Below are 144,179 nucleotides of genomic sequence, written 5' to 3'. Positions count from 1 at the left end.
GCTGAGATCCCACCTCTCCATTTGATATCCCTCACCTTCTCCAATGTAATAATTTTCATATGCCACATGTTTGTTCAGGAATTTTCAAAGGCCATTGAAATATTTTGGCCTTTACACAACTGAAATATTTTTCAGAATGGCTTTAAATGCTTTCTTTTGAGTTATTTTGGCACCAAGCTGTGTTTCCCTACCAGACAGGCAGCACTGAAGGAGACCCACCAGTCTTCACCAGGAACCGCGTTCCCTGGATGGAGGCACACACCTGTCAGGGATGTGTTCTGGTATCATTTTTCCATGTGAAATAAATTAGGATCATTTGGTTTCCTCCAGTAAAATAAACTTCTGGGTTATCACTTTTCTCTACCTGTTTCAATTCAGATTTCTTTTTCTCAGGCATGGGAAACCAGAATTCTCATGTTATTCCAGATAAAGTCTCATGACAGTCTCGTATTTCCTTATCTGCATTAAAAGCACCTTGCCTGATAATCCTAATCTTGGAAGTACATTTGAATGGATAGTCAGGTATGTCTCCTCTGTTTTATACCATGATCTCCCACACTGCAACCAAAATTCCTGTTCTCAAGGCCTGTGTGACTTGCATTTCATTCTGATACATTTTAGGCCACCTCCACCCTATGGTCACCTAACTCTCCTTAAATTATATCCATAGCCTGCTCTGAGATGAAAGTGCTGCTTAATTTTTCTCATAAGCAATTTTCTTAAATTTGCCCCTGCTTTTTCTGCAGAGATTGTTAACACATGCTTTTAAATAGTAGTTTCCAAAGCCAGAGATGTCTTTTACCCCTGTGATAATTTAACCCTCATCACAACTTATTTCTTTTCATTTCATCCCTGCTAAATTCAGAGTTCTTTACTGGTACTCAGTTTATTCCTCTTAAATAATAATTTCTTACATGTCAAGAGAAAAATGCATTGTTGTTTAATTTAGACATTCTCATATCTTATCAAAGAAGACTTCACATTATTCTGGAGAACTTGTTTTTGACAAAGTCCTGTAGCTTATTAATTCATTTCTCTGTACATCTATGTTTTCCTTAAAAATTTCTTCTGAAGTCTTAGATATAACTGGCATCAAACTAATTGGGTTTTAATTATCCAGGCCTTTTTTTTTTTTTTTCACCCACTTCGATAAATCTACTCCAGTCATCTGATTTGACAAGATCCCTGATGAGGAGATGCAGAGAAACTGTGTGAAGGAAAAATACTTATCACAATACCACAGGTCAGCTATTTTTCATTAGTCCACTGAAATCCACAGGTCTGATGAACATGGGCTTGTGAATTCAGAGTCAGATATTACAGTCCTGTCCTTAAAACCACCTTTTTCACAAGACTTGGCACTTCAGGCCACGGTGATTTAAAAGCCTGACATCCCCAAATGTCCCTGCCAGATTACTGATTAGGTATGGTGCTGATTTCACTATTGCCAGTAAATGTAAACCATTATCAATCTCAGTTTACATTAAAGCATCAAGCTGTAAACTGTGCAGGATGACAACTCAGATTCACAATCATCTCTGATTTAGCTGAACAGCTGAAGAGTTTATCTTCCAGGCTGGCAACCTCTTCAGCCACCGCAGGTAAATCCAATGTGAATTAGAGTCTGAACTGCCCTTGTTTTCCCAATTATCCAGCTATCAATGCACAACAATCATGAGAGTCATGTTGTAAATCTCTGCCCTCTACTCAAGAGGTCTAAGCCTTATCAGAAAAGTCATGATACAAAATATTGTGGGTAGATTTCAGATATTCCAACTGTCTCATCAAGAAGTAACCATATATTATTATTAATATTAACAATTTTATCAGATTATTATATTCTAAGGCCTAGGAAAGAAATACACCAGAAAACAGATCCCTACTGTTCATATTCTATGGAAAATTCTGACTGTTCATTGTTCCAGTTAATGTTTCAGTTGTCAGTTACATCAATGACAGGCTGAGAGATGCAAGAGCTGTTGCTCTACGATTAGAATGTGCCTTGTGGAATAAGCCTTGGTAGGAGCAGAGAGCTTTGTGCCTGCTGCTGAGTGATGGGATTAGCTCACGTATGAGCGCAGACATGATCTTGACATGCAGGAGGCTTTTGAAAATGGTTTGGGTTTAGAGTGGATAAGAGTCCATTGCAGTAGCTGAGATTTGGAACGGCAGGTGCCACAGGGTAGCTGACAGGCACAGAGAAAATGACATGGTGGGACATGCTGGCTGCCTGAAATGACAAATAAATGTTCCTGGAACTTGGAGCCAAGCGGTACACATAAGCCTGCATACATGCTAGTAACCCCTGGTAGTCCCCAAAAGCAGGTGGTTGAACACAAGCCACTTTGGGGAATGATCCCTGGACCATGCCAGCTGTTGAATTGTATCCAGGGACTGCTGGGGAATGCACAAGTTGTAACAGGACAAATTCTTGACAGGGAGAAGTCTAGAGATTTACCAGCACATAAAACCACATTCCTGGGCCCAGGAGTACGCTGGAAATTATAGAGGCAGGCTTGGTATGCAAAAGGATGCAGCACTGGCACTTCACTGTGGGGAAAGGTCTGTGGTAGGGCTCATTAGCATCCAACCCTCTTCATATGGTTAAGAAAGTCACCCATAGGGCTGACTACTCTACAAACACAAATTAGAGCACCTGATCCATCATGTAATAGAGAAGTCATGGCACAGAGAAAACTAGAAGCATGGACTGGTGACATGCTTTTGTTCCCTCTTCAGTGCCAGCACATCCAGGCTGGATGGGGCAGACCCACAGCTCCCGGTGCTGGGCAGGGCACTGCCTGATGCTTGCTGACTGCAGAGGACCAGGCAAATTCACTGCCCTTGTAGCCTGGGGTTTGTAAAGTGTGTCTTGCATGGGTCTATACATCAGCATCCACTCACTCTGCTGGGCTGGAGCAAAGACTTTAGGGTGCATCTCCCATATTCATGTATATGGAGAAATATCTACTGCATTTTGACTGAATTTCATTCAAAACGTGTTGTTTATCCACTGAGATTCTTCACATTTGTATTAGTTTGGTCCATTTAATAAATTCCTCTTGAGAAAAACCAAAAGGCAATGTTTCATTGTTTATGTGTCATATATGACTTCCAAAACCAACCTTACAGGCAGAGATTTTTAATTTCACCTGGTTAAAGAAGCCTTTAAATAGGAGTCAGCAAGACCTCTGCCATGAATAGTTTTTGCATACCCAAGAGCAACTTCTATGAAAGGTAACAGAAGGAGAATCACCTGCATGATTCTCCAGTTCAAGTGGATTTTTACAACAGGCCAAGATAAGTGCATTTATAGATGCAAAAAAAAAAAAAAAGTATGCATGCAGATATATGGCAATTTTTTTTTTTGACTGACAGTAAAAATAAACAATTCCATTTTTCAAGTGACAAATGACTTCTTGTTTGGCAGAGTTGATTAAATTTGTTTTGTGGCTAGAAAAAAAATGTGCTGCAGTTCACTGATACAGAAACAATTAAAATAGATTGGTTTTGCTGATGCAATTCCAGACATGAACTAATTATCCCTTTATGAAATCACCTCTGTAAAAGGATAATTGATTTGAATGAGTACCATATTTCATAGAGACATGAGTGAGTACAGTACCTATTTTACCTTCACAGTACATACTTATAGTCCTTAAAAACTTAATCCTTAATAGTGATTGGTTTACTATTTGTTTGTTTTTATTTTATACATATGTATGCATTAATATATACATTTCCCTCATGGATATATACTTATATATAAAAATGTTGGGATTCAATAAAGCAACAAATTAACTTGGAACACTTCAGGGAGCCACAGTTTACTTAAAAGATGCAATGGTTTCTACACTTTCTGTTAAATTTTGTTGCTTCCACAGGCTGTCCCAAAGAGTTTATACAGCATGAAGTGACTTTTTTTTTGGATATTAAGTCAGGTAGTAGAAATTACTCCTGTTTTTTTTGTCTGATGGATGCTCTGCCTAGAAAGTAGGATCCTGTACAGTGGCACATTTCCTGATGGCCCTTGCAAATGGTTTGACATGCAGAAGTAGGATCTACATTAGCATCCAAAAGTCTAAGATAAAGTGGAATAATGCCAGACTAGGGCCACAGGTCCAATAGAAGAATTTTAAGGTGTGACATGGGAAGAACAGTTAAAGGAATTTGCTACATACGGTGTAGAGAAAAAACATCTGACAGATACCGTGATAAACAATATTTAGAGAATGTGTTAAAATAATGTCAGTAAGACTGGAACCTTAAGTATGCTATTTGGAAGTTATCAGTGACATGTAGTTGTCAGGCCAATTAGCTTGTGGAATAATTTATATAGAGCATTAATAGGTTGGAACAACAGAGGAGGAAGGCTAGTTTGTACTTGCCTGTCATGAGCAACTGAGAGTCACCACTGCTGCATCTGTGAGAAAGGTAAAGGTGTTTCTAAGACATATGAGATTTTTCCAGTATATACAATGAAATACAAATGTCAGTGTATCTTACAGCACCTTGGTATCTTTATTTCTGGAGAAACCTCACCATCAGTACTCTGAGCCAGTGAGGTCCCACATTCAAAAGCCCAAACTGGACTCTTGAAGAAAAGGCCAATAATGTGGCTGGGCTGCTCTGCAAAAGGAAACTGGACACACAAAGCTTTCTCAAGCTCTCATGACAAAAGGGGGAAAGATTTTATTAAAAATTGCTTCCTTCTTTTCATTTTTTCAGTTACAGAGGGGGAGAATTATGTTAATGCAGGACAAACAAATTGGGCATGAATATATTTAGATAGAAACCAGGAGAAAGTTTCCGACTCCCCAGGCACTGAAAGCCTGGATCATGGCCAGTAAACATCAGTAACAAGAACACAGTCTTGAGACAAATCATGATCAGTAGTTCAAATGGATAAGAAATGGTGTGTATCTCTAACAGGAGGAAGCAGAGTCTGATGATCCTTCTAGTCAAGTGTTCTATATAAACTAAAATAGCAGAGCCTGATCTTCCAGGGTGCCAAAGAACAGTGACCCATGACTCAGAAAATTATTCTTATTTGTGACTGACCTGAAAAATAATATAGGAATTAAGCATCTATTTAACTATTGGACTGAATTAGAGCTTAAACACACACTGCAGGCTAATGTGTTTAATTAACAAGAACTAATTTTCATGATGTAATGTTGCATTAATAGAAAAAAAAATCATAAAGCAAACTGAAGATACAGTATAAAATAAACTAGATTTAAGACAAAAATAATAGCATAAATGGTGCAATATTGATTTTATTGTTCATAGTAGAAAGTTGGTGGTGGCTTCTCTTAACAGAAAAACAGGTTTTATATCCTCCAAATGTGAAACTTAAAAATGGGCAGAGTATATCATGTTCTGTGCGTTTATTCTGGTTGAAAGTTGCATTGATTTTGTGTTATCCCCTATTTTTAGGTGTACACTATTAAAGATGTATGCCATTTCCATGTTGTTGAAATGTTGTGTTATTAACGCAGAGGAAGGAGGCTTTGACCAGTACCTTAGCACCAGCCTTTTAAAGATGCATGAATATCTACTTGCCAAGGATTTTTGTAGAACTAGAATCTTCAGTGCCTTGTGTTGAAAACCGCTCACCAAAACAGCAACAGAAAGAAAGAAGAAAAGGGAAAAGTTTGGATGTAATTAAATAGGAAGGTCATTCTTTCCATTCTCAAAGTATAGATTCGAGTAACGTAGAGTTATTAATAGAGCCAGTGTGCTGATGATCAAAAAAGAAGATTGAAAGAAGTAAAGATTTTCAATACCATGATGTTTTCACTGCTCCAGGCCTACAGCCAACATAGTTATTTCTTATGAGTAAGTGCAAAGCCAGGTTAAACCAATTAATTTCTTATGGAGAATGTGCTTTCAATTTTGGAGATATAATGAAAACCAGCTTGCACTTGACATTACTTAACAGGTGGGAGCAGAGAACTTGGTTCAGTTTAATTATTGGAACTACTTAGATATTCTTTTGCAATGAAGTCATTTAAGTCAATTCTAAACAGCTACACACCGATAATCTTCAACACTTCATTTCCATGATTTACTTGGATAATTTGATTTATAACTGCCCCACAGCACTGTTTCTATTGAGTGTACTGGATTGAAAATGCAAATTCTCTTAATGCTGCCATTTTTCAGCAGAGAAGCCCTAGAAGAGATTAGATAGAGATGGAAAGAATTGCCAGAAACTTTGTACTTTGACAGCAAATGAAGCAACTGAAAGGAGCAAAATGAAAGAAACAAATGAAAATTCAGTCACCAAGGCTGAGCTGGCACGATCGGCAGCAGAGAGCTTTAGTGCGGTGCACAGGGAGTTTCCTGAACCAGGGAAACCTCAGGGGAGCAGAGAGACCCACAAAAAGCCAGCAGGTCATACCACAGCAGCTGAGGAGGCCTGGGTGGTGGCAGGAGCAATGGCAGCCAAGCCCTGACATGTATAAAAGAAACCTCTGGGGAGAACCATGAACAGTCCAAAAAAACAGGGCATGGTGCAGCAGTTTGCATGGGGGTTTGCATGGAAGAGCGTGCAGGAAGGGTGCTGTAACTCTGATGGCTCGAGCAGGGAGCAATGGTGTCTATGACTGAGTTAGCAGGGATCACTGAAAGAGCTTTAAACTAAATTTGAATGGTGAAAGGGATAAGACCAGGCTCACCAGAGATAAGCCTTGGGGGCAACACGCCAATGTTTGAGGGATGGTGTGCTAGCTGTGCTGTGTTTCTGTGGCACAGTTTTTTTTTTGGTAGTGAGGGAAGGGGCCACAGCAGTTCTCCTGTGAGAAGCTTCTCAAAAGCTCTCCTGGCTCCAAGTCAGACCCAGCTCTGGCCAGGGCCAAGACAATCCACTGCACCTCTGTGATAACGTATTTAAGAAGGGGAACCTGAGAGGTGGTTGGGAACTTGTGAAGGGACTTGTGAAGAGGAGTTGCAAGAGGACAAACACCGAGGTCAGCAGAAGGAAAGAGAAGGACATCAGTGAGGTACGTCGGAGCAGAGACTCCTATATCCCATGGTGAGATGGCAGGGCTGTCCACTCTGCCACACATTGAGGTCCATGGTAAAGTAGAAGCCAACCTGAAGCCTGTGAAGGAGCCCACACCAGTACAGGCATCTGCACTTAAGGTAGACTGGGACCCTGAGAGGAGAAGTGGCCCCCACTGCTGTGGTTTGGCGCTGGGAGGACTGCAGCACACAGGGGTGACCCACGCCTGAGCAGCTTGGGAATGGCTGCGGCCCGTGGGGAGGACTCACGCTGGAGAAGGTTCATGGAGAGAGGAGCCACATGGGGCAGGGGAGGAATGTGTGGCGTTCATGTTCATCCACCTATGGAGAAGGAATGAGGGGCAAGCTGACCATAACCCCCATCCCCTGCCCCCTGCACAGCTGGGGAAGGAGGTAGAGAGATTGAGAGCAGAGATGAGCCTGGAAAGAAGGGAGGGGTGGGGAGAGGTGGTTTTGGATGTGTTTGGCACTTGTCACTGTCCCCACATTGTCTGTTAAGTGTTGTCTTGTTAGTATTTGAATTAAAGTGATGTTTTCTTTTTCTTCCCCTAATGAGACTCTTTTGCCTGTAACCATAATGGATGAGCTACTCCTCCCAGTCCTTAGATGGATTCTTTGAGCCATTCCAGTCCCCATAGTCTCCCCCCTCATCTCTGTGATGGGGGAGGGAGTGAGCAAGAGACTGTGTTGTGCTCAATTGTCCTCCGGGCCTAAACCACAACACTAGCGAGGTTGTTCAGTCTGCACCACACTGTTCTGAGTACACCAGAGCAAGTTTGAAATGTCCCTGTACTAATGCGCTCAGCACCATAGCCATCTCAGTGGAGGTAGGGGATGGAGATCTATGCAGCAGCAAAGATGTAAAGTCTCTTGATGTGTTGGAAGCACCTGAGAATTAGGGCCTCTCCCCAGTGGGGTTGATAGAACAACTCAAGTGTATTTACACCAATGCATGCAGCATGAGCAACAAACAGGAAGATCTGGAAGCCATTGTGCACATGGAAAATTATGATATAGTTGCAATCATGGAAACATGGTGGGATAGCTCACACAACTGGAGTGATGCAAAGGATGGTTATAAACTCTTCAGAAGGGATAGGCAGTAGAGGTGGTAGGGTAGACCTGCATGTTAGAGAGTGATTTGACTGTCTAGAGCTTGATGATGGTGATGAAAGTGTTGAGTGTTTATGGGTAAGAATCGGGGGAAAGGCCAACAAGGCAGATATCATGATGGGAATCTATTATAAACCACCTAACCAGGACAAAGAGGCAGATGAAATATTCTATAAGCAGCTGGGAGAAGTCACACAATCTCTAGCCCTTGTACTCATGGGTGACTTCAACTTACCAGATGTCTACTGGAAATACAATACAGAAGAGAGGAAACAGCTTAGGAGGTTCCTGGACTGTGTGGAAAATAACCTCCTGGCACAGTGTGTGAGTGAGCTAACCAGGGAAGGCTCCCTGTTGGACCTGTTGTTTGCAAACAGAGAAGGACTTGTGAGTGATGTGATGGTTGGAGGTCATATTGAGCATAGCAATCAAAAAAATTATAGAGTTTTCGATTCTTGGAGAAGTAAGGATGGGGATCAGCAGAACTGCTACCTTGGACTTCTGGAGGTTGGATATTGGGCTGTTGAGAAGTCTGGTTGACAGAGTGCCTTGGGAGGCAGTCCTGAAGGGCAGAGGAGTCCAGGAAGACTGGAAGCTCTTCAAGAAGTAAATCTGAAAGGAGCAGGAGCAAGCCTTGCCTACATGCTGAAAGATGAGCCTGAGGGGAAGACTGTCCTGGCTGAATAGAGAGCTTTGGCTGAAATTCAGGAAAAGAAAGAGAGTTCATGACCTTTGGAGGATGGGGCAGGCAACTCAGGAGTACTACAGAAATGTTTTGAGGCTAAACAGGAGGAAAATTAGAAGTGCCAAAGCCCAACTAAAACTCAAATTGGTTACTGACATAGAAGACAATAAAAATGTTTCTATAAATACCTTCACAACAAAAGGAGGGCTAAGGAGAATCTCCATCCTTTATTGGATGTGGGAGGAACAAGAACAACAAAAGATGAGGAGAAGTCTGAGGTACTCAATGCCTTCTTTGCCTCACTGTTTAATGGCAAGATCAATTGTTCTTAGGGTACCCAGTCCCCTGAGCTAGAAGACAGAGGTGGAGAGCAGAATGAAGCCCCCATAATCTGAGGGGGAATGGTTAGAGATCTGATACACCACTTAGACATACACAGGTCTACCGTGCCAGATGGGATCCACCCAAGGGAGTTGGCAGAAGTGCTTACCAAGCCACTTTCAATCACTCATCAGCAGTCATGGCTAACTGGGGAGGTCCCAGTTGACTGAAGGTTAACAAATGTGATGTCCATCTACAACAAGGGCCAGAAGGAGGATCTGGGGAACTACAGGCCTGTCAGTCTGACCTTGGTGCCATGAAAGGTTATGGAGCCAAACATCTTAAGTGTCATCACTCAGCATGTACAGGTGATCAGACCCAGTCAGCATGGATTTGTGAAAGGCGAGTCCTGCTTTACTAACCTAATCTTCGTCTATGACAAGGTCACCCACTTAGTGGATGAGGGAAAGGCTGTGAATGTTGTTGAGCTGGACTTTAGTAAAGACTTTGACACTGTTTCCCACAGCATTCTCCTGGAGAAACTGTCTGCTTATGGATTCAACAGGTGTACTCTTCACTGGGTAAAAAACTGGCTGGATGGCTGGGCCCAAAGATCTGTAGTGAACAGAGCTAAATCCAGTTTGCAGCTGGTCACAAGTGGTATTCCTCAGCACTCAGTATTGGGCCCAGTTCTGTTTAATATGTTTATCAATGATCTAGATGAGTGGATCGAGTACACCCTCAGTAAGTTTGTAGATGACACCAAGTTGGGCAGGAGTAGCTTGAGGGTAGAAAAGCTCTAGAGAGGGATCCGGACAGGCCAAATTGATGGGCTGAGGCCAACTGTATGAGGTTCAACAAGACAAAGTGCCGGGTCCTGTGTTTGAGTCACAACAACCCCACACAACACTGCAGGCTTGGGGAAGAGTGGCTGGAATGCTGCCTGGTAGAAAAGGACCTGGAGTGTTGGTCAATAGCCAGCTGAATATGAGCCAACAGTGTGCCCAGGTGGCCAAAAAGGCCAATGGCACCCAAGCTTGTGTCAGAAATAATGTGGCCAGCAGGACTAGAGAAGTGATTCTACCTCTGTACTTGGCACTGGTGAAGCTGCACTTTGAATACTGTGTTCAGTTTGGGGGTAATTTGGGAGCAAAGTTGAGCCCTGGAAAAAAAGAGAGTGTTGTGCGGAAGGTGTTTTAAGATTTTGATCTGTTTTTCATTACCCTACCCTGATTTGATTGGTAATAAATTAAACTATTTTCCCCAAGTCAAGTCTGTTTTGCCCATAAACAGTAATTGTTGAGTGATCTCCCTGTCCTTATCTTGTCCCACAAGATTTTAATTGTATTTTCTCTACCCTGTCCTGTGGAGGAGGGGGAATGATAAGCGGCTTGGTGGGCACCTGGCATCTAGCCAAGGTTAACCCACCAGACTCACCACACCCATAAACCTGGATTAATTTTTCTGCCACCGAGCCAAGCTTGTGGTCATCCTGTGAAAAGCAAGGCCATGGATCAATGGATGCCAGGCACTGACAGCAGAAGATAACAACAACTACAAGAATACATCTTTCCTCCTCAAGCAGCCCTCATAAGACCTCAGTTGGAGAATAGTTTGGGTAACTTAGGAAAGAAATAGACAAATGGGGGATGGAAAAATAAAACTGGACTTTTAATTTCAGCATGACCAGTTCAGGAGAGAACACTGCCTGTAAGGATTATGAATCCCATATTGTTCAGAGATGGCTAAAAGCAGGTGAGATCATCACCTGCCAGGATGGTTTGGCTAAAGCTGATCTTGTATTTGGTGAGTCAAAATTCACTAAAAAGCTTATAAGATTCCCAGACACTGACAGACTGCAGTGAAGACAGACACCAATTCCCTACAACAGCTTTCACAGAAAATCATGTAAAGAGACAAGACAGACTCATCCTGGTGGGAAACATTCCTAATTACATCTGGTAACAGAACTACATGAGGCAGGCTGCTTCCTTTGCCAACAGCATTTGAGAGCTGTAGTAAATTAAAGTAGAAGTCTCCAAAGTTTAAACCATGCAATCTACAAAACCATATTTCACGCACATCAAGCACTTTCCAAAATCAATGACAACCATCTGAAGCACACAAGAGATCATTCTAAAACTAACAACTGCAATGGATTTACTAGTTCGAAAGCACACTGATGTGGAAAGAAGGTTCAATGTGGTATAATATATTCTATCAATTTAATTTCTGAAGAAATATATTATTTAACCTCCATTTTCTAAATACAGAAGAACAAAATATGTGATAATAGATGTGGGCCAGCAGAAAATATATATACGTAAATTTGTCTATTTGTCTAGGACTGGAAAGACCTGTCAGAAGATGCATTAAATGCTAGGGCAGCAGAGCTTAACTGCAACAAGGAATGGTCCTTTCTTTAAAGAGTATTTTATGCATTTAGAAAATAGAGACCTACTTATGTCTCTTTTTTAAGCTTGTATATCAGAAGGAGTTCAGTACTAGCCCCAAGTGAAGTTGTAGATACAGATCTAGAGACAGAAGTATTGGTGAAATAGCATTAATGGGGTAGGCAACATGTAGACTGGTTTTTACATGCCAAATTCATGATTTCCTTACAAACTGATCAGGCTCTGAGTTGTGGAGAGGACTCTAACTCTGTATGAAAAGCAAAATGTTGTAAGAGGTCAGACAAACCATTAAGTGTTGTCGAGGGGTGACTGTGAAATGGGCTGAAGTATCCTGTCTGATATCAGACACTGATAAGGTCTCTGTAGCAGGGACCAGGACCCAGGAATTTGTCTACTCCACAAAACAAGGCCTCTTGATGTTTGCTCTCCCATGTGGCTTGGTGGCTTTAGTTTTGAATCAAGTGACTTTTACAGAAAATACCACATCCAGGTGATGGGGATGCCAGTTTGAGTCCTCTCATCCTGGGGAAGGAATTGAATGGAAGTCTCCCAAACTCTGGACATGCTATGAAAAAGGTAGTCAACATACAATTTTGACTCATCTTGATAGAGATGATACAACATAGGTATCATCTTGTCCTGCTTTAAACCCAGAAGTCAACTACGCACCACGCAGCTGCTCACTCACCCCTTCCTCCTCAGGAATGGGGAGGAGAAAATAAAACAAAAGACTCAGGGATTAAAATAAGGACAGGAAGGCATGGCTCACCCATTATGGTCACAGGCAAAAGATGGACTCTACCAGGGAAGAGAAAGAACATCAATTTATTTTGAATACCACCACCACTTATTTTACCAATCAAATAGAATAAGACAGTGAGAAATACAACCACATCTTAAAACCACCTTACCCCTTCTCTCCCTTCTTCCCAGGCTCAGCTTTGCTCCTGGTTTCTCTACCTCCTCCTCCTCCTCCTCCAGCAGCACAGAATGGCAGAGGATGGGTGTTGCAGTCAGTTCATCACCCATTGTTTCTTCTGTTCCTTCTTCACCAGGGAGAGGACTCCTTACACTCTTCCCCTGCTCTCCAGCATGGGGTCCCTCTCATGGGAGACAGTCCTCCATGAACTTCTCCAACATGAGTGCTTCCCATGTGCTACAGTTCTTTGTGAACTGCTCCGGCATGGGTCCCTGCCATGGGCTGAAGTCCTCCCAGAGGCATAGCCACCATCAATAATTGGCTCGGCCTTGGCTCAGAGGTGGGTCTGACCTGGAGCCAAGGGAACTTCAAGAAACTTCTCACAGGGGCCACCTCTGTAGACCCCTCCCTCCCTGTCAAAACCCTGCCACTCATTCAAACTCAACACATATCTCTGCAAGAAAAGCAAATGCTCTGACCAAATGCTCTGACACAACAGACCAACAAGCACAACATGCAACACAGTATCAAGCACCTGTATTTCCTTTGTTTGCCTCCAGACTGCTCCCAGTCAGTGTGAAAAAACCTCTCATCTTCTACCAGAACACTGTCTCACCCTCTGGAGAGGGAGGAGCCTGCTCACAAAGATGGCATTTTTTGGAGGCACCAGAGGGATCCCTGCCTGCTGGCCATACAGATCTCAGTGGATCTCAAACAAACTAATCTAAAAGAGATTAATCACTGCAGGTGGGGAAAAAAAAAAAAATAGTAGGAGGTTAGTGAGACTTGGGATAGACCAGAAACCTGGAGTCAAAGGAGAGCTATGACAATCCAGTGCTACAGATGTGTCCTGATTTGCTCTACAGAAATACCTGCTTCTGAACTAGGAATGCTATAGCCATGAGACCATGGGTGGTTTTTACCTAAGTGATTTGCTCAAGACAACATAGGAAGAATGTGGCAGAGCAAGGACCAGCATAGCAGAGCAGAGCCCCTCTAAGAAATCTTTGTTAAACTAGGTCCTTCTTAATTTTGCTCACGAGTTACTTTCATGTTAATATTCTGCTGCAGCCAGCCAAAGCCAGACACAACACACAGGGTACTGAGTTGAAGGAAATAAACCCTTTTAGCAATGCCTGGCAGCAAGTTAGGAAAAGTCAGAGTTCCTCCTCTGTTCTCACCCTCCCAGCAGAAAGGAACAGTGAAAATACCAAACAAGACACATAAGCGCTATAAAGTGAGATTTTTAAAGCATCAGTACACTTTTAGTAATCCCAGGTGTTATTTATAGCATCAGTATGGACATTTATTTTCCCCACACTGAAACTAGAGTTTTAATCCCCTATTGATTGAAGCTGAAGTGCTGGACACACTGCAATTTATGTGATTGATTTGTGCACCTTGAGGGAATCAAGTCATCTGTAAACCAAATTTTTTCTTCACTTACAGGTCCCTGTTAGATTAATGTCTCCGTAAGCAAAATATCTTTTTTAAATTAAGGGCAAGAGGTCAAATGCACTGCTAGAAAAAGGAGGCAAAACCTCAGTGAAGTCCAAGTGGAAAATCTGACCTGATAAATACATTTCCTTAAGTTATAAGAAGCTAACTTGGATTCAACAAAAATAACTTTTTTAAGACTGAGAAGTTACATGATTCCATAGAGAAGGTACACTTGACAGAACCTAGAAAGTGATATTCATCTATTTATATATATTAAGAATGCACTTTTTTTCCAAAATATCAGGTTATTGCAAGAGCCCAATCTAGTGTCCAATTCAAACAGCTGGGATGTGCTCTTATTTTCAGAAGGTGTCTAGCATTCCCTCTACTAAAACTACTAGTCTTCAGCTGGGCATAAAATGAGAAGCTTGAATATCCCAGTCACTTCCCAGACTATAAACTTGTTCAGAAACCACAGATGAATCACCCTGGGAATAAAGCCAGAAGGAGGAGACAGCCCTGGGTGCCTCTGGTATGTGTGCTTGTGACCGATGTCTCCTTGAGCATTCTCTTTAAAAGCTTCATGTCAAAGTTTCTCCAGTCTTTTGACAAACAGAGTTTTTGCTACACTCAGCCCAGCAGGGGAAAGTATGATAACTTAGGAGGATGAAGCTCAAAACTATTTCTGGTTCATTTGAAATAGCAGCAGCCATGACTAGGTAATAGAAAACAAAGTTCTTTTCATTGTTGTGAATCTCAATGATGCCATCTCATGCAGGAATGATAACATTTGATTTTTTCTTCTACATTTGTCATACAGGGACTAAGTGCCTTGGAGGAGGGAAAGAAACAACAACTCACAGCATTCATACATGTAAATATTTATTTATATAATGAATGCTAAGGCTAAGGAGTTGGGAATATAATACAGGTGAGCTTTTCCAATATACAGCACTCAAAGCCAAGACCTAAGTAATTCAGCAATGTAAAGTTCTGATCTGATTTGTGTAAAAATCTAATTTACATTTTCTGATTTAAATGCAAGTGGGCAACCACTGCCTGACCAAAAGTGAATAGCATCCAGTCCCAAGGCTGGCCTGTTTCTGTCCTGATACCAATATACCACCTCAAATTGATGGAGCATGCTGTCATATTATAGAAACACCTCTTTGCCAGCTGCACATGAAAGTTGTTGTGAGTAAAAGATTTGTTATTATAGTCTTTTTTTCCCCTCTTTCCTTTTTCTGTGTATTATTGATGGCAGAGGTAAAGAGATTCAAGACTCCCCTGTGCACAGTATCTTCCCAACAGGGTAAGTTGTAAGGAAATTATTATTGGAAGACATCTCTATAAAACAAGGTAAATGAATCACTTCTTCATTTTCCCCACAGAGAGTGACTTTTACTTATTACACCGCTACAAAGCCCTCAAATTTAGCTACAGAGAAGATGATCTCTCTAGTCACACCGATGTCTCGGCCTTTGGGCCAGTGGGTGGAGGTGGGTGAGGCAGCATTTGGAAAACTACATGTGTTTCCAAAGCCATACTGTGTCATTGAAATGAGCCTGGATATTTAGTTCAATTCCCTTCTTCCTAAATAAATTTTCATTTTCATTCGTTCCTGTGCAGCAGCATCTCAGCTGGATGTAATAGTGCCAATATTTTGAAAGGAAAATTGCTTTTCGTTCCTCTCAGGATTTCATGCATAAAGCATCCCTTACAATCAGAAAATGTAACTGCTCAGCCTGTGCAGATCAGGGCAGTTACTGAGGCCTCAGGAAACCTGTGGGCTGAGGTAATTTCTGCTTTTCCAATCTTAAACAGGCCAGATCTATGTTCCTTACTGTCAAGACCCGGGGACCCAGGACTACACTGGCATGGAGCAGGACTGATAAAAGAAGGATGGTATTTCTGGCCGCCTTCTCCAGACTGAGGACTCATTCGATTTTAAAATTATTTGAAAAAACAAAAACAAAACCAAAACCAAACAAAAAACAAATGGTATCTGAAAATTTAGTGCAATGAAGCTAAACTGAAAAAATAAAAAAGTGTCAGGTTTCTTCCATAGTTAGCTGCAGTATATGTTCATTTCTGCTTGTTTGTCACTCAGAATCGTGCAAAGAATAGTTTATTGTGTCTGTTTAAATGGCTATGAAAGAGCTTTTAGAGGACTGTGAAGCTCTATTTATGCTGTAGGCAGCATTGCAGTAGCAGAAGACATATTTCTATTCACTTCTTGTGGGAGTTGAAGATTTTATTTTTCCTTTTAAAACGTGTTTGTACACAATGCTGTCAGAAGGTGCCAGACAACGCCACAAACACAAATCTTCTGTTCATCTGTCCATGAAACAGCCCAGACAGTGCTCCATGCCCAAAGGACTGCTCCTTCTTGACTTCTAGTCCTGGACCAGTGGTGGGAGGGCTGCAGGGCATCATCTCCTCCTGCACAGAGAGCCCATGCTGCTGCTAGCCGGTGTGTATCTCACTCCCTTCATCTTGCCCTGTGAGATACAGCCACTTCCAGCTGCTCTTTTGTTAACATAGATATTTATATCACATTTAACCTCACTCAGATTTATCACCGCCTTTCCTTAAACCAGTGTAAAATTTATTCTTGCTGCTCCTCACAGAAAGTATTCAGAGCCCAGTAAAGCAACTCCTCAGAATGACTATCAAGTATGAACAAAACATCATATCCAGGGATTCACTGTGATCTCTGATAGTGCTGCCGATGCCCTTTTCTGTTTTCTTACATTTTATTACACAACGGATGGGCTCAGCTGCCTGTCTGCAGCTGTACAGCACAGTAGTTAACAGGAGATGGAATACGCAAGTTATTTTTTAAGCTGAGGATTAGAGAGGACCAGGAACAAATAAATTCTTGACTGAAAACCAGCATGAACTGGAAGACAGGCACATAGAGCATTTCCCTCAACCCAGCAGAACACAAAACCATCCACACCCCAGAAGGGTCCCCACGGTGTCCTACAAACTGCGCTTATGGAAATAATGACTCAACTTCCATTTCCCTGTGCTTTGCTGGCAGTGAGGTTACAAATCATCTCCAGCATTACAAGTGCACCTCAGACACAAAGGAGGTGAAAAAAGGGGCTAATTTTAACCCATCAAGAATGTTTTCAGGCTGTCAGACCCACATTGTGTGTCTTTGTGAGGGTGAAATACAAGGAAAGGACCTAAGAGCACTTGAGAAAAAATTAAAGGCTAGCACAAGCACATCACTAATTCAAAGAAATTCTGCAGCCAGGATTTAGAAGAGCACTGGTACAAAGTAATAGGTTTTAAATCCTTGATTCCCTTTAAAACACTAATGCCAATCATCTCAAGTTTGTTATTTACTGCCTGCCTGCACAGCTGCCTTTCTGTTTGATCACTCAAGGAGAAATTTCTCTGGACAACAGACCAGCAGTGATTAAACTTTGAAATCAAATTCATTACTTTAACCTCACAATCTCCTATTCTTTGTGAAGAGAAAAATTGGTATTCCACTTAAAATTTAACAACAGAGCAGACCTGATCTTGACAGTTTGCACAAGGTGGCAAACTTTTCAGAAAAAAAAAAAAAAAAACAAAACAAAAAAAAACCACCTTACATTATTGGGAGAGGGGGGGAGAGAAACTTTATCATTTACGTTTAGGATTTTATATAAAGGGGTTTGTAAAGGGAGAAAGATCCAAAACATTTACTGGGGAAAAAACATGCAGAATCTGTTCAGAACCCAGGCTGTGTTACTCCAACCCCACTCGCTTATTAAATGGAAATAGAAGAAACCAACCCAGAATGCTCCATCTTCTGATTAAAAGGAGAAGAGGGGAGGGAATTGTTATCGCTGTATTTGCAGCATAGCATACTGACTTCCTTTTTTTTTTTTTCTTTTTTTTTGGGTGACTTACTTTTACAAGTGCTCCATTAATAATTCATGCTGCTTCTAAACGGCAGGGCAGCCGCTGTTTCTTTGTCTCATTTCACAATGGCTGAGTGACAACGGTGGCTCTGACTCCAGGCTACTATCTTTGACTATCTGCCTGGAGAGACACATTGCTGTCCTTCCTTTGTCATTCAATCCCTGACACAGTTGTGACAAATGTTGGCATGCCCTGTCATTCCCTTCACCCTCCGATAACAGAAATCTGCCACTTTTCATTATGCAGTCTGCACTCTTGTCCCCCAAAGAAGAAGCTGTATGTTAATGATGCCTGGTGATGTGCAGGTCTGCTTCTGCTGGTTGCTTTTCCACTGGTTACATATTTGGACTGACTGCGCTTCAAAAACCACAGACTTTAAATGCTGCTTTGGGTTCAGCACCCAGCTACAGCTTGTATGATAATGGTGTCTCCAGGGGGCTGAGGGAGAAAAAAAAGGCTCTCTTTTTAGCAGAAGTGATAGGAAACAATGCCAGATTTTAGGACAGGTAATAAGAGAGCACAGATGGAAAGAACTATATGTTTCCCATTGGTGCTAAGAAGCTTTTGGGCCTGAGCTGGAAGGGCACAATGTAACCCCCAGCACTGCTGGAGGCTTCCCAAAACCATGATAGCGCAGGTTAGTAGTTGCAGAACATGCTGCACACCTTCCTTCCATGATAAAGCATCAAAAACTGATTTGCAGAAGTTTGTAAAGAAATCAGTACTACTTCCTTCCTCAAATGCTTGGCAGTGACAGGTTTGTTTTCGCTGAGCATCTCGAAGTGTTCTGGGGTTCCCTCTGACAGCAATTTGCAGCCCCTCTCCCTCCCTCCCTGCCTGCAACAGGGGGGCACATGCTTGATGCATTCAGACAAAATTGCTCTATTCACCGAATGTGCAATATCCATTACAGAATATCTAAGCACCTGTTTGTGTTGCTGATTCCAGTAAGGGGCTTGGAGCCTTAATGAGTTTCCTAATTTCCAACACTTTGATCTTCCCAGATAAATGGATGCAGGCAAGTACAAAACAAGGATTAAGTCATCATAGTCAGAGATGCCAATACCAGTCCATCGAAGCCACCATGCCCTTGGAGCAGGCTGCAGTGCCTTAGTGGGGCACATCCAGCATTCAGCCAGCACGCCCTTGGCAAACCACTACGCGTTGCTATTATAAACACAAGGGACAAGATGTTACAAGGGCAGTCTTTTTCCCATGGAGACACTGAATGTTGCTTCCTTTACCCTTAGCTGCAGCAGCACTGATACCAATTACAATCACTAAAGGAGAACAGCTGGCACTTGTTTGAACAGAGCGCTCTCTCCAACGCCCACTGAAGCCGATGGAAAAAGGATCTCCTTTCTTTCATTGGATTTTGGATCAGACTCAGAGAGACCTGGTGGTTTAGAAAGCAGGGTTGTTGTTTTCCTATTCCTTTGTTACTTCTCCATCTCATGGTTGTGACTAGAAAACATTCTTTCCAGTCTATACACCTAGTGACAAGAGGTTGGGGTAGCATTACCCCCATCATTTTTATAGAATAAGAGATGTTAATTAAAAAGCTGCACAGTGAGTCTGGAACTATTAGAAACTAGAAAGGGAGAAAGAATGAGGCAGAACAGCAAACAGGGGCAGACTTTTGATGTCCTCTGCACATGTTTTTTCCCATTAAAGTACTTTCACGTCTGTTCCATGCACTTCTCAAAGCTCTATTTGTCTTGCACACAGATCTTACTGAAAGGTAATAAGAAGCTCCTAGACAGAGAGTCAATTAACATGTAATCTTTGACATTTTGAATCAGCCGCAGCTGCCAGATGGGGTTCTCCTTTATACAGAATGAAATCTATTGCTGGAGTGTTTAAAGACTTGATTTTATGTTACATTTTTCCGTATTCATCTAGACTACTCTGTCTTCCAGTACAGTGGTGGGAGAGTGCACTGAGTTTTGCCTATGAAATTATCAAAAAACTCTTCTTGAGGTCAGAGAGTAACAAACAGATCCAACAGTAATTGTGTTAGGAGATGAAAATTTCCTTTCCTTTCATCTTGTCCATTTGGGGCCAAATTTTCATTTTCATACCTGTAAGGCTCTGATGGGTGAAGAAGCAGTATGCCCAGATGACTGCAGCAGCTGCTGACACTACCCACCATTACAGACTCTCTCTCTTGCTGTATGAACAGCTCAGCTGCTCCTGAAGCAAGTACTGAACCTGATGCACAACAGTAATTTGATCTGAGATTACCTTGTATTATCAGAATGCAAATCAGGAGAAGTTCAGCAGCTGCTTCACAAGGCAAAAACCATGGGGAGAGTGTGAAAGGGTGTGCAGCTGAGGATTATCATCTCTACATCCTTCCCAAGTTGCCAAGACACTAAGTCCATTATTTGAAGTGCAATAACAATTTGAGTGGTTTTGACAGAATATGTTACATGTAAAACACTTTACTGGATAATGTGTGTACCTCAGAATTCAACCTTCAGGCTGGTTGGACAGGGACTATAATTTCTCAACTAACTGTGAAGGACCCCAACTGAGGTTTCAATTGTTACAGCTACAAAAAAAAAAAAATAATGGTAAGTAAATTATTATCATTGTTCTTTAATTTCATTATGTATAATAAAATGGTGTCAGTTAATAATATGCACATATCTAAATATAGCAGTTGCAATAAGCTCCATCTTGCTCACCTTTCTGCATTACTGTTGGATCCCTACCAGTCTCAACATGGCTGGGATTCCATGTCAGTTCAAATGGTTGTAATTATTGGCCCTTGAAAGATTAACAAGGAAGCAGGATTATATAAAAGGATTAAACATGTACAAAAAAAATAACATACTTAGCAATTTAAGAAAAATTGTAGGTGGACTAATCTCTGAAACACCTGTGAAGGCTGAAAAGTGAAATTGCCCTGTTTTATAGAGCTGTGTATTTTCTGCATCTTGTTTAGCTATGTAGAATGATTGCAATAAACTGTCACCTGTTTGTAATAACTTCAGTTATTCTGAGCCACTTGCTAGGAGCAGTCACAGCTCTGCAAATCATTCAGTTCATCTTGATGTCATGCAAATATATATATCTGTTTGACATCAAGTGATGTCTTTGTTGTTTTCTCTTAACATTTTTGAAAACCAGTCAAGCTAATAGCAACACTCATGAAGGAGTGATTACCATCATTAACACAATGATGGTCACAAAAAAAAGGCTCAAGCTCAGTGAGCTCTGAATTGGAAATTAATTTTTTAAAAGAGGTAAGGAATAAATGGGAGAATCTGAAACCCAAATCCATGAGGAAGTGATTTACTGCAATTTTCTGTGGATTATATAATCTTAAAGCTGAACGGAATTCAAGCCTTTTAAAAGAGATCTCTGCCACATTAATATGTTTGCTGCATCATCACTACAAAGTGGCTCTGACCACTGTAATACGCTGCCCCCCGGTCAGATGAAATGGCTCACATCTCAGGTTCACTAGATGGTCAATTAAATCAAACTGATAAAGCAGACAAATTCAGCCAAAGGACAAATTAAGCGACACAGAACATATCATTGCCAAGGCAGAAATGTAACACTGAGCAAATGAAGAGAAGCTGCTATACATCTAGAGAGTGCCATGCAGGGCAAAACAAGGAAGCGCTACCAGAAATTAATGGCAATAACTTGCTGAACAGGAAAGCCATGCCATGAAATGCATGACGCAAACATAGAGGCTGTTAAAAGCAAAAATGAGAGAGAGAGATTATTCAAAGAGTAATCCTACAGGTAAGAGTTTACCATCTTTTATGAGGGGTAGATAAATGTAAGAACGTTCCCAATGAGAGAAGAAATTAACTGCAGTCAGCACTGCTAGTGTATGAGCAGAAAGGTCATGAAGGGTCTGCAGCAGGAGCTGAACAGATTGAACTTTCTATTACACAGTGTTAGAGGGAAATGCAGAATAATTACTTTTGCAAGCTTGCAAAGGATTAAACTGATCTAAATGGGATGAATTTAGCTTCAGCCCACTGCATCAGCTGTGTGACAGTAATTAATATTTAGATTGGAAAAAAAAAAAAAAAAAAAAAAAAGAGAGTAGTTTACTTTGCATTAAGGCAACAGTTTCCTTTCAAAATTTCAGTGACATCTCAGACCTCAGGATATACAGATAGTGTGGAAGATGTCTTCCAATGCTCAAAGTTCTTAATGTACAGATGAATTAATTTTCCAGGCTTCTTATTAATGCCGAACAACTTAATTTGGGATTTAGAACTGAAGGTCTAGTTTTACACTACAAATTTAAAAACTGGTTAGGAAAAAAATGTCTAAATTACTTATAAACATACATAATGAAGTTGCGATAGATATACTTGCTTTCGCTTATACTTGTGCTTTGCAGCTAAGTAAAGGACACAGAGAGCATTAGACATGCTTAAACAAATATTCATATTGCAGTAACATTCACAAGCCTGTCACACACTAGGGTCTAAATGCTTTATTCAGTCTGTCAATCAGACCTAAAGCTGCATGGGCAGAGCAGGGCTGTTGTAAGGGGGTCCATCAACATCCCCAGACAAGGCAAGGTGATGAATCGGGCCCAGGGCTCACCGAGGGAACACAGTGAGGAACAGCAGGAGACTGAGCGGGAGGCACGGCTGCAGGCACAGCTCCAGCGAGGGTCTGAGGTCCACTCAGGAGACAGGGACAGAGGCAGGGCTGGAGACAAACCGCCAACAATCAAGTTCCTTTTAGGAATCAAGGCTAGACATGTCTCCAAAATATTCACAACATTCTCGATCCCAGTTTCCACAATGCTCCTGGTGTCTGTTGGCTTTCTGTTACACAGACTAAATAAGCACATTGTTATACCAGTCATGATGTAGGCAAGTACTCCTGATGTCCATGTTAAGAAAAGAGAAATGAAGACTGGAAGCCCGGGTTCTGTTACATACTGTTTGATTTTCAAAAACGTCATGATATGCAAACAGTTCAGGGTGTATGAAAAGTACTCCTCACTTCTGATGACCAGACCTGGACATCTAGCTCTGTGCAATCTTCAAGATCATCATCTTATGGATTTTCTTTTTAAGATTACTAAAAATTAATTTTCAAACAAAATGGAATTGCATCCTTATTTAAGTTGTAGCTACCTGTCAGTGACTAAAGAATGATACTGCTTTAGCCTCTGTTATTTTAACCTTACAAAAGACAAGGAAGGATGGCAAGAATAACTCAGAATGATTGTGACAGTATTTGCAGTCATCGGACAACCTTATAGACAGCTTCACAACTTTTGTGTAACTGAATGTAAGAGACAGTTACATCTAGGAAGATGCTTTATTATTAGTTGTGCATTTCTAATATGATAATGTACATGTTACTGGTTAAAGTTTTAAACTTCCTCTTTCACTGGACTGACTTCTTGCAAGTTCACCCCATGCCTACAACACTACAAAAACAAAAATCTTCACAAAGGCACTTGGCTCAAAACACACCACAGCATGCTGGGATCTTTGTGGGCTGTTACCTGCATGGAGAGCTGTTGCAATGCTCTGTTTTATGCAACTAAGACTTGACCTTCGGATGCCGAGAAAGCGGCAGTGCAACTCTTCAGCAAGTCCTGAGTAACAGTTCTGCACCTGTTCTTACAGTAGCTTCATCTCATTTTCCACATATTTCAAGGGTCCCCCAGCCCCCTGTGTGTCAGCAGCACAACAATTACTACCTAGCCCCCACCTCAGCCCACCGTGCAGTTGGATGCTCACTTAGTCACAATGAGCTTCTAAGCTCATTGGCATTGGAGAATTAGTTCTATTGTTTTGTGTGCTGATGCTTTATAATCTCTGCATATGCATAGCTAATTTTGTTTTTAACCACACTAGCTGTTCCTCTCAATCCCTAAAACCTCCTGAGAAGTGGTATAATCCCATTGGTTCACCTTTTTCATGATGCATGCTCCTAACACATACAATTACTGCATGCATAATTGCCGGCTCATATAGGCTCAATTATTGGTTTCTAAATTAGGTATTTAACTAGTCCTTCTAAATCACTGGGGGGGGGGGGGGTGATTTAAACACAAATTCATATACCCTTGTGGTGTCAGCCTCAGTGAAGTGGTTTGGATTCGCAGTAAATCACCCAGTATCCAAGTTTTAGTGCCTTCCGTTTTATAAGCAGCATCTACCGCTTCAGAACAAGTAAAATCCTTTAATACACAGAATCCTTTTACATTTCTGAGCATGTGGATAAAGCAAACTGTCTTGAACAAAGGTAGAAAAATGGACCAACCTAAGCATTCAGCATAACAAAGCATCAAGAGATCTGAAAGCAGAGCAAAAGTGGCGAGACATATTCTTCTGAATATATAACACAAGGGAATAAGCATGAATGTCCAATTCAGATGGATCTTGGCTCAACTGGGAAATATGCAATTAAACAACAATCTGGCTTTATGCTGAGCTGTGATGTGGGACATTCTGATATCTATCGTAGAAACCTTATTGATGGCTCACAGCACTCAGTGCCCTGAAGTCTGTGTGAACCAACTTAAGCATGAAGTACAGACGCTAACAGCTAGTGAATGAGGCTGTGAAAAGAGAGAAGAAAGTAAAAAGCAGATTTTGTAGCTTAAGACAAAACACTTTCATTGCTTTGAGGGGTGGGCAGGAGGAAAGAAGTCCTAGTGGCTTACATACAGAATAATATGAATACAAAATTTTGCTGCTAAACAGACTAATTTTGTTAAATCAAGACATACTTCTCCCAACACTACAAAATTGGGCTTTTCAAGAATATCCCTTACATGTGATTTTGCAAGCTGTGTTTATGCTTGCCTTGGTGTTACACTCATACCTTGGCATCTATTAATGTCTACCACTAGAGGCTAGACAGTAACTATATGACAAAATACACTGATTTTATGTATCTACAGATGTTCAAAGCTAGTCCCACATAGATTCCCATGCTGAGAATACTAACCAAAAATGTAACTGTTTAAAAACAGCAGAACAACTGAAATCATGTTGCCGTCATTCAGGCAGTATCTGTCCTTTTGTGCTTCCACTCCCTCTGCCACAGAAGTATCAGTTACCAGAATTCAAGACACTCCAGGCTCTTGCTTGTTCACAGAGCTACAGTCAGCTATGCGTGGCACTGTCTCTATGAAAGTTATGACCCAGTCTGGGAGCCCAGTGTTCTGTGGTAAAGGTTCTGTGATCTCCTTGAGTTAAACTAAAGTGAAACGACACCAGACGACCAGTTAAAATGTTTTGCTTGCAGTAGAAACAGCTTAAACTTGGAAAAGGCTAGTAAACAATGTGATCTCTTATTGATAGATCTATAAGAAAGAAAAGAAAGGAAAGAAAAGGAAAGGAGAGAAAGACAGTCAAAGTATCTGGATTACCATCCCAGGTTCCAGCATTGTCTCAGGTGCAGTAATCTGGTGGTGAGCACCCAACGAAGTTTTCTGTCGCCTTTTAAGTTCATCTAATCAGCTGATTAGCATACTAGACCAAGAGATGCAGGTATTCCATGAACTCATTTCCATGAGAGAGGAGGAAAAGGTGGAGCATCGGTTCTGCAAATGCATTGAGGGGGAATGGGGTGCACTAACCCTGTTGTCCAATCAAGTGGGTGGTTGTGCTCCCCTTCCTTAGGTCCATCTGGTGCTGGTTAGTTATCTCTTTTATCAATCATTTAACCTGAACATATGGTTTCACTCAGTCCACATCTCCCTCCTTTGAGGCTTATCTAAGGAGTGTGGCAATACAGCCACAAGGGAGTGAAGCCGTGCATCCTTCAATACACTCTGCACTTCCTTGGGTCACGTTTCTTAGACTAATCACAAAGGCCACAGCTTGTCCTTGAGGCTTTCTGTGTCGATTAATATTTGAGGCATTGATTGCTTCAGTCCCTTACAACGCGGTGTTGCATAAAGATGCTGCACTGTACAAAGACTTAGCAGAGAAGAATGTCAGTTAAGAGCCCTTTCAGCTATGAAAAAAGCTTTCTTCCAGAAGAGGTTTCATAAATGCTTCCCTTCACCTGTCTGTGGGCTTTTCTACAACTTCCTTATGTTTTTTATCAAGAGGAAAGACAGCACAAGGATACCTGGCTTCTCTTGGCTCTGCCACAGATTTACAGCTACCCTCAACTCTAACTCTCCATATACAGATGTGGAAAAAATGTATTTTAAGAACTCATATCAATCCTACCTACTTAGAGAGTAAGATCTTTGGGACAAGGATTTCTGGTGTGATTTTACAGCACCTACCACAAGAGCAACCAGTGACTAAATTCTGCTTTAGTACAAACTAGTAGTATAAAAAATAGGCCTATGTTAACTCCAGGATATCACATAGTAATATATTTCCTTTTTATCAATTCTTGTCAGATCTTGCGTTGCATTTTGCTCCCTGCTGTAACAGTTTTTAAGGTGAAGGGTAAAAAAAAGAAAACAAGAACAAAAACAACAAACCAAAACCAAACAAACAAACCCCCCAAAACCTAGTAAATTTTGCACATAGTGCATTTTGCTTAGGATAAAATACCATGAATAGATTTCATGCCGACTCCCTGTTTTAATTATGACTAAATAAATGTTAGGTTTACTCAGCAGTAACGTCTTGCATCTTTACATAAAGGTCTAATAGTTTTACCTGCTTCTGTTTTCCGCACTTCAGACAAGGCTCTGTAGTTAAATGCATTGTATGCAAAGCTGTAAGTTCTGGTGCAGCTTCAGGTAAAGTAAAAAAAAAATAGTATTAGACTAATCACCAAAAAGCATAACACAGTCATTGTGGCAGTCCCTCTGTTATTTATTTTCTGCTAAAGTACATACAAATTTAGATTTTCTGTCACTTAGCTTGTTTTCTTTTTTTTTTTTCCATTCTGACCCAGAAAAAATAAAGCACTGAGACTGGCTAAAGTACACCATCTACAGCTTTGTCCATGGTTTGGTTTGGTTTGGTTTGGTTTTGTTTTGTTTTGTTTTGTTTTGTTTTTTTAAAATCACACTTTAAGAGAGAGAGAGAGAACTTTTCTAATGCAGATGCCATTATGCTAGCAAAGATCTTTTGCCAGGAATAAAAGCATTTTATTCAGGCAAATGGGAAAAGAATGTATTCTAAACAAGAAGCACATTCAAGTATTAAAAAAATAAAACACCTTATCATGATACTCCCAGCCTTAGCTATACCAGAGTAAGGGGTTTTACCCTGCCACCATTGCACCCTTTCCTACAGTCATATTATTTGTTATCAGTGGAGTTCCCAAACCTCTCATGATCAGCCACCACCTTGAGGTTGCCCAATAGCTCTGTGAGCAGAGGGTTCAGGTGAAACTCTCTAGTATGCTTCAAGGGAAGTGTATGGGGTTAAGTTAATGTACCAGTTTCCTTGGAGTAGGTTAGAGAGCTCCTGCATGACCTTTTCTGCTGGCAAAGCTATTGAGTAAATGCTAGCAAATGGAAGAGAGAAGCATCTGAGAACCACTGTCTTTGGTGAACCCCTCTAGGCTCAAAACTGGACATCTGTCAAGCACTTAAAAAAATAATTTTGGTAGTTTCAAGTGTTACTGTCTCCCAGCTGTTTTCTGACCTCACAAAATAGCACAGTTATACCATAAGAACTTACAAATACTTGTAGTAAAAAGTTCTTGTGCTGAGACAGTGCCCAGGAGTTCAAGCCGACACCCAAGGTACCAGAATCACCCAAACAGAAATGGAAAGTATCTCCATGCTAGTGGGACTGCACTCTAAATAGACAAGGCTTCACATGAAATTAATTACTTAAAGGTTTAAAATACAACCTGAATAGTTAAAACCAAACTTTAAATAGAATATCACTATCTAGGCTAACTTTGTGGCAAGTGAATGATGGCTGTTTCTGCTGGATAAACTGACTGACTTTTGATCAAGGAGTAAGAAGTATGCACAAAACAACTCCAGAGTTAAAGATAGGGGATAAATCATCCAGACTTTTTTACATCAGTTAAAGAATTATAAATTACTGGTATTCCTGTGCATCATTCATGAGCCTTATTTCTGTTGAGCCATGAACAGGCACCTGCTGTAATCAGACAACACAAGCCACAAGGTGAAATCAGCAATTAATTTTTTTTCTTGAAATTCAGGCATGTATGACAAGTCCTGAACTTATTACATGATAAAAACTGATAAAATTATAATAAAAAAAATGTCTTCCATTCTTTTTCTAGTCTGAAGATTTTATAATTGTTCTAGGATTATTTACGTCACACTCTGACTCCAGTCCCACTGGCGAAGAATGCTCTCATCAGCAACATATCCTCTTTAAATTTTTTTGTTTTCTTTTTTAATTCCAATGCTGGCAGCTTGGACTGGTTGTTTCTAACACCAAACATCCCTGTACTGGATACTAGCTTTCAGAAAGAATAATCTAAAAAGCCAACTACCTGACACTTCTGTCATCACCAAAATTGTGTATCTTATTTTCAGAGAAGAAAAGGCATGTCACAGAACTTGCATCACAACAGCCACAGAAACTTTCCCACTGATGTACTAATGTGTTTTTCAACTACTCTGAGCATGACCTAAATTCAGGCTCCACCTGGCTGCTTGAAGTTTTCTTGTTTCAATAAAAACCGACATGCTGCTTCATTCCTAAATACATGGAGATTTTTTGACTTGGACCGTTTTCTATCATATCTTGGTTTTGAACTCTTTAATCCATTCCATTACCCTTTGTCCTGGGTTGAGTGAGTGGTGGAGTTTTTTGGTGGCAGGGGAGGGGGCTAATGGGGCGGCCCCCTGTGAGAAGCTTCTCGAAGCTCCCCCAGCTCCACGTCAGCTCCACTTCTGTTTGGGAAATTGAGCCAATCGGCTGCGCCTCTGCGATAACGTATTTAAGAAGGGACGTGGTGACGGGCAGTGGGACTTGTGAGGAGGAGTTGCTGCAGCTGCATGAACACCAAGGTCAGTGGAGGAACGGAGGAAGAAAGGAGGGGGGAGGTGTGCCGGAGCAGAGACCCCCCTGTATCCTGTGGTGAGACGGCAGGGCGGCCCCCCCGGCCACCCATGAAGATCTACGGTGGAGCAGACATTGATTTATGGCCTGTGGCTTCTGCTTGCCTAATCAAGGTTCTGTGCCCGAAGAAGGCCGGGTTGTCATGGGAAAAGGCAGCCCCGCTGCTGTAATTCAGTGCTGGGAGGATTGAAGCATGTGGGGGAGTCCCACACCGGAGCAGCTCGGGAAGGGCTGCAGCCGTGGGAGAGAATCCAGTCGGAGGAAGTTAGTGACCCATGACGGAGCAGTGTGGAGAACGCTGTGGCCTGTGGGAGGAACTCACGTTGGAGAAAGTTTGTGGAAGACTGTCTGCTGTGAGAGGGGGACCACGATGGAGCAGGAGGAACAAGTTCCAGACACTCCCCTCACCGAAGATGAAGAAACTGGCAGCGCTGACTGCACCCCCCATTCCCTGCCCCTGCGCCACTGGGGGAGGAGGTAGAGATATCGGGAGCAGAGCTGAGCCTGGGAAGAAGGGAGGGGTGGGGGGAAGGTGTTCTCAAGATGTGGCAATGCTTCTCACTGTCCTACTCTGTTATGTGTTGTTCGTGTCTGTAATAAATGGATGTTCTTTTTTTTCTTCCCCTAACGAGTCTGACTTTTGCTCGTGATCATAAAGGGGAATTTTTCCCCATCCCAGTCCTATCTTGAACCCCAAGCCTGGCTCTCTGTCCCTTCTCATTGCCGGAGGGGAAGGGAGAGAGAGCTGCTGCATTGTGGTTGGCTGCCAACCAGGCCTAAACCACGACACCCTTACATGAAAGAAATACTTGATTACTACAATTTGCTTATGGATTTGAACAATCTACCTAGCGTCAAAAAAGTCTGTACTCTACCTTTAATGCCCCAAGTCTATTCAGCTTTCAGCTCCCAGGAAGTATTTTCACTCCTAATGGTAGCAGCAAAATAAATGCTATCAAAGCTAATTAAAAAGGTAAATGTTTTCCAAAACAAATTTTAAAGACATTGACTAGCTCTGTAGTCCACTGTGATATTTTGTCCTTTATTTCATTTCGAGCCCATAAAAAGTATTACAGATGAGGTAGCTCCCATGCTTTCATTCTCATATATCTTATGCGTTCCTGTAAAATACACTTACAGTGTATTTCATTTGGGTGCACAACACAAAATGATCCCTTATTTTCCAGAAGATAACACTCCTTAAACTGAAGAAAAACACACAACAAAACTTGTTTTATAAATTCTCATTAATTGTTTGATTTCATTCTAAAACACAGAAGAATTTTTGATCCCTCCCTTTTAATTTACCAGGGCTGATAAAGTTATTTACTGCTTTTCAGAAAAATTTACAGCATTTAAAAAAATCAGGCAGAGCTCTGTGCAACATATTGACTGTAATTTCCCTCTGCATCCACTTTCAGCAAACAAGACCATAATAAATATTTTTATAGACAATAGAAAGGTAATTTATAGCACTGTTAGAGGCGTTTATTTTGTGGTTTGGTATTTTGCTGGCAACCCCTACTCACTTCGAGTCTTGCACTAAACTTTTCATGAAGAATAAGTGACATAAGAAAACATAAGTGACAATTTTGCTCTTCTTTAACATCCCATCAATGCTCAGTCCATCAGTCTCTTCCGAGTAAGTTCTGACAAACATCCTTCTTAGGTGTGGCTCTGAATATAGAAAAGGTCATATGTCATTTTGTTCTCCTTTGCTGTTATTAAATGCCCAGAAATCTGAGGTGTAAGAGAAACCTGGGAGGTCAGCTGCCCTGTTCTTCCCACCAAACTCATTCCTAACATCTGGCTGTATTTTACTCAGTGCAATAATAGAGCAACTCAAGAAGAGGAGCTTCTACTATTTCAGGCACTACCGTCCAAGTTAATAGTTCTCCCCAACAGAATCTTGTTATTTGGCCTGATATTTCTTTTCCTCACTGACAATCTCATCATTCCATGGTTTTGTATCACATTAATCCCTGCCCATTCTCCTCTGGTGAAATCCTTAAATACTGTTCATCACGGTACACATGGGCACCTGGCATCAGTCACCTGGTCAACTGATGTAAACCTCAGTCAAGAAAGATGGGGGAAAGGACAAAGAATATTTTCAGTAATCCTTAGCTCCAAGTTCTTCCTCTCTTGGTTTCTGAGGAGTTTTAGGCTGATATGGAGTCAGCTGAACTCAGCAGAAAAGCTCTATTGAATAAAAGAAAAAAAAAAAAAAAGCCAATCCAGTTTCACCTGGCTCTGCTAGGTATAGCCTTCTCCTGAAGAAACTGTGGCTCACGGAGAGCCCAGGTGGGAGCAGGTTGTCCCTGAAGGACTGCGGCCCGGGGAAGGGCCCGCGCTGGAGCAGGGAGCCGGGGGGGGAGGGAGGAGCGGCCCAGAGGGGCTGGGATGGGCTGGCCGCGACCCCCGGCCCCTGCGCCCCGCGGGGCAGAGGAGTCGGGAGTGTGGGAGCAATGTGTGCAAGTAGGAGAAAAATTAAGTTTTTAAACTGGGATGACTACTGCCATCACTTTCTTTTGTCCAAAGGACTTACAAATCAATTTAAGATTTATTAGGCACCTTAAAATTCCTTTAGAGAGCAGAGAGAAGAAAATAGGTAGTTGCACTAAAACAAGCAAGCAACTCTTCAACCCTTCAGCTGAAGATCCCTCCTGCACATACTGCTATCAGAGCAGGAATATACTGACTAGCTGGAGTCACTTGCTGACCAGATGCTGCTGCAGCTGCAGTAGTCTCTTCTGGCATTCTTATGTTGAACTTCAACTTCACTGTAACTGAGGGCTGAGTCTGTACCCCTTGATAAATATCTATCCTAGTTAGTGTTTTTTTATCAGTGGCAAGTCATTCCCATAAGCATCAGCATATTTTGTACTCTAAAAGTTTACTGGTTAATCTGAGAAAAGGTGATCAGGTTGGTTGCTGGCAACTCTTTCCAGGAAAGAAAAAGTCATTCTGGGATGGTGAGTTTGCACCGTGTTCTGCTTTGCACATGATCTCTCAGTTGTGTACAAAGCAGAATTAAAATCCAAGGGTTCAAATCCCATTATGTTTACATATTAGCAGAGCATTTTTATCCATGAGTATTTAGCAAGAGTGAACACGTGATGGCCTCAACCATCCTGAAGACTGACAGAGAGAATACAACAGACTTGAACAGAACATTTTGTTAGGAACATACTGTTCCTAACAAAAATAACATACTGTTATTTGCACTGTGATTTGAAATGTGTGGCACTGCTTTTAACCACTTAAAGTCCAACACAAGCAAGTTGAGAACAGGAATACATGAAAGATCACTTAATCAATTACCTGTACCTTGTGGAATTACAGCAGAAATGAATACGATACTGCATATTTATGTTATACTATCAAGTCTGATACCCTCAGGATGTGCCAAAATATATCTTTGTGACTGAGTGAACATGAAAGTCTCCCAAGATAAAAAGTTGTCCTCATTTCAGGGAAGAAAAAAAGACAAATGGAGTAGTGCTTCTATTGATGGAAATTATGGCCACTAATGATGAGAAAGATGGAAATGCAAATTGAGCTGTCAAGCCATGTACAGTACAACTCAGTGTCCTGGGTTTGAGTGAGCAGTGGGGTTTTTTTTGGTAGCAGGGGAGGGGGCTATAGGGGTGGCCCCCTGTAAGAAGCTTCTTGCAGTTCCCCCAGCACCAAGTCAGCTCCACCTCTGCATCAAAACTGAGCCAATCAGCTGCGCCTCTGCGATAACGTATTTAAGAAGAGACGTGGTGAGGAGGAGTCAGACTTGTGAGGAAGAGTTGCAGCATCTGTGTGAACACCAAGGTCAGTGAAGGAATGGAGGAAGAAAGGAGGGGGGAGGTGTGCCGGAGCAGAGACCCCCCTGTATCCTGTGGGGAGACGGCAGGGCGGCCCCCCCTGCCACCCATGGAGATCTACGGTGGAGCACTGATTCATGGCCTGTGGCTTCCGGCTGGATGATCAAGGTGTCTGTGACCAAAGACAGCCGGGGTCTTGAGGAAAAAGGCAGCCCCGCTGTTGTAGTTCAGCACTGGGAGGATTGCAGCATGCGGGGGTGTCCCACGCTGGAGCAGCTCGGGAAGGGCTGCAGCCGTGGGAGGGAATCCAGTCGGACAAAGTTGGTGTCCCACACCGGAGAAGTGTAAGGAAACACTGTGGCCCATGGGAAGGACTCGCATCAGAGGAAGTTTGTGGAGGTCCATCTCCTGTGAGAGGGGGACCACGATGGAGCAGGAGGAACAAGTTCCAGACACTCCCCCCACCGAAGATGAAGGAAGTGGCAGCGCTGACTGCACCCCCCATTCCCTGCCCCTGCGCCACTTGGGGGAGGAGGTAGAGATATCGGGAGCAGAGCTGAGCCCGGGAAGAAGGGAGGGGTGGAGGGAAGGTGTTCTCAAGATGTGGCAACGCTTCTCACTGTCCTACTCTGTTATGTGTTGTTAGGGTCTGTAATAAATGTATGTTCTTTTTTTCTTTCCCTAATGAGTCTGCCTTTTGCCTGTGACCATAATGGGTGATTTGCCCTTCTCAGTTCTATCTCAAATCCAAAGCCTGGCTCATTTGTCCCTTCTCATTGCTGGGAGGGAAGGGAGGAGTGAGCGGCTGTGTGGTGCTTAGTTGCCCTCTGAGCTCAAACTACAATACTCAGTAACCTCAATGTCAACATATTACAAAAGGGAAAAGAACATCTTCATTTCATCACGTTTAATCATGTAAGCAAAGACTGTATTATTAGCATTATCTAAAGAAACCCCGTTTTTGTTAATGATACAGTCTACAAATGAGCTCATGTTCTTCCCTGTTTAAACTTTCAGATATAGCTCAAACATACATACAAAAAGCAGAAATTGTAATCTAGCGTAAAACAAAACCCACAAACCACAGAACAAAGTATAAAAATCCATATACTGCAATTTTGCATACACCATCTGTTTCACTCAGATCTGCTATGTGCGCACTGATAACAATCATAAATATTTTCAAAAAATTAAAAAATAAAAATGAATACTCTTTTCAATACTAGTTGCACAGTCCTGACTTGAACCTCACTGTTCTTACAGAGATACAACTCCACAAGAAAAGATGGGCTTGCAGTCTTTTAAGGTGTAAGACTGGGTGATTCTCCTACCTCCATAAAACATTAGGTGCAACAAAAGGTTCTTTCAAAGTGGTCACTTTTGAGTATTTGGTATGCTTTTAATCCAAGAGTTTGATTTTCAGATGGGCCAGGTACTTAAAACTTCCTCACTGGGTAAATTTTAACATCTTTATTGGCTTTACTGAAGCTTCAACAATCTGGAGTATCAAATGATAAGCCTCCTCCATAGGCAGGCATGAAGAATTCAAGCCAAAAATCAAGTGCTGATCCTGCAGTTAAACACAACTCCTGAAGTTTCCTTCACATGCCAAACTCTCTGCCCACTTGGATCTTAAAACATTTATTTGAGCATTTGAATATCTTGCAGTACTATTTCTGCTACTTTTTTCCTTTTTCTACTGTGCTAACAGTACTTGCATGCTCTTGGGATGCAGGGTTTTTTACAGTTTTTTTTTTTGTTTTTTTTTTTTTTTTAAGTTTGTAAAATACACGTCCATGTTGTGAGCAAATTTATTGGAATGTGAAAACATTTCTGTTTTCCTTTATTAAGATCAAATGGATTAAGTGCCATATTCTATATGGCAGCACTAGGATGCTGTGTGGACTCAGAACTTTATAACTTTAGAGGAAGTTTATTAAAACATTTTGAAAATCTCAGACTTGCAGAAATGTCACTTCTTTAATCTTGTGTGAAAACATTCCATTAAAAGCATTCATTTCAAGTATATATACACAAGGAGTGCAATTCCTTATTATAGTAGGAACAATTGGTCTAACATTATCATTTCTGTAGTACTCGCCTCCAACTGTGATTTCATACAACCCAAAATTTGAGGTAAAACAGCAAAGTATGCAGTTGCTTTCTCTTTTTACTCCATGGATTTTGCAGATAAGTGAAACAGATCCAGTACAAAACCTCTATTAGTGCGGCTTCATATAAGTTAGGAACAATTAACTAGGCTAAAATCACGAGTATCAAGGAATGGACAAGAGGAACCACCACCAGCCACAGAAACTAAGTCACATCAGAAAGGCAGGCAAATCCCATCTTCTTCTCTACTCTGGAAAGAGAAATTACCCTCTGTGGATATAATAAATTGGGGAAAAATTTTGGAACCTCCATTTCCCATACTGTGGGATCATTTTTGGAGGACAATGGCCACACCGGACAAGAGCAAGACTTTGGCTACATCACAAAAGGGACGCGAAAAGAGGAAGAACTGAGAGTACTGTACAGCTAGTGAATGATGAGGACATCTTGACCTTCGTCAGCCAGAAGCCTTGGGAGCAGCAAACAGGAATATAGAAAAACAAGATAAAGATGCTGAGCTTTGCCTGAAGAAAACGTGCCAGGCTACTGTTGATGGGAAACATCTGGTCGTTTCTTAAACAGTGAAAAGGTCGTTTCTACCCTGAGCTAAAAGTGTGTAGAACACTGTGTTTGTGCTTGTAAGATTTAATTAACCAATAGGCTTTAAGATAGCAGTAACTAACTTGTAGCTAATGAATTGCCTGGTGTATTATGGACAGGGGGTAATAACCAATCAAATGTTAGTCTTAGGCGTGTGAACAGTGTGTGAAGAATGCATCTAACCAATCAAACCTTCTGTTTATGTGTGATCAGTTGCTAGGAAGATTTATAAACACACTTGTATCGGCAATAAAGGGATTTCGATTTCCGACTCTTACGGAGTTGCCGGAGGCCGTGATTCTCCTCACCATACCTTCACTTATGCTTTTTGCCCTGTGAAGTCCAAATTTTCCCCTTTGTGTACAGATGCTTATATCATTCTGTAACATAAAGTCCTTCCAGAACTAGTGTTCCTGGTTAATTTCTGTAAGGCCTTTTGAAGAAGTCAGCTTCAAGCATCATATTTTTGCCTTCCATTAAATGACTTTGATGTCACTAAAACTACTTGCAGCTTCCTTTAAGCATTTTTTAAAATCTTTGACTGATTCCAAGACCTATTGCCCCTCTGTGCTCAACACATTCCCAGAAATATTTGATGTGTTCTTAGTTGTGCAGATCAGTTAGCCCATCAGTTACTCTATTTATGCATGCATAAGCTTTTAAAGAGTAGCATTTGCCAAGTGATCGCCTAAAGCCAGGGTACTCCTCAGGTGTCAGAAAAAACAAGAGAAGAAAACAGAAGATCATATAGTGTAGTAAATGGTAATGAAAATTACTAGTGTGTGGGAAGAATGTATAACCTCCAGAAACAGGAGCTACTTGACTAACTTTAAACTGTATCTGCCTGTCTCCCCTGAACTGAAAATGTCACTTAACCTTCAGAAAAGATTAATTGGATGAAAGGAGTTGAATCTACATTGAAAACAATCTGTGCTGTTTAGGTGATAACAGAAGCACAGCTTGTGAAGAAAAAGATTTAATTCATACCTTTCTGGTTGTTCTGAAACCAGACAGAAGACAATTGGAACAGTCCTGGCTTCTCAAACCAAATGCCTGGTATAAACAAAGCTCTGTTTTTGTTATGCTTCTGAAAAAATGCAAATCTTTGGACATTCACTTTGTAAAGTACAATGTCTTAGATTAAAGAGGAAGTTCTTATCTCTTCATAGCATTACAGATGTTGCATATTCTAGAAAGAAGAAAATGTATTAATTATGGAGGCAAGAAATTAACGTTCAGTATTCAGCACAGCCGAAAGTCCTTCCTGACTTATCCCTCATATGTTTCCAACCATTGCATTAACAAGCAGAATAGCAAAAAAACATGGAACTTAAGACCTGAATTGAAAAGTATTTTTTAAATAAAAGGATACAGAAAATTCACAAAAAAAAGTTTATGCTTTAGTGTAGAAAAATGTGACATAACTTGTCAATTATAAATCAAACCTTAAATTACAGTAAGTATGCATGGCTGTGATATACTGGAATTAAATCAAAAACTAAATCCAAAACCCTTCCTCCAAATACAGACACACCTCTCTCAGATGTAAGTACTAAGTCTATCTGAAAATAATTTACTTAAGAATTCTTGAGTTATGCATAGCAAAATACTTTTATGTTTCCCCCCCACAGTCAGATAATAATACAATACATTGTTGAACTGATTCAGGAAAGTTTTACATTAAAAAACATAGCTGTTACCACATACAATCATGATGCTCTTCCAAATGTGATTTAAACAGCAAGTGGGCTGTGAATATTTTAATAAATTGTAAGAAAACTTTTTGAGACTGTTTTCTTCTCTTTTGGATACTAGAAAGCATTATTCTTGCAAATCAACACTGAATTTTAACCAGTAATTACAAAAATAAAGTTTCTTATGCAGATTGATCAAGTTGATACATTTGGTGCATCAGTTTCTATCATGTTGCAAATGTTACTAAACACTTCATGGCTTATTCTAGTCAACTTTACTGAACGTACAAGAAATCAACACTGACATTTGTGACCAGCTCCAGCCAGTTACACTAAACGGCAAAAGGTCTCTGTTCTACAAATGTAACGTTCCCAGGGCTTCTTGTGCACTTTCAGGATTAAACCAGAGGAAACACAGCTATCACCGAAGTTAGATGATTTTCAGTTCTTTTCCATTAACAAGTTCAAATTCCTTGTCACCACAGTTATGGGAGAATCTATCACTAAATGTTTGGAGTCTGACTTTGTACAGCATTACCAGAACCCGTCAGACTTAGAAGAGGCAGACAATCAACTCACTGTATTACATCAACTTAAGTCAAAATCTTTTTTCCACTTTTCTACCCAGAATGACCATAAATAAGTTAAATCACGTAGAAAGGTCCACCTAGACTTCATTATGCTACTTTCTTGATTACAGACTACTAACTGGAGGAATAATTTGTCAGAGTCAGTGCAAATTTTTTTACATAGCTGTGAAAGGGAAGCCACCACTTGAGAAATAAGAGAATTAGAAGAAAACATGACAATTTTGTTTTATTAATTAATAACTTTTATAGCTCAAATTTAAAAATATTAAATCAAAAACAATTCAAGATTCATGGAGAAAAATCTGGACCTATATACATGCATAATTAAGAATATCTAGATTCTTGTCAATATTTACTTAAGTTTTTTGTACAAGTTCTCTCACACAATTGTATTTACAAGCATGTCTGTTTAAAACATATGAACATACATCTTTTATAGCATTTACAAATCATTTGAATATATTTTTTTTCTTAAAAACAAAATAATATTTAATTGATTTGACAGATTTGGTTTCATCATATGGTCCTGGATAAGTATTTATCCAGTAGGATGGAAAGAGTTATCATTTTTCACTTATCTAAATAACAGTCATCCTACTGCTACCCAGAATTATCATATATGGCTTTAAATACCTCCCAAACTCAAAGGATCATCTCACAAGTACAAACTACAACCCACCTGTGGTATGCTTTTAATAAAAGTCTTGAGCCTTTGTTTGGGTTAGATCCACAATTCAGCAAACACATTCTAAGCATGTACTCAGAAATAAGAAGCATTTCTAATTCAAAGAAAAAACAACTCTGCTTCCAATCAAGTCAAGCACATATTAAGTATGTATAAAATGTGATGTATGGACTTTTCTAGACATTCTAGCTACCTTTATAGATGTTTTATTATTGTGGGATAATGTGGTTTTGAACAAACAATATCTGTTGGGATTTACAGGAATCAAGTGAGAGATCTTCTAAGAAGGGGAAGAATACTTTTTCCTCAAAATATGAACAATTTTTAGCAACAAAAAAAAAAAAAAAATCTCTGAGAAGGTTGTGTACATAATATATCTAAGTTTCTGATACAATCCAACCACTCAGATCACTAACTAGTAACAAGGTCTCACTTCACAAATTAACTGAAAATTTGTCAGCTTGTTTGCTTTTGGCTAGGAAAAAAAACCAAAATTGCTGGCTTTAGCAAATCAAGAAGCCATTTCTTTTGAACACTGTTCTCTAAAGCTCCTGCACTGATTGTTCCACAGTTTGTTCTTCTACAGGCTGCATAGCTTCCTGAACATAAACTATGAATTCTGAAGCCTCTCCACCTTGTGTATACACCGTCACTGTCTCAATTCCCTCCACTTCATCTGATGAGACTACTAGGTGATGCTGTTCAGACAGCTCCACTGAAGCCTGCTGCAGTGTCTCTTGAATCATCAAAGTGTGATTGGCTGATTGCTCCTCTTCTTTTACCTAAGGAGAAATTGAAGAGGTTACAGAAATTTCACCTTTCCAGTAAGTGCCTGGTATTGTGCTGAATAATGGAAATACAGCACAGAAATTAGAAATCAGATAGTTTTGAAAGAAAATGTCCATTTAACAGAAAATTTGTTGTGAACACTTCTGATTAATAAGTGTATATCTAGACAGAATACTGAAAACAGTAACACATCATCTCAGTTTTATGCACAGAGAGCTGCAAAGTTCCTGGAACACAGATCTTTCAAGATAGCTTTAATCCTTCAGCAGTCATTCATAGAATCATAGAGTAGTTTGGGTTGGAAGCGACCTCAAAGATCATCCAGTCCCAACCCCCCTGCCATGGGCAGGGACACCTTCCGCTAGACCAGGTTGCTCAAAGCCCCATCCAACCTGGCTTTGAATCCTTCCAGAGAGGGGGAAGACACAACTTATCTGGGCAACATGTTCCAGCGTCTCACCGCCTGCAAAATGAAGAATTTCTTCCATATCTCTAACCTAACTGTACCCTCTTTCAGTTTAAAAACATCACGCTTTGTCCAATCACTACATGCCCCATTTTAAAGAGTCCCTCCCCAGCTTTCCTGTAGGTCCCCTTTAAGTACTGGAAGGTCACTATAAGGTCTCCCAGGAGCCTTCTCTTCTCCAGGCTGAACACCACTAACTCTCTCAGCCTGTCCTCATAGGGTAGATGCTCCAGCCCCCTGATCATCTTCGTGGCCTCCTCTGTACCCACTTGAGCAGGTCTATGCCCTTCTCATGTTGGGGGCCCCAGAGCTGGACACAGCACTGCAGGTGGGGCCTCACGAGAGCAGAGTAGAGAGTGAGAATCCCCTCCCTCGACCTGCTGGCCACATTTCTCTTGATGCAGCCCGGGACATGGTTGGCTTTCTGTGCTGTGAGTGCATGTTGCTGGGTCATAGTCAGTTTTCCATCCACTAAGACCCCTGAGTCCTTCTCCCCAGGGCTGCTCTCACTCCACTCATCGCCCAGCCTGGATTTGTGCTTGGGATTGCCCCAACCCAGGTGCAGGACCTTGCACTTGGTCTTGTTGAACTTCATGAGGTTTTCATGGGCCCACCTCTCAAGCCTGTCCAGGTCCTTCTGGATGACATCCCTTCTCTCCAGTGTGTCACCACAGCACACAGCTCAGTGGTTTTGGGGAACTTGCTGAGGGTGCACTCAATCCCACCGTCCACATCACTGACAAAGATGTGAAACACTGCTGGTCCCAAAACCAACCCCTGAGGAATGCCACTCACCATGATTCATTCTGTATGAATGATGCCACTTATTATTCATTCAAAACTGCCCTTATTTAAATAAATCTGAAGTAAAAAAAATCCTCTAGTACCACTGAGATGAGAATACATTGAAAACCACATGAAAAAAAAATGCTGCACCCATTTCTTTATTCTTATTTTCTCCTTTTTTCCTAGCCAACTGATTGCTCACATAAGTAAATATTTATTGTAAAACTTAATGGACTTTCATTAGAAAACTGTGAAACGTAAATATTACTGCAGTAGACTCCTGAGATATACTGTCTATGAGAGTAATTTTTCTATTGTTGAAAGGATAGTGACAGAAACAATTGAAAATAACAATATTTACTGAACATTTTGCTTCTTGTCAAAAAGAAAAAAAGCAATACAAATTGGTACTGAATTTCAAAGAATTCAAACAGCTGTCTGGTAATTATTAAAATACAGTAGTTACTAGAATTCAAGATGAAATCTTAATTCTTTACCAGATCCATACAAAATTCCTAAGCAAAGTACTCCAGGCCAGTAAAAACACATCAGAAAACTCTAAGTCATGTGGAAAAATGCATTCTCTCAAGTGTTAGTGATAAAATAATGTACTTTTGAGGAGAGAATGGAGTGGCAATTTTTTGGTATGCAAGATATATGCAAAGGCATTTGTTAGATGTTTTCAGTACAATACCACTCCCTGAGTTCATTGAAGAGACCTGTTTTATTTGCTGGACCATAAATGCCAACCCACCTGCAAATACAACATGCAGTTAATCAAATCCTCTCTTTCTTCTCTTTTCAGAAAATGGGTTGTTTTTGTTAAGGCCTATTTCTCTTTCATTTAGGCTTAGCAAATGTTTTATGAAGTAAGCTTCCAGAGATAAATCATGTTTATTTCTCACTGTAAGAAAGTAGCTGATTGAATTTGTAGGAGGTCATATTCTCTACAACAAGTACTTTTTTCATATCGTCAAGTGTATCTATAAATTGTCCACTTACACAAACAACAGGGAACAAAGACAGAATTGCTGGCTCACTTACATCTCACGAGGGAAAGAAAAACTCCAAGGTATGTCCAATAACCATATGAAATGAAATAAGAAGAGAACAAAGAACTGATAGATATCAGTTTACTGGATCTCTGTGTATCCTTGTATGTCAGAGCAGTATATGGTGTGCTCTTCACAGGCGATTTTAAAAAGGTCAAACATGATAGATTATACAAATTAGAAAGGGGCCATTTTCTTAGTGAAAAGATGATTCACAAGTCCTCTAATTCTCATTTATATGACACTATTTTGTAAACAATAGAACAATCAAGATCAAGAAAATATAATTAAGATCAGTATTGTTGCTTAAGAGGAAAGAAGGAACAGAAGGGAAGAACTGCAAGCAAAGATTCCAAGCATGTGTTTGATTCCTTAGAGACTAGCAAGGAGAAAAATAAGTTCTATATGTTTATTTTCCTGATGCTCTTCTCTATTTTTTTTTTGCCCTAAGCAACCATCCCATTGTTGTACACTGACTTTTCTTCTAACTTTTTTATTCCGTGTTTAAAATATGTCAGACAAAAATTTCAGAGACACACAAACCCCTTAGGACTTCGTATCACTTTGAACTTTCACTCAATTCATTAGGCTATTTTCTTGAACAATAACAAGTATGTTCAGGTGTTAAATTATTCAGAGGTCCCAGAGTCAGTATGCCTGTAATATATTGATGAAATATATGTGGATTTTATCTGGTGAAAGATTTAACATCTAAAGAGAATTGTGCCATTGTCATTGACCTTAATGCAACAGCACAAGTGTACCTACTGATGCTGACTCTGGCTTTGTTGCACAAGACTCAGGTGATAGGGATAAAACTACAGGAATGGGCTGAAGTCCTTTCTACATTCTGTTTCTTTTATGAAGCATACCTGAACATTTTAATGGGAAGTTACTTTAAACAGCTCCTGTTGAAGTTCAAGCTCAACATCCTGTAAAAGTGGGTGATGCTGGATGCTTGTCTTGACACAATAAAATTTGCAACCACCCTCAGAAAAAATAATTTATGTTGTCACAAAATATAAGTATCACCAAAGTGCCCTTTACTAATGGAAGCTCGAGTCTCTCTTCAAAAAGCAAGGAGCTAAAATAATGACAAGAAACATAGCACTGTTAACTTTCTTCTCTTGTTCCTTCCCACACACCCCCTTTTTTTACTTGTTTTTTGTTTTAATTATTAAAGAATCCCAAAGTCCTCCTGAAAGCAACAGGAATATTGTGAATTCATACACAGGACTCCCTTCTCATTACTGTCCTCTTCTCTTTCCTGAGGCTACCTGCTCCCAGCATCAGCTCCAGTGTGAAGGAAAGGACATACACAAGATTTACTAATAAAGACCACAGTAGGCAGACAAATGGCTAATCACCATTGAATTCAGATAGGAAACTGCAGTTAAAAATGTTGGATAATTAAAATCTCACAGCTTGTTATGACCCAGCTCCCAATTACAGCTCTTGATGCTAGAAATCCTCAAACAAATATACAAACAGGGTTGTCTAAAATTTGGCCCATTAATTATGTAATACACACTAACTTCTCCTGTGTTAGTGCACTACAAATTATCCTCTGACAACATGCCTCAGGACAGAAAAATTACACTACATTTCCTAAGAGCTGCAAGAATGCACAACATAGTCTGAGAAGGATCTCATACAGTCTCACTTTAGTCACTCTAAATCAAAATCCATAAATAATTTTAAATATAGTTTTGTGAGTGTACATAAATAACGAAGAAAGGAAAATAAATAAAGCACAGCTGACATGAAAATGAAATGAAACCAGAATCTCATTCAATTCAATAGCAGCAATCTAATACTTATTCAGTTTTATATGCTTTTGAAATGAAAATGGCCAATAAAGAAAGTTAAATTAACCTCCTTACCTGACTTTATCGATGTGGTTTTATTACCCTTGTCTTACAGGGTAAAGAAGACTAATGCCCTTATTTCTGGTGTTTCTATCTTCCAGTATCTTTTTTGGACAGCTATCTGTAATCCTTTTAGTTTGACAAATCACCACATTATTCTGGATATTTACATTTCAAATCAGTTCAATGTTTACATGCTTCTGCTTGGTTCCTATTAGATTGTTCCACAGGGAATAATCTCAAAATGTTAATTTACATCCCTCAAATTGATGAAACAGTGGGACAGCTGCCATTAGAATGAATGAAGTCACTATGCTCAATTCCTTTTATTGGTATCTAAAATCTTCTAAAGACTAGCATCCAAGACCTCTTTTCTGATTGAGAGCCAGCTGAAAAGCATCTGGCTCCTTATCTTTTGCTGAAGAGTGACAGCAAGAAGCTGAAGCCACACACAGCTGGCATATTAAATCAATTCAGTACCTGCATAAATATTCTTTACTAGCTAAATGTGTCTCTCACAGAAGTCAATGGGACTTTCACCCCATGTCTTCATAAGAAGCTCAACATTTTTAAGTCATAACTGCTCTTAATCGCAGTATCTGAGAACCACCCAAATATATGTAAATGACATCAAAAATGCGTGTCTCTTAGAGGAATCTCTTCTCAAAACAAACAAGTTTTTTTTTAATTTGAGAGAAATTAATTCAAGCCATTAAAGAAAATACACTTCTTCCCTTTCCTGAAAAAGAGTAAAAAGCTGTATTTGCAGTAAGATGCTAAAGCTGTTTTCTTATTCTAGAGCTCAATCTGAGAAATAGTGAATATCTTCAATTTTCTTTGAAGCCAGCGGGAGTTGCAGGTCCACAGTGTTTAAAACAGTCTTGCTAGGCTTTACCCAAAATCCTCTACAGAATCTCTCCCTTGATTTCAGATTGAATGCTGCCTTTCAGTTTACCATAAAGAAAAGTTAATCACAGAGATCACGCAGGATTTCAAAACCTTACATTAGGTTATAGATGCTCCTGTTTATAAGACACCACAGTAAGAAAATATACAAAATATCTACAGAAAGGTTTAAAAGTGAATATAAAGATTCTAGATGACAGAGAGCACCCAGATATGTGATGTGCCATCTTATGTTGGTGCCTGTAGGACTGTCTCTACCATTTTGTTTAGTGCCATTTGAATAATTTTAACTCTCTCTCTAGTTTACATATAGATATATAGTGTGAAAAACACAGAGACACACACAAAGAACACTGTAATTTGTTCATACAAACAAAGACAACCTGGCACACAATAGTTTCAGAATAGTAAGAGACTTGAATATGAAAGACATGTTTTCCATAAAATAAAAAATACAAGGTGGCAAACAAATCTTCATACTGGTGATATAGATTTTTAAAAAGTTTTATCAATTGGCTGGTTCAATATATCCTGACAGAGAGACTGTAAGTGGCAACTTCACTCATCTGGCAAAATACTGCATCACGAGATACTTGCCATCATTTCAAGATCTCTCATAGGACAGTAATCTTGATATGAGATTTTATCGCTATGTTACACAAATGACAAAGCACTTCAGAGAGGCTGAGAAAACAGGGTCATCTGCCTCAGTTAAAACTTCCCTTTGCTGGTACCATCATCTTAAGCATCAAATTGCTCCATGTCCCAAAGCAACCACAAACTTGATAATCAACCTATATATAACTCCACATATTGGCAAATTTTCTAGATGAACATCAGCACCCAGCATCATGTAGGTACAAATCAGAGCCAGATTGAAATATAAAGTGTGTTGCCAAAGTAAAACATGCAGTAGCCTTTGACATGACAACCATGTTAATATTATTAGATATTTATTTTTGAAGATGTATTACACTATAAAATTCTGTTCTGTAATCAACTTCAAGATGATGTGTAATCTTTGTCGTGCATTGCTACCGCTGTCACTTTGAAGAAAGTGACTGTTACCATGGTAGGATTTTACTGGAGCCTGAAGAGATCAGAGAATAAAAGGATGAAAGGAACTAAAATAAAGGGTGAAATGCATGGAAACCCAGTGTTTTCTTAAGCTTGATAAAGATCTGTTTAGTTAATGAAACAGTTGATATGCTTACTCTTCAGAGAAAATTATGTAGAAGTCTAGGTTGAAAACAGGTTACTATGCTTTTCAGGAATAGAGTTAACTCTACACTTCCAAGCTATAGAGGTAGTAAGAACATCCGTCTTGTCTCTTATTTCTGAATGGGAGAAAAGGAGAAAGAATTAAGCAGCCAATTACTGCTCTTTATTGTCAGTGTAGTGCTTTGGACCAGGACCTGGTCTGTATCAGGTGTGCTACATGCAGAAAGTATTTCATGCCCCAAAGGCCTTATAATTTTAATATAAAACAAGAAACAGTAAGCAGACACAGAAAAAGGGAGGTGGAGGAGTACAACAGAAATGAGACAGGGGTAGTTTTGTGTGACAGGCATTAGTATCCACGTACCAATAGCCTAACCACAGATAATTACTGTCATCATATTTTTGAAGAGTAATTGAGAGAAGACAATGAGGTACAAATTGCTCTTCATTAAAAATCCACATAAGTAAGCACAATATAGAAGAAGGCATTAAGAAACTTGTTTGGAAAAAGTAATGAGCAATTAAATCTTCATGGACTGAGCAAAGGTAGGAGTGAAAATCTTTATAGCTAATGAGAAATGGGACTAAGACAGAAAGGAGTAAAAAGTTTTGGAAATGAAAACAAGATCTTGTTTGATGTGGCAAAAAAAGGAACATCAAGTGAACAGAATAAGAAAGGGTGATGTCAAGAGGGGCAGAGAAAAGTAATCTTTGAATTTTTCTGAAAGAATACAAAAAGGGCAAAACATAATCTGCGAATGTCAGAAAAAAGACTATCAGAGTTAACTGTAGCATAAAATAATGATGGCTTGGACAACCATTTTAGCTAAGTGATTGAAATAAGAGACATTCTAAAAGTCATCATGCAGAACAAGTCAGCACTGTTTAGCTAATCATCTGCATGCAAGGACCAAGAAACCTACCTGAAGAGGACATCAGCTTTCTTGCTTGAATAACAGGAAAGACTTACATCCCATAGAGTTGAAAAAGAAAGAACTACTAAAGAACAGTTGTGCAGAAAGACTGAAATAATCATATTTGTTAGTAATAATAATGTCACAAGTCACAAGTCCTGCCAGCAAACCTGCTCCAGCAATGAATTCTCTCTCCACAGGTCCTGCCAGGAGCCTGCTCCAGCGCGGGGTTCCCACAGGGGCAGAGCCTCCTTTGGGCATCCACCTGCTCCAGCGTGGGGTCCTCCATGGGCTGCAGGTGGAGATCTGCTCCACCATGGACCTCCATGTGCTGCAGGGCACAGCCTGCCTCTCCATGGTGTTCACCACGGGCTGCAGGGGAATCTCTGCTCCAGTGCCTGAAGAACATCCTCCCCCGCCTTCTTCATTGATCTTGTTGTCTCTCTCACTTAATCTCACTTCCCTCTTTGTCTGCAGTTGCATCAGGCTTTTTTCCCCATCTTAAATATGTTATCCCAGGGGTGCTACCACTGTGTCTGACAGCCTCAGCCTTGGCCAGCGGCAGGTCTGTCCTGGAGCCGGCTGGCATTGGCTGTGTTGGACATGGGGGAAGCTTCTAGCAGCTTCTCACAGAAGCCACCCCTGTAGCCTCTCTGCTACCAAAACCTGGCCACACAAATCCAGTACAATATTACAGGCCTAAACATGGCAGACTAGGAGCATATTTGTCTATCAGTATCTAAATTTAAAAAGTCAAAAAAACATACAACATGCAACCAAATTTAGCTGGTTACTATACTATACTGATTTAAAGCTTTGGTTAAGAGTAGGAATCCAAAAATCTACTGCTGTGGTTCAGTAATTTGTGGGAAAAATAAAAGTTCAAATTTGGACAAAGAACTATACATAGTTTCTATTTTTTTGTTTCAAAGAGATTTGGTACAAATAATACACTGCATTTACAAAAAATAAATTAATTAAACCAGAAAGTATCTTGCCACCATTACATCTTCCTGCTAACAAGGACTGGAAATGGAAGAGCAACAATAATAACAAAAACTATAGCAGATGGACACAGACCAAGAAGGGGCAACTCTTCTGATGTTCTGGTCAGTGCCATGAGGGATTCAGGAAAAAAGACTTCAGTGGTGTTCACATTGAGATATCAAAAAAATGCACTTTGAATCTTGTCTCGCTGGAAAATAACTTAAAAACACTACACACTGAAAAGTATCCCCTCTGCAAAAATTAAGATAACAGGAGTGATCATTTCTGATGGAAATGTTTCTTCACAAGAAACTTAGTATTTCAATCAAACAAATGTTTAACTTGGAGCAAACGTCTTCTTCAGGATCAATTAATATCCTTGTTTGAAGTATATGCTAACTTACAGAAATAACTATACATCAAGGTAGTTTGCAGTTGAACACTTTCTGTTCTAGTCACAGATATATTGTGTGAAAAACAAGTCTTTGAACACAGACCTGCAGACCTATAAATCAAGGGTGGCTGTGATACTGCAACGACTGCTCATCCTCCAAGCCTTCCTTTATATTCAGTACATGGGCTAGGAAAATAGTCCACCTATATAAATAATAGAACAAACAGCCTCTGCTAGCAAAATAAACAAAAAAAACAAATGAATCAATCTTCACTCTAAGGCATGAGGGCAAAAGCGTATCTCTAATAGGGACACAGACAGTCAAATGCACAAGAAGTGTCTTGTTTTACATTTCCAGTCCCTTAACCTTGCTATGTGCACTGTTCCCACAAAACTGCTTTCTCCTCAATTTCATGTCTGTGTTTACCATCCACTATGAACTACATTTCCTGCCTTTTCTAAGCATTTATTAGCCTCTTTCCTAGTTATTCTTCAAACCTAGCACTATTCTCTCACCTTTTCCCCACCTGGTGACTCGGTTTAGTCTTCAGGAAGTGCAGAACAACTCAAATACTATTCCATAAAGAAATATCTTCATTAGTTCTATCAGAAAAAGATCCAGACTGGATCACTAGTAACTGAAAAGTACTCAAACTGACAAGGATACACTTCTCCTGCCACGCTGTGATCAAAGCTTCTGCATGGATTTTTGCCAATCTCAGATCATACTGGTAAAACTTCATATTATTAACATTTTTTTCTCAGGCATCTGGTGTGTATTATGTTCCTTGTCAGATGTATGTTTTCATAGATGTCATGCAACAAGAATTTTTCTAAATTAGATACCCGAAAAAGTTTAATGCTGATAACAGGTTAGTATATTGACTCTCAGGCATGAATGAGCTAACGTCATTTTTGGCTCTAGATACAACCTTTGAGAGGCCTCATAGTCGTGTCACTATCAGAGTCAACAATGATTCCTATTTCTCAATTATAATCCAAACTAAATACAGCTAAATTTGCATTTTTGGGGTTTAAAATCATAAACTGAGTACAAATTCGGGCTGAGATTTGTTATTGCTATGCTGTCAAAGTGTTTTCTTTTATAAAATCATTCCTATGAACAAAAAATACAAAGTTTCCAAAGTCAGAAATGAAATTTTTCTCTTCTCAACACCCAGTTCAGGAGCTGGGGTCTTTGAACAGACAATCTGATCTTGATTTCACCTCCATTATAATGTGTAGTCATGATTTAAGATACTTGCAACAAGACTACATGCAACTCAGAACAATAATTTAATAGAACACCTCAAACACAGTATCCTTTCTGGCTTGTGGTGACTTAGGAATCAATTTAAAAAATATACCAGTCAGATCTAGCTAATACACTAGACAGCTTGCAATATTCTGAAAAGGACTTATGGATAAAGGCAGTTTGCTTTCTGCAGGCAAAAGTCTTGCATTAACCTGAAACACTACAAGTACTGCACACCAAAGTTATCTGAGCACACAGGCTAGGGGAAGTGCTGAAGCATGAAGATGGCATCATTACTGATAGATACAACTGGATTCACACGTAATTTTAAGGATCAAGTGTAAATGACACCTTTATGGATGAAAAGCGAGGAAGAGGACAGCTGTGTGAGAAGGTTTCAGGAAGGAAATTGGAGATAAAGCTAGCAACAATACAGTGTAACTTTTACAGCAAAAATTACTTTTAAAATGTTCTAATAATTTAGGATTTGGAAGAAATTTCTTGGTGCAAATATAGAAATATGAAGGCAACTAGCAAGGGCTAGCTAAAAATGAGATATATGAAGGTAAGAACTGATGAAAAAAAAAAGGATAATGTATGACCTTAGAGAAAAAGGAAAAAAAAAATAAAGATCAGAACAACTACAATAAATGTTTGTAAGGAAAAAAAGTGGAACCAAGCTGCTAAGCAAGGACTCAGCGAGGCCATTAAAGAATAAGAGTGGAAATTCAGTGACAGATGATACTGATATATTGCTGACACCCTGAATGAATTTTTTGTTTCACAATTCACAAGAGAAGCTGAAGGTCACAGAAGAAGGTGTGGAATAAATTTTCCTGTAGGAAAGTGAAATATGAACATGTCTTAGGATCACTTCAAGGTTAACAATTAGGAACTCAGCATAATTAAAACCTGACAAAGTTGTAGGTACAAATGAGTGACATCCCACAGAAAGCACTGAAATGCTGAAGAAAAAGGCAAAGCTGACAATTCTGAACAGGAGAGGATTACAGTCGTGTTAGTAACATTTAAAGATTTCTCTCACTCAAATTAAAAATGGGTATGGCTGTAATTCTGAAGTAATCTTCTGGTGGGAAGACAAGAACTGGAAACTAACTAAAGCTGTATAACAGATCAAACAGACTTTGATAAAACACTGATTTTTATAGAAAATTAAAAGAGAAAAAATTAAAAAAGAAAAATGAAAGGAGAAAAATTTAAGAGAGAAATAATCATCACCATCATCATATGCAGCCCTTCCTTGGTCCCTGCTCTACTTTCATAAAGCCCACTAAAGGTAACTAAGCAGTCAGGCGTGCTGCCACCTGATCCCCCCCTGGGAAATCACAGATCTGCACACTTCTGCACACACAGAGTGAAAAGTCACTGAGGCTACCAAAGAAAGAAATGAGTAGGCATTCCAGTACACGCAAGAAACATGTTAATGGAGGAACAGTGCTTCGAACATCAAAGTAAGGTATTAGCAAAATCCAGTGTAAACAGAGGTAGGGCAAGATCATTCAACTTTAGATGTACTTAAATTCTTCACTGATTTTGTTTCTGTGCAACTTCAAGTTAGGGAAAAAAGGTGTTTTATATTAACGAGATTCTAAAGGGGGGGGAGGGAAGCAAACAAAAAAGAAAAGCAGGGAAGAGGTTCTGTGCTCTGAGAATTCAGTATTTGATTTGATATAGGAGTGGAGCTTGTAACAGTTTGACAACAGACCAGTGAGAGTCATTGATGTATACAAGGCAAGGGAAAAAGAAGTGATCAATGCTTACCAGCTTGTAAACTCAAAAGGCTAGAAATATGGATTAAAAAGTGAGGGAGAAAATTGATTTGGAATATGAACACTTACTTAAAAAAAGCTATCAGCAAATTCAGACGGTCTAACAAGGAAGATGATAGATTTTAAGATGAATCACGCATTGATCAGATTTTATATTTAAGGAAGAATCACTGAATATTTCAATTATGTATTTTTAAAGTTTAACATTTAAATATTAAAATGTAGTTTTCTCCTTGGCAGCTGCTACTTCAACAGTCACCTTCCCTTACGCTTTTAGTAGAAGGGCCTCAAAAGATGCATTTTTAAGGGAAGAACAGGTTTCAGTAATTTTGACAGACTCACAGATGAACACCAATAGCTAATACTGCATTCAACCCTTAAATTGTTTTTGTTCAAAACAAGTTGTTTTGAAACTTGTATATAATAGGACTAAAATGTGTCTTCTCTTTAATGACTGAATTTAGTTTCCAAATCTGGATTTGTTATTCTCTAAAAAAAAACCAAAACTCCTATGTGATTTCTAATCAAAATACCAGTTAAGTATTGCAAAGGAATATCTCAAAATGCTTTGTCTTGAAATTCTCACTTGTCTCCCTGACACTTGGGTAGCAAGTGTAGGAATTATCCAAATACTGCCTTCAGAGACTACGAACTTCCCACTTCTATGGAGCTCTCATGAATTCAACACTCACAACACTACAAAAAAATATGGAACTCAATAGTTACTTCTAGCACTCAGAATAATTAGCTTTAGTTCATTTAAATAAAAGGAGTTACTTAAACTCTTCAGAAATGTAAGACTTCTCATGTACTTTCCTCACCTATCAGCCATATTGAGCACACAGATCCCAATGACTCAATGAACAGAATGGGAAAAGGGATAAGCAGAGAGGTATGATAAAACAGAAGGAACAAGTGGAGCTTGGAGAACACTGTGAGGAGAAATGCAAAATGTCAGCAGCAAAGTTATCAGACACCTGTGAGGAAGACATACAGAGCAAAAGTCTTGATGTTTGCACTCAATAGCAACCTCAAATTGAAAATAATTCCCTTCTACTTGCTGATTTTGTGTGTCTTATAATTCTTAATTTTTGAAGTGCTTTAGTAATACTGTACATTGCAAATATTTTTAGCAAAAACTGTGCAGTATCAAACTTCACAAAAAATATACATACATTGAAATTACTTCTACCAATATCTTATAATGTTTGTCTCATTTTGAGAGGAACTATATTGCCTACCACAAATTATGTCACATAATTATCCACTGAAGCCACCATTTTTCTGGACAGTGAATTTGTGCAAAAGCCTGAAATTAACACTCAATCTTATACATGTTTGGTTTGTTTTTTTTTTTTTTTTTATATTGATCTGTATTTTCTGGTCTTGCACAATTTCGCTGGTAACAACAAAATTAACCACAGATCTTTTCAACCAGCTGAAACTCAATTGAATTTTTCTTTATTTATCGCAAATGTGGGTGGCCACTCTGACTTTTGTCTCACATAAGCGACTGCTGTAAAGAGCACCTGTAAAATTCTTCTCAGAGCTGTTACGTGCCTGCAGATCACCTGTGTTGCAACCCTCACTAGAAAGGTAGTATGAACTCAGGCTGAGAAGAAGTCTCATTTGTCCCCAGAGTATATGACTTTAGGACCCCACAAATCTGTCAAACTTCAGCCACAGGACAGCGCTGCAAAGAATAATGATAATGGTTCATCTTTGGGTATGGTCCTACAGCACAACAGTTGCAGAGCACACACAGTTCTGCACAAGCAATGCCCTTTCACGCTCTTCTGTATCTGATGAACACTGTGCCAAGGATCTCCTGATTCTTTTAGATGACAACGGAACTAAGTGCCCAGACACAATGCAGGTATGTTATTTTATAAAGCCTGAAAACACCTGCTAGAAAAAAACTGTATTCACACACACACGCACTTGTTCACTCATATTTTATACACGTGGAAAAATGTATGCTTTTTTATATATATAAACATATATGCGTCTACATGTATGTGTGTGGGCATCTAAACACACAGATACACAACATGTAGTAAAATAGTTTAGGAAAAATTCTGTATGTCTTGCATGGTCATTCAAAATTTAGCCCTTGCAAAATAATACTAATTTCACACTAAATATATGAAAATTAAATATAGCTGTTTTGAAGAAGAAAAGAGCTCTTACCTGTTTTACCACTGTCACAGTGCCAGGTGCCATGGTAACTACAGAAGCAACTGCAGTGGCATCATGGGTTTCTGAACCCAACTCAATGATTTGCTGCAGGATGTTTACAGCTGTTGGATCAAGTCTCTCACCTTATCAGAAAGACAGTAACCATAAGATCATTAGTAAACCAGCTCTCAGAGTATATGTATCTCAGTGCTGCAGGCATTCTTTCCTCTCCTGCCTCAACCCTGGCTCACAGCGCTATTTATAAATTTCAAATAGCTCAATAACATGACACTTTAATAATAGATCTATGGCAGGAAAGTATTCACAAAACAAATTTTCCTGAGGAATGCATGAATCAGCAAGCGAAGCCACACTGATCATTTTTATGACTATTTGAAAGAGAACTAGAAGAATACATTGAATAAAGAAACAATAGGTACAACTCAGAGCAGTAAGTGTAAATTAGAAAGCAGCCAGACTTTACAAATCCAAATGTGTATTTGCCAGACATTCAGCTCAACCAGAACCTGAACTCTATACCTATAACCACAAAAGCTATTTTCTATATTACAAACCTGTGTTTACCATCTGTCCTGCCATCTGTAATACCCCTCAACCTAAAACAGTACTGTTATCAATAATGCACTAGAGGAAAAAGTTAATTCCTTGAGAAAGCTCATGCTTATCATTTTATAAGCACAGGATCAGAACATGTTCACCCTTTTTTTTAAAATCCTCTTGATGTATGTAGCCCTGCTAAAGGAAAAGCAAGTTTACAAAAAAGCCTCCACACATAGATGTATTCTCACTTCTCTCAAAGTAGGAAAAGGAAAGATTTGGATGCTGGAAAATGTTTTTTGTTGTACAGGAATATGAATTCCCCTCTTGTGGCCCATCATTCCCACATGCCCAGTGTCAGCATGAGAAAGATGTCAGAAAGGGAAAGAAACTGTCAGAGTCACGTTAAAGCTGCCTTATATTTGCTGTAATCACTGTTGGAACTAGGAAAGAGACAGTAAATAGAATAAAGCTCATCTCTTAACCACAGACCCTTTCAAACTGAGGTTGATACTGTGATGGGGATCTAGGTCAGTTAATTTAATTTCAAACAGAAAGTAGTTATATTTTGTTATCTATGTAAGAAACAAGTTTATCTGACTACTGAAAAATGTTTGCTTGCTGTCGTTTTTTTTCTATATAACTGCATTTAGACAAGATACTACCATTTTTCATACCTAGAGGGAATACTCTGGAAGAGTATCTAAAGTTGGATGCACTAAAAAGCAAATCATTCTACTCTGAAAACTACAGCCTTATGCTTAAAATCAAAACTGTTAAATACAGCATATTCCATGATCATGTTTATTTAATTCACATATGGAAAAGCTTAAGAAAAGTTCTCAAGAGGTTTTTACTCATTCAGAATTCCCAGTCATTAAAATAAAATAATATACAGAAATTGTCGGTAACACAATTTAATTGCAAGATGCTTGGAAATTCCATGAAAAGTGGGAGTTTTTGAAATGCATACGTATTATGAAATACAAAGACCACAATGGTAAACATTTGGAAAATGCTGTCTTCTGATATCAACACATTTATTTATATATATAAAAACAAAACATATAAAAACCTACCCTAGACTCTGATGTTTTAACGCTCTCAGAAACCTGCACAGTTTTTATTTTCTTCCAGTTTTTGCTATTTCTCACTTAGCAGTCATTATCTAATCCCACTTTTGTTCCTCCTCAGTCTGATACAGAATAGCTTCCTTAGTTTTGTGTGCCATCAGAATTAAGTTTGTTAGTACTCTCTTGGGAACATGGTAAATGAGCTATTCTACCATGTCACTTCTGCAGTCTGGCTAACTTGAGCAAGAATAAAAATCATAGCTAGAGAATTGCCATTAGATGCACACCATCTACTCTGCCAAGATAGCTGATTTTACAATATATTTAATAATACAGGCAGGAAATTCCACATACCTAATAATAAAGTGCAAAACAGAGTGTGATAAGTATTAAAGACTTAAGGATACAGAAATTCATAAAGAATGCTCATTTCTCATTATTAATTCTTAAAGAAAAATATAACCACTCAGAAATAAGTTCTGGATGACTAGTTTCATCATTTTTAATAGTTTCACAGAAGATCATATATTACCCGGTATACTCAAAAAAATTAGATACTTATGAAAAAAAGATCTATTTTGTGTTCCAACTTAAAAAAGATAACTTACCATTCTCTGAAGTATATCTAAGGTTCTGTAATGCAGCTACAGCAGCTTGAGTGCCTTGAACATCTTCTCCAGCCTCTGTGATATGAAGATACTGAGTGGATGCTTCTTCCGAAACTTCAGCAGTTAACTTGAAAATAAAACCCACCCAAGGCATGAATAAACTCACTCTAATTTTAGCAGTTTAGACAACAATGAAAGTTATGAGGTTAAAGGAATGATTTTTGGACAACAAATATTTTAAGAAGAGTTATAGAAATACTGGGTGAAACAGAATTCAAGAAGAATGGGAGTCGGGACTTAATTCCATAGTTTTCATTCAGATTCTACTTCAAAAGTTGTTTTAAACATGCTAAATTATCTTGACTTCATTTATGTTGCATAGTTGCTTTAGAATTAACAACAGATTCTATTGTATCAGGGTCTAATAAAGACCTCTTGGGCAAAATTAGTTTATAATGCACATCCTTGGAGATCTGGTAAGATGACTCTGAACTTTGAAAATTGCACTTTGTTTTAGAATTGTCCTTTCAATAACTATGTTTTTTCAAGACAAGCTGTCAATATGTATTCCTGCTCTGATAGGACTTTTCTATTTATAGCTGTTTCAGTAGCAGACATGCTTGCATCCTGGGTATCCTCTTATTTTTTCAGGTTTGGGCATGTACTGGGACAGTGTACAAAAAATTGTTTGTGAAATGCATGTGGATACAAGACTTGGAAGAACTGTATTTTTAAATGCTTGCCCTGTCTTCTTTGAATAACTGCCCATATACAACCTATTTCAATATTTTTCAAGGACTTAACATTCTATCTGTAGATACTCCAAAACTGTTAAACACGAACTGCAGGACTGCTTTTCCAAATCAGGCATAAGATTTATAACGGGGGCTAGACTGCCTGAAATTTAGCAGAGCAGGTCTTAAACTGTGGAGGTCAGCCTACTATAGTCGACTTCTGGCTTCTTCCTCTCACTGGACACCAACAATAGCCTACTCAGGCAGTGGAAAAGACTCAGCTTGCCAACTGTAATTTTTCTAATAAAAGTGTCTAGATAGTTCTGTGGTTTTCCCATAGCTTCTGCACCTACAGTCAGCTCTGATCCATAAGAGTAACAGTTTTCATTTTAGAACAAAGTGCTACGCATATGACAGCAGAAAAAAGCTTGCAGCGGTAAGCCCTCTCAAGGTAGCTGCCCCACCCCATCCCAAACTGAGAAAATTCAGGTTTTTGGTTTGTTTATTCTAACACAGCTTCTTAGGTCTAACTTAAATTTTTTAAGGTCTGATCTTACTGATACTGTGATTTCCTATACACTTTGGATTGAAGCTGAAAACACAGAACAAATGATAGAAGACTTATTCTGTATAACAGTTCCATTTTTTGAGCTATCAATTTGCAAATTCAGTTTTCTAGATTCTAACATTCTCTGGACCAAGACATAAGCTTTCTTCATTAATTCAGTCTAAGTTTGTAGCTTTGCACATCTTGCAGTTTATACAGTGAACATTTGGCATATAACAAAATACAGTAAGTTTTTCAATTTCACATTTTTTTTTGCTACAACTTTCACCCTTTCTGCTGCAAATAAAGGGCAAGAGGCCTAAAATGCAGAAATAAGGTTGTTAATCCTACCAGATATTACAGCAGTCAAGCTTAACAGTCATAGAAATGTATGCATTCAAAATGGAGATGAGATTACACAACCTCCTGATCTTATATAAAGTCAAGAACACATTTTTGAATACTTCTTATTCCTATCCTTACTTTTCTCCCTAGAATTTTTCAAAATCTTAGGGCCAAAGACATGGCAACTTTGCTTTACCTCCCACTTGGTGTCTCCATCATGTTCCACTAGCTTCATTCCATGCTTGTTTTTAAGATGTCTGTTGAACTCCCATTTTGTACCATACACAAAGCTGCAAACAGGACACTTAATGCCACCTGTAAGGAAACACAAATAAATTCCTTCAATTATTTTCATATAATTTTTTTTCAAGGCAGTAAGGACTCATTTAATTTGACCCCATCTCAGTCAAGACACATAACTGTAATTTAGAAGTGTTTCCTTTAGCCATGTGTCCAACATGAAAAAAGAAAAAAAAATCCAGTAGTTGAACTGTCACAATGCTTAAAGGGCAATTTTGGATAATGGTAATGAAAGGAGTCTGGAACAACTCGGATATCGGGGAAGCTATAGCAATCCTGCTTCCCTGCCTGCATGCCTCCCTTTGGTGGATGTGAAGTTGCAGAAATGGTCTTCCCATCTTTCCCCCTCTCTACACCTCTCTCCCTGTGAAATTGCTATCACAGACCAGTTAGAAAGAAAGAGCAGGAACAGACAACTATTTGCATTAGTTTCAGATATAGCATCATTTCCACAATTAGGTCCATGTAAGAAGTATTGGTTTTATCTCTCAAGAGCTAGATACTAAGGGAGATAGCCAAACTATAACAGAGAGAACATAAATTGCAAAGTAAATAATAATTTATCTGCCGTGTGAGAACTTGTACATGCTTTTGCTAACAAAAGCCTTCTAGAAGTGGCATGTACATTAGAAAGTGAAAAGTTTTTTCAACAAATGACAACATATTAAGTTTGATCAACTCCACCCCATTTTTTTATCTTGGCCGCACAAGAATACTGCAAACACAGGGGATGCTTTAGTCTGTGCAGAATCATTCCCACAGTCATGACTCTCGTTGAAATTCAAGTTTAGCAGCACCAATGGAGACTACTCCTAGTTTCCAAGTTAAATTTCTTTCAAGTCTGAGGATGTTCTTGACTTATGTTCTGCTTTAGGCTCACCTAAAGCAAAGCCTAGCATGTTTTAAATAATTCTGAACTAAAGCTTTTGCCCTGTAAATACTCTTTTATTTCAAATCATAGAGTTCCCTAGAGACTATTTTTCATCCCTACTCCATTACATATCATTGCAGCTTCAAAGCAAATTGTATGTATAGTCCAAAAATCTACAAGACTAGGGTCTGTGACAAGCTTTGGCTTTAAATATTGGTTTTCTGTTGTCTTGCAAAGCCCTGGTGTGCCAGCTTTCATGACAAAGTGCAAAACTATAGTGGACTGCACTCTTTCAGCAAGTGCTGAGATTTTTTTAAAATGGCTATAAACAACACTGATATCTTAATATTTAACATACACAGTAGTGCCATACTTTAATAATTTTTTAAAAATGTATCTTCTCTAAGACAGCTGATCTAGTTTTCTCAAGTTTCAAACAAACATTACTAAGTTTACTGGCACATTATCAAAGCAAACTAGGAAGAATTAATAATGTAATGTCATCTTCACCAAACTATCTGCTTTTGAGAGCTTCTACTGTTTATGTTAACAAACAAAACTGTAAACCAAATTTTTCTATCTACAAAATGATGCATAGCATGAATTTAGCACTATGTTTACTGTCTGAATACGCAGCATTACAGGTAAAAAAGTGAGCATGACGAAATTGTAGGCATCCAATTTTCTACACTAGATTAAACAGCTTTAACTTCTTTTTCTTATGAAAGTCATTTGGTCAAATGTCAGATCTCAGCTGCTTGCAATTATGCAAATAAGTATTTCTCTTTTTTCCCCCTACTGACTAAAGCAGAACAAAAATAATCTGCATGTGATAAATTATTGCATTAGGTGACCAGAACTCACTCTAACAAATCTAATGGCTAGGGAAGTGTGTTATGCCACTTTAGGAACTATGCCACCAGATGGCTGACTCCACATTATCATGGCAAATGATGACTCTTACCCATCATGTTTAAATGCTTCAAATATACTCTCATAAATTGGTTATAATCCAAGTCCTCATTGCACATAGTCTTTTATGAATACGGTGATTAGAAAAAGCATTCCGTTTTACAGTAATGGAAACCTACCATATGGTATTCTATCAAGTAAAAGTAAATAAAATTTTTATTTTGATAAACCAGAATATAACTACATCCAGTCACTAGGGTCTTTCACTGACACTCATTATTCCTATACAATTTCCCCTCTTTGCTCTCAATCTATCATAAGTCTTCACCAAACTTCACCATTATAGCAGATACTCAATACTCTAGATAAAAATGAAATAGTTTCCCTATTAAGGGAAACTCAGAAGTTCACAAAAGCAAAATACCTTTGTTCAGAATAGGAAAAAGTTATTATCAGTTACAGAAAATGAAATTAGTCATTTCACACCAATCTGTAGTAGTAGGAAAAAACTGCTGTTGTGAAAGAGAGGACACTCTTCTGCGTTACTTTGATATTGAAACTATTATAACAATACACCAGATAAAGCTGTAACTTTTGTTTGTCATTATGACTTTAATTAAAGAACAAATAATGGAAGCATAGAATTAAACTGCTAAAATATAACTCCATGTCAGTGACTTGATACGAAAGCTCAGGAAATTTAATTTCCAGACTATTCTTTAAAATAATGAGTAACATACAGAGAGTCAACGAATTATACACCTTAATCTACTTTAAATACCAAAACTGATCTTAGCAATAAAATAATGCACACAAATATTATACAGCTCTACAACTTTTTCCCATCATGGCACTGACATGTGCTCACCACATAATTTATTTATTAGCCTAAAATATCCATAAGACAACTATTATTTTATGCTAAAAGAAAGCATGTGATGATAGTAGTATAACAGAAGTTAGACACCACAACTGGATCATCATGTATGTACCACACAAGTTGCTGCACGAACACAAACAGAAAATCTGTCTCCCAGAGAGTGCAGAAATAATGTTTATGTATGGTAGGGATGGTAGGGAGTATCAGTGAAGAGAAAAGGAACAAATTTGGGAAGAATTTTATGTGACTTGCCAAGTATAAAGCAAACGGAACTAAAAAAGAAGCTATCAAATGAGCAAGTAGGCAGGTCTTGCAAAAAAACTAGTGGGTAATGCATATATAATACTCTTCTCCCCTATGTAGAATACCTCAAATTTTTATAGTATTTATTTTCCTTTATTACTTTAAAATACTAAAATAAATGTCAGATCTTAAAATTCTGTTTAAACAAACAAACAAAAAGATCCCCAAAATCCCCCAAGCATTTCTCTGATCCTGGCTGATCCTAATTTCTAATATAAGCTCAGAAATTAAATACTGCTGTCTATCCCTCAAATGAACATGTTCTCTCTTCTATTCTATGAATCATTTATTTATTTATAAACTTATTCTAGGAACCTTGAGTAGAGTCCGGCAGTCTACATTCATATAAAAATTTCCAATTAAGATTATTTGCAATGCAGTCAAAACCCAGCTGAGGGTAGAGAAGAAAAGGTGAGCAAGTATGAGCCAATTCACTCTGGGCTCAGTGGTTAACACAGAACAAGCAGGAAACACTATGAATAGATATAGACAGCCTTTATTAGACATTAATCTTTTCTCACTTTTTTCCCAAACCCTTTCGCTTGCCGGTTCTCCCACCTTTTCCTTTTTGTCTATAGTCCTTTAATTTCAAAGGACTTGTTTAATATTGGGTCTGAAGGATCTTCTTCCCTTATATGAATACACGAATAATTTTTCAAAATTGCTTTCCAGATCTATGAATATGGTAAATTAAAACTTGATAGAGGTTAGTCAGACAGCAAGTTGCAACTGCTGGCCCAAGCAGCAAAGAAATACATAACTTGTCATACTGTACAGTATGTCCACAATGGTTTGTTTGTGCTGTGTGACCCAGATACAGAAGATCTTCGGATTCAAAAATCAGAAATTTTATTAACTTCAATAGGACTCATGTTTATTAACTCAAAATGCAAATCTTAATTAACTACAGTCTCCCACAAGGAACTTTTATTTTTTTCCCAGTGAGATGCCAAAACATTGAGAAAAACTAATGTTTCTACAGTATGACAAGAAGTCTGAAGGTCTCATTTTTATGTTGAGCCCACATGTAAGATCTATGTGATGCATCACAGAGCAGGAAATGTAGCTGGGAAAGGAAGCAGTGTGTGGGAAAAGCGCACCTATTAACATGGTTTTCTTCATGACAGAATCCTGATAAGAGGCACTGACTTCATAGCTACTACATGGATTTCAAGTCCCTTTACTGTTCTAGAACTCCACACAGTAGGTGAACACATGGAATGCAGGCACAGCGCTGGTGGTAGCACAGGAAATATAAATACTGTGTAAGGAAGGGAAGAGAGAGGAAGATGCAAAGTCAGAGAGGGAAAGAACAGAATAGATTATTTCAGTTGAAAGGGACCTACATCATCTAGTCCAACTGCCTGACCAATTCAGGGCTGACCAAAAGTTAAGGGCATTGTCCAAATGCTTCTTAAACACTGACAGGTTTGGGGCATTGATCACCTCTCTAGAAAGTTTATTGCAGTGTTTGACCATACTCTCGGTAAAGAAATGCTTACCAATGTCCAGTCTAAACCTCTCCTGGTGCAGCTTTGAACCATTCCCTCCATCCTATCACTGGATCCCAGGGAGAAGAGCTCAGCATCTCCGTCTCCCCTTCCCGTCCTCAGGAATCTGTAGGGAGCAATGAGGTCGCTCCTCAGCCTTCCCTCCAAACCAGACAAACCCAGAGTCCTTAGCCACTCCTCGTAGGACATGCCTTCCAGCCCTGTCACCAACTTTGTTGCCCTCCTAGGGACACATTCAGGGACTTTCACATCTTTTTTAAATGGTGGGGCCCAGAACTGCACACAGTATTCAAGGTGAGGCTGCACCAACACTGAACACAGCAGATAATCACTGCTTTTGACCAGCTGGCCACGCTGTGTTTGATGCACCCCAGGGTGTAGTTTGCCCTCTGGGCTGCCAGGGCACACTGCTGGCTCACACTGAGCCTGCTGCCCACCAGCACCCCCAGATCTCTCTCTGCAGGGCTGCTCTCCAGCCGCTCCTCTCCCAATTTAGGCCTGGGCCTGGGCTTCCACCATCCTAGGTGTGGAATCCGGCATTTGGACTTGTTAAATTTTATCCAATTAATCACTGCCCAGTGCTCCAATGTGGTAGACAAAGCATGTCCACCACAGAAAAGAAAATCAAAGGCTGTTCTCTCTTATCTCACTCTAATGTCTCCATTATAAGACTACTCCTGTATTCTCAACAACTTTACAGGTTTTTTTGTTTCAGTGGAAAAGAATTAGTTTCAGAAATGCATTTATCTGACTTCCAAAAGGGTAGGAGAACCTAACTAGCATACAAATTCATTTAGTTTGTTCAAAACATTATAAATATGATCCTTAATTTCATATTAACAGAATTCAATCTCAGGTACCTATTCTTAAAAATGGCCATGGACAAATAATTCCTCGCAGTGCTCAGATATTTGGAAAGTTAATCAGAACACCCATAGTGCACAGTTCTTCCTTCAGCAGCACAACTACAGAATAGACATTTTGAGTACTGACCAAGTAAATATTATGTATTTAAAAGGACTGTAGGTTCCCTGACAACTTTCACTGCCAATGAAAATAATCATAAAATTCTACTATACATTCCTGCTCTGAATTTCATAGACAAAGATCTACATTTTAAATTACTTCTGGGTTCTTGAGAAAAACGGAACAAAGAAATGTCATAAAAATAACACAGGGTCATACTCCTTAATGTAGCTATACATTTCTTCATTTTAGTGCAAGTTTAATGGAAGAGTCTCAGACTTTGAGTCGTTCTCGGTCATGATTTCAGTATTATTTTAACATGGATTAATGCCTTCAACAGATAAATATTATGTTAGATGAATAATTTGAAAATAGTATTTAGAAATAAATTAGAAGAATTATGTTTATTTAATTACATAACACAACAGCATTAATCCTCTCTTCTTCTTCAACAAAACCAGAAATTTTGAAAATCCCAAAAGATACTGTAAAAGGCTGGTAGTTTCTATTTTAAAAATAGGGAAAACATTTCCCAAAATTATCAGAAACAAAGTAAGAAACTCAACTCTACCAAGCATTAAAATATTTTCTGCACAATTTAATATTTAATTTGTCTTTCTCCTCTTTTTCCCCACTTCCCTCCCCATCAGGCACTAGAACTGAAGGAGTTTTACTCCCAAAAAGGTATCTGCCTGCATGGTCAATTGTTTGCTTTGGTTCATCTGCCCAGTGTGCAATAGCAAAACTACTCACGGGAGCCAGGCAACTTGTACATGTCTCCTCTGCTAGCACCCAGACACTGCAAGGTATAAGTTACAATTTGTGATATCTGTATCAAGCAGAAATAAGGAAAGTAGGGGCACTGACCATCTTTTCAAAAGGATATAGGACTTCAGCTGGGGTGAAATTTATAAACAAAAATAACAGCCAGGAATATAACTTTTTATGCTACTATATAAATGTGGTTAAAACTACTACAATCTGATTTTCTCTTCCTCCTGGCATTGGTGGGCTTGGCAGTGTTAGGTTTACAGTTGGACTCAATGATCTTAAAGGTCTTTTCCAACCAAAATGAATCTGTGATTCTATCCCATTAGTGCTTATACTTAATCTTGAATTTTTGATCCCCAAAATCCTCGTTGCCTTTACCTAGTTTATCTGTGACAGAAACTTCTCTAATCGATTAGGTATCTATATCTAATTAATTTTGTCTTTGTGTGGTACAACTATAGTTTTACACAGATAGCAGTAACAAGTAGTTGTTCTAGGCAGAATGAGATACTTTGGACCCTAACACAGAGATGTAATGTAGAGAAACACAGGCCTGGTATGACAGCCTTGAGAATTAGAGAGGAGGGCAGGCATGGAGTGGTAAGAAGTGGGGAAGAAACTTGGTGCTGAAGAACCCACAGGTGTAAACAAATCAGAAATGATCAGTTAAAAATATGCAAATGTGCAGCTGAATAAAACTGTTTTTAGGGACAACAAAAAACAGTATTTACATATGTGAATGGCAATATATACAATAAATTTGGATTTAATCTGCAGCTACAGACCAATGAAAACGAAAAGCATAAACGTGTGTAAGCAACCATGTAACAATGGCCTCAAGTGGAAGGGGAGAGCAAGAAGAAACCATCAAGATGAACATCACAGTCCTCCCGGTGAAGAACTCCAGATGCTGACAAATACTGAAACCACCATCCCAACGCCAACACTAGAGGAAAACTACCCATTTTAGGACTCAGAAAAACAGAAGAGTGACCGTAGCACCAAGCAAATGAGTAAAAATTAAGAATTGCGTGTTATCATTTTAATTGTATTAATAATGTTATTGAGACTTCTCATCTATATAAATACTCTAAATTTTTTTTAAATAATAATTTGCTGCCATTTACTCTTCAATCTCTTTCTTTACATTTTCTCAACCTTACCTTGAGTTCAACCTTGCAAAATTGTCACAGAAATTTATCAGTAGAATGATAGAAATTTATCACTCATTTCAACAGATAGTGATACTTTACTTATAAGAGCAGACAAACAAGTGAAAATGATAAATGCATGCAACAACAAATAGTACAGGCAAGGTCAATCAAATCTTTGGTTCATCCACCCTTAGAAACCAAGAACAAAGGACACTGAATGAAGGGTAAAAGGTGGGCATTTCAGAATGACTAAAAAGTAGTAATATTTATCACATAACACCCAATAAACTGAGGAACGTATATTGCACAAAAGTTTACCTTTACGCCAAGCTTGCTTCAGCAAAAAAAAACCCAAACAAACAAGTCTTATATGGTGGAGATGTACCTTGTTGGATAAGGGCTTCTGCCGCAGGCTCCCCAGAACCTACATTTACATACTCTTCATTAGGATGCTTTCTGTTGTAATGCCTCTTCAAGGAACCAGATATGTTGCAGGAATAGTGGCAATGTGCACAACGGAAAGGCTAGAAGTAAAATGGAAAACATTACACCATATTTCCTGACCTCTTCAGGATTCAGGTCTAAGCTGCACTGCTTTGATCCTGAGAAACCATGTTCATTTCTGGTTTAGGTATCTTCCAAGCAGACCTTCCAAAATTCAGTATAAATGGAAGTTGTAACTAAATGTTACCTACAAATTGGTACTTTTTATTATGTGCAAGACACCAAATACTCTCAACATTGTAAGATTATTACCTACTTTTCGTAATTCAGTAAACTGTGCTTTCATAATTAATGATCACAGGTCTGACCACGTGGAGATTTTCTACTACAAGGAAATGACTCAGCTGCTGTGAGCTTTGGTCTGAAAAGGGGGAGTAAGAGAGCTAAAATAACTGAAGGTACAATAAGATTGTACAACTAACCTAATTTAATAGATAAGCATACCTGACAAGGTTGACCTCCTCCCTTTCCTTTCCTTCTCTCTCCAACATGCTTCCAACTGCTTCCCTTTCACTGGCACTTGCATTCATCTGGACATTTGGCAAGCTAAGTTTTGGGAACTAAATTAATTACATTTTAAGAACATAAGGCTCCCTTCAACTGACAGGGAAAGATATTTATAAAGAAAAAAGTTTAGGAAAACAAGCATTTGTGCCTAAAGTTAGCCTTTGAGAATAACCTTCCGACAGATACGTCACAGTTATAGGAAGCTTGACACAACCAGCAGGGTCCTGGAAAAGAGTTATAGGCATTGACCAAAGTCCTTGGGGAAAAGTCAAGTACCTCAGAATGGGATGCAAAATGTTTCATGCACAGCAACCAGGCCCACCTAAAGCTAGTCAGCAGAAAATGGTTGGTTCAGAAATGTTTATTAAGAAGCTGAATTTAAAGCAGGATCTGCAGTCAGGGTCCATTGACCAGAACATTCCCCTAGGCTTGCTGCTCATGACCTTCCTTCAGGCTTCAAACAGTAAAAATAAGGAAGAAAAGTGGTGTTCAGATTCCCTTAACCTTACAATTCAGAAGGTACTGTAACATTCAGCTGTTAATTTTTTCAGAGAGGGGTACTCTCCCTTTTCTATAACTGAAACTGTCTTTTTTTTCAGTAAAATAATCCAGATAGACTGCTGTGTTGTTGTACCACTATCTATATTCCTGCATGTACTGTATGTTATCTGCTATTGGATAGCAGGATTTCAAATTCAGGGAGGTTGGAAATATGATGGTTTAAATTATTATTGGGTTGCATAAATACTGACATTCCTCTGAGTTTGATATGCATGCAAACAACTGTCCCAGAAGGAGACAACGCATTACTAACAGACAGTTTTTGAACGCCTTTTGACAAATACTCCTGATTGACCTATTTTAGTGTTTTGCAGTTCTCTTGATAATTCATTGAATAGCCACTTATATGCAGGCTGACAGAGGACTGAAAAGAGGTGCTGAGTCCACAGTTCTAAAGCTGATCCCAAGGTCAAAACCAGCTATATTTCAAGAACTGCATTACAAATACATTCATACCATTAGCCATTTAAAAAAGGAAAATTATGTATTTTCATTTACAAAAAATCATTTTAAAAAGATGTCCACAGCAAAACTACATACTTATAAAAGAAAAATTATTTGTTCAAAAAGTATCATCTTTTTAGAAGACTTGCTTCATTTTCTTACGTGCCTTGTCTTCCAAAATTTAAACCATGAATCAAAAGACTGTCTTCCTTTCTGCTTTACATTGGTACATAGCATTGGTACTTATTAAGAATGGATGAAGTGTACTCTTTATAGAAGCAAAATGATTTGTTAGATAATGAAAGACATTGTATATGAAAATAGTATGATTTCAATAAGAAATATGATCATTGCCAAGATAAAGTGTTACATTAAAATGAACATACATACAAAATACTGCATTTTTCTGGAAAAGAAACTAGTATCATTTCTATTTCCTGAATATAACATTTCACAATTCAATACAGCACGACTTACCATGCTGAGAACTAATGTGAAATTCAGGAATAAAACCATACTACAGATTATTAAAATAAACCATATCTCTAACTTAAACACTTCATAGAAACATTAACAGTCTTCAAAAATCTTTGCAAGACATGTTTCAGATAAATGGGGTGTTTTAAAATTAATTCTCTTCAACTTTCTTCAAGTCTATGAACTCACCTATAGTACATTAGACTGACAAACTTTCAGAGAAAATTAAGGCAGGAAATGAACAGTGATGTATGGGATTCACTTTCCTACTTCCTTAAGACATTTTAAGGTATATATTAGATTAGTTCTCCCAAGAACTAACAGTCAAATAAACCAATAATGTTTGGTTTATATTGCAACAAGCATGTATTTTTGGCAGGTAAAGATACTACTTACAAATTGTCCATGAACAAAATAACCCTATCTCAAAAGTCTGAATATAAAGTTATAATTCCCAAAATATTATAATATTAAGATTCCACAATTGTCACCAAACAGGAAAATGTGCCAGTTTAAAAACTGTTTTCTGGAGTTCTATGTATTTCTAAATGACTTATCAATAAGCATAATTTATGTGTTTTCTTACCTTGAAAGAGACATGTTGTTCCATATGACGTAGGAGCTGTGGTTTTTGGGCAGCTGTATAGTCACACACTGTACATTTAAACTGCTTTCCTGAAATGGGAAGAGAAAATGGAGTAACTGTTTTCTATTTAAGTTCTGAAAAATACTGATTGTATTTCCTCATAAAGATGATTTCCAAAATGCTAAGAATGAACAATGAACAGTACTAGAAGTCTGGCACTTCTCTGCAAAATTTTGGTTAAATAGAGCTAAGATCAGAGTAAAGAAGAAAAAAGGTTCGAGTGTCATCTTTAAATTATAAGCATTAAATAGTCCAGATGCTCCTGGGGGTAATCACTTGGGAAAGAAGAAAAAGAACCATTATAGTGCAGCCTAAATGGAAGAGGAAATCAATTATTTACAACTGAACGCACAGTTAGTTTGTTATTTGTAAAGCAGATTTGGAAATCCTTAAAACACAGATGTTTGGTCACGTTCACATGTTTTTACCTACTTCTGTCCCAAGGACTGAATTTTTATGGTTAAAATACATTTAAATTTTCTTGCTGTTACTTTAAGTTCCACAGAGAAGACATTATACTTGAAATTCATTTACATGCCTGCGAGCCTTCTAGTCAGGCATCAATACTGAAGGTACTAACCCTCCAACCTGAAATAGCAACAGTTAAATTGAAGAACAAGAACTAGAATTTCAACTAGTGAAAGCTAATGCTCAGAACATTCATTCAAAAATAAAGTCAATATTTTTAAGAGGGAAAGATTAATGACAATTTACTAGAAATCAGGTGGATGCCCTGTAATATGAAGTCTTTAAATTGAGTCTGCTTAGCCCTTCCTAATACGATCTACTAGAATCCATTGGAAATGTGATGAAAAATTATTAGATTAAGTTACAGCCTGTACTTTGCAAAAGACCCGACTTTGGGATCGTAAGAGCCTGGTTTTGGCGCTGAAATCATTACTCTGAGTCCTTCTTAAAGCAAAATGGACAGATTCTGTCATGATGTATTTTTAGGATTCTCTAGCAGGAAGGAATTATATCTGACATTTTTGAGGAACATCTGTTGCTATGTGTGGCTTTGCAAAGAGTAAAACTCCCAAATATATTATCATTCTGGAGGTTCTCTCTTACTTTCCCTTCAAAGCATTCTCTCTCCCAAATCTTTTTTTCCCTTATGATTTAAAATAGCACAATTTCAGTCCTTTGATTCTCTAGGTTTCAGACTCTTTTTCTCCATATTTCATCTTTAAGATTCTATCGGTCCTGCTACCTCCAGTTAAATTACAAGGTGTATTAAATACAGAAATTTAGAAATTAAAGAAAGACTTCATTCCTGTATTCAATGCCCAAGGCTGGCAAACTGTATTTGGCTGATGTGGAATATGTGCTAAAAACTACTCCACAAGCAAAAGAACCAAAAGGAAGGATGGAGAAATACAATATCGAATATTCTGTATTATCCTGAATAGATCAAGTTTCTTTAGATTCTGGACCTTGCTCAAAAAAGTTACAAGCATTTTATATTGAGTGTGAAAGTTTCCATAAAACACCTAAGAAAAACCTTAAGACAGTTTCTAATACCTAATTAAAATAATGAAAACCATATTTTCTGGTTTATTTCTAATCACAAACAGTAATAAGCCTGGACTACAGCATTGTTTTCTATCATGTCACTCGAGAAGTCTGTCTTCCAGAGAAGAATAAAGTAACTTTATATTCCACTGGTTAAATTGACCTTGCGGGGCTGATATCTGAACAAAAATTGCCTGGATTCATAAGTCAGGAAGACAAGACTCATAAACAGCAAAACATCTTTCAAATCCTCTTATTTGTGAAATAACTGAAGAACACCAGATGTGTGCGCATAAGAACATTTGAAGTGCTGTCACTGTAGAAAGGGACACTGGGCAAAGAGAAACTGTCAGCATTCAAGAGGTGGAAAGTCTCTTGACAACTCATACACTACATTCCTGGTGACAAACGTTACCTTATTTTTCACAAGTGTTTGAAATGCATGAAGAGTTTACTGGGGTGGACTTAGTGAAGAAAATTACTTAAGTCTCCATAGACAGTGAGATTCTGTTTCCACTGGAGCCAATGGCAAAATGCATTTTCCAAAGGTACAGGGAATTTCCTAGAACACTTTTGGAAGTGTAAAAAGGAAAGCAAAAGAGCGTAAGTCTTGGATTTATTTCTATCAGTCAAAAAGGGAAGTGCATCAAAAAGGAACATGCAGTCACCTCAGTTATTGCAGAAGATGATGACAGTCTGAAGCCAGATAAAAAAGGCTCCTGGTAATAACATTGCTTCTAAAGTCAAGGTTGCAGCCTGACCTAGCAGTAGATGGTAAGAGAATATAGTTCCTTGCATGCAATTAAATGTTTAAAGCTAATTTCACTTCTTTAAACCAAATCCAGGCAAGGCTTGCTCCTGCATGACTATAGTGCTACTTTTGACAGTGCCGAATTTCAAAGCAGCCTCAGCTGAATTGCAATAACTACTTACACATACATATACTTTGTTCAAGACATAGAACTAACTCATAGGTAAAAACAAATTCAACTTTCATTGCTGAACTTCACTATTCCAACATGCCAGATGGTGAAAACAAAACAGAAAAATTTTGAAATGAAACCCCATGCAGAGATTTTTTTACAGCACCACAGAAAGGGGCCATTTTTTGATTTACAGTCTGATCATGCTACAAATTTTCTTTTCATTCAAATACAATCTGCTGCCTTCTCCCAGCCAAGAATAAGCTGAGAATTGTATTTGATAAGTAAAATCTTAATTTCTTCATATATAGTTTACATGTATGTGCAACATCTGCTTGTTATTGACCAAGTTATTTCAAAATATTGGAAAGTACTTTTTGAATAACAAGTGATTTATTAACTCATGGTAATGCTACAGTAACTTTGGTAATACTACAGTAACTATATGCTTCCTATAATATGTATCATATCTATCAATGTAAAAGGGATCATCTCTTTCACTTATACATACAAATATAAATATACATAAAAAAAATAATATCTGTGACAAAAACTTCACATATATTCTAAAGATGTAACAGAGCATTGTGTGCTTTCTGTGAAAGGACAATGCTAATGAATATACAATTTTTTAAAGAAGAATTTAAACAAAATGTTCAATAAAGAGTGGAATGAGGTTTCACAAGGTTGCATGAGTAACAAAGGCCAAGCTACTAAGTCATAATGAAGGTCTGTACAACATATCCTGATAAATCATTTACTTCAATTTGATAATCATAGGAATAAAGCATTGTTGTGTCCCAAATTTTGATATAAAAGATGCTATTGTGCTGGATTTGCATCTCACTTTTTTCTGTTATCATCACAGAAATATTAAAATTACGGAGCAAACGCATGTGCTTCATGTGTGCCAACAGAGAATACACGCTCAGGCTTGTCACCAGCTGACTAGACCTGGGAACACAGAGCTGCAGCCACCTTGCCACTACTGGATTTGGCAACTCCTATCAATATTCTCACAGAAGAAAGTAGTAAGAGACTTACCCAGTGAACTATTTGTATTTTCAAATTTCTATTGAGATCAACAATTCTCTGTAAGAATATAAAGGGATATAAAGCCAACACAAAATTTCAGAAAAATCAAGTATTCCAGAGACAGCTGTCTGTCTTTCACAGAAATTAATTTTGCAAAATTTTTAATTATTCCACAAACAGTGTCTCCTGGGAATAAATAAAATCTGTAAGTAGCACTTAAGTGTTCAAATGAAAAAGTCTGAAAAACGGAAAAATATAGCCAGTATTTATTGCCCTAAAATAAACTTGGATTTAATAAACATACACTTACCATCAGCAGTATGAAGGAGCTTATGGCTTTTCAAAGTGCCTTTTGATTTGAACTTTTTCCCACACATATCACAAAGGTGTGTTTTCTCAGTGCTGTGACGATTCATATGGGCTTTCAAGTTACTTTTGCTGCGAGTGGCATACTCACAGAGAGAACATTTGAAAGGTTTGATACCTAAAAATAAAGAAATATACCATGAACAAGAAAGCTGTGCCTTTTGAGGAGAAGGCGGACATTTGCTTGAAAGAAATTTAAGATCATGTGAGTAAGATGAACAACAAAGTCAACATTTTAAAATTTGGATATATACATTTAAGAAAGTTCATCTATAACTTCTGTGTAAACGATACCGAGCTCTTAACAGCATCATTTAACTTACTAAGAGAAAGGAAGGGTTCTTTTAGAATTAAATACTTCCCCATTGAAGCCAGGTACTGAGTTTAACCAAGCAAATACTAATGTTCTGGTCTTGGTGTGTCCATCCTTTATTTAAAAGTAGAATCCAGACTGCATAAGTTGATGCCTAGCTGGTGTACATACCAAATCTCACTCTAAAAATCTTCAGATAACTATCATTCTCTATTTACTACAATAAAGAACGAAGAAACCTGCTTTAAGGAGGACTGGTTCATTAGGTACTTAATATGCAAGCAGAAATTAAATGTACAAAGCTGTGTTTCATTGGTAATTAGTATCAGATTTACTAATGGTTCAGACAGTATTGCTTTTTTTTTTTTTTTTCAGTCCTTCCCCTTGGTAAGATTCAAGCACTTAAAATTTCACTTCTCTCAAACAGTCCAAAGCATGTAATAGAGAGACACAAAGTATGTCATCTAGCAGACGGTCTACAAGAACAAAGTAAATCCTTCAAAGAAAAGTTGAATAAATCTGAACTGGCAGAGTAGCTCAACAGTTTCATGAGGCTCTGGCAGTTTTAGATTGATATTCACGACCTTAAAACTAGATTTACAAGCATGAAGAATTATAGCTTACTTTAAGCAGACTTGATTGCACACTTTGATATGGGAATAAATGTCTATTGACCTCTTTCTCCTGCTAGTCAGATGAGATGGGTTCCAAGCTTTCTTGGCAGAATAAACAAACCATCTATGGAATACACACATAATTGCTCTAAGCCTACAATTTTGCATTACGTAACCTCCTTAATTGAGTAAAGGCTACTGGAGGGAACCACTACTAGACTGCACAGGCAGGTAAGCTCAAAGTTAAAGCATTCATAAAAATATGCAGTACCAGTATAAATGTCTGAACTATCTGCATGGGAATAAACACTTTGGAACCAAAATATCAGTTCAAGAGTACCAAATCCTATTACCCCCTTTATGTGGAGAGATGGCTAAGGAAAACAAAATACTGCTCAAACACCATAGGCAATCTGTTCCATAGATTATTAACTGACTGAAGAGCATACGAGTGGTTTTCTACCTGTTATAAAAATAGACAGACGGGGTACACACAAGATTTTATCAGACATAGAATTTAAGTTCAAGGGATTTTTAACTTGTGTGTTGCCATATTACCGGCACTGCTTCCTAAAAAGCCATAAATATGATCAGCATTATCTTATGGGCTTTTCATCACTGTTTATGTCCAGGTCAGCTAGCTGTCTGCATGGTTTAATTAAAATACACACAGAATTTATATGTATACATCAAAGCAACAGGATTTAAATTGTTTTACTAATAGATTTCCAGACCAAGTATTTTTAGACAAATGTGAAAGGAGCAGCAGTTATTTATAAGAAGATACAGAAAATTACCTGTTTCAAGAGACTGAGCATGTATTTAATTCACTCCTCCTTACTCGCAGTTATTATAGAATACTTTATAGATGTTTATGAATGAATTTTGGGAAAAAATGAATCATAAACTTGTTAATTTTATAAAACACTTAAGCTGTCTATTCATGTTATGAGTGTGCAGTTCCATATGTGATCCAGAATGTATCAAACTAATTATTTAACCTCTACTGTAGCTTAAAGATTTTGATTCAGGCATAGCAAAAAATTTGAATTCCTTTTTATGTTAACAAAGCTTGTGTGGAATACGACAGTGATTATATGCCCAAAATCTTAAAACCAGAGTTTTACCTTCATGAGCCCAAATATGACGTTGAAGGTCTGATCCATTCTTCATAAAATAAAAATCACAGTAGGGACATTTCACAGCTCGTTTTCCAATAAGTCCTTTCAGCTGAACTCTTCTGCCAAGAATCTCAGAAATAGTAGTCATTGAAACCTCTGAGAGAAATGTAAAAGGTATTAAAAACCAGAAGCTACCTGAGGGAATTTGTTCTACAAGAAATACTGAAGTGCTAGATCCTGATTTACTCCAACTTTTTGAAAGCTCTCCTTCCCCTACTGCCACTCAGATAAGAGCTGAGAAAAGAACATAAGGACATTTTTTCCTTTGGGGCTTCTAGGATGTTCTGTCCTTTCTCTCCTAACCTGTGTACTCAGTGTCCTCACTGACTGGTTAAAAAAATATGTTTTAAATATAAAAAAATCTTGGGTGTGCCAGTGGCTTAGAAATCATTTTTCAACTATGAACTTTCCCAATAACCTAATTTGGCTCTTCCTTCTTCAATATTTTCAAAAGACTTTATTCAAGATTTCACCCCAGATTTCCAGATGTCAAGGATCTGAATACGACAATTCACTTCAGCCACAGAAATAATTATCAGAATGCCTGATAAATCAGAAACTTTAAAGGAAAGAACAGACTCATGGAATAAATGTAATTGGAAGGGACCTCCAAGGTCACCTGCTTCAAGCAGAACCAACTTTGGAGTTCCAACTTCAAAGTTACATCAAGTTGCTCGTGGTCATATCCAGTCCTATTCTGAACATATCCATGGATGGAGATTCTACAACCTCTGCTGGCCCATTCCAGTGTCTGACCAGCTTTACAGTAAAAATAATTTCCTGAATTTCTAATCAGAATCTCCTTGCTTCAACTCATGTTACTTCACTGTACAGTTCCAAGAAGACAGTAGCTCTATCTTCTTTTTAATCTCCTATTAGCCGAAGACAGCAACTAAGATTTCTCTCCTCATCTTTCCTTATTCAGGCTAAACACGCCCAAGTGTCTAGGTTTTTCCTTCATACAACCTAATGTTTTAGTTGTCATAGCGAAAAAGCTCAAAATAATTAAGTTTAAATTAAAACATCCCAAACACACATAGTGAAAAGATTGCCAAATGCTTTTAAAAAATAAATCAAATTACTCACTGCATTTCAGATTAATAAAATGCTAAAAATCATGGCTCGAAGTACAGCACTCATGCAATCTAAACATTAAGACATGAAAGCTGATGACTTATTATGCCCAAAATCTTATAAAATTTGAAAGTTACAGTCAAAACTTAGATTTTTACTGAACATGAACTGTCATACCTAGGCTCCTGATGACTGGTCCCAGAGTAGAATCAAAAATCCTGCCTGAACTCATATGCACAAGGAAAACAATCTTGAAAGGGAAATATAAAAGCCCAGGAACTGAGCAGAGATACGTTCTAAAGTACCCAAAAAATTAAAATAGAGACACTAGTCTGAACCCTCATCTGCCTTTTATGGCTTAGATCCTTCCTTCATGACTGTAGGCTAGTACGTCTGCTCATTAGTGATCTATGAAAGTTGATGCCTCTCATGTCTCAGGTCTATTAACAAATATCATATTAAATCAGACTGGATGAAAAAGCAAATAATCCTGAGAGATGAGACCAGAATCCAGTACTACTCCTTCACTGTTGAATACGCAAATCATCTGCCAATAAATCCAAGCTTTCTTATTCCTTTGGTTTGAAATACTGCTCTACCAAAGTCCACAGAGATTTTTGTTCCACTGTCTTCATGAGACCAGAATTCAGCTCCTGTTCTGTGCAAACCCAGAAGAGGAAGGAGCACTGTTTTATTTCATACTTTCTACTTGATGAAATAGAAGAGACAAGAGAGGGATCATGCTGAATGATATTAACAAAGGAAGGAGATGGGAACTCCAGAAATAGTATTTTAATGATAAATATGAAAGGGTTTCACTTTAAATTAATTTTTGATATGTCATTTTAAAATCCAATTCCTTTTAACAGTATCAATTTTTCCTTTCATCTTTTTTCTTATCTATTTACATTTTTAAAAACAATTGCACTCATTCCACTGCAGTAATTGATAGTTTATACCATCAGCCCCCTAACATTTATTTGGCTTGTAATTAAGTATGTTGTACGAATAAAGGATTTCCTCCTGATTACAAGGACAGCATGCACAGGAAAAAGATCTGTGTATTAATTCTCTTCCATATATTAAAACAGTGGTGTTGTATAACTACTCCATTGGCATATCTTAGATGTGGTATTTCTTTAGTACCATGGAGATATATCTAATAAACCTGGTATTTTACTCCTAAGTTCTATTTATCTGCAATATATGAATTAAAAATGAGGACACAAAATAACGGGCTGTGTAGATTTTCTTTAACCTTACCTCTATTATAGCCCAGTGTTTAAAAGAACCCATTTTCCTGGATCAAAAAATTTACACTATACTTTTAGAGGGTTTCAGATACCATATGACTTGTTAAAAAGTATATAAATGCATGAGTTTAGCACATCAGTGCTCCAGAGTCAACTGGTATTTATGGACCCCAGATACAGCATACACTAATAATTCAGCAGCCAATGGACCAGTGCAGACCAATGGCAACCTGTAAGGTCACAGTACATAATGTACAGCTAGTTCACATGATTTAGGGAGGCCGCCTATACTCCCTGGCTGAGACAGCACAAAGGCTTTGTAGGCACAGGTCTTGAGATTCCATTTCTATGCTTACTGGGTGACATACCTCCTGACTACAGTATAGGACAGAAGCCTTTCCTCATCTCAATGTGCTGCATCAGACATGTCCCCTGATGTATGACAAGCCCTCCAACCACACTGTTGTAGAGTGGTCTGCAAATAAAGAGGTTTGGTAACTAAAGAGCTAAAGTGGGAGTTGTTCTGAAATTAAAGTGAAGGAAAATGTTTAAAACACGGGTCTAGCACTATCTAGTGGCAGTAGGAAGATAAGAAACTACTGCTTTACCTACTATGTTGTATGTCTGACAAAAACAAAAAAAGTTACATCATTTTAAGTGGATTTTTTCTGCCCCAAACTCAGTTTGATCATCACCCGTATTTTCTTTCTTAATATTAAACTATGTTGGGTGATAAGTAACACTGTAAATGAGTTAACTAAAGTATGTTGGCCAATACAGACAACTCTCCTTCATCCACAGTAGCACTGGGCCTTTCTATCCAATGTAACACAGATACTGAGGAGGAAAGTATGAACCCATCAATGCAGCTCTGCCGAGTTCACATCAATCAGATTTAAATCAGTCCCTACACTAGTCACTTGAGCCTTCTGGCATAGAATTTCCAAGATTTGAGAAAGGATTGTTTACTCAGGCACAGCACAATGACTTAAAGCACTGATTTTATGCTGTGCTTGCTCTGATAAATCAGGGCACTAGAATGCAAGGTATAAACAGAGTTTGAACAGACTGCAGTGGTTAGCTTGGATCCAGCCAGGCTTGTCAGCTCCAGTTTAATTCTGGCCATACTACATCACAGCTGGTTCTAGTAAAGAGTCTTGCTGCAGACTTAGTTGGCCCTGGAGGTAAAGCCCAGCCACAAGCTAACTGAGCATGGGTAGAGTCAGCTCAGGGACCTCTGCATTTACATCAATTACCTACAGATAAAATAATGTGCAATAAATGCATTTTTACCAGTTTATATACGGCCAATGGGAATTTTGTCTCATGGGTTGTTACAGGATATCTATATGCCTAATTCCAAACTTCCCAATGCTTAGTTTGAATTAATTCAGGTCTTCTTTTGGAAATAAGTTCTTTGCCATATTAAGACAGATTCATTAACACAATTACCTGATATACTTCACAACACACAAGATGGAACAATAACTTATTTCACTCTAAATTCTAACAACTGCAAACACAATACAATTTTTACTCTAAACCAGTTAAATTAGGCATACACTCTTTCTTTGGAATGTAATCACATTACACTTCTCACTCTAAACTTTTATCTGTCTATTGCAATAGAGTGAGAAATTTTCCTTGACTTTTTCTTACCAGGGTGATTTGTCTTGATGTGAGATTTTATAAGTCGATCTTCAGAAAATGACTTCTCACACACAGGACAGGAATAACTCTTTTTATCCTTAAGCAAGAAAGAGATTGCATTATCAGTCCACTGGTGTAATCACTATAGTCATTATTCAGTAATACATGGTTCTCAACAAAGTTATAATTGAAGGTTCAGTTTTTAAGGAAAAAATGAATATATTTATAGTGAAAGAAGTGAAGGAGAAATATTAAAATATTCTAAGCACATGATTAATCCTCATAAATGAAGGGCTCCAAGTTACAACACTTGAGAATATGCACAATAAATGTAAGCATTATCTTCTGACTGACTCTTTAAAGAATCAAGAGTTGAAAGATCAAGTCACATAACAGAAGAAAATTTATTTGATATAAGCAGTAATATTCCAGGTTTTTTCAGTTTTTTCACAAATCCACCCTTCTGAAACTTAAGGATCAAATCTCATTATTCTGAAGACACCCACCAGTATGCGTATTTATACTACTACTTAATGGCCTGAAACTGAGCAGAAGACTTAACAATGACAGATGTCATTACTTATTCGGTGTCTACATTTCTAACTACTTTATAAATAATCACCATTTTATGTGTTACTAATAAAACATTATTCTGCTATTTTGATTTAAAAACTTACAGACTACCCTGGCTTTTATCAGTGTCACTGATGTTATAAAAGGTGTAACATCATCAAACAAGTTGAACTGGAGAGTTTTGATGCAATTTCTCCCTATATGCAATTTTAGTGTCATTGTAATTTTAATGCTTTTACAAACACATCTAACAACACATAAAAATGTAGGACTTTTCTCCATTAATTGGTAAATTACCCAATATAAAATAATTTTTGCTGCTTATTATATAAAATTAAGAGATTGCTCTTTCCAGAAGCACCTGCTGATGCAACAGACTGGATGCTCAAATGACTGGGCCATCTAGTCAACTCTACACTGACTAGACTAACATAGGAATGGTTTATCAAAAAAACAGTGGAGTGAAGTCTAGTGAGTCCTGAAAAGTAGGCAGATAACCAGATAATCTATTAACTGGTGGTAGATATGTACCTACCAAACTACGAAGAGATCACTGTAAAAGGCAAGCTGAAGCTACAGAACAGATATTTCACTAGTTATTTCAGGACAGAAAACTTCTTGAAGAGCATGGAAGGAGGATTACTGTATCAAAAAGAGATAGATCCCTGCATTACAAAAGAGAAATTTGGAGGTAACAAGAGAATAAAGGTCCTGGAATATACCAGTTTCCGACCTGAGATGAAACAGCATCTATGAATAGCGAGGAAAAATGTACAAGGACTTAATTACTGTCTATATGCCACAGTCATACCTCTATAAATGGACATCTCTCTTAAAAGAAAAGCAAAAAATTATGGATTTTAATGGCAAAATGTTTTGGAATATGATGTAGGTATTTGCATTCAGTATCACGTACCTCTGAGAAAGAAATCTTTATGTTGAAGTACCTACAACTTAAAACCAGAAGTAGCCCCAGAACCTATGGGCTGAAATAGCAATAAATAATTTCACGACAGTAGGATGTGGGATATAAAACTCTCATTGCCATTAATATGGAACTGGCACAAGCAGAATTCTGCCTGTGCTGTCAGAAGCATATTTGCTCCTGTGAGAAAACCTACACCAGGGACTGGAGATGGCAGCTTCTAAAGGATTGCCACCCTGAGTAGAGCAAGGACAGTATCATGCTATGATGGCGTTGGGGCAGTCACTGTTTTGAGCCCTGAGAATCTCAAATGAAGAAGGAACAGCAGAGAATACTACTTGGTTTTTGGAAGAAGAGATTCAAGGAGACTATAACGCTGACAAAATCTCAAGAAAGAGCTGTTAATTTGTGGAATTAGGGTCTATTAAATGATATAATTTATTATGCCTAAATCTGCTACTGATGATTTTGGCCTTCTACCTAAACGCATTACTCAAAAATTGGTAGATTAATTCTAATAAAACTCTGTAGCAATGTTTGTACCTTTTCAAAGACTGGGCTGAATGTTCACATTCATAATTTGACATATATAAGAAAAAGATAAGCACAGTGTCATTTAGGAGTTGTTGAGGGGACAGTTTGAAATCTGTTGACAGATCTCAGACTGTTCCTCAAACTTGCTATATAACTGGTTTCAAAATATACAATAAATGCAGAAAAAAAATTAGCACACATTTAATGTACAGTTGGGTGTGGCCGGTGTTTAGTACTCATTGTACTTCCCAGTGCGCCCAGAACACTGAAGCAAATATACCTTGCTGTTTCATAAAGTTAAATAAGAAAAAAAATCAAACCAAAACAAAACACATTATCTACACACACACTACTTTAAGTAAAATGCTATAATTGTGACCACTTTACATTCTTGCTAATATTCTTCAGGAAGGCAAGGCTATAAGCCTATGCCTTGGAGAAAAAAATCAACATCATCAGTAAATGCATCATGAGCTATATAGCAAAATTAAAGTATGGGCACCAAGAACACATCCTTCCACATGACGTTGGTAACAAAATTTTTCAATAACAAAATAATCCAAACAGCTTTCTTCAACCAGTTAGAAAGTTATCTATACCAAGTTCTGCAGTAATGAATCTTCAGTATGTGGTATCTTTTGTAGTGTAACAGATTGCAGTTCTGAGCACCGAGTCCCTTCAAAGTTTATCTGTCAAGCTGCAGCCTCTCACAAAAAGCATCCAGCTGAAGTCAAACCTTTCACTGTTGTTTGTCCAGGTCAGTGTCACAGACTTCTGGAGCTTATAGTATTAGTTTTGAATGTTTAAGTGTACTTTTGTCACTGCCTTGAGAGCTTGTGACAATGCTAGTCCTTCAGTATAATCCCATCATTCTCAAAACCAGTCTTTAAGAAATCCTCTGTTGCAAATTAAGTATTTCAGAGCACCCAGTTCACAACACAGAGCCCCAAAGAAGGTTTCCCCCACCACAGCTCTAGCTTTTCAGAGTGCCCTTGTCATAGACCATGACAGAGGCACTTTGAAGGACTTAGGCTAAGGTTGTAGAAAAACCTTCATCACATTCTCAGCATGCAAGTTTTCCCCTCATAAAAGTTATTTATTCTATGCCTTATCAGAGTGTCTGCCTTCTAAATGGCTTTGATTTTTTTTTTTTTTGAAGGACACAAACAGAAGCAAAGTATTGAGAGAGCCGGATCTACCTTTGTTAGAGACCAGCTGCACAGTCCAATCAGCTACATAAATTCCAAAGTCACTTCCACACTTCCCAAGATTTGCTTAATCCCCCTGTTAACCAATTTGAGAAAATGTAAGAAACTTAAAATAATTCCAAAATAAAGTTAGCTTTCTGTCTGGAAGTACTGTTCACATTCCACAAATCAGAATTAATTAGATCCATAAATATTCTTAAATCTAGTGTAAAAGTTAATCTACTTTTATTACAGAATTTTCTTGTTTATGCTATGTTTCATTATAAAATAAGGCCACTTACATAGGAATCAAAATGCCTTCCTCTTTCTATAAATGAATCAAAATTGTGCTAAGAACACATCAGCTATATTGCATTACCAATTTATAGCTCTCTGAAGACAATTTTGTTTCTCTAAGAAATGTGTTTCAAGATAATGCAAGGAGTAGGTGTACTAGTGTACAGTCATGAAAAGGAAAATGAAAAGTCTCTGTGTATGTAGCATTTAAACCAAGAGATCACTATGAAGTTTATTTAATGCATCAAATAGTACTAAATATGACCTACACTGCAAAACATCACAAACATTAGCAGCTATTCTATTGCACTCATCAGTAGAGACATTCTGATAACACAAGTATCTTCTTACAAACATACATACATATGATCATATATTATATGATCTGTATTGCAAATCTGCCACTAATTTCAAAAGAGGCTGTGCGAACTCACTGACTGATTTGTTACCAATTTCATTAATAGTGTAAAATTAAGATGATGACCATAATAAAAAGTGTTTAGGCCCAAATCACACAAATACATTCTAGAAATCAACAATCCGTTCCCCTCCTCTTAGTAGTCACATGATTTTATGAGGAAGAAATAAAACAAAGCTCTTCTAAATATTGGAACGCTGAAAGCATTTCCAGCAAAAGTTCCCACAACTCAATACAACATTTGACTGTATAATTTCACAGAGGAATAGAGAGCCAAAGCCTGCTCCTGCATCTACTCAGATCAACAGAAAATTAATTTCTAGTACCTATGGCAACAGAATTAGGTCTGAGTTACACTTCCGAGGAGTGAAGACGTCCAGAAATCTTCACCACAGTTGTCATGATGTTCAAATAAAAACTTTCACAAAAGATTCCTGAATTACACTGATGTCCTATTAAAATGCAACTTAGCTAGAAGGATCTGATGTACCCAGGAGGCAGCTATGCACATGTGTGAAGCAGGCTACAGAAAAATTTGCAAATGATTAGACAGATTTTTATGAAGTCTGGCAAGCAGCAGAAATCACAGCTCACAAAATGACAAGCACCTGCATTCAGTACTGCTTAACCATTTTTTCATGACATAATGACTAGTAAAAATAAATGGCTAGCTGACATTCATTATGCAAGCAAGGACCAAGAAAAAAACATTTTCCAACTGAGTGTTCAATCATTAGATCATAGATTTTTTTGGTTAACTCCCTCTTTCCAGTATGTGGCTTTCTTGACTACATAGTGGCAGTGCTTCAGAGGCAAAGGTATCATAGCCAGACCAGTGATGGTCTGAAAATGAACACTCCTCAGGAAGGGGAGATAAGCAATCAGAGCTCAAGTATCTCACTTCCTACCAAAAGCTCTAACTACAGTATTACACAAAAGGCCAGTGGCATAACAAAATTTCTAAGCATCCTTCCAAAGACAAGAATCTTTTACATCCCAAAATGTATGTGAAAGCAGATATAGGCACCTAGGAACAAGTGGTGGTCTGGGTCTGAACTCCAGTTTTATAGAGGTGTTTATCTTGCAGTATCAATTACATATACACAGTTAAAATAATTTCAGAGACAAACCTCTCCATGATGTTTATCTGCTCGGCATACTGAGTATTGTAAAACTCCCTGGGGGTTGGTAGTAAACCAACTGTGGTACTTACATCAGCACTATTTAGTTCCACAACTGGTCCCTAATGTTACCACTAGCTCATTCATAACTGCAAATGATTCTAAAGTCATTATAAATTGCCCATGCCTTTCCTAGGTGCTATGACATTGAAGTAATTCACATGTGTCATGGTTTGGACTTCTAAAGAGCTCCATAAATGCCAAGAACTGTCAAAAACCACTACACAAGTCTTACAGTAGAAGACAGGTACTGAAAATCAGAGAATATATGCAAAATTTTGGTTTTCAATCAAGCTGAGCCTCAATTCCCAGACTTCAAAAATAAAAACCTTCCCTGTAACAAAAATGTGTAGCAAATACAGCAGTAAGAGGCAGCACACACACGTTCCTCATCATCATCCCCCAGGGAATAAACAATCCCAAATTCAGTGCAAGACTTGAGTGGTGCATAGAGAATAAGATATGTGGCTATACACTAAGTGACAGGGATGAACAGTACTTTTTGATAACCACCATTTCTCCTGTTAACCAAATAATACAGGGATCTAGTTAAAAAGCAGCCAGCAACAAAGTAATGAAAGATATGCATTCATACAAGGACCTGAACTGAGATTTTGATATAGTCTATCTCCAGAAAACTTTAATTTTAGTAGTTATTAAGAACTGATTCTGCAAACTAAAATTAACATTAAAGTAGCTTTCCACATTTAACTGTATATAGTTTTTTAAAGTACTATATTTTGGAATATAATGTTCAGTGAGGTATACATTAAGTAAATATACCAAGCAGTAGGCACAAAGGCCAGTATGAGAACTGTCAAGTTTAGTTACTGAGTGAATTCTAATACATTAATTTTTGAATACACTTAAATACTCAAATATACTTGAGAGTAGGCATTAGTAAGCATACATCTGAAAGATCTTGCTGTCACACTGTTTTAATTATGAAATGCATTTTCTTGGTTCTATTTAGCACCATGAAAATGATCCTCCTGGTGGGAGCTGTTGGACATTCATCACACTTGAAAAACAGGTACTTACATAAGGACATAGGTTATCTAATTTTTGGCTCTTTTTCCTTAAGTAGTCTCAGACATCATTTACACAGATATTTGCCATCAGATGGACATCAGAAATACAGTAAAATCAAAAGCAGCTTAAAAGAATGTCTCTTATGTGAGCTTTCTGCACATTTCATAACAAATTCAGCATATGTTTAAAATATCTCCAGAATTGTGGGACAAGAGGGGGAAAAATGTTCCCTTTTTTGTTCACCTGTTTTGTTTTTTAAAGCTGTCCTGCAGTTACAAAAGACTAGTACATAACAAGACTAGGAAGTAAAGCGTTCTGTTCTGTCACAAACATCTTTAAAGTAATTTCAGCTGTTGGAAATATTGGGCAAAAGCCTATCTGATTGACTGCAGAAGATGACCTGAAATCACCAGGCACTATATGCTAATAGCTTTTTTAAGCAGCTATGCAGAAATTGTCCACATCTTGGGAAAAATTAACATGAATCCTTAATTCAAGCAGCCCATTTCACTAGTAAAAGAAAGTGTAGTAATAATATTTATCACAGTACTTTAAGTGAGTTGTGATGTTGCTTTATCATGTGATTAGGAGGAATTTGTCATATGTGGTGCATTCTATCAAGGGAGTGTAAGATTTATTTATAAGACAATGCCAGTGAAAACCATAATGTTATGTAAAAAATGAAGAAAGGCCCATCTGTGTGAATATTTCCTTGTTCTTAAAGGACAGAAGAGTGAGTGTTGCAGTTAAACAACTTGTATTTTCTCCTCTGCTGCAATAAGAATAAAAATAAATTCAGGAGAAGGGTAAATAGCCTTTTGGAAGTATTTTACCGCATAAATTATTAAAAAGCCAATTTTCAAGGATATAGTTCATACCAATTTTCCAGCATTATCAGTCAAGAAAGTTTAATTACAAATAGCATGCTTGTCAAACATTTTATGAAATCATAAACTGTACTTTATTCAATACCAGTACTTTCATATAAAATGGTATGAGGTAATATGTTCCACCTAAGCACTACAGATGGCCTTCAAGAAAGACTCCAGTCAAAAGTGGACTAAATTCATTATGTCAGGAGAGCAAGCACGTGTCATTCACTCTTTTCCAGAAGTCAATTTGGGATGGGAAGGAACTTACTTGTGTTCATACACTGTGTGACTGCATGCACATTACAACTCTGGGTATACACAAGTCTAGAATGTCTCAGACCAACTATACCTTACAAGCAGAAAGGATCCTGACACATGGTAGGAAAAGAAGTCCATGGTAACGCAGATCTTTTCTGGCAATAGCTTAACCAATCTGGACCACTCATGCAAAACAATAAAACAACAAGAAAAAGCTAGGCAACACTGATGTAAAGAAAATAATTGTTTTTTCTTAATCTTCCAAGAAAGGCGTGTAAATAATTTCACTTCTATAAAAAGCATCTTAATCAAGAATGAAGAATTAAAATCTCATTCCTTAGTTTTAAAATATTTCTCATTCTGAATACCATAATATATTTTTAAAAACATACTCTTGAAACAAATGCAAGCACGGTTGATGTAGAAAACAATTTCCTCAAAAGATTATTCATGTGATGATGTTGGATCAGAGCAAGATCACAAAGCTATGTCTTCTTACTGGCCTTCAGTCAGGCAAGCAGCCCATTGCATAGTCTCAAAGAAAACATGTATGGAAGAAGTAGACCAGACCTGTTTCTAACACAATGGCATTCAGAGCTGGAAGACTTACTGAATAATATAGGAGCCTTTAAAACATGATCTCTTCATCTTTGTAACCACCACAAAAAACAGCAGATGTTTAAAGAGATTGGCTGCAACTAGGTAGAGCTATTAGGAAAGAAAAATATTTTCAACAACTTAAACTTCTTCTATCTATAGTAATTAAGAGAGGAATCATCTATTTATGAAGGAAGGAAGTTCAGGTCCATGGAATGAAGCGAAGTAACAATAGTACCAGACCTCATTTTACTCTCTCAAAACCCAAAGAACCTGGCAATACTGGGAAAACCAAAGGGAGACAATGGATACAGGCATACTCTACTGGAAACTACTAAGAGAGGGACCAAATATCGAGTTGCTATAACTAATGTATTCCCAACACAGAAGTATTCAGAGACGACTCAGGTAAGAACTCTTACCTATGTCTTCAAATATTGCCACACAATTCCAAACAGCATGATGATGATGACACTGCATTTAGACAAACATACCGTTTTGTCTGTTACTTACCAGTTCCGTGTGAACTTTAAGATGTGCCTGGAGCTTGTATTTATCTGGTGTAGAGTAGTCACAATGTTCTGTGGGACATTTCAGCAAAATATTACTGTGCTTCTGAATGACGTGACGCTTAAGGCAGTTTTTGGTGATGGAAGAATAACTGCACTGGGAGCAGTAATATAAATGTTCTCGAGTATGCGTACGAACATGCATGTCATAATGCACTTGGTACCAGAACAACTTGCCTGAAAATAAAATTAGACACGAAGAAAGTAACTATATGCTAAAAGAGATTGTCAAAATCTTTTTTGTTACTTCCTTTCATGCTACTCCTTCCTAAAAGGCTTTCTGACATAATGGCACCAAAAAGTGCACAGTAATTCATCTAATGTATAATGTTATGGTATATAAAACACTTTTTTTTCAAACTTTGACTCCTTTTCCTTCTCAAGAATGAAGACTACAAGATAGATCCCAAATTATTTCTTTTCTAGTTAAGTAAACGCAAAAATTTTCAGTTAGAATAAATGGGAATGGTGTATTATTCCTACTTTCATTAATTCAAAAAAAAACCCCAATTGCAATCAGAACAGTCTTCACCTGACACTATGTAAAGAAAATCTTAATCTTAAAAAACTTGTTTCGAAACATGTCACAAAAACATGCCACTATATTCGTATTTATTGTACAGAATGCATATTATTATACATCCTCCCATACTATATGAAAAAAACTGAAATTTATACTAAGCTGATAATGAAGTTTAAGCATTAAAGCATGGACTGACTAATTCTGATCACATGCCTAGATCTGCTGTGCTTGGTCCCTGTGAAAGTTATGAGGTGGGAAGAGGCACGTGCACAGAAATACTCTGATTCCATCAAATTTCACATCAACAGAAAATTAAGCCTATCAAAGCATTGCTTTGCTATATTCTGCTAGTGGATTTTTGAGAAGATTTGAGTCATTTCATGCTGTTTATACAGCAAAAAGTAAATCTTGCTGGACCCCAGAATCCATACTGAACTATGGAATTAATACTGCTATGAAGATACACAAATCAAACACTATAAACCATAGGAGCAGAAAATAGATGGCCCACTACATAACATTTAAAAAAAACAAACAAACATAATTCTACTGTGCCTTACCACAATATTCACATTCTAAGTCTCCATAAACCTTCCTTATCCTCTCACACAACTCTGTGTTCATTTGTCTCTTCTGCAAGCTATCCAAGATCTGCATAAAAGCAACAGCTCCACTCCCACTGTCTGATGTAACCGCATTAGAAGAGGCTGCCTGTGGACTGATGGCTGCATTAGCTTCTGGTGCTGGCAAAGGATTTGTGGCTTCTGCTGAACTGTGAATTGGCGGGTTGCTTGTTCCGGATTCACTAGAAGGAACAGATTGTTTTCTCTCTTCAGAGACTGAAAGGTTCTCAATCATTGTATTGTTCTGACTTGGATTTAAACTTTTGTCCTCAGACAGCAAAAGCTGAATTTCTTCGCCCCGTTCATTTACAGAACTGCAGTGATTAAATTCCTCTTCATTTGCAGGAGAAACTTTTAACTCATCAGGACCAGAAGTACCATTTTTCAGCAGAAAGCAATCTGACGCTACACAAGACTGAATGTTTGGGACTGCTATATCTGTTGTCTGACACAGCGTCCCTGTTACATTCTCCACCAGAGGATTTTCAAATTCTAAGGAAGGGACCGTATCAATTTTTAAGTCCCCATTATGTTGACCATTATGGTTTACATCTGCAGCTGCTGAATCACCTTTACAAGCAGACGGTTGTGGTATGTTAATAGCATTGGTACTCATGACAGTCAATTCATCTGCACTTTGTGACAACTGTTCACCAAGGGCTTCTGGCTGGATATCACCTCCTGGCTCAAGCAGACAGAAACTTTGATTGATAGAACTGTTAAAAACAGAAGTTTCCTGCAAATCTGCATGCACATCTTTGATGTGAGCACGAAGTCTTACAGAACTGACAAATTTTTTCAGACACACAGAACACACGTATACAAACGGGTGCTTTCGAACATGAAGCTCAAGGGCTTGGTATTTAGTGGCTCCATGACCACAGAGCTCACAAGCAAAAGGCCTTTCATCACCATGAACAAGCATGTGACGGTCTCGATCAAGTTCATTTTTGAATTTGCGTTCACAAATATGGCAGTCATAAAGAAGTTGTCTTTTGCCCTCTCGTGTCATCAAGCGAAGCTCATCAAAAACATCCTTCACCTTTTTATCTTGAAGGTCGTGCGTTTCCTTGATATGTTTGATCAAATTTTTAACGTCTGAATATTTCTTTTTGCAGAAGCGACAATGCTGCTTAATTTTCTTATGAACTCTTTCAATATGGACTTTGAGATGGCCTTTGCTGAGACAAGTGAACGTACAATAATCGCAGCTAAACTTCTCCCCTGTATGTTTTCTCATGTGAACATTAAGGTTGGCTTTGATTGCACTGGCATAACTGCAGTATGAACACTTATAAGGTTTTTCATTTGTATGAATCCTCAAATGTGCTTGGAGGGAGTGTTTAAATTTGAACACCTTGTTACAGTATTCACATGTAAAAATCTTCAGTTGAGTTGGACCCAGCCTAAAAAAAAACCCAAACCAGTTATATTTACAATACTGACACTTTGTCACATAATATGTCAAAATTTCCCTAGATGTTCATAATGGACAGAAATGATTAATTTATTTTAAAAAGGTATTCTCCACAGGCTTTTTAAATTCTACAATTTAGGCACAGATTATTTTCAGCTATTCCTTTATTTAAAAAGCTCAGAAAATATTTCAGTTTCATGAAAATGGATAGGGGAGCATTTCATTCATATTTTGCGTGAACACAAATCGAAGTACTTCAACATTACCTGCTTGATTTCATTGCCTGTTCATATGGGGTTTGCTGAATGGCATATTCTTGATAACCTTTCCGTTGTGATGGGTCTTGAACCATTGCCTCTGGAGTTGTGGGTTCACTTTCTTGGGGAGCAGCCTCAACAGGAACAATTTTTGTGGCTCCTAAAAGGAAGAACAAAAAATGCTCATTAAAAACATCATATTAAAACATGCATTGTCTATAATATACAGGTGTAAACAAAACATTACATTCTGCAATCATTAGTTTAACTATTTTAGTTTCTTTTGTTTAATTTATGGGCATAAAATGATGGATACACTTCCAGAAGACATCAGTACTAACACCACAGATATCCTTAAATAACACGCCAGGACTGCTGACCCTGAGGGTTATTCATGGTGCTTGATGATTACTGTTACAAGATCCTGTATCCAAATACTTGCACCTTTAAAAAACTGTAACTTTCCAAAATTAAATTTTATTTTTTCTGTTTCTTCTTCATATTACGTCCTTCAAAAACTTCAGCCAAGCTGTTTAATCCATTACACAAATAAGGCTGAGGAAAAGACACTAATTAGTCTGTATTTAAAAGTCTGCACATCTTTTCCTTAAACAGGTATTTTACTGTTTATATTTTAGGCCATGCTGTCATCCCCTAATTATAAAAGAGTATGTTCCACGTGCACTTTTTGATCTCTATTAGAAGGAATAAAGGGGCTCTACTGAATGCAATAGGATCAGATTCTATCCCTCAGAGCTTTACAGCTAGTTGAGGCCAAAATAAACATATTTTGAGATGTGATTGAGTTGAGATTATTTAGCTGGGTGTTCTTTATTTTCTGAGCAGTGTCAGGAAAAACTTAATGCCAGGCACCCATAGTTAGTATAGAAGGTAATGAAAATCCATATAAAAATTAATTTGCACTGAAAAAAACAAAACAAAACCTCATGTATATCAAACCAAGCACCCATTATTGATTGATCTCCTTTTTTAACTTATTTGTCTGTCTGTAACTCATCTACCCATTTGTTCAATGGAAATGCTATTATCTTCAGAAGTTGAAATTATATATATTTGTATATTTATGGATTTATTCATATATATATATATTACAATTTTATATATATATATATTTGTGAAATCTTCATATTCTACTTACAAGTACTGAAGAAAAATCTATGAAAAAAAAATTTGCTTTCTGGTCTGATACTAAAAAATTAATAGTAAATGAGGGACCATATACTGAATAACATAAAGAAAACAAGACATTGAATGTGTAGTAATAGATGAACACCCATCCATCCTAGGAAAAAAATATTACAGGACCTGTAATTAAAGCTTGTTCTATCATATACTGGGTATAAGGAAGCAAGAGAGGTTGCACATGAAAATATCTTTGAGTCAAATAATGAAGTTAACAACTTAGGTAAAAATGAAATTTGATAAGCTTCACTTTAGTTTCTTTTTCTTGGATATTTGTGCTAGGTTTGTGTGTGGTGGAGTTTTTGGTAGTGAGGCAGGGGGCAGTGGCCCCCGTGACAACCTTCTCAAAGTTCCCCTGGCTTCAAGTCAGACCTGGCTCTGGCCAGGGCCGAGCCAATCAGCAATGGTGGCTGCGCCTCTGTGATAACATATTTAAGAAGGAAAGTCCGGGAGGGGGAGTTGGAGTTGTGAGGAAGACACCTATGCGATCACTGAGGTCAGGGGAAGAAAGGAGGGTGAAGCAGGCTATGTGCCAGAGCAGAGACCCCCACCCTGTATCCCATGGTGAGATGGCAGGACCACCCCCCCTGCCACTCATGGAGGCCCATGGTGGAGCCGATGCCCACCTGCATTCCGTGGAGGACCCCACATTGGAGCAGGTGACTGTACTAGAAGAAGGCTGGGACTTTATGGGGAGAAGCTCCTGCTGTTGTAGTTTGGGGCTGGGAGGATTGCAACACGCTTGGGGGGACCAATGATGGAGCATCTCAGGAGGAATGCATCCCGTGGGAAGCACTCATGCCAGAGAAAGTTTGTGGAGGACTGTCTCTTGGAAGACTGTCTCCTGTGAGAGGGACACTACACTGGAGCAGGGGAAGAATGCAAGGCGGGGAAGATGGAGGAAGAAGCGGCAGGATTGATTGTAACCCCTCCCATTCCCTGCCCCCCGCATTGCTGGTGGGGAGAAGGTGAAGAAACAGGGAATAAATCTGAGCCCTGGAAGAAGTGATAGGTGGTGGGAAGATGTTTTTAAGACGTTGTAATGCTTCTCACTTTGTCTGTTAAATAGTGTTGTTAATGTTTGAATTAAATTGATGTTCTTTTTTCTTCCCCTAAGTCTGTCTTTTGACCAAAATAGGTGACTCATCCCTCCCTGTCCTTATCTCAATTTCTGAGCCTTCTGCTTTATTTTCTCCTTCCCATTCCTGAGTGGGAAAGGGTGAGTGAACAACTGCTGTGTAGTGCTCAGTGGCCCTCTGTATTCAAACCAGGACAGTATTATATTAGTGTCTGATCTCATTTCAATCCACCTGAGTAGAAGCTGAAGGGAAAAGAAAGTAAAATATACCTTTATGGCAGCAGAAAAAAATTACAATAAGAATCAAAGAAATCTGAGACATGAGAGCCTAGAAAGCAAAAGACAGAGTCAATATACCCAACATATTTTTAACAGATTCTCACTGTTATTCATATATAAGTATATATAAAATGAAACATCTGAATAGAAATGAAAAAGTTCAAAGAATGATGCATGAGCTATTCCTTTAACAAAAGGATGAAATTAATTCTAGTTCCACTCAAACAGCACATTCCTGAATATATTATTTACAAAATATATGCAGTATTAATATAAAGTCTGTGAAATAACAATTATAAGAACAGCAAAACAGAGAGTACATAGCCCAGATAAAACTACCTGGTTAGCAAATTACTAAGTCTATTTTCCCTAAAAAAGCCTTTCAGCCTGCAGACCAGCAAAAACATAAAGAAAAAGGCCGGTAGAGTACAGTTATAGAGAAAAATCAGTAATAAGTGGGGGTTACCCAGCAATATGTGTGAAAGACTTAAGGACATTAAATTGAGGAAAGCAGTGCTGTAGACAAGACAAGAGAGAAAGATGGAGATCTGGGTACTTCAGAGTGATTTAAAGTGAGATATTTTGAGAAGAGGCCATTTGGAAGTATGTAAGGCTATTGAAGCTTTTTGTATCAGATGGGACATCAGCCAACTCTGTAAATAAACAGCCTGTAATAGCTCTGCTGCTCACTGAACTGGATGGATCTAAAAATGGCTTTTTTTGACTACTGCTTTTCAATAATGCTTTAAGTTCTGTACTAAAGATTCTGTCAGTTGATCAGAACTGATCTTCCAAGTTTTCAACCCAAACGTTACCAGAATATTACAACTTCTATTCTTCTTGTCACTCCCTCACCCAGAAATGCCAGGTTGTCCAGCAGGACAGCAGCCCCCAAATTGCACTATAGTAGCCCAGTGAGATGGGAGCTTGTCATTACAGTACAGGGGACATGGTTCAACCAGTGGGTTCAGTACAAAGATGGTAAAACAGACACCAGACTGGTATTCCCATAGTTCAATATTTTTAAAATAGAAGCAAGATCCCCTTCATTTAGAATGACCCAGTTAAAATAAAATAGATCTTTAACTGCTCTACATACATTGCTACCTCTTCCAGGCCTCCCCTCTCCTGAAGGTGAGACAAAGATCCTCATTAAATGCTCTGCAATGAACCTTCTCTGTGCCCTTCTGCCTTTCAGGATGTTTAAGCATTTACTGAAAAGACGGTTAAACTGTTTAATAGACTGCTGTGTTCTCAGTATAAAATTTTAATCATCTAAATTAGGTGGACTAGATAAGTACTAATTCACCAGTATTTTGCATACTTGAAATCATCCTAGCACTATAGCCTATATTCCCCATGCAGTTAACAGGCAAATACCTCTAAAAACTTTAAGAGGGAGATTCAATTCTTCGAACATGGGGACATGAGTATTTGCTCACAGTAGGCAATTGCATCTCCTCATGTTAGGAAGTTACCTCCTACCCTTAAAAGATATGGAAGCATTCATCCACTTGGGATGCTGCCTAAGTATGAGCTCCTAATGGACCAGTAGCCACAGCAATCACTGCTGTGTCATAAACTAATGACTAAAGTATATGTCCAGAAAGTGAGAAACTTGTTTTCTAGGATCTACCCAAGCCAGTGGATAGTGAAACCACGTCCTACATCCCAAAACAATGCCCTCAATATTCACAACTCTAAAAGCAGCCACAGGCTCGAAAAAAATGTAAGAGTAAGGCAAACAAGATACAAGGGCTGGTTTTCCATTAAAAATATCATATGCCGATAAGGACGGTAAAAGTTTTCCTAACTGCTTCCCTGGACAATAATTTCTAGAAGTCAGAGTATGCAAATACCAGGGGAAAAAAAAGAGGCTAACTGTACTGCTTATTTCTTTTACAAAAATTCTTCCTCCAGCACTACATCTCCATTTTAAATGCTGAATGGACTTTAGTTTACTAGACTTTATTTATGCCTTTTGCTTTCCTCTTTTCAGTCAGTAATCATCTGCTCTGAGTAAATCTGCTTTAAGAGTAATAAGATTTGAGTTCCTCATGACATTCTGACAACTTCTACAGATAAGCATTACCCAGTGTGCTTTATCTCTGGCTCAAACTCAGTGATGGCCTCTAATCTCTTACAGTCTATCTGGCCCTTAGAAAAGTAGCTTGCCCTTCACTACAGAGCTCTCCAATACTTATCAACAGTCTAAAAGGTATTTGCAATGGAAGGAATTATTAGGAATGAATCAGAAATAAAACAGGAAACATCATCAACCAAATTCCTAGTAAAATCCATCTAAATTCTGTGAACCTCCTACAACTTCACGTATGGGCAACAAAAAGGATATAGAAGAACCAGGAAACAGTAACAAAGACAAAATCAGAAGTATTTTGTATGGAAAAGGGACACATATCTCAGACACCTTCAGCTTGGAAGAAAGATAAATGAAAGAGGAATATCAGAAAAACTTCTACAATTAATAATACTGTAAAAAAAGTGTGAATAACCATTCTCTATCTCATAAACCACGAACAAAGAGCAGCAAAGAAATAAGCAGTCAGCAGACTTAAAACAAAATAAAAGAATATACACTTTCACCCTATGTGTAATTTAATTATGGAACAATTATTGCACAATGCTACAGAGACAGAAAATACAAATGTATTCAAGAAGGGATTTAGACAAATGAATAGATACACATTAAATATGACGATCCAGATGCAGCCACCAGCTCAATGGCTGTCAGAATCTGAGAGGCTTTACATAATAAGTTTCTTATTTCCCTTCTACAGAGATGCGACAATCTGCCTTTAGAGACACCTGATCCAACTAGATGAACCTTTTTTTTTAAAAAAAAAGCACTGTAGCTTAAGTCTAAAAAAAACCTTCATAATGTAGGTACTCTGGTCTGTACAGGTAAAATAATTTGCTAAGGGTATGAAGTAAATATTTGTTTCTTACAATCTCTTTTGGAAGGAATGTATTTTTTCAGCTTCTACAATATCCTATGGAATGTGCTCCAAATGCATATCATCCCTGGTAAGAGTTCTGACAGTGAAACCAACAGAAACTAACTCTACCCATAACACCCAATGTTCCCCATGCAAACATACTCCTCCCCAAAATAAAGCTTAAAAAAGAGCAACAGAACCTTTTAATATTTTTGTAGATTAGCTCACTATGAGTTTAAACACATTTTAACTCAGACAAAGAAATAGAAACACAGACTTGTGTATGGTGGAATGAAGACTACTACCCCCTTCAACAGAACTGGACATTAGACTGGCTGTGCTAAGTCAATCTGTAACCCCATGGTAATACAGATACCTGCTCCCATTCAAAGGAGAAAAGTTTAATTTTCTTAACCTTGCTTAATTCCATATTTGCTTTAAATCAATATAAGGTTAGCTTCTTTTCTCTAGCACTCCACTCAACTACATGTTCATGATGCCTTAAAAGTGACACCACAGGAGTTTATAAAGAGGATCAGAGAAAGGATCTGGCTAAAATCTACACCATGTCTCTCCTGAAAACGCAGTTAGTTTTCTGGTGTTTTTTACCACACAACTGCATAATGATCCAAATCACAATGATCCAAAGGACAGGAATGTGTGGCCAGGGCCTGGGGCAGGAGGACAGGATTACCCCTTTGACAGCCATCTATACTTACCGACCCAGGTTCTTTATCCCATCCTCCTCCCTTCCCCTGACAGACTCATTTTGACACCGCCTTCCCTCTTCCACTTTTGAAACTTGTGTGGCCCCAATGTGAGGCATTTTCATAAGCAAAACAGGTAGGAAAAAAATTCTCTGGCAGAGAAAATGTGCATGTGTGTGTGTATGTGCATGTGCACATGTGTGTGTATTTATTTTACCAGTTTTTTTAATCAGTTTACTACAGGCTGCCACAAGCACTAGTGCCGGTGCAAGTGAGGGGAAGTGAACAGGGACATAAGAGACAAGCAGGAAAGCTCCCTTGGCAACAGTCTAATGTTAAATCCATTCAGGTGTGTCATAAACGCACAACCATCGTTCCGTGAGCTACAAATAAGAAGTCATCTTAAACAGAAAAGACTTTTATCAGTTTAACGGAAAAGACTGTCATCAGTTAAACTAAGTCAGTCCCAAAATAGTAATCAAAATTACATTCTTCCATTTCTTCCCCACTTCCCAAAAATGTCAATGGGCTAATGAAGCCAGTGTTCATAAATTACAGCACAGGGTATAGTAGCAAGAGAACACAGTTGATCTTTTAGGGATAGTGGTTCCTCAGTGGAAATCAAAGACAGAAAAACCTGCACAGTGTTTTATTAAGAATTTGTAGGAGAAAAAATTCAACTTCTTTAGAAACCACAAAATAATTAGCATCAAGAATTAAATACTTTATGCTATTTTTGTATATCTTGAGCTCTACCAAAAAAACCAAGAATTCTACCATTGACCATCTTCACAGGAACTTAAACTAACTCTCTTAGTAACAAGCTGAGTCTTTGAAATATTATAGGACTCACATAAAACTTTATTTAAATGTTCAAAGTAGAAACTCTCCTGAATCAAAGTAATTGAACATGAATAATAAATTGGTTTTAGAAGCTTTGATAATATCACAGAATTTAAACATGGGAAATAAAATACATTAAAAAACAAGAAGACTTAGTATTTGGCATAGTTTACTCACTGGTTCTTAAAAATAAGTCTATGAAGAAAAGTATCTGCTGTTCAAAACAAAGTATTTTTAGACGTGCATAATTGTAGTTATTCACTCTCATTCTTAATTGAGATGCCTAGGAAAAACTGTACTACATTTAGTCTGATACCAGGTGTATGTGTTCATGAACACAGCACTCCCACTCTTCAATGTCTTTGGGTCCCTGCAGTTATAGAATCACAGAATGTTTTGGGTTGGAAGGAACCTTAAAGATCACCTAGTTTCAACCCCCCTGCCATGGGCAGGGACACCTTCCACTAGACCAGGGTGCTCCCAGCCCCGTACAACCTGGCCTTGAACCCTTCCAGGGAGAGGGCAGCCACAACTTTTCTGGGCAAACTGTTCCAGTGTCTCATCACCCTCACAGCAAATAATTTCTTCTTTATATCTAGTGTCAATCTACTCTTTCAAAGACATTACTTCTCATCCTATCACTGCACTGCCTGATAGAGAGTCCCTCCCCATCTTTCCTGTAGCCCACTTTAAGTACTGGAAGGCCACTATAAGGTCTCCCCAGAGCCTTCTCTTTTCTTTGCAGTGAACAACCCCAACTCTCTCAGCCTGTGCTCATAAAGGAGATGCTCCAGCCTCCTGATCATTTTCATGGCCTCCTCTGGGCTTGCTCCAACAGGTCCATGTCCTCCTTATACTGTTGGCCCCAGAGCTGGACACAGCACTGCAGGTGGGGTCTCATGAGAGCAAAGTAGAGGAGGAGAATCCCCTCCCTCGACCTGCTGGCCACATTTCTCTTGATGCAGCCCAGGATACGGTTGGCTTTCTGGGCTGTGAGTGCACATTGCTGGTTCATATTCGGTTTTCCATCCACTAACAGCCCCAAGTCCTTCTTGGCAGGGTTGATGTCAATCCACTCATTGCCCAGGCTGTATTTGTACTTGGGATTGCCCTGACCCACGTGCAGGACCTTGGCCTTGCTGAATGTCATGAGGTTTGCACAGGCCCACCTCTCAATCCTGTTAAGGTAGTTCTGCGCCTGCACAGAAAAAAATCTACCACTTTTATTCAAGTTGTATTTACTCTGTGGGTTAATGTAAGCTTTAAAATTTCTAAAGCTGTGAATCTATTACCTTTCATATGCCCGCCAAGTAAACATTAGAGAAAAGGAACATGAGGAAAAATCAATGTTGTCCAACCATTCTTTCTGAGAAGTTAAAAAATAACTGATCTGTTTGTTCAAAGGGATTTTGAAGAAAGCAGTATAGTCATAATCTACCGAACACATGATGTAAAGCAGTGTCCCAAACCTAGCGTGTAGCAAAATTACAGCAAACTGTTAATGTATTACTCCTAAAAGCATTTTCCATTTAAGAAAGGAGACAGTCAGAATATTTCCTCTATACTATGAGTAAAATATAACTAGGTCTTAAAGCTTTCTCTATTTTCCTAATTAACAGAATGCTTATCAGATATCTTCAAGAGGATTTTACTGCACTAGACAAAAAAGGGATACTTCTATGCAACTTTAAAGCTAGATAACAGGTGGCTTCAGAATGCTAATGCTTGCAGAAAGATGACTAAGTTTTGATAGTGCTTAAGCACTTTTAAACTTTATTTTCAACTTAACTTTACAGATGATCTAGCACACAGAAAGCAGTGGAGAAGGGAGAAATGTTTTATCTATTTATATTCTTCAACAGTAGTCTACAGCAATAACTCATTTCTTCAGCACATGATAAATCTCCAGAAAAGTGGAATAAAAGACTGTGAAATATCTTTATAAAAACTCCAGACATTAAAGTATTACTGAGAAAGGAGAACAGCCTAGAGACTTGATAGTGACATTGAAATATAGATAGATCATGGAAATTAATGAAAAAATAGAAGGAAAAGCAATGAAAAATAAATTAAAACATAATTGTATTAAATAGAATATTTTTCATTTCAATCTTCAAAGAGTTAACCACTTATATATCTTCTAGAATTTCCAAATTCTGAAATGTAGTATGATAATTCATAACTGTCTTAACAACAGTGACTTTTTTATTACACACATTTTAGCTGGGAACTTGAACATAAGAAGATTACTAATCATCAACCAAATAAATGAGAGGACCTTCAAAAATAGCTGCAGGTTCACATTTGACCATAAATCCCTTCAGTTCATTACAGACTTCTGAATGTAATATGTACTATGCCTAAACAGACCCAAAGTTGAAGTTGTTTCAATATTTTGAGTCACTCAGAAAGCATATGTGTAAATAAAACCCAAATTTTTGTTGCCCAAAGACAAATTTCACTAGGTAGTAACTAAGGCACCAGTCTCCTCTAGATTTTCATTTCCTCTTCCACATCACATGCCTACTGCATTTTCTTCACTATCTGTATTTATTATTTTTTCATTCACCTCTTTAGTCTAGTTTCTTAAGAAAATGGGTCTTTGATTGCACTGTCTACTATGACTTTCCTTCTCCCCCTTGAAAATTCTTCTAGTCCTTGCCAGAAATGTAAAGATCTCAAAGACAAAAATTTAGCAATTGCAGAGAGGAGACCCCAATCACATCTCTCACCAAAAGCCCTGAGGAAGAGAAGATGTGTGTATAAATCCGTACACCAGCACCTATATGAAGCCATTTACTAACACCTACATGAGCCCCTTTACCAGCATTGCACGTTCCCCTTTGCCCAGAGGAAGGAGCAGGGGACATGAGGGGAGCCTCATTTGTGGCAGTGAGGGGAATGGGCACCAGGACAGGGAGAAGCTACATGCAGTGGTAAAGAGGTAAAAGAGGTGGGAGACACAGTTGGAAAATTAGTGTTTAGCAAGAGCTAGGAAAGAGCCCAGGGTTACAGCACACAACAGAAAGGTGCCTGTGATTAGTGAAACAAAGTGGTGCAGACCTCAAGCCACCATGGAGCCAGGTTTCCACACTTCCACTGCTCATCAGTCTTCCTTCACCTTCCTCTTTATTTACAATATTGTAAGACCAAAGTTTTAACAGTCCAAAACCTTATGTGATGCTTCTCAAACAATGAATGTGAAGGTGCTTTCTACTTCCCTTCTAAACACCCAGGATATTCATAGGTGAGCTTATCCAGCTTCCTCTACTATCCCAATTAAAAATTCATTTTAGCAAAGAAAGTCCAAGCATATTATAGATATTAAAGAATAACACAGAAAATCCAGCTAGCTTCCAACCCAGAACAATAAAATAAATAAATACATACATTCTAGTTGTTCTGAGAGCTATAAGCAAAACAAATGGTCTGAAATGTTAGGAATAATGAAAAGGAGAACAATAAAGCTACAAAGCTGAAAATAATGGACAAAACCATTAAAAAGTGATTCTGTTAGTCAGGTGAGTGAATGGTTTATATAAACAGGCAAATGCAAGTCTAGTTTTAAAACAAATAGTTTGATATTATTCCAAAATCCTTTGATGAAAATGCACTATAGAAATTTACAAATGAAGAATCCTTTAATCATTATATAGGAACTTTACTTGATTTTCAAATATATATATATATTTTCTGTCAAACGATTTGCATGCATAAATATTAAGTTATATATACACTAAGATGTTTGTGTTTTCATAAACAAATTTGCATTTATCATAAATATACACAAAAATCAAGAGCTGTAATAAAGACATTACAGAGGAAAAACACTTTTCTGTTCTTTGGTCACTGTTTAAAACTCTTCACAGACTAAAGATAACTGATGATAATGGAGATAACAACACTCAGGTCCAGCACTTGTCATAACTATGAAGAAATGTGACAGTAGTTCTAAAATTATGTAGCTACCAGATGCAATGATTCTGTATCAAGATAATCCAATAATACTAAATATTTTTAAGATAATAAATATGCTAAGTTGTTCAGTCTTAGACCAATGATTATTTTATACGGTGTCAGGATGGACAAAAATGAATTTGATTATATAATTGGTGATTCCAATTACCTGGAATAGCTTCATGGGCTGTCAAAACCACACTTATAATAGGATTTTTAGCTCCTGAAACCTGTTCAGTCTCCTTAGTTGATGGAGTTTTCTCTGTTTTCTGAACTCTGGGCCTCTTTGGAGTTTTTTCTCGCTCATCTTCCTTCCTGTCAAGGTCAACGTCAGAATCATTACCTAAAGAGCAAACATCAAAAAGAATGTAACTATGTACAGAAGAAATGCACGTAACACAGTCACTAACACTACAAGAAAGAATTAGGAGAAAATTAATGCTACTGTAGAAATACATGTTACCAAATCAAGATGTGCTGGATGTGTCCCTAAAGGAGAACTTTCTTCCCTCCATTTAATAAAACTAGTGTGATACAAACAGAGAAAACAGACAAAGAAAAAATCTGAATTTTAAAAATGGACTCTCAGAAACATTTGTGTCTCTAAATTATCTTGACATCATAGTGGATCTTTGAGAAAATTCTACAAACTTTGTAGAATTTCTTATGATTTCATCATTAATGAACAAATAATTTTTCTCCTTTCCATATTTAATGTTGTGATGACTTTAGGCTTATCTCTCCTAGTACTAGAATCATTATCCATCTTATTTAATGGAAAGTCTTCCAACAGTCTGTCTGAATTACGCTTTTTTTCACCACTGTTGTTGTGAATCAGTAGCCAGAAACATACTTTTCTTTCTCAGTATGATTCAAGAATAATTACGGTTCAAAATATTTCTTTGATTCAACCGAACTCCTGACATGTAACTCTTCATCTTGAAGGCCTGTTCAGAATCTCTTCAGCCTTTTAAACTGGATAACTTTTGGACCTGTTAACTAGAAAGCAATGCGACAGTTGCATTCAAAACACTAATCTGAAATAAGAATGAATAATCAGTAATCAGTTAAATTATTCCTTGAAGCTATTTCTTCCTTAAAGCAAATGAGGAATTCCATTATTATGAATTATTTTAAAAAATCTATAAATTTGAAATTTATATTTCATATCATGAAATATTAAATTATTTTTTAAAAAAAAGAAAAATAAAAGCAGAGGGCTGTGAGTTCATACCAACAAAAATTCTTTATATTAGATGAAGTTATAGAAAATGCATGCTAGAGAAAATAAACTTGGTAAATTAAGGTATTATGCAAACATTCCATAGGTAATGAGTAAAGAAAGCAAAAACTGATGGAAGAAAATTATAAATGAATCCAGTAAATTTCATTTTTTTCCCCTGAATCTAAAGCAGCTGACACAATCTCCAGAATAATTCATTCAATGTATATTCATAACACGTTGTAGCTGCTCTACTGAGATAGGGGAAAAATATATAAATAAAAACCAGTAACATCAAAATTGTAGTGTGTCTAGAGCTGTTTATGACATGCAAATAGAAAAAGCAGTTGAAAGATATGCTAGATGGAAATGGCTGTGTTTTAATTTCAGTAATATTTTGTTAATATTCAGTTGAGATTCAAACAAGTCTGTCTCCCATGGTCTTACCTTAATGGAACAAAGGGTTAAAGAGTGCTGGCTGTTCTTTAAAAAAATGAGGGACACAAGCACAAACTAAAGTAGAGCAGTTAGAGCTGATCATGTAACTACCACCTGGATAAATTGCAATCTCTTTACTAGATACAAAACCAGAAAGAAATGAAGTACATAGGAATTCAGTTTAGATTTCTCAGGCATACTGAGGCAGAAATGTGTATACTGAGAACTGTTAATGACTTGATACTAATCTGTAAATCTGAAATTTGTATTTACAATACCTACAACGAGCAACAACCACATAGCAAATTGAATTCAAACACAATGAGCAAGCCATCCTTCCATGGAGTCACATTAGCAAAGCTTTTGCACCAGCTTCCAGTTTCTAGATTATAGAAAATTATGCTCTGCCTTGAGAGCCCTGCTTTTCAGTGCCTGCTAACCATTTCTTCCATTTCATTAGATAAACTCCTTGATATATGCATCTTCTCAACTGCCTTTTTCTCTGTAGATTTCTAAGATTTGGGGAAATATTACTGCTTTATATGTATAAAGGGTTTCATTATGTCCCCATTTAACCCCTTAATACAGTTGTAAATTACTGATTGATATTAAAACTACATATGTTTAACGCTGACATTTCTCTGCAATACTTCAAATGAATATTTGAATATAAAGAAATATACCCTTAGACCAGAAACTGCTTGTGCAGTGTTTTCTTTTAGTGTGATGGATGGGGGTGGGAGGAAACAAACATATTTTTCCACATTTGTTTCATGAAACAGCCTTTGTCAGTTTATTAACAACAGTAAAATGAATCGTCACAAATTTTAGAGTAGGACCAGGCCAACAACAGCAGAAAGTCTTCTCATAAAGAATCAGAATACACGAAAAATGTAAGCTGCTTATAAAATTGTGTTTCCCTGACACTACTTCACATACAGTTAAATAACAAATATAAAAATTAATTGGGTTAATTACTCTGCTTTTGTTCAGTGGGCAGTAAGAGTTAGTGATAGTATTAGGGAGAAAAAAAGTATATACCTGTGGACAAAACTCTGAGTCATTTCTTGCATGTTTTAGCTAAAAGAAATCCAGAACTATAGATTGAAAGGAAAGCTGTGATGAGGACAATGGAATTTACTCTATTTTTCTTGGGATCACATAATGAATACCTAGTAGGCATATGAATAGAATCCAAGAACCCTACTCCTAAATCCTCCTTTCTAACCATGACAAAGCAAGAGTTAATCAGTTTAACGAGGAAGTAAAGTGGTTGAAACCAAACAACAAAACTATTTTATTGCCTTTTCATGCTTTTCATGTTAACTTGTAACTCTGTTAACTTTTGCATATTGGAATTCTACTAAAAAATAGAATAGGACAAACCACAGACTTGAGCTTGTTAGTGATCCACACTAATGAGTAACTATTATCACAGTAATAGACTAACAAATGTTTCATGTGGTTTTTCTTTCCTAATGCATCTCTATCAGGCAGATTAGTTTGCTAGGTCCTTCAGTTTGACCAAAGGTAAAAGCTATGGAAAAGAACAGACACGTTAAAATAAATATAGTTGACTATGTCTCCCTGCTTTCAAACCTGAACTCCAAAAATGCTATTTAAAAAATATTTTAAAATAATATACTGAATTGCAATATAAAAATATATCTTTATTAAAATGTTGCTATTTCATACGCATAGAAACTTTGTACACAGATGCTGAATACTAAATATGAAGATTATGGCCATGTGAAAATATTTTCTTAAGAAACACAAAACTGGCAGGTACTTCAGACAACGGACTGAATCTCAACTTCCATCTCAATATTAGCTGAGAACATCCAGCAACTAACAGGAGGACTACATTCAGTATCTGCAAAGATGCAAGGAAGATATTGAGTGCCATGCAAATTCTTTTAAGAAAACAAAATGCCCTCAGATATATTGGCCAAAAAAAGGGCAAGTGAGAAAATTCAACTGATTTGCTGATCATATATCTTCAACAAGTGCTGAATATTTGTATGAACATTCTCAACACCCCTCAGGATACATGAAAAAAAAAAAAAAAAAAATGTCTCCTCTCTGCAGAGTGGTCAAGTCAAATCCTGATACTTAATGTTAAAATTTATTCACTAATCTGATGCATGCTGATGGCAGTCGTCTCATTCTTCCCTTTTCTGAGAGGAACAAGCACCTTCCAGAAATGATTCTTTGACAAGGATATGGGACTTCACATGTTGCCAATACTTTTTGCTACAAAGGTAACTATTTCATAGTCTGTGTGTACCCTGAAAGAGACTTAGCAAAAAACAAACAAACAAACCAAACACTCCCCATCAAATTACAAAAAAAAAAAAAAAACACCTTAACTCTCAATGACAGGTGCTTTCTTCCTGAACTCTCTCTAGACCAAAATACCCTGAAATGGAAGGTGTGCTTTAGGAAAGGATTAAGAGGGAGACAAAAGCATGTTTTAATGAGAAACAAGATCTTCAACTTTGATCACAAGGCTCAAACTGCCTCTCCATAATATGGGACCATCTCATCAGTAATTCAGTTGTTTTCCTGGAAAAAATTACGTGTTAGCAATGGGGATTAGAGTGTCAAAATAAGTTTTTTGTCTCTCACAACTAGAATAATTCACCTGCATAATACAAAAATTCTTGTTGTATTATAAGGAGCAACCTAAGTGATTTTAAGATGATTTATGAGAAAATGGAGTATATGCAACTTAAAATAGCTAAGCAAAGTTTCTCCAAGCAGTAAGGGTCTTTGCTTGCTCCTAAACAGATTTATTAAGACAAACTGCCTCACTTTGCATCTCCCTTGCCAAGCAGGCAGCTTAGCACTTTGTCAGCTGGCACTTAATTCAACAGACGAATAAACTGACCTCCCCTATCTAACGACATGCATTTTAAATGCCTGCTTCTGTTTGTGTGAGAAACACAACACTGTGCCTATGCCTTCTAACACGTTTAAGAAATGGTCAAGTCTGTGTTGATGAGGAAAGCTACTGTCAACTCTGAATGAATCACTGCTTTCAGAGTCCCATCGAACTACATTGTTCATCTGTCCCATGATTCTATTTGAGTCATTAATTGAAGGTACTGCTCTCTGCATTCATAATTAGATGAACGACATTTTGCAGACACAGCTACACATCCTTAATTGGCATGTTTTTAAACTACTCTTCATTCAAATTACTATTTTTTATCTGCTAAAAGATGCTGATATTTCATAGTTGCAAGAGAGCAGCTTGAAAAATACAAGTAAACTGGCTATTCAAAATGAACACATGCAACTGCTTCTCCTGCAGAGATTGACATACTACTAGCAGAAATAATTCATTTAAATTAAAATCCAGCTGATGGCAATACCATTTTAAACTAAGACAAGAAGTGCCATCCTTAAGAATGATTCAGGCTCCTAATTCAGTACGAAATTATGGTTCACTCCAGAGAAGAGAATCTGTCCACTGCTGTAATCTCTCTTCCACTCAAATTCCATTCCCCAGCTATCAAATGTCCTCTCTTCTATCTGCCAGAGATTGAGGTATGCTGCAGTGCGGGAGAGGAATGGTGGTTAAGTTAAATACCTATTGTATATCTCTCAAAACAAGCAAGCTTAGAGGCAGCTGGTGGGGAACTGATCCAATCCAGCAACAGCCAAAATCCCCAAACCCATCCCATCCCAGCAGCAGAGGCTGAAGCAGCTCCGTTTTCTGCCTGGGACCAGACACAGAGAAGATATGTGGCTGTTCAGGAAGAATCTCAACTTTCCTAGTTTTGTCTTCAGACAAAAAGAATGGATGGCAGTACCACCAGACAGCCAGATCCAAATCACTAGCCCAAACCATCAATTTGGTTTAACCAAGTAAAACTGGAAGTAGGTATACACACAGCTCTGCTTAAAACACAGCAACTTTCTTAGGCAAATAAGCCCTCTATTAAAAAAATGTATTTACTAAGTGTGTACATAGGGGATTTGTAAGCACAATGGACATTTTTTAGTTCTGTACAAAAAAATAACATACTTTTTTCTTGCTGTTTTAGTGAATGGGCCCACAAGGTGAAGGCAATCATTATGCGTGAAAGGATTAAATTAGATGCACAGAGGATGTCAGTAAACAGCAGGGCTTGGTGATTCCTGAAAGAGTGGGTCAACTATCAATGAGACATTGATCCCTGAGCAGTCAATGTGGATGACTAACCACAGAAGTAAAAAACAGCAGAAGCCTATTACATCTACCAGTTATTCCTCTAACCAATACATACTGCAGTTTCAATCCAGTTTTATAGTGATTTATTAATTTTAATTTTAAGTGACCAGTATGATAAGGATTTCAACACTTCCCTTGTGGATCTATAAAAGACAGAAAAACATTTTATTACTTGGAAACATTTCCTAATATTTCAACTTTATCTCAAAACATGTATTATGTTTCTCTTGATAAAGAATATCACACAGCTCTTTTTAATAATTATATGTTTAGCATATTTTAGCAATAGCTAAAACATTAGTGTGTTATCAAAATTATTTTGGTCACAAGTCTAAAACACTGCATCATATGAGCTGCTACAAAGAAAATTAACTCCATCCCAGGCAGACCCAGTGCAAAGTGAAAACATACTTGATTATTAATCAATAATTAATTAATATATTCATAACTAATATTAATTACAGAAAAATCCAAGAAGTGGTATAACAATAGACAGAAGTAATTTTAAGTTGGAAAGACATGGATAAAAACAGGGAAAAGAACAACCCATATATATTAAATAATAGGTCAAAGACTAAGGGAGAAGAACTTGCCGTCAAAGATCCTTATGATTTTTAGCCATTTACTCTGAACTACTGTGTCTGAAATGCAAGAGAAGATATTATAACTCTGGAAGGTTCAAAGACCTTTCAATAAAATTCTCTGTCTAGCTCTAAGAACTTCATCAATGTTTCAGTACCCTTTTTCTCATATATACACCAAAATAAATGTGATTTCAACGAGTTTTTGTCTCAGAGACAGTTTACTCCAGAAAATGTTGGTACCAACTACATCTGTTCAAGTAACTGAAATATTTGTTGAACATTATACACACACCAAAAAAAAACAACAAACCCACACAAAATAAATACCTGTTGTAATACTTGCAGTACTAAGTGCTGAGACAGCTACACCACTATTTGTGTATGATACATTCAGATTCGTCACCATTTGATGACAATGAAGCTACATAAAGATCTCTCAATAATCAGTAATTGGTGAAAGAATAACCTCGAATTAAACCATATTAAGGCACCCACAAGCTAGATTTCTAAATTGTCATTATAGACAGAGCTCTAGTTAACACAGTAAATGGAGCCTACAAGCAATTCAGCTAACCCTATATCACTCCACAGGCTCCTCTAAAGTATTGACTTGATCTTTGCTGAGTATAAATAAAGCTTAGAAAACCTAGTGCATAAAAACATATATGCAGACAGGTGCTAGTATGGAACGGACTCTCACCCACAGTGACAATAAATGCAAAGTACATAAAGAAAAAAACTTCACTGATAAAACAGTGGGCTCTAAATTGACTCTTACAACACAGGAAGATGTGGCTGCCTTTCTAAATAGTTCCCTGAAAACATAAATTCAATACTAAGCAGTAGTCCGAAAATCAAACATAATCTGGAGAATCATTAAAAAAAGAGTAGATCAGAAAAAAAATGAAATTATGCCATGGTATAAACCAGGGATGCTCTTGCATCTTGAACACCACTTGTAGTTCTGGTCCTCCATCTCAAAATAATTACAGCAGAATTGCTGAAAAGAATAAGACTGACCAGATGCATAAACAAGTTCCATATAGATTACTTATTCTGCTACTTAAGATTCAGACAGGATATTCTAAACTCAAGTAAGAATATTTCTAAATTATGAACCTTATGCAAGACGTTATGGAGAATTATTATTCCCCATTTCCCAAAGTTATAGAGTAAGATGGCACCCAAAGAAATGAGCAGCATCAGGTTTAAGAAACAAGCAGAAGTACCACTATTCCACAGGCTATGTAATAACACTCTTAAACTAAATAACACAAAACATACTGAAAACTAGAAAACTGGACAGCTTTGTAACACAGTTGGATAAATTAATGAGTTTAACAGATTTCAGTTGTCAATTACATGGGTGAAACTTCTAGTTCAGGGACTCTGTCAACAATTTTGACAACTAAGAATCTTGGTGTATTTGGGTAAGTATTTTTTTTATTTTTAAATTATGAAAAGTTCTTCATGAAATTACATAAACAGATAAAAATACATTTATAATTTCATTATTTACTTGCCTTTTCAATTTAGACTTTTTTGTTCACATTTAGAAGGTTCACCCATCATCCCCATAACTTTCTTCATAATGAAAATTGAGTCTGATAACAATCCAACTCCTAGGGCTCAAATTCTAAAGAACATGTTTTCTGAGCCTGTAAAGCAACACAAGTGTGACAAACAACCCTGGGCATAGACCATTTTGTTCTTCCACTCCTCAGAAAATTTTGAGCTACTCAGTGTAATCACATTTTGTTAAAGGATAATAATAATACACATGCTACTTTCATCTACATATTCAGAAATAGAAAAGTTGTCACAAAGCAATTCATATGGTAAAGCCAGAAGTGAAGTTCTCCTGTGATGGGACAGTAATCAGTAGATGGCTGAAAACTGAATTTCTCAGATGTATTCCAAGGAAGATTTATCCTTTCTGGATAAAAACATCCCCCAACACCTTCACAGTTTGCAGTCAAGGTAGGAAGCTTTGGGCTGGAGACACACTCCAGCTGTACTAGTCATCAACTGGAAGCCCTTGTTACTTGCTGCTCAAGAATGACTTACTTTGCTTGATTGGTTTGCTTTTCCCTGAGAATAATTAAAAAATGTTTCATCTGCCCAAAATTGAGACTATTTTCTTTTTAAATAAGGAAAAGGATGAGCAATTTACTTTGAAAAATCTGCCAGTGTGTTTTGTAGCAAAACAGATCAAGATAAGACTTAGGAGCTCTAATGAGCTAGCAGGTGAAGAAACTTAAATTGAGTTTACACTTTGATTTGAGATTTGATTTTAAACCGAGATTAGAAAAGGCAACATTACCAAAATAATGAAAATGTTAACATCATATCTAGCACATAGAAACAGCAAATGGCATGGACACTTGTGATGTCAGAGGTGAGACAGCTAGAGTAAAGGTCACTGTGTACAGTTGAAAAATCCTACCACTGATGATAGTAAAAAAAAAAAACCAGGTACTTTATCAAAGCAATAGTTTCTGTGCTGTCAACGTATTCTAAGCCCATTTTAATTAGTCATCACCATAGAAGTTAAACGATACATCTCACTTAAAGTAAAAAAGTCATATTAGTTGTGTATCATAATGACAGACTGGACAGAAAAGGGTGATAGAAAACTGGAGAAAAATCACTAGCAAATTTTATCTACATTAGAATCACCAGGATATCATGCTAGTAACTATAAAAAAAGCAAAAACCTAATTTTAATTCAAACACAAAACTCACATAGTTAGATAACTTGGACAAATGTATTACTTTGTATGACTGTGACATCCACCTCTGACCAAAGTTACATAGGCAGTTGGAATAGATGATGATTGTAGGTGCCTTCCAACTACTCTATTCTACTCTATTCTTTTCTATATGAATAGTCACTGTTGTCTTTTTAAACAGGCCCCCTGGAGAGGTGGTCAATGCCCCAGGCCTGTCAGCATTTAAGAGGCATTTGGACAATGCCCTTTACAACATGCTTTAACTGTGGTCAGCCCTGAAGTAGTTAGACAGTTGGACTAGATAATCGTTGTAGGTCCCTTGCAAATGAAAATACTCTATTCTCTTCTGTTCTATTATATTCTATTCTAAAATTCTGAGGGGCTGAATATATTCAAATGAATCTTAGTGCAAAATTTAAACAATGAACTCTCATACTCCAAAGACAGTCATTCACATAAAGTTTTGTAAAATAGAAAAGGTGAGTTTGGCATTATTTTTTATACAGTAAAACAAACCATCCAGAAAAGCAGTCTTTAAATCTATAAAAAAAAAACAGGACAGGACTGAGGTTTCCCAAATCAGAGGATAGAAACACCTCTACAGGGTCATCCTTCCTCACCAGTGTGTGATACTTTCCTATGTGGCCCATACCGCTTCTCATTGGAAAACTGTAATCCTCTTTTTTAGAAAGAGAATGGTTGCTTATGCAAAAGAAGCAGTTCAGGGAGTTTAAGACAATCATTAGTGCAATAAACATTTTGGCCTTTTTGAAAAAAATCAAAATACATTGTCTGACTTAATTCTCTGTTTTGCTTCAACATGCTTTTTGTGATAAAAGAAACAAATGATTCCATTCCATTTAAAATTAACACTGGGAATTATGAGTTGTTACCAGTCAGGTGACAGGATGGAAATACACTGTTTCACAACATGCTTCAGGTATTTTTGTTGAATATTTTCTTACCTCCATCTCCTTCTTCTTCTTCTCCTTCATTTAAAACAATAATGCAGATATGTTTCCTCAGTTGACGTGTGTTGGAGAACTTCCGATTGCATTTCCTGCATTCCAAGCTGCCTGGTGAGACTTCAGAGAGTTCTGGTCCTTCTTCTGTCCCAGGTGGAGTTTCTTCACTCAGAACAGGGTTATTTTCTGTCACATCTTCATCCACACAAAACTTCTTAGTAGACCCTTTCGGTCTGCCCCTTTTCCTCTTCACTACAAGAAGCTCTAGGAAAAAAAAAAAACTTAAAGTTAAAAAGAAGCTATCATTAAATTTCACAGCTAATTAGCTAATATCCATCTGATCTTTGAAAAACGGGAATATTAAATGAAGTTTGAGAACCTCTACTCTGACAGCTTAAAAAAAGGCTATCTTTACACAAACTTATTTTTATAGCAGTGGTATTTCTTGGCATTTTTACTAGCTGTAAAGCAATAACATTTGTGTTATTGAGATTGGCAGATGTCAAAGTGCCACAGTTTTACAGAAATTACACTGCAAGCACTCTTTTAGACTGTTGTATAATTGTATAAGCAGGCATATTCTAAAAAGTTGCTCTGTTGTGTTCTGATGCTCTAGAAAAAGCCTTTTTCATTTAAATCACTCTCAAGGAAATTGCTTAAGTATTGAGATGTATTCAGAGAAAAACTGCTTCTTTTTTAAAATCAAAAGCTCATTGTCATTGAATAAATTCAAGAATTACTTTCTAGTATTTCTGTGGGTCGTTATTGTTAGCACTTTCTAGCCAAAAGTCGGTATAAGAAATTTGTTACCAACAAATAAATTCTGGAAGTCATGAAAAAAAAGGTTTCCTTAATGAGTATTTCAAATAATTAAAATCAGAAGTCATTCACAATTCTTCATAAATACAAAATAAATTTACATTTCTGTATTTCTCTACAGAAAACATTGATAAAATCAGTGAGATGTAGTGAACACAGAAATTCATGAACAATGCATGAATAATGAAGATAAAAAACTTCACACTCATACTTCCTGCCTAAGGTTTCTCTCACCACTGCTGTAGTTACTTCAAAAGCCAAATTGCTATCATCCACTCATAAATGTAACGGTTGACTTGACTGACCAAAGCAATTAGATCCCAAGAAAACATTTAGTCAACAAAAACAGATACTCAGAGGGAAGGGAGGAAAATTTCAGATAGTGATCGAGTTATTTTAGGAGATTTCATCCTAGGTATAAGTTACTTCTATCTAATAATTTAATACAATTAAAAGAATCAGACTCTATCAGTCTCTATCCTTCTTGTTACTCTCAGGGGTTTCTTGCTTTTTTACTTCTTTATAGCTTGTTTTTTGAGGAATTATCTGTTTTTTATTGTACAGATTTTAGTTATTTACTTTAAACTTGCTCTTCTGCAAGAAACTGCCAGTTCACAAACTGCAAAGCATGGTAGAATTTAAACAATTTTTCTGAGTCTGACCAGACATCTGGTGAAGTATCATATCTAGTGTGCATAGGATGAAAAATCAGTGTGCATTGAAAAGCATTTGACACTGTCCCACACAACACCATTGTTTTTAAACTGGAAAGACATGGATTTGACGAATGGACCACTCGGTGGATAAGGAATTGGATGGATGGTCACACTCAAAGAGTTGTGGTCAACAGCTCAATGTCCAAGTGGAGAGCAGTGACAAGTGGCGTTCCTTAGGGGTCGGTGTTGGGACCGGCGCTGTTTAACATCTTTGTCAGTGACAGGGACAGTGGTATCGAGTGCACCCTCAGCAAGTTTGGCCAATGATACCAAGCTGTGTGATGCTGTCAACGTGCTGGAGGGAAGGGAGGCCATCCAGAGGGACTCTGAAAGTCTTGAGAGGTGGACCCATGCAAACATCATGAAGTTCAACAAGGCCAAGTGCAAGGTCCTCCATATGGGTCAGGACAATCCTAAACACAAATCCAGGCTGGGTGATGAGTGGAGTGAGAGCAGCCCTGCAGAGAAAGACTTGGGGGTGATAGCGGATGGAAAACTGACGGTGAGACAGCAGTGTGTGCTTTTGAGGCTTTTATTTTGGAGCTTTTTTGGGGTTGGGCTTTTTTTTTTTTTTTTTTTTTTTGCATAGCACAGATGGGAAAAGTATGAAATATGACTTCTGGGTTATAAGAGTTACCTATGCATAATCTGTATAACAGCAACATCTGTCTGGTATACTTTCCTTGGTTCTACTTGATAAAAAAATTCTAACATCATCCTACCGAAATGGCTAAGACAAATCAACTCTAAATAGATCATGACTTAACTATGGGAAAGTGGCATGACTAAATAAAATTCAGCAAAGAGCACTGCCAATAAAATAACATTAAGGTAATAAACACGTTACTTCCCTAGCATTTTACTTGTTTATAGTACTTATAAAATCATTAATGTATTACTCAGGCAGAACAAAGAGCTTCATTAACAATTCAGCATTCACTCGTTTATACCAATTCTGGAGCAGCTACAGTGTTTATCAATACTTGGACAAGAAACTATGCTTTCAAAGGACAAAAAGATGTTCATCAGTGAACGAATACTAAAAGGAAGTTGTAATTTCTAAGACTGTTATTCATCAATCACTTCTCTTTTTAGTGACAATACTGAGTTACTACAAAGAAGGGGTCCACTGAGAAAAAAAAAAAAATATATATATATATTACAAAGTTTTAAAGTTTTATCTGCTGCAGATTCCATAACAGGAGGGAAAAATTGATGCCTTGAAAGAGCTCTCCAAATTCCTATATTCACTGTGAAATGCCCTATTTTTTCAAACAGAAGAGAGGAAATAATTGAATAGGACTTCAGGACAGACTACCCTCTTCTCCGATCAATCTGTGTGATGGGAAAGAAGAAATATTAAATAATGTCTAGAATACAAGTGGAAATCTGTGTGAAAGTAATTTACCTTTACATTTTTACCAACAGCAGATGGCAAAAAGTTGGGCTACATAAACTGAAAAAAGTGGCATCATATGATCATATCAGATGATGAAAGAATTCATCAATAATAATAAAAAAGGTAACATGAATATGTAACTTAACATACAAATATTATATTTTATATCATTAGATTTGCAAAGTTACTTCCTTAAAAGCTACTTATATCTAATTTCTGTTACTTCAGATCATAATGGTAAATTACATACTATTCTCATAAATGTACAATGCATGCTTAACAGCATACAATACAGACAGTGCAGATAGTCCCTGGCACAAATGCAGAGCCTTTTTACTAAAAGGAATAAGAATATGTTACAAAATACCAGTCTCAGAAATTCTGTGCTCAGAAATACAATTTAGTGGAGGGATAACAGGAAACAAAGATTTAAGACAGGAAGATGCATTCTGTATGCTTGAGAAATTAATTCTGTACAATTAAAATAAAATTAGAATAACATTTTGAAACTTGATGTAGATCTGATATTTATTCATCCTCTTCTGTTGCACTGTTAATTTTAGGCATTGTGTGAAATAATAATCTGATGCAATTTTTCCTCACCAATCATCTGAGGAGATAGCAGCCATAATTGAATATTATATGACCGTTATTAGAAATATCTTCTTCTGTTGACGAAGTTAATATAACTACTGAAGTACTACTGGTAAGTACATGAAGAAATATCACGTGTATATTAATGATAAAAAAATTCTTTTAAGTAAGATATTATAGTGTTTATTATTCATAGGCATATTGTTTTTAAAATCCAGAAATCATGATGACTGGAAAATCCTAGTAGTTGTGTTAAGTAAGAGGTTTGCAAACAATATAAACCCACTTCTCAGTAAAAGTCTAAAAGAAGATATAATTATGAAGTTTTAATTATTTTTAACCCATTGTAATATTACAAGGGATTGCAATTATAATTTGTTAAAAATTGAATGAATGTAACTTCTTCCGCTGCAGAGTAAAATTGTTCTGTGTAACTAATTCAATCCTTGACTACCAGGTTGCTCTATTTACTAGTGCCAATATCAAAGCACAATATCAATGCCACTTCCTTTTTGGACTAGAACTATTAATATTATCTGAATCACAACAAACAAGTTAGATAACTCAAAAAGCACACCATCATTAAGCCTCAAGACGCACCCCTATCCATGGTGTCCTGGTTGCTTTCCCCTGCTATTACACAGTCTTTCCACTGCTATTACGCAGCTCAAATTAAAGCTGTAGGAAGCAGACTTTGCTATACTTGACATTTAAAACTGATGGAACAATGTCATCATCCCCTATTACACGCTGAGTTTATCCACATCTGTCCTCTGTTCTATTCTGCACTGTATGAAATTCAGGGTGGCAGTTGTACAGTAACCATTATAAAAACCAAGCTATGTAAATTGCTCTATAGACAGTGAAGAATGAGCACACCACAGCTTTTATTAAAAACCTAAATGACTCTGAAAATTACATTCCTCTCAATTTATGAATGTACCTTCTCCATCTTTGTTTATGTTTGTGGGTGTTGTTAGAGGTTGGAGTGGAATAATGATGTCGTCCACATTGGTCCCTTCTTCTGTATGCTTCTCAGAGACATGAGACAATAGCTCGGATTGATTTGGTGAAAATAAGTTACAAAGTTTACACATGAAGATGGAATGGATCCCTGAAAAATAAATTTAAAAAGAAGCAGTTAAGATTTCCAAATTTAAGTTATTTACTTATATTAATGCTACTTACTGAGATTTTGATTCAGCTAACACAGTAACTACCAGTTAACTTAATACACTTAAGAAACAGTAACAAGCTGAAATGAAGAATGTTACACCATTAAATGAAGACATTAATAATAAATGCCAAAATGAATTAATTTAAGAAATGGTTAAACTTCTACCCAGATCCTCACAGGGCAAAAAATTTCTTCTGGCTCAAATCTTACAAATTTTCTAACAAGACCCAAAAGGAAGCAGGATAGATTAAGATCTTTTTCTCCTTTCCAGCCTCAGAAAACATTAAAATTTCACATTTTTTTCAAACATACGGTAAAATTATATAAGACCTTAAGTCATTGTCTGGATTTGTTATGTGTCACATTGGTATAAATGCAAAACATTTTATTGTTTATAAAGCAGCTCTGGAATACAGCTGGGCTCCAAATCCTAATTTATGTTCACAGACCTCACTGTTCTTTCCTACACGTACCTAACCTTTCTACTTACCTCACCTAAGCAAGTCTAATTCTTGAATTACCTGTGTAAGTGCCAGAAATAAAAGAAGGAAGGACGAATTAAATACCATAAAAAATAAAAGGAAACTTTCCCTTCACTATAGTAACATTTGTTAGAAAATAAATGTATTTATAAAAAATGTGTGCTTTGATGTGTCATTTTTGCCTTAGAATGCTACCATGAGCATACACTGTGAGTTAAAAATGTTAGGTACATGGTTTCAGGGGTCATTATCCTTAGATAAGGATCTGCCATTAATGAAAGACTGGGCAGGAAGGTCAAAATATCTGCAGAGCTACAGACCACAAAATCATCCTTTCTCCTTCTGGCCATTCACTTCAGAGCTGTACAAACACAAAGGGAAAAGTTTTGCTCTCAAAACAAAACCTGTCATATCAGCCTGAGGCAATGTTAACATTTGCCATTAATAAAAACATCAAGTATTCCATATGCTTTGACATATAAGTTTATGAAATATTCCAGTTGATTCAAAAAAAAACCCCAATAAACTAAAAACCTCCAAAGCAGCAGCAAATGAAGAATGTAATTAAAACTTTCCTTGGTCAGTGCTTCAAAAAGAGATGTTGCAGAACTTTTTAGACAAAATGTCATGGCATTTTTTTTAATTCAAAGGTACTAGAGGTGTGATGTGAAAGCAAAGCCAAAAGACAGTAAATAACAATAAAAAAAGGTTAATATAAAGTTAACAATTCAGAAAAACACAGCTAAAAAGCTCACAGACTTTTGGCAGAGAGATAATTCAGAGTACTTTGCTTCCTAAAACTGCTGTCTTTTTTTTTAATGGTTTGATTTTTCACCAGTCCCTTCCCCCTTCAATGTCCAATGAAACCTAACGACATCCAGGAACCAATTCTAACAGCACGCTTGTTCTTCAGCTACATATATAAACTCCTGGCCCAAAGATTGGTTTCAACTGCTCCTCTCCCTCTACCTCCCTAAGGAAATGAGAGCCATATGCTCACTGAAATCAAACTGTAATAACCAATGCTATTTGAGGTACAAACCAAACCACAGATTAGCTGGGTAAGTACAGAAATAAAGTGATATTTTCTGAACTTTGGGATGAATCTGGAAGAGAACAGGGACGCTGTGTTTTAGGGCCTATTTTCAAAATGAAGCTCACTGCCCCTATTCAAAATTATTCCCCTCCCTTCATGACACACTAATTATATGGTTCACTTCGCTCAAGAAAAATTCATCTTTAAGGTGTTTTAAATGTTAAGAATACCAGCCTTGTCTTTCTTTTACAGTTATTTGCACCTGAAACTATAACAAAATCTTCATCTTCAGAAGTAATATAACTACCTCAAAACTAAAAGGCAGAGTAGATCTTCATCTCTTTTAAAACATCTCTGAAAAACAACTCAAATACTGTTCCTGTTGTTTGAAATACACAAGTGGCTATGTAAAATGTATAATACACTCAATGTCTTCTTAGTAGCTCGGTAGGGCTCCTTCCCAGGCATTCTGCTGTCCTGAGCACACACACATTTCTATTTTGATTGCAGTATGTTTATAATGGAAACGTTCCTTTTAATTAGTTCCTTTGAACTAGTGCTGCTCTAGTTATTTTTTTTTAAGTGAATGAAGCCTGTTATTGACCCAGTGGACAGCAACTGTTCACTCTAAATGTAAATGCACATTTAAGATTCTTACTACAAAACCTGTGAGCATTTACCTAAAGGCTTAACTAACACTGAAATTCTATGCTTTAGTGGACACTTCTATTTTGAGGTTTTATATGCCACTGTTTCAGCTTCCTGCCATGACGGTTGTTTGCCCTAGAAGTTCAGGCTCACTGCTTTTTATCTCTTTTCTACTTCAACAGTTGGAATAAGTACTTACACAGCACTTTATCTCTCACTCCTCCCAGTGAGATGGGCAGAAAAGCAAGAAGAATCCCCAAAAGTCTCTGTGGTTGTTTAAAGTACCTGATTACACAAACCACCAAACATCAGTAAAGCTGGAACAAAACCAGAAGCAAACAGACCAGGTTGCAGAGAACAATGTGAGTGTTAGTGAAAGTGCAGAAAGCATCGGGAAAATATATATAAGATGCATGTGCTTTGCTCAGAGATGAGATGGAAACAGAAGTGAGTAAAGAAATTATTTTAGGAATAGTGACTGGAAAAGGAGGTCACATAGCAGAGGATAAACTGTGCTGATCATAGGCCTAAACAACTAAGATTAGGAGTAAGAAAACAATAATTGATTAACCAGTTCCTAATTAGGTGGTGCAGCAATAGAGCAATGAATTATAGTCAATTAAGTGTAAAAATCAAATAAGCAATAAGTTAATTAACTATGCAGGGAATCAATCATTAATTAGTGAATAATTATGTACGGAATCAACAGAGCAATTAATTAGACAGCAATTAAATATGCAGAAAAAGAAAGGAACCGTAATCAAGTATGCAGGTAAACAAACAACAGGAACTTCAGCCAAAACCAATTTCGAACATTTTGTTCACTAAACATGCTTTGTGTTAATTCATTATCTTCAGCTTGGCCATATAAACTGTGCTAAGTGTACACTGAAATAATGCCAGTTATTTTCTTCTTAAATGGAAAAGATGAAAATTAAGCTATAATGTCAGTGAAGTAATTTTTTTCTTTTTTAATTCTTCCAAAGATCACAACATATTTCTTAATTGGCTTGTTGGATTTTTTTTTTCTTTATACTGAGCACATATACAGCAAAGGGATATTAACAAATGGATTACTACAAACAGGGAATTGGAGACTAGAAAGCACATTCGTTTACTCCCAGTCCCCTTCACAAAGCATAAAACAGTACCTGTAAAGTTGGAGCAGGGAGGAGAGAAGGGGGGAGAAAGAAGCACTTATCTTAGAAAAATCACATAAATTAACAGTATTTAGGGGAATCAGGTAATATATTATATTCATATATAATTTCAACCATTGTATGCAAGAACTTAGTCCAGAGTTAATTTTAACTAATCAAAAACTTTCATTTTGCATAAAACACTAGGGGTTGGGTATTGTTTTGTTCCATTTTTAAATAACTGTTTTTACAAGAAACACATAGAAAGGAAATAAAACTGTATCTATATGCCATAAACCTTTCTAATGTATCCAAAACTTTTCACCACTCTCTTCAGTGCAGGCAACAGTTAAAAAATTCTGCAATCGTCTTTGAAGTTCTGCAACTGTTAAAAGGAACTAGAACTCTGTAGTTAAATACAAAAATGAAAATCACCTGATATCTACTGGCCTGTGGAATAACAAAGTTGATAGTACACATACTTATGCACCTGGTCAATCTCTCTAAAATACACAGCAATAAAGTTCAGAATATGAATAACTATTTATTTCATTCTAAACTTATAACTGAGCTGAAAAACCTTGCTGCTTCATCACCATCAAATCCTTAACAACAAGAACTTTCTGCATTTTAAAATCTTACACATCAACCTTAGCCTAGGACTTTGCCTTGTTTTTTTTCTTAGGTTTGGGTTTTTTTAGTGACAATCAGGTATTTGTGGTTGTATTACAGACAATTAGTAATGCTAATAGTGAAAGTGAAATAGAGTATATTAAGTCTAAAATATTTCCTCCCATCTTCAGTAATATAATCTTTACTTTCAGTTTAGTAATCCTTTATCTCTCAAGTCATACTAGTGTTTGTTTCCAACTTTTTATTCCCCCACTTCCTATCATGCACTTTTAACCTTTCCTTTTTTGTCTCTTGCATCTCTTACGCCATGCTATCTGACTCTCTCTTCTCTCTCCCTGTTCCTTACTATGCACTTCCAAGCTTTCAACATAACTGCCCATGTTAACCTGTACTTCTGTTTCCAAATTCCCTTTTTCTTGCACCTACAAGAACTTTGCCCTTCTATTCTGAGGCCTGGTTGGAATTCAGCAGTACTCAGCTTAAAATTTTAAAAGTAAGCATAGCTTCCAGATTTTGCAAGATTTAGACAGGTCAGATCTAAAGCTGCTACAGTCTTCACTGGGCATATTACACCATTTCGCTACCAGACACTGTTTTACTGAATCCTGACATAAGATTCAGGTATTCTTGACTCACATTAAGTAAGAAACAGTATCTTTATTTTCAGGGTTAACATCCAGTTTGTCCTGGGTTGAGTGAGTGGTGGAGTTTTTTGGTGGCAGGGGAGGGGGCTATCGGGGTGGCCCCCTGTGAGAAGCTTCTCGAAGCTCCCCCAGCTCCATGTCAGCTCCACTTCTGTTTGGGAAATTGAGCCAATCGGCTGCACCTCTGCGATAACGTATTTAAGAAGGGACGTGGTAACGGGCAGTGGGACTTGTGAGGAGGAGTTGGTGCAGCTGCATGAACACCAAGGTCAGTGGAGGAACGGAGGAAGAAAGGAGGGGGGAGGTGTGCCGGAGCAGAGACCCTCCTGTATCCTGTGGTGAGACGGCAGGGCGGCCCCCCCCTGCCACCCATGAAGATCTACGGTGGAGCAGACATTGATTTGTGGCCTGTTGTTCCTGCTTGCCTAATCAAGGTTCTGTGCCCAAAGAAGGCCGGGGTCTCATGGGAAAAGGTAGCCCCGCTGCTGTAATTCAGTGTTGGGAGGATTGCAGCATGCGGGCGAGTCCCACGCCGGAGCAGCTCGGGAAGGGCTGCAGCCGTGGGAGAGAATCCAGTCAGAGGAAGTTAGTGACCCATGACGGAGCAGTGTGGAGAACACTGTGGCCTGTGGGAGGAACTCACGTTGGAGAAAGTTTGTGGAGGACTGTCTCCTGTGAGAGGGGGACCACGATGGAGCAGGGGGGAACAAGTTTTGGACACTCCCCTCACCGAACATGGAGGAAGCAGTGGCAGCACTGACTGCACCCCCCATTCCCTGCCCCTGCACCACTGGAGGTAGAGATATCGGGAGCAGAGCTGAGCCCGGGAAGAAGGGAGGGGTGGGAGGAAGGTGTTCTCAAGATGTGGCAATGCTTCTCACTGTCTTACTCTGTTATGTGTTGTTAGTGTCTGTAATAAATGGATGTTCTTTTTTTTCTTCCCCTAACGAGTCTGCCTTTTGCTCGTGATCATAAAAGGGGGATTTTCCCCCATCCCAGTCCTATCTTAAACCCCAAGCCTGGCTCTCTGTCCCTTCTCATTGCCGGAGGGGAAGGGAGAGAGAGCTGCTGCATTGTGGTTGGCTGCCAATCAGGCCTAAACCACGACACAGTTACACCACTCTTCTACAGCAGTACTCCGCCCCATAAAGACACAATTTAAGCCACTGATTTGCTATTTACTACCCTAGCGAAACAGCTAGAGGATCTCCATGTGCTTAGCCACAGATGCTTAATTCCTTTTGCTTCTATCTTACTATCTACAAGCACATCAACATTTGAAAAGACAGGCCTTGTGAGGGTGTTAGTTTCTTTAAAAAACCTTCTAGAATTATTAGAAACAAACACATGCCTTCAGCTTAAAATCACATCCTTGGGTCTATTCTTCTTCTAGTTCCACAACACTGGCTCCTTCTCCAGTGTCTGGCTACATTTCCAATTTGCAGTGGGTCACTTAACTCCCCGCTCCAGTTCACCAGCAGCTCTGCGAGAGCTGACAGGGAGCGGTGCAGCCGGGAGCACACAGCAGCCAGGATGCTCAGTAGCTTCACCTGACATGCAGGTCCACAGGACCACTTGCTCTTCACTGCTCAGGTTTTCCAACTCTGGAGTAAGTCACGTCATAGCACACAGCACTTGTCGCAAATTCAATTATTATGTGAAAAGTTTGGTTTGTTTTTTTAATGTTCTCTGTATGAAAGCTCTTAAAAAACAACTATATGAAAGTCCTTCTGTTGCGCATCCAAGGGTAGAGCCAGGAAACAGTATGCAGTGAGCCAAGAATGAGGTCAGAAACATCATCTTCTTAAAAAAGATTTTAGTCTTTATCATTTATAAGGGTATGTGGAGGGTGAGAGTGCTTCATTAAGGCTATCTGATCAAGGACCTCTTCAATGCGGAGGAGGTCAATAAGTTAATGGGATAAATGATGAACAAGAATACACAGAGACACAAACCTGGCAGACAAGAAATAACAATGTCAAGGACAGAAAGTCTGTTACAATTGATGGGACACCAAGAAACTACAGGCACAGCTTCGGAGAAGGCTACCTGGACTTTGTAACTGGTAAGACAAGGGAAACCAGAGGAACTGGAATATTTGGGACACTTGAGGAGCATCTGTGGGACTATGTGTATTTGGTTTACATGGCAAGGTTTTGGTAGCAGAGGGGAGGCTGAAGAGGTTGCTTCTGTGAGAAGACACCAGGAGCAGCCCCCATGTCAGAGAGAGCCAGGTCCAGTCAGGTCCAAGATGGACCCACCCATCATTGCCCAAAGCTGAGTCCATCAGTGACACTGGTAGTGTCTCTGTGATTACTTATTTAAGAAAGGGTAAAAAACAGTGCACAGCAGATGGGAAAGAAGAGCGAGAAAAATGTGAGAGAAATAGCCATGCAGACACCAAGGCCAATGAAGAAGGAGGGGGAGGATGTTCTCCAGGCACTGGAGCAGAGATTCCCCTGCAGCCCGTGGTGAACACCATGGTGAGGCAGGCTGTGCCCTGCAGCACATGGAGGTTAAAGGTGGAGCAGATGCCCACCTGCAGCCTGTGAAGGACCCCACACCAGAGCTAGCAGATGTGCCCTGAGTGAAGCTGCAACACATGGAAAGGAGCCTGTGCTGGAGCAGGCTCCTGGCAGGAGCTGCAGCCCACGGAGGGGAGCCCGCGCTGGAGCAGGTTTTCTGGCAGGACCTGTGGCCCGATGCTGGGGGTGGGGGGGCATGCTGGAGCAGTTAATTCTCGAAGGACCACACACAACCTGTGGAAAGGACCCACGGTGGAGCAGTTCATGAAAAACTGTCTCTCATGGGAGGAACCTCATACTGGAGCAGGGGAAGGGCGTGAGGAGGAAGCGAGCAGAGTCAAGGTGATATGAGCTGACCACAACCCCCATTCACCATCCCCACCTACAGCCACTGGGATGGGACCACTGCGTGTCCCAGGTGCAGCTACTGGGGGCACTGGGGTGAGAGAAGTAAGGGGCTCAGCACCAGCCGGAGTGGGACCAGGCTTGTGTGCCTGGTGCCAGCTGCTGCGTGGGAGGACAAGTATCTGCATCTTCCCCAAACCTGGTGTGTGGATGTCATACTGGATGGACAGAGGGGCTGTGCCAGAACCTGGGAGACCTGTGAATGTACACGTGCTTGTGAATCTAGAGTGTGCTGTGTGTGTGTGCTTTCAGTCATGAACTTCAATCTCCACCAGCCAAAGAGGAGGATTTGGCTGTCTCTACCTGTACCTTATGTGAGTTCTGTACATAGGTGCTGTTGAAGGCAGTGCCTCCCATGTTGTGTCTCGTGTGTGTGGTGGGTTCAGGGTGCCTCTGGGGTACGTGTGCAGCTTTGCTGCTGGTTGAACCTGCAAGGGGGAAAGCAGCAGCCACATCCATCAGCCGGCAGCAGAGACTCCCCCAGGACCCCCCACAATGTTGCTTCTGATCTTTCTCCAAAAAGTTTTAGTTCCTTAAGGTGTGCTACTCTCAAATCCCCGAGCTCATACCTATAAAAACAGCTGTTTGTGGACCAACAAAAAGCAAATCCTGCAGTCCCACCTAAATATATCTCTGCACTGGACTATATTCAGATATAACTACCTAAAAGCCAGCACTCATTTCAAAATATTCCTAAAACAATTCCTTATTCTTATAAGAACTCCCAGTATCTAACACCTTAATAATGTCTAACACAAATATTACAATGCAATCAGAAACAGACTGTAGTCTTCTCTACCAGCAAAGCATAACACTGCATTGCTATCCAACAAGCTTATAAAAAAAGAGGTATTTATGTTATTTCAGTACCTGACTTCCTCACTGCCTTGCCATTGTTCTCCCCCTGCACTGTTACCTTGAAATCTGCAATTATTAGATCACAGCTCTAGTAACTATAAACTGTTTTTATTCAATGGAGTTACATTTTCTATTATAATACCAAACATGAGAATAGTATGCTAACATGAGCATTACTGAGAAAATATAAGGGTTTCTGTTCAAATCTCAAGTGCAATAAAAAGTGGGCGCATTACTTTCAATAAAACTATTGTTTTTATTAAAGAACCCTTCATATACAAATGCTGAGCATGTAAGCTGTTAAAGTGCCTAAGAACAATACACAAGACTTTTTCTTGGTAACTTCTTTAGGTAGAAGTACTGAAATTGTGAGATAACAGTTAATATGAAAGCAACATGTAAAAAGCCAATAATTTCTGTTTAATACAAGCAACATTATTTCTCATTTAAAAAATGGTTTGAACTGAACATAAAAGAATTGGCATATATATAGTACAATGAATTATGATATCCTATACTAATGTCAAATACATTAAAAATATTTTTCTTAGGCATTACATCTTATTCTTCTGTTCATGCTAGAGATTTTTTTGGTTTTCAATGCTACTTCAAATATACAAATTTTTCAAAAACATTTTATAATGTATCTCTCATTTTTATTGCATCACTGGAGGGACACTTTTTTGTTGTTTTTTTTTTTTTTTACTTAAAATCTACATTTATCTGTTTAAAAAATAAATAAAAATATTTTTAGAACACTGTGAAATATATGATTATGTGTTTTTAATACCTTCAAGTAATGAATACTATTTCATAATTCCAGTAAAACGTGTCAGTTGCATTTTTCTATCTTACAAAAAAGGATCTTTAAATAAGTGTACGTTTTGATTACATGCACTTTAACCTCAAAAGGCTATATTTAGCCACAGATTTATCCCTTAATCCTCTTCCTTGACCTTATAACATTTTAGCTATCATTTTAATAAAGACTCTGTTATAAACTAATTTTATTTCTCTTCATTTGAGAAGAGTAAAAAATTAAATAAATTAATACTCATTTCCTGCTATTTTCTCTATTTTGTTTCTTCAAAAAATTAATAATCAGGATTATGGTATATCTCCAAATCAAAAGCATTATTCTCAGTAAGTGTTAAGGGAAAAAGTATATAAAACCTGCCACTATTTGCTACCATTAGAACAGCAGCATTACAAGAATCCCATGTCCAAAACTAACAAACTAACTGCACTAAAAGCAGCAGGCAAGACAGAACAGAAAGCTATTTTAGGGCTTCCTTCACCTGAATTTGAACTATTCCTAACAGCAAGCAACTATTTTTTAATTCACCAGCATAGGATGACTGCTGAGACAAAACCCGCAATACAGAATACATTCAACCAAAGAAAAAGAACACCTGACCATGTCTGTTCCCACTTTTAGCTGCTAACTAAAATCAAGAAAATTTAATTATCACTAGTTAAATGCCACAATCATTTTTTATTTTAACATTAAGGAAGGAAGCTATTGCAAGTTTGATATAGGATGCATTCCTGCAAAAACTAAAAGATGATACTAAAATCAATACCATTTAATATGGTTTTATGGAAAACCTAATTATATACATTCAACATTTTTTCTAACAAGGCCACAAGTTTTATTTACAAGGTAAACTATGTCTACAGAGGTTCTCAGACATTACAGAGAGGTACACAGTATAGAAGACTAAATTACGCTGAAGTTTGTGAACATTTCTGGTTAAGAAATTAACTGCATTTAAAAATCTATACAGTACAAATATACTAGGACACAGAAAACAAGAGCAGGAAAAAAAAAGCACTAGTTAAGGTGCTTGGGACATGAATGCATGATGGTGCTGTTGTGAGCAGGACTAAATTGACAGTTTTGTATATACTTAAGGGAACATTACAAGATGAGAAAAAATACAGAGGAGCACCAGGCTTCACCCAGACCTAAATTTAAGAGATTCTGAAAATGTGTTTAAATTAAATACTGAAGGATAGGTGACAAGTGCAAAAGACCACAAAGATTAAGGTGATTCACCTTGCAGTGGTAAAGTCATGAAGACTATTTTAAAGTGAAGGGTTTTAACAGGAAAAAAACAGTTGAAACAAATCGTTGGGTTCGTTTTCTTTTTCTTTGTAGTTGCTTTTAAAAATATAAATCTGCATACTACCACAATAATGGAGGAAGCCTAATAAGGTGTCAAAATCAGAATGCCTAGCTGTAGACAGGGATTATTGGCGAACATGCATTCAAACAAGTTTCTGAAAAACATTGTTATAATGCCAGTGGAACACTACCACATCAGAATATTGAGGACAGAAAGTAGGATGCATTGTTTGTGAAGCAATGCCATCTGTTAGAAGCAGTTTAGTGTCAAATCTGATTAACAGGCTATTTTAACAAGTAACAGAATCCCTGGGGAATTAAATACTCACATTGTATTGAAAAGCACAGTGTTAGGACTATATGAGCAACAGTCTGGTCACAATGGTAAGAATAACTGTGACACACTGAAGGAGACAAAAGAAGTTCCAAAGACAGAAGCAACAAAATATTGTAGGCTTCAACTGTCAGAACAGGACAGGAAGCCAAGATTAAAAGTCTAGACACCATTAATGACTCCTTCACCTAGCAAGCTGTCAGAGAAGCCATATGAGGAGAAAGTGTTCTTGACTTCATCAGAAGTAAAACACAAATTTTATTTTGAAATCCTATTCAAAGTGACACTGCTTGAGAGTTACTCTGTAATGGTGATTAAAGAAGTACTCAAAAATCCTTTAACAGAGTGATAAACAGTCAAATGTTTGTGTTTATCTTCAACAACCTGAACTATATAAAGATAAAAAGCTTCTTAACAAAACAAAAACAAACCACAAAAAGGATTAAAAAGGTTCCAAGAACAGTTAAATCCTTGAAAGCAGCATGAAGGCTATTTAAAAGCCTCATATTTGATGCTAATCATCAAAGATTTTAGAAAGGGGAAGAAAAAAAATCTAGCATAGCTAAATAGCAGTGAAAGGAAGCTTCAGTAGAAGAAAACATCTTTAAAACAGCTAAAGTTTTGTCAAAGGAGGAAAACAAAAAAGACTGTAAATTGTGACAAGTGAAATGTAAAAACACTGTAAGGCAGGTCAATAAGGATAATTTTATCAACTTGAAAAATAAAAAGTAGAATGCAACAGCAACAGACCTGCCAGAGAGCCAGTGGAGTAAAAAGTAATCTGTGTACGAAAAGGGTCTTCAAAGAAGGTGAACCCATAGCAAAACAAGCTTTTCAATTTGCTGTACCCTTATAGTCTGGAGAGGTTCTCTATGAAAGATCTCTCAATAATGGAAAACACTTTAAAGACAGCCTCAAAACAAAGCTAAGAACTGCATTACTCAAAGCCAAAACCTTACAGTTATAATACACAGTCCTATAAAACAGATGGTCCTGTAACATGTAGACCTATAAAAAACAGAAAAGATGACTGCTGCAAAAGTCCCTACCAAGCTTACATCTTTGGATATTGTTCCTCTACCCTGAAAAAACAAAAAACTAAAATAATAAATCATGATTATCCTTAAAAGGTACAGAAATAAGGACAAACAACAACACAGCACAGTTCCATACAAGCAGCATTTAAATTAACTAGAATTTTTCTGCCTGTAAAGGCTGGAACTGAGGAGTAGAGAAAAGGCAAAGCGTAAAACGAAGAACTACCAAATCACATGTATCATGGAGAAGATGACTAGCAAACGATCTCTCTGAAACTACTGTCTGCTCTTTTAGCTGATCTCTCCCTGCTGCTGCACCGGGAGACACAGAGAACATAAAAGGAGGCAGTTCTTCACAAACGGTAAGATGGGTACACATCCACTTGATGATAAATTCTTGGAAGGAAAGTCCATCAAGAACTAATAAGTGAAAAGACACTAGTTGGGGCTCAGCAGGGCCATAAGAGACCTAAGAAAGTATTCTGGACAAATACCACTGTGTGCTTGCCCTGCTCTTACATTTCTCTATTTAGACATCCATCATGAGCTTCTGTTAGAGGCATGATGTATCAGGTGTGCCACAAAATTAAGATCCAGCTTACTGATACCTTTTTAGATTTTTTTGTTTAAGTCACAATAAGAGCACTACACAGTGTAGACTTTAACACAGCTCAGCTGCTCTAGCATTCAAATACTCTATTTCACCAACATAAAATCTCTAAATATTTGACATAAATATATCATCTCCAATACAAAGGCAGAGAAATAGACTAGCAACAGGCTGGAGATCAATTTTAGATGGTTAGCTTGAGTTACTGGAACATTAAATATCCGGGTTACATTGACTGTCTTCAGACCTGTCTAAGCGCTGGGCAGAAACCGGAGCCTGCCTCATGCCACTTGATGAAACAGCCACCCCAACAGGAAAAGGGCACAAGGCTCTTATCTCCCATCTCTGTCTGAAGCGTATCTTCAAACTCCCACAAGAACCAAATATACTGTTTTCAACCAGCCTGCTACTAGTTGTGTCAAAATAAACTTTTATTTAAAACTACTGAACTTTAACTGATGAAGACCAATAAAAGCATATGTATTTTTTTTTTCTTTTACACACACCAGTTTTACAAACGCTCCTGGAAAAAGTTAAGGTTCTTTAAGAGAAGACAACTGCTGACACATATTTGTGTTGGATAGAATTTACAAAATTCAGAACTGGATTAAAAAGGATGTTCTAATAACTAGGAAATTAAATTATTTTAAGCCGTTTAGAATAATCAGTTTACCAAACGTATCAGCAAGGTAGCTTTTCCATCATTAAAAAAAAAAAAAAAAAAAAGCCGTAATAGATTAGTTTATAGCAAGACTTTATCTTTTTTTATGTTCTAAGATCGCCCTCAGGTGGCTAAATGCAACACTGCTGAGGTTACTACTAAAACACTGTCCTACAACATCGTACCGTAAGCAACAGAGATACCAAGAGCACTCGGAACCTCGCAAAGAATAAGCACGAACTCCGCGATCAGCCATCAACCTCAGGAAGCCCTGGCTGAAACGCTCCGAACCTGGTTTTTGGAAGCACAAATAACAGAAATGTATCTGAAGTCGGATACAGTTCAGCAGTTGCAGTATCAGATACACCAGGCACTCCTGACAGTTCTAGGTTCAACTACCCTCAGGATACTTTTTATTAAGAGAAGTGCGATTGAATACATACAAACTTAGTAGCAGCAATAGTGGCAGTAGTAAGAGCCTTAATTTCTCATCTAAAACTGGATCAGACAAGATAAAGCAGTCCTGAAATACTTTTACAACAGTAAATAACTAAGTAACATAGCACCTGTTAAGATATTCTGATCTTTAGATGCAAGTTACTCTTCTGACAGTACTGTTCTCTTTGGCATAAAATTCTGTTTGCGTTGTAAACTAATTGTTTGTAAATACTCCATAGGGCAGCTAGAAGTAACTTAGGATTCTAAATATCAATTAAAATGTCACCTCAGGAAATGACAACCAAAAGACAAATTTGAGTATTCAGGGTAATTAACTAGCATTAAATTATGCAACATCACCTCACAAACCTGCTGTGCAACAAACACACGGGGATTGTGAAATGCAGAAAGCACGTACACAATATTGCTATGGCTATCACGCCTAGGTAATTTTACTTACACTTGCAATCCCCATGAAAGTCAGGCCAGTGTAAGGCCCATAAAGGACTGAGACGACAATGCAGTGGAAACATCTAACTTTTAACTTATCTCCCTTCTGCAGCCGAACGCTTAGGCTCTCGAGCTAAAACTATTTACACGAGCTGTCAAGGGGAAAACATGCCCATTTTAAATCCAGACGTGCAGCAGACCGACACGAACAGGGGGCAGCCCAGCAGCTGCCCAGGAGCGGCGGGACAGGCAGCCGGGAGGCCCCGGGGCTCCGAGCCCGGGCTGCCCCGGCCCCGCCCGGGACCTCCCACCCGCCGCCAGCCCGCGCTGGGGCCGCCCCGGCACCTCCCCACACGCACACGGGGAACCCCACCACGCCCTCCCCCCGCGTGTGGCGGGTCCACGACCCCACAGGGCGCCCGCTCAGCCACCGCCTCCCTTTGACGCCAGCGGAGGGGCGATGGGGGTCACCCTGCCCAGCGGCGAGGGAACTACTTCTCGTGCGGATGGAGCGTTGACGACACACGCCCGCCGGAACTACTTCCCCCCCTCTCCCCCCTCCCCATTCAGCGCCGGCGCTGCTGTAAGGGGATCCGTGCGCGCTCCCCCGCCCTTCCCGCCCGCCGCTTGCGGCCGGCCCGGCCCCGCGCCGCCCCGCTCACCTGCAGCCGCAGCCTCCATAGCCGCGGCGGGGAAGGGGCGGGGGGGCGGCGGGGGAGCCGAGCGGCGCGGCCTGGTTGAAAACGAAAAGGAGCGGGGAAAAGGGTGAAACAAAAATCACTTCCGCGCCAGGGGGCCGGGCCTCACACGGGCCGCGTGAGGCCCCCCCCCCGCCCCCCCCCGCGGGCCTTCCCCCCTGTGGTGAAGAAAATATTATTTTAATGGGTGGGGGAGCGGGCGGGGGCGAGGCCGGCCGGGCGGCGGGTTATGGCGAATCTGCCGCGTCCGACACGGCGGCTTCTTCCCCCGCGACGTCGCACAGAGGGCGCGAGGGGGGGGGGGGGGGCGGGGCGCGAGGGCAGGGGCGGTGGCGCACGCACCGCCCAACGGCCGGGCGGCGGCGCCTGCGCAGTGGTGGCCCCGCGCCCTGCCCCGAGGCCGCAGCTGCTCCCCGCGTCCCCGCTGAGGGCCGGGGGTCCCGGGTGGGACGCGGCGGAGCCCCCTCAGGCCGCCGATGCTCCAGCTGCCGGGACGGCGGCTCCGGGCCCGACCCTGCCCCGGCGCCCGCAGGAGGATGAGACTTGCCCCAGGCCTGCTGACACAGCCCTCGGAGCCGTTTTCATTTCCCACTGGGGATTGCAAACGTGTCTCGGAGAACCTGGTGCTACCAGGTAATGGGGCCAGTTTGAAAGAAAATACCCTTTTCCACCATATTAGCAAGTCCGTAAACAAATACTTGTGTGGTAGTTCACTTGGACTGATGCTGAAGGCCATGACTGTTTCGTAAGCTTATTTTTATCTGAGTGCACTTCAGAAGTTCTACACTTGCCTCAGCAAGCCATAGATCAGCATGCATCAAGAGTCCCTTTTGTTTGATTCAGCTCCTAAGTTATTAATTTGGGTATTATTTCTTTAGTTTTTTTTTTTTTTTTTTCTTAATAGGAGCTCGAAGAGAGGTGTTTCCATGATACAGTAGAACTAATGATGCTGGAATATGCCTAAGCACCCACTTTTCTCAGGTTTTTCTGTTTTGTTTGTACGTTAACAACCACTGAATACCAGGGGGGTTTTAATCACTTTCACTCTTAAGTAATTGTAAATGTTGTATGCATTCAATATTAATGAATTTAGTGCTGAATTTCGTAACGTCTGTTACTGCAGTTAATTTCAGTACAAATGACTGTGTAGGGATCTCATTATCCTTCCTAAACATTAATAGTATTATTTTTTTGTCATGCTGCAGATGTACTCAATGAAGTGTAAAGGGTAAAAATTGTGAAAACAAGAATTCATTTCAGTATTAAATTACAATAAATAATTTCCTGTTGTAAGAGAAATAATGCATATATATTAATTGAGGAATAGCTTATAAAAATATTTTTTAAACTTCACTGCTTATATCTCATTGTGACAAGTAAAATTTAGCCACAGGCAAAAGGCCACAAAACCTATATGTAGGACAAAACAGTGTTTAACCTAGAAAATACTTATATGGTGGTTCACATCATAAATAGTGACTCCAGAGCCCCAAACCCGAGTCACCACAGCTCTGGGACTGAGCCACCTCTGCCAGCACTTGGTCATTTTCTGACCATTTCTGCTGTTTTCCACTGTAACGTTATTGGTGCAGTCTTGGTGATCTTCTTGCCTTGGTGGAAGCAGCCATTCTACCTCCCCTCCGCCCGCCTCTAACCCTTCTCTGCCGGACACTGAAATAATTAGGATCTCTATCTTAACAGCCAGCCTCACAGTTTTACCCTGTGCTCTTTTCTTGGAAGAGTCTTTTGGACTGAACAGAAAAATCCATCACATACAAGGGCTCCTTGAAGCGAACGCCCTTAGATCAGATACAAGAGAAGATGGAGAACAAACCACTGCCCGGTAGCCAAAGGCAGGCGGGTCCCTGTTATTTAACACACCAGGACCTATGGGAAGCTACAGTCGAGGATCTAGCAGGGGTGGGAGCGTGGAGATTTCTAACAAATGTTAAGATCATTATGAGTAGAGGTGTGAGTGTTGGGAACACAGGGAGCTGAAGCAGCGTGTGCTCATCAGGTCATCGATACCGTGGCACACTTTCACGTGGCTCCTCAAGACCCAGATCAGCAAAGCAGAGGGCAGAAGCACCCAGAGAGGACATGAGACAGTACCTCAGCAGTGCTGCCAATGGCTCACGGGGTGGGGCAAGATGAACACGCAAGAGATTAAAATTACTGTCAGCTCCTAAACAGCACAAAAACCACCTCCAAACACCAAGCTTGGAACAACCAGGAAACGTGATGGCCTGCATCCCTTGTCCTCCGTGTCACCACAAGTGATTCCCACTGGACTGCCTGAACAAACTTCCTTGGTGCTTATGACAGGGTGAGTGCAAGGAAATGAAATAATGGGTGTGTGGAACAGTCACCTCTCCTGGCTGGTGTCAGGGTCCGTCCTGCTACACTACTGGCAGCATTACACAGACTTATATTGAGTTTTGCTACATCAGTTGCTACAGATGCAAGAGGAGGGCTTGACCAGAGCCAGTCTGGGGCCCCAGCAGAAAGACTGTGACTAAGCAGCTGTACTCTACCAATGTTCATCCCACTGACACTCCTCTTGCTCAGAATGATTTGCAGGAGACAGCTAATAGGGGAACATGCTATTTAGAATTTATGTCAGAGACCCAAATACAAGGCAGAAGGGAAAGACAACAAAACCTTTCCAGAGGCCATGGTCACACTACTCTAATAAATTTCTTAATTTGTTTCCTCTGACCTGAATGACAGAGCAACATTATAGCACAGTCATGCATGGATATTCTGACCTGATGACAGGCAACATTCAGGAATCTGTCTTTAGCTTGCTGCCTTGACTTGTCCTCTTCACCTTCTGGACTCTTCTGTTGCCCCCTTTTGCCCCTCTTCCCATCCCTGCTCACTACTGCACCTACCAGCTTCTGGAGAATGTTTTCTACTAGGAGCAATAAAGATGAAAGCACATTTGTGCTCAGGCACTCACTACCCATGCAAGGAAGGGATTGTGCTCTTTTTAGGACATGAGTAATATTCATCCTTACCTTGCCATTGAAAGAACATTCTCTGGTCCTTGAGTCACTGAGCATCATTAGAGCAAGTAGGGTGGGTTCTCCTTCCAAGAAAAGTGCTTGTCCCGAACCTTTCACATAATTAGAACCACTGGTTGAGCATCAATATGACAAGTGGTGTGTTACTTTTTACATACGGTTGTCACACACAGTTCTGCTTTGCACAATTACAAGCCTGTGTAAAAGGCCACAATAATAAAGGCTTGTTCTTTACCAAAGAGAAAAAAAATCAAAGCTGGAATTTCTGAGATTTGATGTCTGTCCCAGCCAAAATGTTCTGGGAGCTCTGTATGTTGGAGCTCAGAAGAGAAGGAGACAAGCTATCCCTGCGTGGCCAGGTCACAGCCACTTTAAAACAAAGTCTTTGCAACTCTGAATCACAATTTCCACAGCTTAACTAAACACCATCAAGTTCGTTCAGAAATTCCACCACGTGACATCTTGTTAAAACCCACATAGCTCATCACCAGCACGAGCTCAGATGCCCCTCACACAACAGCTACTCCAGCTAACAGCATAACCAGCATCAATTGGAAGCGTCCTCTCGGACAACAGCCCGCACCCCAGGAGGGAACCCAGTCCCAGTCTGTTTATTCATCTCATTCTGTCCTCGTTTCCTTATTGACTAAATTTAAGGTTCACTCTCCACCCATATATTCCCTGTCTCTCCTGTACCTCTTAGTCTGACCTCTTGCTACCTTTCAGCATCCAGTTCCAATTTTAATTCGCAAGAATATATTTCTTGTTTTCCTCAAAGATTCTTTCCAGGCACTTTCTGCACTTAGTCTCTCGCTCCAGCTTCTGTCGAGCCACTCACAGATAAGCTCCTGTGCACACAAGTGTTCAAATACAGCTACTGGTTCCCTCCCTTCAGTCCTGAGTAGTTCATCTTTCTAGCCCTCATGTCTAGCCAATATCAGTTGACTTCTCCTTAAACAACTCTCATATAATAATAATGAAAAACACTAGAAAATGCAAAGTTCACATATAGATCAAGTTAAGTACTGCACAGGGCTTCAGCTTGCTTCTGCAGCTGGAATCCAGGAAGAGAGTGTAGATGTCCTGACTGAGGGCACAGCAGATACTGACAACTCCTTTCCTCAGTTAGGCAGGTTGGCTTTATTCACTAGCAATGGGAAAAGCACTTCACTGAAAAAGTGTTTTCACGGGTGTGAAGCCAGAGTGCACCTTGCTTAGCTGTTCAGTAAGGGTGGTCCGACAGAATTAAAGTAGTAAAATCACTAAAAAGTTAGAATTAGTACTGCTTTGCACAGCTTTCATCTCCATTTGGTTTTGCATAACCTATTTCTGGGAATCTTTAACATCAGTCATATACTGCATTTATCCAGGATCTCTGACCTGACATTATTGTCAATGGACCTGACCTAGATATGAGTTAGGGCCACAAAGCAAAGGGGGTTGTCTGTAAAACAAGACTGCCTTGTTTGTTACAGAAGCTGGAAAATACTGAGAAGTAAACATGAGGTTTTAAAAAGGAATAGATTTTCTCAAAGAGTTAGTTTGTGATATAGAAACTGTTCATTAATTGTGTCTTTTCTGTTTGATCACCATGGCATCTTGCAATGTGGTTTGAAAAGCGTCATGTATTTCTACAGCTCAAAATTTTTTCATCTCTGCTTAAATGTGATAACTGCTTTTAAAAACCCTTATCCTTGATGTCTTAAATTGAACGTATAAAGTTAGGGAAACATTTTACCCTAAAACTCCAGTGGTTCACTTGCCCTTTTTCCCCACAAGCATTTTGTGAAAATAAAGACATTTCTGTTGAAGCAGCAAATCAATATAAATGCCCCATAAGCACCCACAACAAAATTAATTAAGCCACAGGGAGGATGCAAAGCTCTATATAGGACACACACCAAGTGCTATTTAATTGTCTAAATGAAGCAGTAGTCCTGTGAGAGAAAACAGTAAATTACGTGATCACAGACCTAAGGATCTGCATCAAAAAATACCAGCAAGAGGATAAAAACAGATGTATGCCGACAGTCTTGACGTTGACACTTAATTAGCTTCTGGTGCTTGACTTTCCAACCTTACTGATTTTTATTATAATTAGTATTATTAAAATACAAAAAACCTTTACCATTTTATGAAGTAGAAAGCATAAAGTATTCTATAGTGCAGAACTCAGAGATATGACAAACTAAATACCGTAAGAAGTCTTCAACTTCATGCACGCTTGCTGTAGAATTGAAGAAACCAACCCAAAATATCTGTTGGGGTTCGTTACTAATACAAGGAGTTCTACAGTACATACGCATGTAAGTTTACTATACTTGCTTGCAAACAATTTTTTGGGAAGTACACAATTCTCATTGGAATCATAGTGGTGTTCTCTGTTTTCCTATTTTTAAGAAGAGCAGATTGATCAAAAACCAGTTTTAGATAAACACGGTAGGTATAATCTTAATATAAATGAGATCACTTTACGAACTCGTGAAGATTTTCCCCACTTTTGCATGACAAAGGGCACTGCACAGGACAGCTGTGACCTATATCAGATAGTTCAGAAAGTTGTATTGAACACCGCTACTTTTATACAATTTTTTCCCCTTTTGATCAGCACATCAGGAACTACAATTCTTTTCTCTAAGGATAACAAGTATTTTATTGGATGTTAAAGAATAACATGTTGATTACTAAGTTGTTATCCTTTCAGGTAGTTAAAAGATTTTAATTTAACCTAACTGATCTTTGATAGAATTATTACTTCAAGCTGATGTGTTAATACTAATGAGAATATTTATTACTTGAAGCCCCCTTTGTTTATTCGCTCTTTGAAATGTATCTTTATTACTGCTGAATTAAAAAAAAAAAAAAAAAAAACCACCAAAAAACCCCAAACACACACAAAAACAACAACAAAAAACCCAAACAAAAAAAAACACAAACACTTCCAATTATTTTGTTTTAATTGCTAGATCAAAAGTTTCCTCCTCCCCAACACTGAATGCTTGCAACCAAAAATACAAATATTTACAAAGATATTTCCCAGTTTGCCAGTAGTACCATACTGTAAATTTTAGTATTTTGCATTCCCCACATGCCACTGCAATTCATATTTCTAGACTCCCCTTGGGGTCATTTTAAGGACATAATAGTCATTACAGACGTTACAGAACTTTAGCCGGAGCTCGGCCCACGCCCTTGCAGTGCGACACCCGGTTCAGTGGCGGCGCGGTGGCAGTGGGCAGTGAGCCTCGTCAGCCTGCAGACAGCCTGACAGCCAGCAGCACTGCCACCGAAACAAGTTTTCAAACTAAAAACTTAAAGCTCTCAAAACATACTCTAGATTGATGCTCACTTTATAATCCTGAAGTTGGACATACCAGTTCCTCAGTCACAAGTCCGGCCATGTAAGATACAGACACTTAATTCCAGGCTTAACTTCTTCAGCGCAGGGTGTTAGAGTCTCCTGGTGACAGAACAGTTCCAATTCTCTTCCCACTCTTTTCCCCCCTCCCCAAACTGTTCAGTCCTCCTTGCCAGTTAAGTTTACTCCTGTCTAACTATACCTGTTAAACTGCAGCCAAGTGCTCTATATATTCAGTTTTCAAACAATCTGCATAAAAAACTTGTCTGAAACGAGTTCTTTGTAACCTGGGTTAGTTCTCTCAAACAGCCCACAGACAACTGCACTGAAACAACTAAACAGACAGGAGAGAACAGGAATGGGAGTTGTGTCACCATTCATTGATCCATAATACCTCCTCTTTAATTCCAGTCAATTAAACAGGTTTCAAACCTATCAATCAGTGCAACTATCAGCTTTCATTTTATACTCTAGAGACAGTCTGAGTCCATCACCTTCACCCCTAACTCAAAGACCTGGGCAAACATGTAGGGAACACTTTTCATCATTTTTAAAATAAAAGCACCATGCTTAATGAGAGCAAAGACTAAAGCTTATTAAGTAATTAAGTGGTTCCTCCTGGGTTTTGTAAACTATTTTTCCACTAAGGGAAAACTCTAGCCATATTTACAGATGTGGAGGTATTCAACAGTGTCCATTTAAGATTGTTTCCTTCATGTCCTCTTCCAGAATCTTTCTCAAAGTATTTTAAATATATAATTTAGGGTATATAAAGTATATAATTTAAGTGGGAAGAAAAAAAAAACAAAAACAAAACAAAAAAAAAAAAACAAAAAACCAAACTGAAAAAAAGATGGAGTTCTTTCAAAGAGGAGCTCAAAACCCTATATTAAACAATAATATTAGGTGTTTAAAGTGAATTTACCTTCACTTTCTTGTGAATAATACTGCCCTTTATCCCTGTTCCATCAGTCTGATCATCTGTGCGGCAAAAGTCAGTCCACCACTACACAGGTTTAAGAGGAATTTTCAAAGGTATTCAAGCACGGTTTTTTACCTCACTTATTTTCTGTCCTGGGTTGAGTGAGTGGTGGAGTTTTTTGGCGGCAGGGGAGGGGGCTATCGGGGCGGCCCCCTGTGAGAAGCTTCTCGAAGCTCCCCCAGCTCCACGTCAGCTCCACTTCTGTTTGGAAAATTGAGCCAATCGGCTGTGCCTCTGCGATAACGTATTTAAGAAGGGACGTGGTGACGGGCAGTCGGACTTGTGAGGAGGAGTTGCTGCAGCTGCGTGAACACCAAGGTCAGTGGAGGAACGGAGGAAGAAAGGAAGCGGGAGGTGTGCCGGAGCAGAGACCCCCCTGTATCCTGTGGTGAGATGGCAGGGCGGCCCCCCCCTGCCACCCATGATGATCTACGGTGGAGCAGACATTGATTTATGGCCTGTGGCTTCTGCTTGATGATCAAGGTTCGGTGCCCGAAGAAGGCCGGGGTCTCATGGGAAAAGGCAGCCCCGCTGCTGTAATTCAGTGCTGGGAGGATTGCAGCATGCAGGGGAGTCCCACACCGGAGCAGCTCGGGAAGGGCTGCAGCCGTGGGAGAGAATCCAGTCAGAGGAAGTTAGTGACCCATGACGGAGCAGTGTGGGGAACGCTGCGGCCCATGGGAGGAATTCAAGTCGGAGAAAGTTTGTGGAGGACTGTCTCCTGTGAGAGGGGGACCACGATGGAGCAGGGGGAACAAGTTTCGGACACTCCCCTCACCGAAGATGAAGGAATTGGCAGCACTGACTGCACCCCCCATTCCCTGCCCCTGCGCCACTGGGGGAGGAGGTAGAGATATCAGGAGCAGAGCTGAGCCCGGGAAGAAGGGAGGGGTGGGGGGAAGGTGTTCTCAAGATGTGGCAATGCTTCTCACTGTCCTACTCTGTTATGCGTTGTTAGTGTCTGTAATAAATGGATGTTCTTTTTTTCTTCCCCTAACGAGTCTGCCTTTTGCTCGTGATCATAAAGGGGAAATTTTTCCCCATCCCAGTCCTATCTCGAACCCCAGGCCTGGCTCTCTGTCCCTTCTCATTGCCGGAGGGGAAGGGAGAGAGAGCTGCTGCATTGTGGTTGGCTGCCAACCAGGCCTAAACCACGACATTTTCCCATTTCAAAGAGAAAACTACTCAAGCTGACGCTGTGCACATTTGGAAGTCTTACTTGAAAATGCAGGAGGTGAATGCTCAGAAATTAAAGGAGGTTATTTTGCAACTAGTTTTATGCTTAAGAAAAGTTGTCATTGCTTTACTGTAAATGCTTCATTCCAACACCCCCCGCCACCACCACCACTGTCTGGAGTAACTATCTGCTTGTTACTTTTATCTGCTATGTTTAATGTGGAGTTCTGTGTTTAGGACTGCATAATTGTTGTTTTCTTGATACAGAACATTAACCAGTAACAACTTTATAATGAAAATGCTAATAAAAATGGGCAGAGCAAAAAGCACGTTTACAAGTCTCTCCAGACCTTAGTATGAGGCTTATCATAATTCTTGCCATTTCAGGATTGTATAGTTTACTGATACTGATTACTCTGCACAGATAATTTTAAAATTATCTCCTGCAGGCCTGAGAGAAAGGCAACAATTATAAATAACTTCAGAAAAAATACATACATACAGAAAATGTTTCTAATAAACAGATTTTATTTTTCTCAGTGTAGCAATATAAGCGCACTGCAGGACTTAGAAATAGCCCATATTAATCACATTTCTGTTTGCAGGTTTATGCTGTTTAATCCTATTACAACTGTACAGCATGTTTTTCCTTTGCTAGGTGATGTCAGACTATCTGGAGACAGCAGCACAGCTGAAACACTGTGCAGATTTAAATAGTGTTTTTCCTTGTTCTTTTAAGGACTTTTGGATTGGGGGTTTCTTTCTTACCCAGGTTCCTGTGAGACAATAAAATATATTTTTAAAAAATGAAGAAGAAACATTAATATATGCTGCTTCTTCAGTCTAATACAAAATGAACACCATGCAGCTGGACTGAGATAGAAATGAATGTGAGAAAGCAAACTCTGCAAGAAGCTTTTAAAAATGTAGCACAGTCAAAATAGATTATTTATATTTGTGATGATGTATAAAAAAATATACAGTGCAACATCCAAACAGCACCCTGATCTCATTCTCTTTACCTTACTGTAATTCAGGAAAAGAGGAAACATAGAAGTACCAAATAGAAAAAGTAAATGCCTAGTACAAATAGCATATTCTCAATCCTGCTAAAAGACAGTGGTATTGAAAAAGGCACAAAGACAGGTGTAGAAGACAGACATCTTTGTTATCGTACTCCTGCTGGGAAAGTTGGCACAGTCCTCACTGAACAGCAAGCTATTTATAGGAGAGTAGAGCAGGGAGGAAAAACAGCACCAGTCATGCTGGGCTTGATTTATTAACTCTACAGTAGGAATTTGACAGCCATGATATAACCTAACTGCAAACTATACAAATGTGATGGTTCCTACATGATTTGTATGATTTTGATTTGATTAGACACCGCATCATATGTTTGGCTTCAGCAGACTACTGTTCTGAATCTTCATCAATCTTCTGCAAGATTAGCATGTCATTAAATAGTTCATACCTTAAGTTCCCTCCTAGGAAATTGAGAACCACCACCACTACCTACCTAAATAATTTTAGTTCCTCCAATGAAATCATACATATATACCTGTGTATATATATATATAAATATAAAAATATAACATACACACCCAATTACCCACATTCTTTTCCACGTACACTTTATTTGTGCTACTAAAATATATGCCTCATACTTTATGTCCTGCTCATGCTTTATTCCCCCCACCCCATAAGCTTAAATAGAATATGACATGCCTTCATCTATCCATCAAGCTTGATGTGTAAGGCAATTCTAAGTTTGTTCAGTACTTGCTTCTTCATTACTAAAACTATTTTGAAGTTACAAGAAACAGTACACACACATTACTATATCCCTAGGAATTTCACCCAGAGAAGGAGAAAGGAAAAGTATTGGGGATTTCCTTATAAGCAAATAAAAGGTAGCTTATTGAAAGCTCTCCCTTTCTGGTGAAAAATACCTGTTAGTTATAAAAATGCAGTAAAAAAATAACCAGCTAGTTATACTCTGACAGTTGTCTATCAAATACATGCAACAGTGGTTTTAGATTGAAGACCACTGCTCCTTCTCATACAAAATCACCATAGAATTCAGGCAGTCTGCAAGTGTAGCATTTACTATCCCTATTCTTTTAGTTATTTACTGTCTCATGCAAAAAATATAATTAAAGAGTTTCCCATCCTTGGTGATTGGAGATGGCACCTTTCAATGTCCTCAGCTCACAGGCAACTCCAAACCCCTCTTTCACTGGCATCTGAAGTCAAGATGCTGGGCTTTGAGCAGTAGTGACACGGGTGTAATTCCCTCTCCTGGCTCTGTGTGGAGAGGCATTGGAAAAAAAATCTGCTGTTAAATTCTTCAGAGTCCATCTGCCTACAGCTTCTGGAGGTCTTCAGAAGCATCCAGAATTTCCTACTGACTGCAGAAGGAGACTGATGGGACTACCGTGACCATCTAAATCCTATAAAAGCAGCACATGCCTACTTCTGAAACAAGGTAAAAAAATGTTAAGGTATCCAACTTGTGTGATGTCGATACCATTGATTTGTTCATTAGTCTTTGCATATTAAAATTGCAACTTCCACAATTAACACAGCCTGATAATTCACCCTTTGATATAGTAAATATTGATGACAGAAAAAAAGTCATTAAAAAGGGAAAAGCTGTAAATAAGTCCTTTTACAGAGTAATATTGCTTGACTGGCCAGAAGTCCTATGACTACCCATTTGTTCTTTGCTCCTTACAAGGAGGAACACACGCGTGTGCACACACACACACACACACTGTTTGCAGATATCTAAACTAAAACCCCTCCCCCTCTCACAGATTACTTTTGAAGGTAGTACAGAGATGACACCACAAACTGTTTTAAGGAAAATTTACAGTTTCACATTTTTCCTAAAATCATAAATATTGCTTATGTTTTGAATATTCCAGCTACTGAAAAACACTGAATTAGATAGTTTTACAGGAAGTCTGCATAACAGAAGATGACCTTGTTTCTCTAAACTCCATCTACTAGGGCTGACAGAGGCTCCAGTTAAACTCCTTAATTGGTATGTTTGAACTTCTTTTTATTACTCTTGCAGTTTAAGCTAATATCTTCAAGTTTCTTTGTGTAATATCTCAAAACTAAGCAACTGTGTGCTCAATCTGGGATTGTCCTCTCTGCCATGATACCAGCATCTCCTAGTCAAAGAACGATATTTTTTCCCCTCCCTCTTCCCTGATAAAAACTTGAGTGACTTTAATTTGTAATTCCAGCGCTCTAAGGAGTTAATTGCTTAAATTGGAGGGTAAAAGAAAATAAGGTTTGTACACCTGAATACTTCCCCTATTTTTGAGTGTTCTTTAGCTCATTTTCTGTATTAACAATGAGTGAAAAATTAAGCTTTAAAGGTTTAGTTATATTTCTTTCTGCCTCATTTATCTTTCTCTGAAAGAACAGCACAGTTGCATAATACGTAAAGTGCAATCCCCAAAAACCATCTGCTCAGTCTACTTTCATTAGTACATCACATCAAGGGTGTTGGGTTTTGAGGGGTTTTATTTTTGTAACACAGACACCATTACTTAAATATCTAATAAAAATACACAAGTTCAGATTTCATGTTCATACAGGGAAGCTGTGCTAATAAATTAGTCATCCCTGTCATCTCAGCTGTCGATTTTGCAAAACTTGTTTATGATTAAACCACCTTATGCATTGTTTACACTTCACGTTTTACATGACTGTCTACATTTGCTCATATTTAGTATCTTCTGATATATTCTGAACCATAACTGAAGCCTGATTATAATTGCATTCTTATTAATAAAAGCCAGAAGAAAGTACCTTTGAAATCAGTGAAGTCACACAGAGGTAATGGAATTTAATGGAATCAGAATCTGGCCTTCAATCACCACTACAGATTGATTAAATGCTCTCAAGTCAGCACTACTTTTCTGCTGTAAAGGGGAATCAAATCTAATGAATAGGTGTGAGCTATCACTGTGATGAAGGCATTGGAAGCTGTTAGTTTAGGGTGACCTCACCCACCTGTTTTTCTAGCAGAAATGCTGCAGCTCAAACAAAAATTCAGGGGAGTTCTGTACTCTACGGTTTTCCACTATCCCATCTGGACGCACTGGAGGAAACCTGCCTAAGGACCAGCAGAACCTTCACGTACCTTGCTGTTCCCACGCATGCAGGCCATGTCTGCAAGAGCTTCAGTAGTGAAGCCATCAGTGAAAGGTCAGAGCTTGGCACAGTGCGAACCTCCACATGCCTGATGGCACACAGAAACACGCGTTCCAGGCCTCTTCCTGACTCCTGAGGGGCCAAGAAAGCTTCTCATCACTGGGGAAGCTCATTCAATGATCCCTTGTCCACCAGGGCAAACTGAAGCCTGCCATCTATGGCTTTGGGGAAATCTTGAAATATCACTTTATCACCCTCTCCCCGAAAAAGGAGATGATGCCTACCTAAAAGCTACCACCCCAGCAATGAAGGTCTGTAGCCCTTCCTGGCCTATCTTGTCTGCCTCTCCCACCCACTTCTTAGCCCCTCCGACCCACGCTTCCTTCCCTCCCCCAACAAACAGTCTGAAACTGCGGAAACTCAACTTTTCTTTCCACCATCTACACACCCATACAGATCCCTGGACAACCTGTCTCAGTCACCTTTCACAAAATACATGTAATGCTCTTGAGATTCTCCACACTGAGGTACGATGCTGACTACAACCGTGGACACACCTAACTCGGACACAGTGGTGGCAAGACAGGGCAGCTGAATGGCACAGTTAGTGGGAGGAGGGCAAGAAACAGACTAGAGCAAAGCAGGAATTGAATGAGTAAGTCCATGCTATTAAATAACTTCTTAGATGACTGTGTCCATCCCCAAGCTTTCTTTTGGAGTGTGCAGAACTGGTTCCTTCCAAAACACTCATGCCCGACTTTTAACTGTTTTGCTTCAGGAACATCTTCTACTAGCCCACCAAGTGGGCTCCTGCTGCCCTGGAGTCCTCTGCCACCACCCAAGCAATGCTACCACTGCACCCTCCGGCACCAGAACGCGCCCCGCCATCACCCCCCGGGGCACGCAGCACGGGCCTGGTGCCTGTCCTGAGAACACTACTCCAGGGAGCTACAGCACAGCCCCCGGGGTCACACACTGCCAAAAGGACAGGAGGGAACATGCACCTGGGTGTGTGTCTTATGACAGGGGCACTACACAGGTGATGGAGGACGTCCAAAGTCAAGCGCTATGTAGTGTGGATCTGGCCAGTCTAGAGAGGAGAGCTCCGAGCACTGGGGGTTCAATCTTTTTGATGGTGGTGGGAAAAGAGCCAGGGGGAAGGAATCACTCCCTGGAGCAAGTGTATTTATCAGTATAGATGTAGCCCGTATGTTGGACAGATTCAAGTCTTAACCTACATCTTATTTACAGGAGGTAAATTCTCTACCCCTAAACCAAAAAGTATCAGCTCCTAACTTTATACAACAGTTCACAGATGCACAGAATGTACTTGCCTGCTTGAAAATAATAATAAAAAAATAATTTATTGAAAAAGAGAGATAATGAGGTTTAATTAAAATGCTTCTACATCAAAAGTGGCTGTTTTAGTAAAGTATTGCAGACTTCCTTGTACATCCCACAATACTAACTGCTGCTTCATCAGCTGAAGTCTTAATAAGCTAACATTCTTATCAGCATAGCCCTAGAAAAAGCTTCACTTTATGGTACAATACCTTAAATTTGCAATTTGACCAGTCAAAGTAAAATTAAGATTAAAAACAATATCCAAGACTTTACTCTGGGGGGGGAGGGAGAGGAGTGGGGTGGGGTGGAGGCATTTTTGCTATTTTTAAGTATCTTAGTTTAAAATAAATGGGCAAAGTATACCACTTTTTTTTTTTTTTTTTTTTTTTTTTTTAGTCTACTTAAATATATTTCAGTAAAATTAGATCCCATTTTTGCTTCAGAAAAATCAGTTCATAGTATGGTCAAATATTGATTCTTAGATATCTTGAAGAAATTAGATTTTATTCCATGTTACAGTAAAGAGACATATTACTTGTTCTTCCCTTGCCAACTCTGTATTTAAATATTGCTAGCCAACAAAAGTTTAACTAGCAAAAAACTTCTTAGGAGTTAAAGTTACCATGGGTGCAATTTACAGTATTCCTACAAAGCACTTAAAATCCTTATAAAGCGTTAGCGTTCTCGTAACATTCCCATATTTACCAGTCAGTTGAGTAGGTC

The 144,179-nt window shown here is 38.4% G+C and overlaps 1 protein-coding gene across 5 annotated transcripts; it reads right to left on the bottom strand.

Annotated features, from left to right (window-relative positions):
• Positions 1 to 36,757: 36,757 nt before the first annotated feature.
• ZFAT (zinc finger and AT-hook domain containing) lies at positions 36,758 to 129,663 on the bottom strand. Of its 5 annotated transcripts, XM_033011808.2 has the most exons (17): positions 128,713 to 128,797; positions 115,165 to 115,195; positions 114,441 to 114,611; positions 109,970 to 110,233; positions 99,979 to 100,152; positions 88,795 to 88,945; positions 87,049 to 88,517; positions 85,910 to 86,142; positions 77,532 to 77,619; positions 73,492 to 73,641; positions 71,382 to 71,555; positions 67,542 to 67,630; positions 64,848 to 64,986; positions 56,991 to 57,109; positions 55,169 to 55,295; positions 52,942 to 53,072; positions 36,758 to 39,105 (listed from the first exon to the last, which is right to left on the bottom strand). In XM_033011808.2, exons 3-17 carry the CDS (start codon positions 114,592 to 114,594, stop codon positions 38,866 to 38,868), a joined length of 3,702 nt encoding a protein of 1,233 aa, XP_032867699.2. In that variant the 5' UTR covers positions 114,595 to 114,611; positions 115,165 to 115,195; positions 128,713 to 128,797; the 3' UTR covers positions 36,758 to 38,865. The 5 variants fall into 5 exon arrangements, with proteins under 5 accessions (XP_032867699.2, XP_032867697.2, XP_032867696.2 ...); XM_033011806.2 differs by lacking the exons at positions 115,165 to 115,195; positions 128,713 to 128,797 and adding an exon at positions 129,365 to 129,663; XM_033011805.2 differs by lacking the exon at positions 115,165 to 115,195 and having other exon boundaries at positions 128,713 to 129,048.
• Positions 129,664 to 144,179: the final 14,516 nt, after the last annotated feature.

This window comes from Tyto alba, unplaced genomic scaffold (genome assembly GCF_018691265.1).
Source record: "Tyto alba isolate M040663 unplaced genomic scaffold, T.alba_DEE_v4.0 Super-Scaffold_9, whole genome shotgun sequence".
Taxonomy (NCBI): Eukaryota; Metazoa; Chordata; class Aves; order Strigiformes; family Tytonidae; genus Tyto; species Tyto alba.
Note: the sequence above shows the minus strand (reverse complement) of the source record. Positions and strands in the feature narration are given on the sequence as shown.

Excerpts from the sequence above, each read along its gene's own strand:
- ZFAT (XM_033011805.2), bottom strand. The coding sequence starts at position 128,785 with ATGTTTCCACTGCATTGTCGTCTCAGTCCTTTATGGGCCTTACACTGG. Across the intron at positions 114,612-128,712 it reads CTTTCATGGGGATTGCAAGT|GGATCCATTCCATCTTCATG; the intron begins GTAAGTAAAATT and ends TTTATTTTTCAG. Across the intron at positions 88,946-99,978 it reads AGCCCATGAAGCTATTCCAG|GAGCCACAAAAATTGTTCCT; the intron begins GTAATTGGAATC and ends TCTTCCTTTTAG.